Source organism: Osmerus mordax, chromosome 4, assembly GCF_038355195.1.
Source record: "Osmerus mordax isolate fOsmMor3 chromosome 4, fOsmMor3.pri, whole genome shotgun sequence".
In the NCBI taxonomy this organism is placed as follows: domain Eukaryota; kingdom Metazoa; phylum Chordata; class Actinopteri; order Osmeriformes; family Osmeridae; genus Osmerus; species Osmerus mordax.
The window spans coordinates 21,869,260-22,013,438 of record NC_090053.1 but is presented as its reverse complement, the minus strand read 5'-3'; the positions used below and the strand labels follow the sequence as shown (position 1 = coordinate 22,013,438).

Here is a 144,179-nt window from a genome sequence, read left to right as displayed (position 1 = left end):
GGGGTGTTAGTGAAAACTAGCAAAGGAAATTCCTGTTTGGAAATGATTGATTACTGCACCAATCTGCGTGCAACTGTTTGGATGCTCTATTCCATGTTGGTGAAACTTGTGTGTGTGAGTGTGTGTAAGTGTGCGTGTGTGTGTGTGTGGTGTCACCGGCAATAGCATACTGGGGAGACACCTCCTCTCTGATTGGCTGGAGCTGAGGTGGTTTCACCTGAGTGGGTAACAGAAGTTGTGAGGTGTGTGAGAAAGGGAGCAAAGAGTGTGCGTGTGTGTGTGAGTGTGAGAGTGTTGGCGTGAATGTGTGGACGTGAGTGTGTGTGTGTGTGAGTGTGTGTGTGTGTGGGCGTGTGTGTGTGGGCGTGAGTGTGTGTGTGTGTGAGTGTGTGTGGGCGTGAGTGTGTGTGTGTGTGTGTGAGCCTAGTGTCTGGAAGGCGTGTGAACTGTCAGTCAACACCACAGTGTTTGCCCAAGGGAGGGGGTTTAAGATCGGGCTACGACCCATTAAGCTCTGTTTGGTCACAGCTTGTTTTTAGGTTGGAGCAGCATGTTGGAACATACTCAATATTTCCATTCAGTGCTATCTAAGAAAAAACATATCTTGAATGAATTCTGACAATGTTGGGCACATGCATCTCATGGACAAAAATCCTTTCATCTTTTGTCTCACGGATGTTGCGAGTGAGAACTGTCAGATGTCTGCTGATGCTGCTTGACAGTCTGTGTGACTCTGTTGAACAGGTCAGCCTTTCACGCACCCTGGTCACACACACACACACACACACGTAACACGTGACGACACCAGTCGTCAACAGGCATGAGTCACTACTCCCTGGCCTGACGGCCATTTTAGTCCTGCATGCCTCTCATAGCTAGCATGGCTCTGCCCTCCTACGTACTTCCGCTCAATTTTGATTTTGCTTCTGTACTAGGTCTGGCCATGAGGTACGTAAGTCAGATGTCTCCGGTTAATTTTCTACTGGCCAATCAGCGAACAGAGGGAGTGGCTGTCGTGCGCTAGTTTGTGTTGTAGTTCCGTAATGGCGGCGGAGAAAGATGCGAGCGAAGCCATTCGGTCCGTTGTGGCAACGCTGCCGAATATCCATAAGCTAAAGCCAAAGCAAGAACAATCTTTGCTAAGTTTTGTTGGTGGCCATGATGTTGTGGCCCTCCTCCCCACGGGGTTTGGGAACAGTTTGATTTTCCAGCTACGGCAGCTAGCTCTGTTACAGTAGTGGTGAAGGAATTGGCTAAGGCGAATGCTAGCGATTGGTTATGGCAGATCAGAGTGGCTCTGGGCAGATCCAATAGTTTTAAACTTCAACAGAGTACCCGCCTACAAGGAAGTCAACGCTTGTCAATGGAGCGATCCCAGACCCTCTGTACAAATGAAATGTACGAGAGTCTGGTTAGGACCAGGCTATCTCATAGCAGCCACCCTCAATAACCCTGGCATGTTACCCAGCCAGCCAGCCAGCCAGGCACACACACACATTCAAAATCACTGGCATGGAACACAAAAGACAAACTGCTCATCTTGGCTGGAGTGTGGGGTCAGTCATCAGGCAGGTCTGCTGGATCCAGACAGATCTGGAGCTGCAAACAGCCAGTGAAACAGCCAGTGAAGCAGCCAGTGAAACTGCCAGTGAAGCAGTCAGTGAAACAGCCAATGAAACAGCCAGTGAAGCAGCCAGTGAAGCAGCCAGTGAAGCAGCCAGTGAAACAGCCAGTGAAACAGCCAGTGAAGCAGCCAGTGAAGCAGCCAGTGAAGCAGCCACTGAAGCAGCCAGTGAAACAGCCAGTGAAACAGCCAGTGAAACAGCCAGTGAAGCAGCCAGTGAAGCAGCCAGTGAAGCAGTCAGTGAAGCAGACAGTGAAACGGCCAGTGAAACAGCCTCAACACAGACAGAGACTCACCACTCACCCTCTCTCTCTCTCTCTCTCTCTCTCTCTCTCTCCTCACATGCTCTCTCCCTCTCACCCTCTCTCCCTCCAATTTACTCAGCTCACTCACGCTGTCTCTCTCAAATTCCCTCCACCCCCTCCTCCCCCTGCTGTGTTCATGGCCGTGTTGTGCAGCTCTGTGGTGCTGTTGTGTGGTGCTGTTGTGTGGTTCTGTTGTGTGGTGCTGTTGTGTGGTGCTGTTGTGTGGTGCTGTTGTGTGGTTCTGTTGTGTGGTGCTGTTGTGTGGTGCTGTTGTGTGGTTCTGTTGTGTGGTGCTGTTGTGTGGTGTTGTTGTGTGGTTCTGTTGCGAGGTGCTGTTGTGTGGTGCTATGTGGTGCTGTTGTGTGGTGCTGTTGTGTGGTTCTGTTGTGTGGTGCTGTTGTGTGGTGCTGTTGTGTGGTGTTGTTGTGTGGTTCTGTTGTGTGGTTCTGTTGTGTGGTGCTGTTGTGTGGTGCTATGTGGTGCTGTTGTGTGGTGCTGTTGTGTAGTTCTGTTGTGTGGTTCTGTTGTGTGGTGCTGTTGTGTGGCGCTGTTGTGTGGTGCTATGTCGTGCTGTTGTGTGGTGCTGTTGTTTGGTGCTTTTATGTGGTGCTGTTGTGTGGTGCTGTGTGATGGGGGTGTGGGTGGGTGAGTCGTTAACAGATCTCAGCAGAGCAGATCTCAGCAGAGCAGCTGTCCTGGTGTACCTCTGCAGAGATTGCATTCATGAAAGTAGTTGTACTCACATAAGATACAAAGGTATTTTAGCTGCACTGTATAATGTAATATTGTACCGTGGTTGAGATGTTATTGTTGCGTTGTGGAGACACTATTACTGTTGTTCTGTGCCTGCTATCTGAGATGTTGTTATTTTCTTATTGTGTCTGGAAAATATTGACTGTTTTTTTTTAACTCTAACCATCAAATGACTGTTGGAAGTAGACGTTATGAAATTATATTTTTCTGCTGTACATAAAAATGCTGCTACATGATGTAGCTGTGGATAAAACGGTCTGCTCAGTTACTGTAATAAAATGTAAACGTATTTTCCTGTCTAATGCGATGGTAATCCACAGAAAAAAAAGGAAAATACTGAAAAATACTGGGTCATGCAAAACTGTGCCCAGCCATTGGACCATGCAGACAACACACCAGGTCTGCAGTAGGCACAGCCCCACCATACACACCTCACTCAGAGGGACCCTGTGCCCTCCTGGAGGCTGACTGTGGGTCTTCACTTGGAGCTGGGGGCCCTGTCCCCTGCCTGACCCTGGGAAACAGGCGTCACACCTGCTTCCTGATAGCCTTGAAGTGTTCAAGAACGCCAGCGCCCTGCGTGACCTTTCACCCCTCCCCTCAGAGGTGTTCCCGATGGACAGCTGCTCATGCTCACAGAGGAGAGAGAGAAAATAACTCCACAGATTCACTCACAACATTCCTCCTGGGGAGTGTGTGTGTATGTGCGTGTGTGTGTGAGTGTGGGAGTGTGTGTGTGTAGGGGGAGGGGGGACACTTCCATCCCTGAGGGCAGAATGACCCCAGATGCTTGCCAGATGCACGGTCTCTCTGAACTGAGAGAGAAAGAGAAGTCAGAGAGTGATAGACAGAAAAAAATTGTTAAAGAGAAAGAGGACAAGAGAGACAGAGGGAACGAAGGTTAGAGAGAGAGAGAGGTAAAGAGAGAGAGAGGTAAAGAGAGAGAGAGGTAAAGAGAGATAGAGAGAGGTAAGGAGAGAGAGAGGTAAAGAGAGAGAAAAAGGTAAAGAGAGAGAGGTAACTTTGGACTTTAAAGATACCATTATTGGGAAGTTAGAACTGCCAGCTAACCAAGCAGTTTCACCACACCAGCCATTTCTTATTTCAACGAACCCATTTTCCCATTTCACGTTGTGGCTCGCGCTGAAGACTCGGTCCGTTAACGCAGCAATCTCGTTGTCGTTGGTCAATCCTCTGGACTCACCTCTCTGGAGGTCGGAGGTCATCTCGATGCCAACCAGAAGGTCAGACAGAACCTGGAAGGCAAGAGAGAGATACAGCTTGTTACTTTTGTCCATAAGCCACACAGAATGTGTGAAAACTGCAACTAAAGATGATAAGGTTCATATAAAAATATTAAAGGGGTCATTGACTGCAAAACCCAGTTTACCTTGTCATAAGTGAAAAACGACAGTTCGGTGGGTAAAATGGACATGCAGTGAACCTCAAAGTCCATGGACACCTCTTTCCTATGCAAATCTTACAATTTGAAAATGCTGCTATTTGGCTCTGGTCTGTACCTTTGTCACACCCCAATCTCAGGGTTTGCGTAGATCTCAGACACTAGTTTAGCTGTGCGCTGCTCTGTGTACTTCCACAGGAATTACAAAGAAGAAGAAAGTTTTTCAATGATATTAAAAATGGACCATGGTCGTAAATGCAGTGTTCAAGGCTGTACGGGGAATGCTGACACGGTACTGATTTGTTGGATCAGATGTTAGTTTATTTCCTCCAGGAACACAATGACATTTATTGAAGGACTTGTTTCACTTGTTGGTTAGTTGTAACTGATTTAACTACTTGTACTCGCTGTGAATTATATTATTGTTGCTTGCTTTTCTCCAGGTACACTCTAGCACTTTCGAGGATCATGTTGTCTAATTGTAATCTGTTTAACTACATGCTCTTCCGGTTCTAAACATTGGCACTTATTTGCTTTTCACAATGTTTGCTTCATGTTTTGGGTACCCGCAATGTTTTTGGGGCTATCTCGTTGTTTATGATCATTGACCAATGAACTTTTTGTAAAGCTGTTCCTTGGAAGTCGCTTTGGATAAAAGTGTCTGCTAAATGAATACATGCAAATGTCTCTCCCTGGACCGTAGCACAGACATTCTATCCAGTTGACACAATGCATATAGGCATGTTCATGTTGGCCTGTTTTCTTAATCGGAAAATTCTACATTGGATTGCATTTTACATGACCGTATACAATTTGGGATATATCATCAGGATTATTGTGGAATAGTGTGCATGTAAATGTACATAGTAGCGTGTGGCATTTTCAGATTCAAACATGTGGGATATGCTGATATTATTATAGAATTCTTTGCACATGATGTAGCTAACCGAGGCTAGCTATAGCGCATTGAGAATATGCGTCTCAATTTGGGGTTTTACAACAGTTTTCGCACAGTGCACGGCTGGATGGAAGCGGGATTATTTGCGGAATATTCATGTGCATGTCAACAGATGAGTAGGAATAGACTTTTTTGGAATATTGGCAAAAAACAGAATGTTGTGTGCATGTAAACGTTGTCCCTGATATATAGGCAATAGCCTAAACCAAATCATGCAATGCTCCTAATGCGAGTTTACAAACAGGTGTTTTTATAGTAGGCCTACTGCAGTAGCAAAAGTCGTGACAGACACTACTATACCTGTTCTTGCGGGAATAACTTCCCATAACTGAACACACGCACGCCTCTCATCATATTTATGACCTTTCACCAGCAGATCAATTGCTTGTCTCCTTTGTTATGTATTCTGTAGCCTATCGGAGGGGAGGGAAAGGGGCTGGTCCCGAGCGATCAGTTAAAACCATACAGACCCTCCGCTGGCCGACCTTTATGAATATGTTATTGAAATGCCGCCCCTGATTGTGTTGTATTCTCTCCAACAGGGCTGAACGCCCACCAATCAATGGAGATCATTTATCTGTTTCCATTATGTTTCTGTGATAATCAGTGCGATGCTGCTCATGCTACGTGGATTAGAGCGCCAGGGAGGACATGTCCTGCTTTATCTCTCTGAGCGCCAGGGAGGACATGTCCTGCTTTATCTCTCTGAGCGCCAGGGAGGACATGTCTTGCTTTATCTCTCTGAGCGCCAGGGAGGACATGTCCTGCTTTATCTCTCTGAGCGCCAGGGAGGACATGTCCTGCTTTATCTCTCTGAGCGCCAGGGAGGACATGTCCTGCTTTATCTCTCTGAGCGCCAGGGAGGACATGTCCTGCTTTATCTCTCTGAGCGCCAGGGAGGACATGTCCTGCTTTATCTCTCTGAGCACCAGGGAGGACATGTCCTGCTTTATCTCTCTGAGCGCCAGGGAGGACATGTCCTGCTTTATCTCTCTGAGCGCCAGGGAGGACATGTCTTGCTTTATCTCTCTGAGCGCCAGGGAGGACATGTCCTGCTTTATCTCTCTGAGCGCCAGGGAGGACATGTCCTGCTTTATCTCTCTGAGCGCCAGGGAGGACATGTCCTGCTTTATCTCTCTGAGCGCCAGGGAGGACATGTCCTGCTTTATCTCTCTGAGCGCCAGGGAGGACATGTCCTGCTTTATCTCTCTGAGTTCCAGGGAGGACATGTCCTGCTTTATCTCTCTGAGCGCCAGGGAGGACATGTCCTGCTTTATCTCTCTGAGCGCCAGGGAGGACATGTCCTGCTTTATCTCTCTGAGCGCCAGGGAGGACATGTCCTGCTTTATCTCTCTGAGTTCCAGGGAGGACATGTCTTGCTTTATATCTGCTCTGTGTTCTGTCTTATTGACCAGGTTTTAAAGAGGATGTCCAGGACTCCACACAGACTGAATCTGTCTTCCTGCACATTAAGGACACATCTGTTGGAGACAGAAGAAGATGTAATAAAGTCCCCAAACCAAAAATTGTCTGATTACAATCATGCTTTGGAGAATCTGTTTGCTAAAGTTTCTGACAACTAGAAGAGACAACATGAAGCAGGAAGTGTTGATTGGACCATGGTAGAAGGATTACAGTAAATGGCCAGGGACTTATCTTCCATAGTCTTCTGACTGTACTGTTTGTTCACTGTGTCTTATAGCTGAGATGTGAATAGTTCTGTGAATCTGACCACTGTGATATTGTACATTTATACACTTTTGATCCAGAGCGACTTAGAGTAAGTACAGGGACATTCCCCCCGAAGCAAGTAGGGTGAAGTACCTTGCCCAAGGACACAACGTCATTTGGCACGGCCGGGAATCGAACTGGCAACCTCCAGATTACTAGCCTGACTCCCTCACCGCTCAGCCATCTGACGATGATCCTGCCCAGAGGCCGGCCTGATCCCCTGCTAATCTGACAGCAGGAGGCCCTTTATGTGTAAACATAGCACAGGCCAGCCCAACAACATCTCCAGTGTTATTACAGCCCTGCCTGTCTGGGACTGGAGGGTATGGGTGGTATGGGGGGTTTGGGGGTACAGGAGGGGGAGTCAGGTGGCCGAGCAGTGAGGGAAGCGGGCTAGTAATCCGAAGTTTGCCAGTTCGATTCCCGGCTGTGCCGAATGACGTTGTGTCCTTGGGCAAGGCACTTCACCCTACTTGCCTCGAGGGGAATGTCCCTGTACTTACTGTAAGTCGCTCTGGATAAGAGTGTCTGCTAAATGACTAAATGTCTAAATGTCCCCCCCAATAAATCACTGTAAACATAAGTAAATTTAAATAATATTAATAATATACATTTAACATATTACAATGTAGGCTATGTGTTACAGCAGTAATTTTGGTGTCCCCCTCAGGAATTGCTCTTGAAAAAATGTCATATAATTGTCCCCCCCAAAATTGATAGCAGATTTTCGCCACTGCATATTATATGTAACATAGAAGAATACTTTGTTACTGTACTTAAGTAGATTTTGCTGGTATCAGTACTTCACTATTTTCCTGACATTTCCTGTATTTTTTACTCCTTACATTTTTTACACAAATATCTTTACTTTCTACTTCTTACATTTTCAAACCAGGCTCATTAATTAATTAAAGTTTTAATCTGTATTTTGTGACACGATTAACATTATTTATTGTCATTGTGTGCCTTTTTTCATTAACAGCCATCATGCACAACAAACATAAGATAGTCTACGAAGCTACCATGGAGCAAGGCAGAAGCTACCATGAAGCAAGGCAGAAGCTACCATGGAGCAAGGCAGAAGCTACCATGAAGCAAGAAGCTACCATGAAGCAAGGCAGAAGCTACCATGAAGCAAGAAGCTACCATGGAGCAAGGCAGAAGCTACCATGGAGCAAGAAGCTACCATGAAGCAACGCAGAAGCTACCATGAAGCAAGGCAGAAGCTACCATGGAGCAAGGAAGAAGCTACTATGGAGCAAGGCAGAAGTCAACAAGAAGAATGGCTAACGTTATGATGAGACACAGGGAGTTAGCGATGTCAACTTGACTGAGAATAGAGACATTCCTGATCACCCATGGACATATATGAGGGAGATGTTCAAAATTGTTTGCGTCAGTAAGGATTCCTGGAGAATGCACTGCATGTGTCTATAGTGTATTTTTTTATTAATGAGATGTGAGGTCAAACAGGTAGTAGTAATGGCTACTTTTTATGTCAGAGCTCAAACTTCTTTACTTTAACTTGAGTGAAAAAGTGTAGTCGGCACTTCAACTTTTACCAGAGTCATATTAAACTTGAGTATCTGTACATCTACTTGAGTGAAGGATGTGTGTACTTTTGCCATCTCTGTTGGTATGTAACCATGCATAAGATCCTGCACAAATATAAACACATATTCACACCTCTGCTAGTTACTGCTGACACAGTCAAGAACATCAGTGATGAGAGGAAGTCATTTATTTGTGAATGTGCACACAGCTGGCAGGTTGTGTGATTATAGCGTTAAATGTCTGAGCCACACGTTCCAGCAGCTTAGCAGATGTACTAATGTGACCACAATCATCTTCCTTCCAAGGCTCTCTGTTGGATATGCTACAATTTGGAGAATGATTGAAAAAGAGAGACGGAGAGAGAGAGAGAGAGAGAGAGAGAGAGAGGAGAGAAAGAGGGAGAGAGAGAGAGAGGGAGAGAGAGAGAGAGAGAGAGAGAGAGAGAGAGAGAGAGAGAGAGAGAGAGAGAGAGAGAGAGGGAGAGAGAGAGGGAGAGAGAGAGGGAGAGAGGGAGAGAGAGAGAGAGAGAGAGAGAGAGAGAGAGGGAGAGAGGGAGAGAGAGAGAGAGAGAGAGAGAGAGAGAGAGAGAGAGAGAGAGAGAGGGAAAGAGAGAGAGAGGGAAAGAGAGAGAGAGGGAAGGAGAAGGGAAGATACATTTACAGTGGCATGAACAGTAAACAACAGAGGATTGCCTATTGAAAATAGAAATTATTTCTCTCCTAATCATATTAGGAGGTATTTTAATGACAACAGTCTGCTACATGAACAGCACAAACAATGATTGCTTTCAATGAAATCATGCCTTAGATCTGGAACACTCATGTCTGACTGGTCTGGTTGTTCCAGTAAACATGTGAGGCTCAATGAGTCTAAAAATAAATCAGTTCTACTGAGAAATCTTTGTAATGCCAAGTCCTATTACATTTCAATAAAGATCAGAGGTTGTGTTTAGAAATATCTATCCCAGTGGATTGTCTGTGCCAAGTGATTGAAGGAACTGAAACGGTTGGGTCAGTGCTGTGAAGAACGGTCTTTATGCAAAGCTTAGGGCAGCATCTCTGTCACATCACAGGACATCACCAAACATTCCAGTTCATCAGCACCCTCCCATCATTATGAAGTACCACTTGTGTGTGTCGTATTAGGGATGAATGACTGATTTATGAAGCAGAAAACACACAATTTACAGGCAGTTCTCCTCTGTCAACCCACGTAGCTTGAATGACTCTGAAACGGAGCACCACATGGCGTGTTTGTCTTTGAAATCCAATTTGCAATCAGCAGGACACTGTTTGTCTCAGTATCACATTACTTGATGTGAAAATCTCTCTCTCAGCGGTGCATGTCTCAGTCTGGCTGTGAGGAATGAAGAATACTGTCACTGCAAAGTACTTCACCCTACTTGGATGGTTAATAATCACCAATTTACAAAGAAACATTGGCAGTGTGTGTGTGGGTGAGAGAAAACAGAGCAGGCTATTGTTACTTCTTGTTATTGTTAGATATAAAAAAGCAAAAAACAAAGAGGTACAAACACACCTACACATTCAAGTTGTCAGTAGGTATGTGGTAAGTCCCCTTTCAGTGCATGAACCCAGTGGGACTGGGGCACGGCTCTGATACCCCTTTTCCACCGACGTGTTTTGGGTGCTGGTTCGGAACCGGTGCTTAATCTCGAACCAGTTATTTCTCTTTTGACAGCCTGAGAACAGGCTCTGAACCAGGGAAAGTGGTTCGCAAAGGGAACCACTTCAAAGCTGGGCTGGCGTGGGAACCAAGTAAGGACCGCTTGGGGCGGGGTTACCGTGACCAACAAGACAGAATCCTTTGACTGCCAAGTTTTTACAATTCATATTTCAGCTAAATGGTACTTGTAAATCAGCATCTGAATTAAAATGTAACGAGCTGAAAATTTTCTTATTTTATTGATGAAACGGCTAATTTGTAAACTTGCTCCGACTTTTCAATAACCTAGCTAGCATCGCAGTGCAGTGCAGTTGCTGCATTTTATCATAATCCTATCAAATGAGTGAAATGACAAACACAAATGTTATAAGCTATTTGAGCCTATATTTAACACAAATGTAATACACAAGCACTATACACCCCTCCACCCCGACCCTCCCCCCCCGACCCCTCCCCTCCGACCCCTCCACCCGACCCCTCCCCTCCGACCCCAGCCATAAACCTACTAATTTCAGTGTAATTTTGGCAAACCACTAATAGCTACTCGCTTGGATGTATTGTTCATAGTAATAGTCAAGACAATTATTACAAGTTTCTCCTTTTGACACACAATAACGCTCACCTCACCAGTGGCCAGTTCACACACACTGTCACCAGCAAGCAACAACCGTGTCCCATAGCAACGTTTGCGTGAGTTTTTGCGCGTTTACAGTAGCCTATTAGCCTATTGTCCGGTGAGGCTGTGATTGGAATACGGGACTGGAGCTGTCCCTGACGGGACAAATCAAAATCACCCATAATTCGGGATGTCCTGGACAATTCGGGACGGTTGGCAACCCTAGGCTGAACAGGCCAGTCCAGCCTGGCTGGGGAGGAATCCACATGAAACTGATCCTCATCTGGCTCACACAGTCTGGGGAAGGAGAAGAGAGGAATCAATAAAGATGAGGGTGACCCTGTCATAACATGCTACAAACCTGCGGTCAACAGAGTCCCAGGGTGAGTACTCAGATCCCCTCTTTGTCCTGCATGCTCTGGGCTGGGCCTGTTTGGAGGGCTGCTCAGAGGATGGTAGGGCAGGGTGTAGGCACGGTGTAAGCTGTGGTGGCTGGCTCATCATGAGGTAGCTGACAACCTGTTCCAGAGCAGCTGGCTTCATCATGAGGTAGCTGACAGCCTGCTCCAGAGCAGCTAGCTCATCATGAGGTAGCTGACAGCCTGCTCCAGAGCAGCTGGCTCATCATGAGGTAGCTGACAGCCTGCTCCAGAGCAGCTAGCTCATCATGAGGTAGCTGACAGCCTGCTCCAGAGCAGCTAGCTCATCATGAGGTAGCTGACAGCCTGCTCCAGAGCAGCTGGCTCATCATGAGGTAGCTGACAGCCTGCTCCAGAGCAGCTAGCTCATCATGAGGTAGCTGACAGCCTGCTCCAGAGCAGCTAGCTCATCATGAGGTAGCTGACAGCCTGCTCCAGAGCAGCTGGCTCATCATGAGGTAGCTGACAGCCTGCTCCAGAGCAGCTAGCTCATCATGAGGTAGCTGACAGCCTGCTCCAGAGCAGCTGGCTCATCATGAGGTAGCTGACAGCCTGCTCCAGAGCAGCTAGCTCATCATGAGGTAGCTGACAGCCTGCTCCAGAGCAGCTGGCTCAGTGGCTGCTGAAAGGAAGGGCTGTAAAGAGTCTCACTGGGGGAGTGGTAGAGACGCACTGTTATTTAGATGCTGTGTACATTTTGAAATGCATATAATTTCTGCATGGAAAACACTATTCCACACTCAAGCTCACAGATGCACCTACTCACACATACTCCCTCCCACACACAAACACATAACACACACAAACACATAACTCTTAGGTGCCGGTGCACCTTTACTTTTGGAGATGTTGATTCATTGTTTCTTTGTACTTAAGCAGATCCTTTATATTTTGTTTACATATCTCGCCTTTGTTTGGTTTCTTTAGGAAGGGAGAGTTGATTATATTTTGAGGCTCACGGGAGCCTGTAAAGGTGACCGACGAGGGCGGTCGTCTCTCGCCCATTTCCGCTCCGAGATCAGTCTACTCCAGCGCTGGTGTAATCAGCGCCTGAATTTCCTTTGGTGAGACCGGCTGTTTAGTTTTCGGTTCATTTATTTGTTAGTTTAGTTGGGGAGGGGGTTCTTCGTGTCGTGTGGTAGAGGTGCTGGCTCCGGCTCCTACGGCCCTGTATAGGGTTGGCCCGGTATCGCACCTTCTTTTGTGGCCGGCTCTCCAGGTTGGTTTCCTTTGTTACCTACTTTCCTTTACGGGGCACAGAAGGGGTTTTGTACCGCATAGTTTTTAAAATAAGATGAACAAAATAATTTTTCCATAAATAAAATCTACGTTTGTAACGTCAACTGTTTGGTCTCCTGTGTCCTCTGTTAAATATGGTACGAACCGGTTGGGTCGTAACAGTCTCATTGAGAGTCTCATTGGGGGAGTGGTAGAGACGCACTGTTATTTAGATTCTGTGTACATTTTGAAATGCATATAGTTTCTGCATGGAAAACACTTTTCCACACTCAAGCTCACAGATGCACCTACACACACATACTCCCTCCCGCACACAAACACATAACACACACAAACACACAACACACACTCACACACAAACACATAACACACTCACACACAAACACGCAAAGACAAGCCTGGTCTGTAGCTTGACTCAGTTGAGGTCTCTGGTGCAGCCGAGTGCTTCTGCATCCCCACAGTTTGCATGTAGGCCAGGGAAGAGCCAGGGCATGAATATTAAACAGCCTTCATGAATAAATTATCATCCCTTCTCTTTCCCTCCTCCAGCAGATGAGGCACTGAAGAGATTCAGAAGAAGCAGGAAGAACAGGGGAAGAGGGATGTCGCTTAATTGGGTTTTTGTGTTTCAATCCTCCAAGGGGGCTCCTCCTTTTCGCTACTGGTTCCAGGACCACGCCCTCTCCAGGACCACGCCCTCTCCAGGACCACGCCCTCTCCAGGGCCACGCCCTCTCCAGGACCACGCCCTCTCCAGGACCACGCCCTCTCCAGGGCCACGCCCTCTCCAGGACCACGCCCTCTCCAGGGCCACGCCCTCTCCAGGACCACGCCCTCTCCAGGGCCACGCCCTCTCCAGGACCACACCCTCTCCAGGGTCACGCCCTTCCCAGTGTCAGCTCCGTGTGTCTGTTATTGTCAACTTTAATCCTGATGTCACAACCTCTATTCACACGACCAACACAGTCATGTATCAGTGCTCCTATGACGACAACACAGTCAGGTATCAGTGCTCCTGTGACGACAACACAGTCAGGTATCAGTGCTCCTGTGAGGACAACACAGTCAGGTATCAGTGCTCCTGTGAGGACAACACAGTCAGGTATCAGTGCTCCTGTGAGGACAACACAGTCAGGTATCAGTGCTCCTGTGAGGACAACACAGTCAGGTATCAGTGCTCCTGTGAGGACAACACAGTCAGGTATCAGTGCTCCTGTGAGGACAACACAGTCAGGTATCAGTGCTCCTGTGAGGACAACACAGTCAGGTATCAGTGCTCCTGTGAGGACAACACAGTCAGGTATCAGTGCTCCTGTGAGGACAACTGGAGCTGGAGGAGGGAAACCTGCTTCCGTCATGTCCTCCCCGGAAGAGGAGGTCCTGGGAGAAACAGATCTGTATTCCCTCTCAGAGCAAAGAGAGCAAAGTCTGCTTCCAGGCCTCTCAGAGGGGGGGGGGCGGGGGGAAGGGGGAGGGGGGGAGGGAGAAAGGGGGAGGGAACAAGGGATTGAATGTGAGCTAAGAATAAAAGGCTGTCTTTTTGTGTGTGTGTTTCTGTATGTGTATTGATGAAGAAAGTGTTTGTCCGTCTCTTCATAAACGGAGTGACTAAGTTCAGTTGAGTTCTGGATTTTAATACGTATTTATCAATCTGCAGATTGGGAGAGAAAACCAGTCTTCTGACCATAAATGACAACACAACACCAAGCTTAGGTCTCAACCAGGTCTCTCTCAGCTCCGAAAGCCGAAGGACCCTCTTTAATAGGGCACAAGAATGTAAACATAGATTGTGACAGTCAGGCAGGAATGACGTTACAACAGTCTCAGGGAAAGATTCAATGCTCCCAACACATGACAACTCTCACACTAGAGAGTTCATAGTTGGAGCTCTCCTTGTAGTCATGACAAGGACCGTTTAGCCAGTACTTTCTCCTGACCCCGAACATCTATTAACCTGACACATAGACACAATATACTGTTATTAATAGCAAGCTTACATGATAAACGTAGTAACTAGTATCCAATGACTAGTTCTATTGATTAGTGATTAATGTAAGCACAAAGGAAATCCCAATTTCTTCCACAGTATCCATGTGTGTTATGTGTGTGTTGTGCTTTACAGGAAAGCCTGGTGTTTGAAGCTGTGTCAGGGTGCCCAGGGTGTCTGCCGGCCTGGTCCTCATCTGACTGTTTCCTCTGACTACCGAAGCAGAAAAACTGTGAACTTGAATCTAATTTAAAAAGCCTTGCTTTCCTTTTTATGAACATTGATTGACTGATTGATTGACTGCTCGGTTAACTGATAAATTGATCCGCTTCTTGAAGTTACATATGTTCAGCTGGAATGAGACTACAAATCATATGTATTTAAAAATATCATATGTTATGTATTTACCATATTTGCACAATGCATAATCTTATTTGCCATCCTTGTTAGTTTCTGTAGTAACTGAAATAAAATCACAAATATTTTAGAAGGTCTGATCATTTCTTTGGTCAAACTTGACATCTAAGCCTTCAACATCAAGCTGCTAAAGGTCTTTCAGTCGCTATGTAGTTACATTACTGTCCACCAGCCTCCTGGTTTATGATCCTTTGTTTACATCAGCCCTGTTCTCTTGGCTACCAGTTCTCCTGAACACCAGTGTTGTACAGCAGGCAGGAAGTGAACACAGACCTGTTGTTTATATCTGTCATATCCACAGACACTGACTCCCTCTGGCCTGAGGATCATCTCTCTTCACTCCTGCCTGCCTCTCTTCTCTGCTGGCCTGAGGATCGTCTCTCCTCACTCCTGCCTGCCTCTCTTCTCTGCTGGCCTGAGGATCGTCTCTTCACTCCTGCCTGCCTCTCTTCTCTGCTGGCCTGAGGATCGTCTCTTCACTCCTGCCTGCCTCTCTTCTCTGCTGGCCTGAGGATCGTCTCTTCACTCCTGCCTGCCTCTCTTCTCTGCTGGCCTGAGGATCGTCTCTCCTCACTCCTGCCTGCCTCTCTTCTCTGCTGACCTGAGGATCATCTCTCCTCACTCCTGCCTGCCTCTCTTCTCTGCCGGCCTGAGGATCGTCTCTCCTCACTCCTGCCTGCCTCTCTTCTCTGCCGGCCTGAGGATCGTCTCTTCACTCCTGCCTGCCTCGCTTCTCTGCTGGCCTGAGGATCGTCTCTTCACTCCTGCCTGCCTCTCTTCTCTGCTGACTGTGTTTGTGCCCCCCTCCCAGCCTCCTGGCAGAGGAAGATGTAATCAGGGTTCAGCGTGGGATGAGCCAGGAGGCTGCTTGCTCTCCTGGCAGATTAGCAAGATGGCCGCCTTTGTCGTCAAACTGTCCCTCAGCCTCACCTGTGCACTCAATCAATGTGTCAGGGTTATGGAGGCCTTATGCATAGAGGAGGACCCTGTTGTATTGAGATGAGATTACGGTGTGTGTGTGTGTGTCTGTGTGTGTGTATATGTATGTGTGTCCTATACTCTTGTGCAGTAGATAGGTCTCCATTCCTTAAAGCAAAAAAAAGTAAATGTACAAACATGCTTACATCAACATTGTCAATGAGTATGTGCCTGTAGAAAATCGATACATTTTAAGTTCACCTTCCATTTACATTTAGTCATTTAGCAGACGCTCTTATCCAGAGCGACTTACAGTACAGTAAGTACACCTTCCATTGTATGGAAAAATATTTAATACATTTAAGTCCCATCTTTATTCCGTGGTTGTTCCCTCAGTACAAGAACTGCCTTTCTTTGTCTTTTTGTCAGTTAAACTGTGTTGTGTTGACTTGAGTTGTGTTATGGCTTCTGCTATTTTTAGGGTACAACACTTTGGAGACACTGTAGTCGTTTAAACACATTTTATAAATCATTACTTTGGCTTTGATTAAATGGTGAGCAGGGCCAGGTGTTTCTAGAAGTCAGGGGATCCAGAAAGAAGGAGTTTGGGCCTGGGGGAGGAGTCTGTCTCCTGGGGGAGGAGTCTGGATCTGGAGGAGGAGCCTGTCTCTGTGGGGAGGAGCCAGGCTCCGTGGGGAGGAGCCTGTCTCTGTGGGGGGGAGCCTGGCTCCGTGGGGAGGAGCCTGTCTCTGTGGGGGGGAGCCTGGCTCTGTGGGGAGGAGCCTGTCTCTGTGGGGGGGAGCCTGGCTCTGTGGGGAGGAGCCTGTCTCTGTGGGGAGGAGCCTGTCTCTGTGGGGAGGAGCCTGTCTCTGTGGGGGGGAGCCTGTCTCTGTGGGGGGGAGCCTGGCTCTGTGGGGAGGAGCCTGTCTCTGTGGGGAGGAGCCTGTCTCTGTGGGGGGGAGCCTGGCTCTGTGGGGAGGAGCCTGTCTCTGTGGGGAGGAGCCTGTCTCTGTGGGGAGGAGCCTGTCTCTGTGGGGGGGAGCCTGGCTCTGTGGGGAGGAGCCTGTCTCTGTGGGGGGGAGCCTGGCTCCGTGGGGAGGAGCCTGTCTCTGTGGGGAGGAGCCTGGCTCCGTGGGGATGAGCCTGGCTCCGTGGGGAGGAGCCTGTCTCTGTGGGGAGGAGCCTGTCTCTGTGGGGAGGAGCCTGTCTCTGTGGGGAGGAGCCTGTCTCTGTGGGGGGGAGCCTGTCTCTGTGGGGGGGAGCCTGGCTCTGTGGGGAGGAGCCTGTCTCTGTGGGGAGGAGCCTGTCTCTGTGGGGGGGAGCCTGGCTCTGTGGGGAGGAGCCTGTCTCTGTGGGGAGGAGCCTGTCTCTGTGGGGAGGAGCCTGTCTCTGTGGGGGGGAGCCTGGCTCTGTGGGGAGGAGCCTGTCTCTGTGGGGGGGAGCCTGGCTCCGTGGGGAGGAGCCTGTCTCTGTGGGGAGGAGCCTGTCTCTGTGGGGAGGAGCCTGGCTCCGTGGGGAGGAGCCTGTCTCCGTGGGGAGGAGCCTGTCTCTGTGGGGAGGAGCCTGTCTCTGTGGGGACGAGCCTGTCTCTGTGGGGAGGAGTCTGTCTCCTGGGGGAGGAGCCTGTCTCTGTGGGGAGGAGCCTGTCTCCTGGAGGAGGGGTCTGTCTCCTGGAGGAGGGGTCTGTCTCCACAGAGACCTGAACAGAAAAGGGTGGTGGGAAGAGAGAGGGGTGGTGGGATGAGGGAGGTTAACACACATGTTGCAGGTCAGTTTGCTGTGGTTCTGTGCTTTTTACTGACTGGTAACTGGAGCGGAGGTGGGGTCCTCTCTCTGAAACATTACTCATAACAAGATTATATTAGCAGTCATTTAATTTACGACCTCTGTTTTAGTGTGTGTTTTTTTTTTTATGAAGTCATCTTCTGCTAAATTCAGGCCAGACACAGACATTAGACAGTCTGAAGTTGGAATCTGTCAAGTGTGTAAACACCACTTCATTCTGACTGACTGGCCACATTCAGAGGCAACAAACTGCCCTTGAAATACACGCTGAAAAAAGAGAAAAGCTATCACAACTCAGACGGTCTTGTCAGAGATTTGTAATCTTCGCTTCACTGTTTTGTCACCGCTTCAAATCAAAGAGCGCAGAAGTGTTGAAAGCCAACAGGAGAGCAGCTTTCTCCCAGCACCAGCAGACATGATGAATACCCTTTCAGGGGGTTTTCTGGAAGAAACTCGTAGCGACAATCAATCAATATGACATTTATACAGCCTCTTTCATGTGGAAATATCACTTCATACCCAACCTGTTTTTTAGAGGAAAAATACCAGTTGTAATGGTTATTCATTCTGCTGGAAGGCAACAGAGGGATTCTAAATGGGATGATCTGCAGCCCTATCTACACCAACCTTTCAAATAATGTCTAAGAAAAGGCGCAGGGGCCTGAAGATGAAGACCGCTCATCTCATCTCAACCCACAAAGCTGCAATAGAAGTACAAAAAGTACAGAGGGTGGAATCTCCTGGCAGAGGAAAAGGCTCAGGGTCCTCTGACATGGTATTGCCCACCTACAACACTCTAAAAATGGTTTCTATAGAAGGAAAGACTAAAGAGAGAAAGAGAGATGAAAACAGATTATATGGTTTAGAGATGGAGTACAAATGACAGTATCTCTCTCCTATCAAATACCATGATGTTCTCTCTCTCCATGGTCATATCACCTGCACACCATGTTCACTAGATATGTGACATCCACAAGTCTGTATCATAGATTAAGATTAAGATTAGGTGCACATTCAGGTTAGAAGGTTAGCACTCTGCAGACTCTCTGTTGCAGTGAGCTAGCCCAGTCCTCTCCAGTACTGCTGCAGAGCCCACAAGCAGGGGTGGAATAAAAAGTCCTTCTGAATGAAGTTGAATGTTCTTGTGGAGTGGATCATCCTTCCCTCAGAGAGAAGTCAGGAACTAGCAAGGTTATGGAGCACGCTGAAGAGGACTTCAGTACGGCAGGAGGGTTGTAAGACGTCTGACTGCAGTGTTCAGAGAGCAGTCTCTTAGTCTGGACAGAACTGGGATGTAATTTAGACCTACTCAAGACATCATCGATTTCTGTCGCTCAACTGTAAACAATACACAATCAAGCATACATGCAACAATACACACAGACGCACACGTACACACACACACACACACACACATGCGCACGTGCACACACACACAGACAGAAACACACACATACACATTGTACTCACCAACTCTCCACTAATTTTACCCAGCAATATACCAACGTTACCTTAGCAAAGTACCGTCCCCTAACTAGCCTACTATGTTTTAATGAACTTATCTTAACCACTGGACAGTCATTTGAGTAGTTGTCCACCAGGGGGCGCAGTCCTAGCTAGGTAGGAAGCCCATGTCAGCCGCCTCTTCCAGGATTCCCGGCACAGCCTCCATCAGCTCCATCTCCTCGTCCGTAAACAACCACAGCTGCTCAGAACTCCCTCTCCAGCTCTCCCCTTCCTCTTCCGGGTCCGGGAGGCTCCTCCCCCTCCTCCTGCCTGGCTGCCTGGTCGCGGGGGCTGAGTAGGCCTCTCGGTCCATCCTGTGGACCAGCTCCGCGCGCCGCAGCAGCTCCCGGTACCGTCCGGCCAGGACCAGCCTCTCAGGGGCGGGGAGGTAGGGGTCGCAGCTGGCCTGCTGGATGTAGAACTGGAGCATGGATGTGTAGTAGCTATGCAGCCTCTCCTGCTGCTCCCAGCTGTGGGGCACCTGGAGAGCTGCGGCCCCCGAAGACACCCCAGGCAGGCTGGAGGAGGACACCCCATGCAGGCTGGAGGAGGACACCCCATGCAGGCTGGAGGAGGACACCCCATGCAGGCTGGAGGAGGACACCCCAGCCAGGCTGGAGGAGGACACCCCAGGCAGGCTGGAGGAGGACACCCCAGGCAGGCTGGAGGAGGACACCCCAGGCAGGCTGGAGGAGGACACCCCAGGCAGGCTGGAGGAGGACACCCCAGGCAGGCTGGAGGAGGAAACCCCAGGCAGGCTGGAGGAGGACACCCCAGGCAGGCTGGAGGAGGACACCCCAGGCAGGCTGGAGGAGGACACCCCAGGCAGGCTGGAAGAGGACACCCCAGGCAGGCAGGAAGAGGACACCCCAGGCAGGCTGGAGGAGGACACCCCAGCCAGGCTGGAGGACACCCCAGGCAGGCTGGAGGAGGACACCCCAGCCAGGCTGGAGGAGGACACCCCAGCCAGGCTGGAGGAGGACACCCCAGGCAGGCTGGAGGAGGACACCCCAGGCAGGCTGGAGGAGGAAACCCCAGGCAGGCTGGAGGAGGACACCCCAGGCAGGCTGGAGGAGGACACCCCAGGCAGGCAGGAAGAGGACACCCCAGGCAGGCAGGAGGAGGACACCCCAGGCAGGCTGGAGGAGGACACCCCAGGCAGGCTGGAGGAGGACACCCCAGGCAGGCTGGAGGAGGACACCCCAGGCAGGCTGGAGGAGGACACCCCAGGCAGGCAGGAGGAGGACACCCCAGGCAGGCTGGAGGAGGCAAGAGGAGGAGGAGGAGTCATGGATGGTTCCCTAGAGAGTCTTGGTCCCAGTCTGGTTGCCAGTCTTGGTGCTGGGTGGTCAAGACATTGGATGGACGAGCTCATTCCTGACTGTGTGATGAAGGTAGAAGGCCAGTAGACATCTGTGTGCCCTCACAAAAGTTTATATTTTAATGCAAATGTATTTCTTGATCATATGTGATTTGGAATTGCTATGACAATGGCTTAGAACGTTTATGTAAAACTTCAAATCTAAACACTTTTAAAGAACTCCTGAACTCCTGAAACAGGATGCTAAAACAAAATGTTCCAAAGACGATTGTGATGTCACCGTTAGATAGCAGAAAATATCGCAGTTAGAAATTCCTGTGGGAATATATTTAAGCAACTCCAAGTGCTTTGCTTGCAAGAATTCCTTGACACACTTGAAACCGATCCACTTGCTACAGAAAACTCTCTCTCACACACACTCATACACACACAAACATGCAAACAAATATATGTTTGCATTATAGATATGTACACTACATATAAATACATAAAGAGAGAGAAAGAAATGGAAAGACAGAGAGAAGAATAGAGGGTAGTGAGGCAAAACACAAATAAAAAAGCATAACTTGAAGAACACATAAAAGAGGTAAAAACAAGAGTCCATGCAGAGCCTCCTGTTAGCAGCCTGGCCAGCCTCCCAGGGCCTGTCCTGTATTGTCCATGACCCAGCCCTGCAGCCCTGCAGCCCTGCAGCCCTGCAGCCCTGCAGCCCTGCAGCCCTGCAGCCCTGCAGCCCTGCAGCCCTCCACCCCTCCAGTCCTGCAGTCCTCCAGTCCTCCAGCCCTCCAGTCCTGCAGCCCTCCAGTCCTGCAGTCCTCCAGTCCTCCAGTCCTGCAGTCCTGCAGTCCTCCAGTCATCCAGCCCTCCAGTCCTCCAGCCCTCCAGTCCTGCAGCCCTCCAGTCCTGCAGTCCTCCAGTTCTGCAGTCCTCTAGCCCTGCATACCTCCAGTCATCCAGTCCTGCCGCCCTCCAGCGCTGCCACGGAGGATGATTAGACGCTGCCGTCTCCCTGCCGTGTTGAGCCTTAATGGGGCTGCTCCGGCCGGCCAGCCGCATGGCTGCACTCAATCTGCTCCAGATATAAATGTCTTCCCTGCAGCCGGCCTGCAGGCTCACAAGAGGGGCTGCCAAGGAGAGACCCTCGTAAAAATGTGAAAGGCCACAAATAAATGGACTGAAAAAAAGGAGAAAGAATGAAGATGAGAGAGGAAGTGTTTGTCAACAAGGGGAGAGGTGCCAGATCGGTAACTTAATGATTTAGGGGGCTATCGCTGCTTGTTGTCTGGTTTGAGTTTCAGTCACCCATGTTTGAGAAACTTTAGTAAAGAACAACATGGTGTGACACAGACAGACAGCTATATCTGTTTTAGGCTGGTTAAAGAAGGAACTTTGACTTATTCAACACCAGTATGATTTTAATAATGATTTATAACATGATTTAGGTGGTTTTCATAAGACAAATAAACAAACAAAAATGTATATACTATATATGTACATATCATTTAAGGAGAGTAATATAGATACATATACACATCTTGCCTCTCATCATCAAAAAGAGCTGGAAGTTGTGGTGTTTATTTAGGTCAAACATACTCAACTCTCACTGCCTCTATTACACAGAAAACAAATTCATTGGAGTAATGAATCATGAGTAATCCTGCCAGTATTTTGCGGCTTGAACACCCTAAACAGAATATTAACAGTTCAGGACTGAAATCTCAACACAGTAGACACAGGAGAAATCCATATCTGCTTCTCTGCTGTTTATCCCAGATAATTAGGTAGAGACAGAGAGAGATAGGGAGGGAGAGATGGGGAGGGAGAGATAGGGAGGGAGAGATGGGGAGTGAGGGAGGGAAAGATGGGGAGAGAGAAGGGGAAGGGAGGGAGGGAAGGAGAGAAAGTGAGAAGGAGGGAGGGAGAGATTCTGCAACTTGGTGTTTTTCATCCTCCTGAGGTGACAGAGAAGAGGCAGCTTCCTGAGTGAGGAGGAAGGACGTGCTGCAGAGTCACCAGTACTGGATCACCAGGGGAGTCAGTTGGCTGAGTGGTTAGGAAATCGGACTAGTAATCTGAAGGTTGCCAGTTCGATTTCCGGCCATGTCAAATGACATTGTGTCCTTGGGCAAGACACTTCACCCTACTTGCTTCGGGGAGAATGTCCCTGTACTTACTGTAAGTCGCTCTGGATAAGAGCATCTGCTAAATGACTAAATGTAAATCACCTGCCCTGTTTCCTGTCTGCTGTTCTGCTCTCTTGACTGGACCTCAGCACGCTGCTCTCTGGACTGGACCTCAGCACGCTGCTCTCTGGACTGGACCTCAGCACGCTGCTCTCTTGACTGGACCTCAGCACGCATGCCTCACACCCCACACACCAGCGTGTGGATCCTACTGTAAACAGACAATCTCTCTCTCCCACACTGACCTCCAAACGCGGAGCCCACAGCCGACATTCCATATGTAATTAATAAATTAATATTTAAAACACGCACTGTTTCACACTTGGTATCAACCCTCAGTCACCGCATACTGAGAGAGTGTGTCTGCGCGACACAACGTGTTTTCTACCGGAGGCACACACAGGGATGTACATCATTAATAACGTGGGAAATACGAGGCGGGTGACTAGCGAGCATCATGCCAGAGATGCTGTTCTCTGTGATTCTTCAACTGTCTGATTCACTCCTGCAGCGTGTTAACACCAAGCACACAGTCACACACACTAATGAACATCCAGCTGGAACGATGGATTAAATGCCTGGATACGCCAGCGACAGAAGATAGAGGGTCTCCTCTGCATACAGGAGTGAGAAGGTGAGAGGAGGTCTGGTAGATCATCAGGCTCTCTGGACAGCCTCTCCAGGCGGCGTGAGAGAGATGTAAACAGGCATGTGTTCTGCTGTCAGGGCGAAGAGCAGAGAGTCGTTTTACCTTCCTGGAAGCTCTGCTCCGCTGGCAGGAAGTGCTCTGCTCCGCTGACAGGAAGTGCTGTGCTCCGCTGGCAGGAAGTGCTGTGCTCCGCTGGCAGGAAGTGCTCTGCTCCGCTGGCAGGAAGTGCTGGGAGGAGAGGTGCCGTGCAGCACTAGGGATCTCTCAAGGTGACACACATGCAAGCAAAAGACGTGATGAACATATACTGTAGATGCTTATCAGTCATTAAACTCTCTGACACTTGGAGACTTAGACACCAAGTCACTATCTTTTACACTAAATTGGTGATAAATAAAGATTTCAACCTACACTGACAGAATTATAGTTTACCCCTGCAAGGCAGAATACAGAATATAGCACAAGTCACGTGTTTATAAATGTAACTTTAAGAATAAAAACAGAAACCCACAAACACATGTCCAGAACAAACATTGGTCCACCATGAGGCCACGCAGGGGAGACATGTCTGTTCCAACAGCGCTCCGAGCCTGGGGGAGAGATGAAAGAAACGCTACACAGAGGGCATGACCTGGGAGTCTGTCACACTGATTGCTTGTGAAAGCTGTAGCCAATGGCAAGCCGCCCAGCCCATTCAACACTGGCCTCCACTCCACTATCTGGAGCCTGTAGACAATTAGAAAAGCATAACTGGATCTACATGAGCCTTTACAGCAGTGAGTAATGCAGGGCTAAAGACAAGCTTGCAGAGAAATCCTCTTTCTTCTTTTTCAGCCATCAGGTCCAATTAATTTGAAGCCAGTTATCAAAGAGGAGAGAGCTCTCCCACCCTCTCTCTCCATCTCTCTCCATCTCTCTCCATCTCTCTCCATCTCTCCCCCTCTCTCCCCCTCTCCCCCCCTCTCTCCCCCTCCTCCCTCCTCCTCCCTCCCTCCCTCCCTCCCTCCCTCCCTCCCTCCCTCCCTCCCTCCCTCCCTCCCTCCCTCCCTCCCTCCCTCCCTCCCTCCCTCCCTCCCTCCCTCCCTCCCTCCCTCCCTCTCTCTCTCTCTCTCTCTCTCTCTCTCTCCCCTCTCCCTCCCCTCTCCCTCTCCCTCTCCCTCTCCCTCTCCCTCTCTCACCCCTCTCTCCCATTCTCTCCCCCTCCTCCCCCCTCTCACTGGCCTCTACGCACCATGCCCCTCAGAGAATCAGAGCATGCTGTGATTCTTGGCAAGCAGGGATGATATGTAACTAAACTCTCAATACTCTATTTCACAGTTGGTTGTAGCCTTCTAAAGTGTTCCATAAACATGGCTTGCTGCTCCATGCCCTCTAACTCCCTCGATGACCTCAGCTGTAGTTGTTTCGTATGAAACTGTGGTGTAGCAAGAATCCTTTTCTTTGCTTCAGCATATTCATGAAACGGGTATGTAGTTAAATGATTGTGGTGTTTGTCCCTCAGACGCTGAACATGGTCATGCATCCCTGTCCCCACAGCGTCACCTGGTCTCAGGCAGGCCCTGCCAGTGTGTGACGCCTCAGAGCATGTGACACACTGCCCTGAGACAGCTGGTCTGGTCGAGGCTGCGGATAGGCTGGTCTGGTCGAGGCTGCGGAGAGGCTGGCCTGGTCGAGGCTGTGGAGAGGCTGGCTTGGTCGAGGCTGTGGAGAGGCTGGTCTCTGCTGACAGACTAGGAGAGACAGAGTTCAGAGATGGACTAAACAACGCAGGAGAGGAAAATACTTCCAGCCTCAGCCTCCAGCCTCCACAGCCCCTAGCCTCCACCAGCCTCCAGCCTCCACCAGCCTCAACCCTCAACCAGCCTCCAGCCTCCACAGCCCCCAGCCTCCACAGCCCCCCAGCCTCCACCAGCCTCCAGCCTCCACAGCCCCCAGCCTCAGCCCCCAGCCTCCACCAGCCTCCAGCCTTCACAGCCCCCAGCCTTCACAGCCCCCAGCCTCCACAGCCCCCAGAGCCTTCCCAGCCTTCCTCCCTGCTCTCTGTGTGGCAGCTCCAACCCTCCCCTCCACTAGCTTTGTGAGGTCCCCTGCATGGCAGGATGCCCAGCGTGGAAAACAAGACAGAGCGAGGGAGAGACAGTGAAGGGGATGTGGTCCGACTCCACTGCTGCTTACTGCAGATAATGAAGCCAACTGCCAGGAAAATCAACCCCCCTGCAAAAGGCATCTGGGCTTGAACAGGGCAAGAAACAAAGCAGGCTAAACAACGTCTACTAGCAATGAGAGAGAGATACACAGATGGGAGGACAGGAGGAGGGGGAGGAGGAAAGAGGGGAGGAGAGCAGGAGAGAGTGGAAGAGGGAGGGGAGGAGTTGGAAAACAGACAAGGTTGTGTGTGGTCCTGGACTGGTGGGGGAGTGATTTCTCTCTATTCCTCTTCCCCCCTCTCCCCTCTCTCTCTCTTCCTCCCCCCCTCTTCCCTCTCTCTCTTTCTCCCCCCCTCTCCCCTCTCTCTCTCTTCCTCCTCCCCCCTCTCCCCTCTCTCTCTCTTCCTCCCCCCCTCTTCCCTCTCTCTCTTTCTCCCCCCCTCTCCCCTCTCTCTCTCTTCCTCCTCCCCCCTCTCCCCTCTCTCTCTCTTCCTCCTCCCCCCCCCCTCACCCTCTCTCTCTCTTCCACCTCCTCATCCCCCCACCTCTCTCTCTCTTCCTCCCCCCCTCTCCCCTCTCTCTCTCTTTTTCCTCCCCCCTCTCCCCTCCTCTCTCTCTTCCTCCTCCCCCCACCTCTCTCTCTGGAAACCAACTCTGTATATAAATGCTCACATTTATACTACACACACCACACTAGGAAATATTACACTCATCAGCTGACTGCCAGAGATTTCAGAGACAGAAGGGTGTGTGTGTGTGTGTGTGTGCAGACAGTTACTCTCTCTCTCTCTCTCTCTCTCTCTCTCTCTCTCTCTCTGTCACACACACACAGACACCGCAGGACACCCATTTGTTAGAGCCCAGTGTTGGACTTCTTCTCCTGGGCTCCTCTCAGTGTTGGGCTCCTCTGACAGGTAAATGACCAGGGGAGATGGTTCTCCTCTATGACTGTGTCTGCGCTGCTGCAGAATAACCAGCAGCCTCCCTGGTCTGTAGTGTCACAATCCCCTCAGGGAGAAAAACATGGCAAACAAACACGATTGGATTTGGAGTCAATTTGACCTCCTTTGCAAAAGCTAAAATTCGCAACAGTAAATGATGTCCTTGACAACATGATGGTGAGGACCGGAACAGGTCATCCACTGCCTTTCCTTCACCCCTGTGACCTTCACCCCTGTGACCTTCACCTACTGATGACGGGGACTGTCAGCACGCAGAGGTCAACCTGCTGAGAGGGAAACGAGAGGCCTGAGGCTGTCTGGAAAAGAACATCCATGCTCAGATGGAGAAGTAGAGAGGGCTCTCACCACCGATGAGAGGGGAGGGTGTAGAGTTTGAAAATAACAGATTGTCTCCCTGAGGTCCCGGTGGACAGATGGAGAACCTGAAGCCCCTCCCCCTCTCCTACCCCCTCCCCCCCCCCACACACACACATACATACACACACACACAGACACACACACACACACAGACACACATATACACACAGGCTCATCCCTCCTTCTCCAGTGTTCTCTCTCATACACAGGGCCCCACCCCCCTTTTCAGCAGAACGGGGAGGACGGAGCCTGACTGCTGTTGATGTATGAGGAAGTGTGTGTCTGGGGGAGTAGGGGGCGGGCAGTGTGGGGGGGGGGGCTGGGGGAGTAGGGGGCGGGCAGTGTGGGGGGGGGGGCTGGGGGAGTAGGGGGCGGGCAGTGTGGGGGGGGGGCTGGGGGAGTAGGGGGCAGGCAGTGTGGGGGGGGGCTGGGGGAGTAGGGGGCGGGCAGTGTGGGGGGGGGGGCTGGGGGAGTAGGGGGCGGGCAGTGTGGGGGGGGGGGCTGGGGGAGTAGGGGGCAGGCAGTGTGTGTGGGGGGGGGCAGTGTGTGTGGGGGGGCTGGGGGAGTAGGGGGCAGGCAGTGTGGGGGGGGGGGGCTGGGGGAGTAGGGGGCAGGCAGTGTGTGTGGGGGGGGGCAGTGTGTGTGGGGGGGGCTGGGGGGAGTAGGGGGCAGGCAGTGTGTGTGTGGGGGGGGGTGATGTGAACTTCAACCCCCCGGGAAGGGGTTTCTGGTGTCGGGGGGGCGCGTGCAAGGGCCGACCAGGAGGTCACACGAGGTCGGATGATCTGAGACATGGATCACCTGCCTGTCATTAGTCTCCCTCCACTGGTCTACACAGAGAGAGAGGAAGAGGGAGGGAGAGGGGGGAGGGAGTCTCTGAGAGTGTACATTCACCATGATGTGAATGTACACTCATACTGCACATCGAAAACACCAATCCATTTATTTTTCTCATAATTATTCCCGTTAATTATCAATTGCTACACAGTATGCCTGAGCTGGGGGCTATAATTGAATTTCCTCTTTATCAGAAGCAAAGTCATTATTAATGAAACCCTGGCTGGTAAGATGTGGAATGGAAATGTTGACCTTGTTTTGTCCTTCACTTTGGGGCCTGTGTGTAGACATGAGGGGAGGAAGGAGGGGCAGGGGAGGGAAGGGAGAAGAGGGCAGGGGAGGGAGGGAGGATTCCCTCAGACTGCTCTAACAGGTTTCACTGTAAGGTTTTATCCTTTATTCTCTTTTCTTATTCTCTTCCTCATCCCTCCTCCTCATCCCTCCTCCTCATCTCTCCTCCTCATCCCTCCTGAACATCCCTCCTCCTCATTCCTCCTCCTCATCTCTCCTCCTCATCCCTCCTCCTCATCTCTCCTCCTCATCCCTCCTCCTCATCTCTCCTCCTCATCCCTCCTCCTCATCTCTCCTCCTCATCTCACCTCCTCATCTCTCCTCCTCATCCCTCCCCCTCATCCCTCCTCCTCATCTCTCCTCTTCATCTCTCCTCCTCATCCCTCCTGAACATCCCTCCTCCTCATTCCTCCTCCTCATCCCTCCTCCTCATCCCTCCTCCTCATCTCTCCTCATCTCTCCTCCTCATCTCTTCTCTGGCTCACGTCATGTTCTGCTTCTTGGGCAAGACACTAAAATCCAACACTGATATTCTTGTATCTCTTGCCTATGTGTACCTGCTTATTGGCACCGACCTTATAAACATCGAATTGAGGATGAATAATTAGCTAGAATTCTGAAACAATTGCCGCCATCAAACAAATTGTCAGGAAAGCTTTCATTCAACATGTATAAATGTGAATAGGGTAGCTAGTCTGCTGTATAATCTTTCTGTCCTCCGTGTAGCTGTCGTCCTCGTCTCTGTGGTCTCTCCATCGCTGCCATCCTGCAGGCGTGTTTCAGGACCTCCTCATTAATCTGGGGGAGGGTCTCTGGATCAATAACTGGGCACGGTTTAATACCAGCAGAGGGACTGTTAAAGTCACCAAAAACAGATGGGAACATGATTGCCTCTCTCTCTCTCTCTCTCTCTCTCTCTCACTCTCTCTCTCTCTCTCTCTCTCTCTCTATCGCTCTGTCTCTCGGTCTCTCTCTCTCAAGGGATGAGGGATGATCTCAGATGGATGAGGTCTGGTGGATGAGAGAGGACAGGGAACATCAACACAGTCCCACAAACTTAACACATTCTGTTAATATGCATGAACACAACACCAGGACTGAAGCAGGAGACGGGCTGAGAGGGAATAATTGCTTTTATAGATGAGTTTAGAGAACACACACACACACATACACACACACTATAAAAGAGCAGCTGGAAGCACATCTTAACAATAGATTTAATGGCCCTGAAAAACAACAGCAGCAGAGTTAACCTTGGCTGAACAGCTCCAGTGCTGCAGGGAGCCAGGACCCTAACACAGGATTCTGATCTGGAGAGACTAACCCTCACACAGGATTCTGATCTGGAGAGACAAACCCTAACACAGGATTCTGATCTGGAGAGACTAACCCTAACACAGGATTCTGATCTGGAGAGACTAACCCTAACACAGGATTCTGATCTGGAGAGACTAACCCTAACACAGGATTCTGATCTGGAGAGACTAACCCTAACACAGGATTCTGATCTCGATAGACTAACCCCAACCCAGTATTCTGATCCAGACCAACAGTAATTACAACGCTCACTCCAACCTCCCCCATAGAGCTCTCAGTCACCCCTGGTGACTAAAGAAAGGTTCCATCAGTGTTGGTTCATACCAGAACCGTTCTGGCAGCGTGTGTTGGTGCAGATCACCACTGGTCACCCCTTCTGTAGACTGAGTACAGTCAGATCTATGATTCCTTCAGAGTGTGTAAACACCTCTTAACACGATAGTCATCAGAGTTCTGTAAGTCCACTTCTCTAGTCGTGAGGATGGCCCACAGCAGGGCTGTTCCGCTGGTGGTGGAACCATGTTGCCTTGGCAACGTAGCCTGAGAATGCGTTCATGTGCGCTGCTTGGCCAATCAGAGAGCAGGTGGCCCCATATAAGGGGCTCCTTCTGTCCTCCACAGAGCTCCGGGGATACCAGCCCAGACCGGAGGCACTCCATGTAATACTTGTGTGTGTGTGTGTGGGCGTGTGTGCGTGTGTGTGCGTGCATGTGGACGTGCTCCATAATCACCTCTCCTATTCGTCATGGCTGAAACCACAGAATCATTCAGGCCATGTCGTAAAGAGGACTAATTATGCTAAAACTGGAGCTATTTATCCTTCAGGCATAAAATCACTGTGCAGTATTTAAATACCTTAGTCTGGGTCAATATGTCATTATGTCTGTTGTGTGGGAGAGACAGAGTGATGGAGAGGGGTGAGGGAGGGGTGTAGAGAGGGGTGAGGGGGGGTGGAGAGAGGGCTGAGGGGGGGGTGTAGAGAGGGGTGAGGGGGGGTGGAGAGAGGGGTGAGGGGGGGTGGAGAGAGGGGTGAGGGGGGGTGTAGAGAGGGGTGGGGGGGGTGGAGAGAGGGGTGAGGGGGGGTGGAGAGAGGGGTGAGGGGAGGATATGGAGAGAGGGGGGAGAGAGGGATGAGGAGGGGATAGAGAGAGAGAGGTGAGGGGTGGTGGAGAGAGGGGGGGAGGGTTGAGGGGAGGGGATGGAGAGAGGGGGGGGAGAGAGGGGTGGGGAGGGGGAGCAGCAGATGTGGGAGCTGGCCAGACTGACCACATGACTGATCACATGACTGACCACATGACTGATCACATGACTGACCACATGACTGATCAGATGACGTGTGGTTCTCCAGAAGACAAGCTGACAGCTGGTTCAAACAGCAGCAGAGCACAGAGATCTGACCCTGAGGTGGGCAGAGATAAGGATGTTAGTGAGGATGTGTGTGTGTGTGCGCACGTGTGTAAATGCTCCAGAGGGAAAATCAAGAAAGTTCTGCCGATCTGGAACCCCCTGAGTAGCTGTGCTGTTCTTCACTGGGCAGCAGAACATGGCCTCCCAGCCGCAGCACGTCCACGGCGGGTGTCTCCCTCTGCAGGCTGCAGCAGAAACTGCATGATGAGACTCAGATCCTGTATGTCTCCAGATCTTAAGGCCGAATTATACTACTCCGACTCCGTTACGGACAGACGGACGGACGGAGTCAGACGGATTGGTTGAATTTATAGTACTCCGAAGGCTGTGGGTGCTGAAAACACTTCACTGTCAGAAGAGTAGGTGGCGCTGCACTTCGATGCTAGCTAGGTTATCGAAAAGAGTGGGTGAGTGGAAGGAGGTGGAGGGAGTAGGGTGGGTGAGTGGAAGGAGGGGGAGGGAGTAGGGTGGGTGAGTGGAAGGAGGTGGAGGGAGTAGGGTGGGTGAGTGGAAGGAGGGGGAGGGAGGGAGTAGGGTGGGTGAGTGGAAGGAGGGGGAGGGAGTAGGGTAGGTGAGTGGAAGGAGGTGGAGGGAGTAGGGTAGGTGAGTGGAAGGAGGTGGAGGGAGTAGGGTAGGTGAGTGGAAGGAGGTGGAGGGAGTAGGGTGGGTGAGTGGAAGGAGGGGGAGGGAGTAGGGTAGGTGAGTGGAAGGAGGTGGAGGGAGTAGGGTGGGTGAGTGGAAGGAGGGGGAGGGAGTAGGGTGGGTGAACTCACTAATAATTTACTGAGACCCGATCGCCTCGCATCAGAGACTGCAGAGAGAGGTGCAGTCCAGGCGCCATGGCAACAGCCCCCCGTCTTCACAGAGTAAGTCCTCACCTGACCTCCTGCTGTGAGAGGGGCTCACTGTGTACGAGTGTGGGCATGAGTTTAAGTGTGTTAGTGTGTAGGTGCGTGTATATGTAGGTGTGTATATGTAGGTGTGTGTGTGAAGGTGTGTGTGTAATGCAGAGCCCCAGTCGTCCACAGTGTCAGAGAGACCAGAGCTCCTGAAGGGTAACATGCACAAGGCGTACCAGCCTCTTCAGCCGGCCACCAACAGACACCTGCAGCAGAGATGGGACCAGTCCGCATACCAACAACACAGGGACAAGGTCAGTACTCTGTACGCTGTGTCTGGCTGTCTGGACCCTGTTAGAAGTTTCACTTCAGTTGGTATATATGATATATGTGTGTACATCTTTCTGAAAGGTTAATAGTAGTGTGAAAGTTGTGCTGATATGCACACAAATGTTTATTAGAAAAAACATTGTTGTAATTGCTGCATAACGTTCATTCTTCATCACTGGACATGGCTGTCCTCTGGCTGTACTGTCCCTCCTAGGAGCGCCTGTTCCTGGGGACTTTCACAGTATGAACAGTATCCTAGCATGCTTCAGAGGATCCGGTAGCATTACATGACCTGTGTCATTAGGGACGTCTACTCTACGTCAAACATCACATTCCCATGAACACCTTGTTTGAGCATTCATGAGTTAGTGTGGTGGAGGTCTTTAGAATTCCCTTTTTTGGGCTTTTTACGAACCAAAATGTACTACATCAAACATAATCTTTACTTTTTAATCGTCCTGTGGTCAGGTGTACGCGGCAAGGCCCATGGTGGACACCAAGGGCATGAAAGCTCCCGCTCACGTCCAGCTGAAGCTGAAGAAACTACAGGTCAGGACACACACCTGCTGGTTACACCAGGAGAGCAACATGTCAGGACACACCTGCTGGTTACACCAGGAGAGCAACATGTCAGGACACACCTGCTGGTTACACCAGGAGAGCAACATGTCAGGACACACCTGCTGGTTACACCAGGAGAGCAACATGTCAGGACACACCTGCTGGTTACACCAGGAGAGCAACATGTCAGGACACACACCTGCTGGTTACACCAGGAGAGCAACATGTCAGGACACACACCTGCTGGTTACACCAGGAGAGCAACATGTCAGGACACACACCTGCTGGTTACACCAGGAGAGCAACATGTCAGGACACACACCTGCTGGTTACACCAGGAGAGCAACATGCCAGGACACACACCTGCTGGTTACACCAGGAGAGCAACATGCCAGGACACAACATTTAGATGCATTAGGACCAATTAATCTGTGTTACTCTTGCATGTTTACAAAAGTTGATATTTCAACAATGATTAACGTATGACTAGAGGCATGAGGACATGACACTAGAGATAGAATATCTCTGGGCTAGGGTTAGGGTTACTGTCTCTGGGCACACGAATATCCGTAAAAATGTTTCAGTCTTCTAATATGCCATCAATGTGTGAACCATTATTTAAAGTACCTAACTTCAATGACCAGATATGGTTGTAAGCAGTACATGCATTAACACTGGGACGTTATTGACCAGGTTCATGAGGAGTGTCAGGCCGTCATCGAGAGAGACAACCGGCTCCTCGCCTCCAGGCTGTCTGACATTGTGCGGTCCAGAGGTCTGGTCGACCACAGGAACCATTACGCTGAGCGGAGGTAGCTAGCTAACGGCTTCACGTTTCACCATTAAGTCAGATCCTCTCCAGCTCCCAGGCACTGTCACTGTCATACCCAGCTGGTGAAACACTACACTCCTCCGGTTACAGACTGACGCTATCTGGCCTTGAGTCAATTATTTATGTGATCAATACTGTGTGCGTGCGGGCTGTTTGACTGTTCTAGCTGGACGGGTTTGAACCCCACAGGAGAGTAGATGGATGATCTTGATAAACATGAATCACCGTAACATCCTGACACAACAACTCTGTCTTAACCAGTAGCAGTACTTACTGCCTCCAGGCAATAAGATGGCTTCTACAATGCAGACTTTGTATTCCCTGAAACATTTTTGTTATCTCTGACTTAGCAGAACCCCCTGTCTTTCATGCTGCAAAAATGCGGTAATAATGATCAGTTTTAACGGTATATTTGCTATTATTGTATACGGTTGTGGAAGAAGCTTTGCAGACTCTGCTCTACCTAGTCCTGATGTTACCGTGTGTGTTGGGGTTGGCATGGCGACCTGGGGAGTAGGGGTTGTTGACTTGTGTTGTTGCGACGACGGCAGCTCTCGTGTCATCAGCGCTGATGTCATGTCTTCCAATCAGACAGCTGCTGGTGAAGACACCACGCTCTCACGGCGACTCAGTAAAACATTCATGTCCCCAGTCAGGACCTGTCAGAAAGCTGGACCAGGAAGATGTAGATGTGTGACAGGCTGACAGGAGCGGGAGTTAGCTTCAGTATTGTCTGCATGTTGGGGAAGTATTAATGGGCGTCCATGTGATGTTATGAATACAGAAGTAGTTGACTTTGTGGTGCATGTATGTGGGATCTTCAGGCCACAGCAAGGATGTGTCGTCCTCCAGGTGATGCACCTTCTGAATATTTCTCTCGCTGTCACGCAGTCTGAACGCTGAGAAGAGGAGGGATGAGCTGCTGCACGTGACCAATCAGAACCAGGCCATCTACCAGCGAATCACGGCCCGCCAGTCGGAGTACCGCCGGCAGCTGTGGTTGGACGACTGGAAGAGGGAGGAGCGTAGACGAGAAGACATCGCTCGGTACCCGAGAGGGGTCCAGCACCAGCAGGTGAGGAGACATGAGGAAACACAGAAAGACGAGGGCCCAGAGACACAGGACACAGTTCCTCATCTACCACCAGCATCTACCACCAGCGTCTACCACTAGCATCTACCACTAGCATCTACCACCAGCATCTACCACCAGCATCTACCACCAGCATCTACCACCAGCATCTACCACCAGCATCTACCACCAGCATCTACCACCAGCATCTACCACCAGCATCTACCACTAGCATCTACCACTAGCATCTACCACCAGCATCTACCACCACCATCTACCACCAGCATCTACCACCAGCATCTACCACCAGCATCTACCACCAGCATCTACCACCAGCATCTACCACTAGCATCTACCACTAGCATCTACCACCAGCATCTACCACCACCATCTACCACCAGCATCTACCACCAGCATCTACCACCAGCATCTACCACCAGCATTTACCACTAGCATCTACCACCAGCATCTACCACCAGCATCTACCACCAGCATTTACCACTAGCATCTACCACCAGCATCTACCACCAGCATCTACCACTAGCATCTACCACTAGCATCTACCACCAGCATCTACCACTAGCATCTACCACCAGCATCTACCACCAGCATCTACCACCACCATCTACCACCACCATCTACCACCAGCATCTACCACCAGCATCTACCACCAGCATCTACCACCAGCATCTACCACCAGCATCTACCACTAGCATCTACCACCAGCATCTACCACCAGCATCTACCACCAGCATCTACCACCAGCATTTACCACCAGCATCTACCACCAGCATCTACCACCAGCATCTACCACCAGCATCTACCACCACCATCTACCACCAGCATCTACCACCAGCATCTACCACCAGCATCTACCACCAGCATTTACCACTAGCATCTACCACCAGCATCTACCACTAGCATCTACCACTAGCATCTACCACCAGCATCTACCACTAGCATCTACCACCAGCATCTACCACCAGCATCTACCACTAGCATCTACCACCAGCATCTACCACTAGCATCTACCACCAGCATCTACCACCAGCATCTACCACCAGCATCTACCACCAGCATCTACCACCAGCATCTACCACCAGCATCTACCACCACCATCTACCACCAGCATCTACCACCAGCATCTACCACCAGCATCTACCACCAGCATCTACCACTAGCATCTACCACTAGCATCTACCACTAGCATCTACCACTAGCATCTACCACCAGCATCTACCACCAGCATCTACCACCACCATCTACCACTAGCATCTACCACCAGCATCTACCACCAGCATCTACCACCAGCATCTACCACTAGCATCTACCACTAGCATCTACCACTAGCATCTACCACCAGCATCTACCACCACCATCTACCACCACCATCTACCACTAGCATCTACCACCAGCATCTACCACCAGCATCTACCACTAGCATCTACCACCAGCATCTACCAACAGCATCTACCACTAGCATCTACCACCACCATCTACCACCAGCATCTACCACCAGCATCTACCACCACCATCTACCACCAGCATCTACCACCAGCATCTACCACCACCATCTACCACCAGCATTTGGATGTTCTGTTCCTGTTGTGAATCATGTCTGCAGTCACATCAGGGTGATGAGGCTAGCTGGAGAACCTTTATCATGAGTACAGCTACCTGACAGTGACATGATTGAACCACCTGTCTCACCTCTCCTCCATCCACCTGTCTCACCTCTCCTCCATCCACCTGTCTCACTTCTCCTCCAGCCACCTGTCTCACCTCTCCTCCATCCACCTGTCTCACCTCTCCTCCAGCCACCTGTCTCACCTCTCCACCATCCACCTGTCTCACCTCTCCTCCATCTATATTACATCAACCAGAGCCGTGATTTGAAGTAGCACAACTTGACTGGCAGCTGGATAACAATGTTGTATGTGTCAGGCAGCGGCTGTGTAATCTGCTACTAATCAGTCCCAGTGTGCCATCTGAGAGCATGAGAGCACACACACACACACACACACACACACTTTCTTCCATCCATCAGAAGGTCTCTAACGACAGCACCGTGTGAGGAGAGGGGCACACACAGCCTCACTTCCATTTTCTGTCAAGATTTCTAACGGCTTTCACGATTCCAATTTAAAGCCACAAAAGGATGAGTGCTTCAGCACTTAATCATGTCTGAAGTGTTTCCTCACGCTGATCTGGAGATAATTAAACATCAAAGTGTCATTTTAAGAACTCTGTTTTCCACCCTGTGATTGGCAAGAGGCAGGAGGAGCCAAATTCAGACAGCTGCTTCAACCGCAATTAACCTCAAACACAGTTAATCTCAGTTCTTACCACTCTGGGGTGCTCTATGGTTATTCATGTGACCTACAGTATGTCTACCACTATTTATTTATATATATGTATATCTTTTTTTTTGTGTGTGTAATTTTTCATGCTTTCTTGGATTGTTTTGTGTGTGAAGGATGCATCTTGCTTTTTATGAATCTAAGTGACTTTCTATCTCAGATGCAGTTTTACTTTTAGGTTCCTCAGAGGGAACACCTGCTAGACTGCTTTACCCCTCATCACTGCTTGCAGATATAATAATAATAACTAGAGAGGATACAATTTCTGGGGAAATTGTAGGGTGTGCTTGCTTGGGTCGGTTGCACAGGGGTCTGTATATTTTATATAAAAATGCATTGGGCCTACTTATTATTTATAAAGATTACATAGATTTAAAAGCATCTTTTTTTTGCTGCTCATTTACAACTCAAAATACGAGTGAAGTGTAGAATGAAATATCATGTCTTCTCATTTCCCCTGCAAGAGGCAGCTGACAGGCTGAATCAAAACGAATACATTTGGCAGACCGGTGTAAAAATGGACCTAATCTCTTTTCAGGCATTTAGCCTACTCATATTGCATTCATTCATTAATAAAGAACCCCCTTTGAAGATTATTCTACGACTTTACCGGCAGAAGATAGAATCGCGATTCAAACAGTACCATCTGCTAACTGAAAATATGCCCCCAAAAACGTAAATAAGCTTGACATTTATTTAGTGGAAAATCGCTCATTCATAAAAAGCTCACTGGTAGCGATCATTGTCAGTAACAACGCAAAATGCGATATAGCCCTGTGTGGAGAAGCTGCCCCGGTAAATTCTACTACTACAGTACAGTACTAGACTACTGCTGTGTTCGTCTTGGTAGCCAATGCGTTGGTTGAATTCGATTTAACGTTCCGTTGTACGGTTTAGGCTGAAATTAATTATTTTCATGAACAGATTGACAAAGTTTAGGCTGTGGCAATGAAGTTCAGGTTAGTAGTCAGATTGTTTCAACTATTGAAAGACTTTTGAGTAAGGGGAGTGCCGAACATGTTCTGTCGCCGTTTGACTTAAACAGCTGAGGAGTTTTTGTTAGCTACAGTACTCACACTAGTGTCTCGGGTAGGCTACAGCGTTGCAGTGAGCTACACCGGTTTGAAACCACAGGTAATGGTAATTTCACCAACAAATCGTTTACTAATGTCAGAATAAATCCTACAACGAAAATGTATATGTGAGGAATGTTTATTTTAACGATTGAAAACAGATAACGCTACATCATAGACCACTGTAGTATGTGTTGCCCGGGCAACACAGGCTAATGTCATGATGCTAATACTTCAGTGAAATAGTAGACTACTGTTTCCGAAAGTAGATGTACTTCCTTAATAATATCAGCTTATATTGTACATTACACATCACAATTGTGTGTCATATCACAAAGTAAAATGAGTAAATAGTTATCACCCTGGCCTCTTTTCTTGTGGCGTTTCCGCAGCCGCCTTGCAGTAAAGCTATAGTTAGCCTAGCTATCCCCCAAGTTAACAGATGCGAAACGAATGTTCTGCCAAAGGTAGTCACGCGTGTTTTCGTGACGTTAGTGACGCAGTGACGTTAGTAACGTCAGTGACTGTGGCTAGCAAATTAGCCACCGTTAGCTTCACTTTTCGCCACAAAAACTTTACTTAAGCCCAAACCATGCAACGGAACGTAAATTCCAATAGAAGCAACTCAATCGCTACCAAGTCTAAACTTTTGACACCTACGTTGTCTATGTAGGCCAAATATTGACTGAGTTTTAGGGGGGCAAAAAGAATAATAATAATAATAATAATATATATGTGAGAGAACAAAGGTTGTGCTCTCGCCGAAGGCTTGAGCACACCCAATAATTATGATCTTGACTGTTCGCAGAGATCCAGGAGGAGGGTGAAGTTCAGCAGCATCGGGGACACGTCCGAGCCGAGTGAGGCGTCCCCCAGTGACCCCCCCCAGTGACCCCCCCCCACTGACCCCCCCAGTGACCCCCCTCCACTGACCCCCCCCAGTGACCCCCCTCAGTCACCCCCCCCAGTGACCCCCCCCACTGACCCCCCCAGTGACCCCCCCCAGTGACCCCCCCCCAGTCACCCCCCTCAGTCACCCCCCCCAGTGACCCCCCCCCAGTGAACCCCCCCAGTAACCCCCCCCAGTGACCCCCCCCAGTGACCCCCCCCCAGTGACCCCCCCCAGTAACCCCCCCCCAGTGACCCCCCCCAGTAACCCCCCCCAGTGACCCCCCTCCACTGACCCCCCCCACTGACCCCCCCAGTAACCCCCCTCCACTGACCCCCCCAGTGACCCCCCCCAGTGACCCCACCCACTACTCCATTTACAGCATCAATAAAAAGTTGACACATTATTTGTTTATTTTGATGTTTATGTATATGAAGCTATAAATCTTAAAATAAAATAAATAAATCCTTGGTTTATAATTCATGAGATAAATGTAAGTAAATAACATACAGTGGTAGATGTATAGGTTTCTGTAAAGTTATAATCTTTACTGCAAAGGTTATTAAAAAAGGGAGGAGAGGGGTGAAGGGGTGAGTGGGGTGAGAGGGGTGAAGGGGTGAGGGGGGTGAAGGGGTGAGCGGGTGAAGGGGTGAGAGGGGTGAGAGGGTGAGGGGGTGATAGGGGTGAAGGGGTGAGAGGGTGTGTGGGGTGAGTGGGGTGAGAGGGGTGAGAGTGTGTGTGGGGTAATGGGGTGAGAGGATGTTACCCCTGGAAAGTCCTCCTCCATACCAAGTTACACATGAGCAATAACTTGTACTGCTAACCCTTAATGCAGTGTCACTACATAGCAGGTCCTGTGTCACTACATAGCAGGTCCTGTGTCACTACATAGCAGGTTGTGTGTCACTACATAGCAGGTTGTGTGTCACTACATAGCAGGTCCTGTGTCACTACATAGCAGTTCCTGTGTCACTACATAGCAGGTACTGTGTCACTACAATGTTGTTTCTACAGGTATCACTATGTAGTGACATGGTATATTACCTTACTGTAAAGGATTAAATAAACCTGTCTGTATGTGTGAAGAGCTGGAGGAGAAGGACCTCTCCACTAGATGGCAGTCTGCTCACAAGGCTGAACGAGTCGACAGCTCCAGGCAGAATCATACCAGGCACACAGGGAGAGGACACACCTCAGCTCTGAGGACGGGTGAGGACAGGTGAGGACGGGTGAGGACGGGTGAGGAAAGGTGAGGATGGGTGAGGACGGGTGAGGATGGGTGAGGACAGGTGAGGACGGGTGAGGAAAGGTGAGGACGGAGGAGGACAGGTGAGGAAAGGTGAGGACGGAGGAGGACGGGTGAGGACAGATGAGGACTCCAGGCAGAAGGTAAGAGAGTGTCTAGAGATCGCTGCACATCACCCTGTCTGACCTCTCCTTGATCTTTTCTTAACAAGGCTCTCATAAAGGCTCTACATAATGTTCCAACTGCCTCAAGATATTGCCTAAAGATGAAAGTGATAATTGTTCATGTCTGAGTAGCTTGTTGGGTGTTTGGCTTTTCCTTGACATGGTTTGCTTGAGCAGGTAGTACTTTCACATTCCTTACACAGTGTTTTGAGGAAAGGTATGAATAATTCCGTATCCCTTTGTGCTACAAAAGCAATACACTAGTTTGGGGGGAAATTCAGTTTTAAGTTTTCTTTTTATATTTCTTCATCGGTGTCTGACAGCTGGGCTGCTGTCTTGAATATTTCCAGAAGATTGTCTGGTCCCTCACCACCGAGCTTCAGCTTCAGGGCTGTTATACTGCCTCTGGATCTGCAGTGCATCTATACACACACACACACACTCAAACACACACAATAAAGCATTAATTGAAATTTGAAGACAGTTGCAACATTTTTAATTTATAGTTCTGTAATTATGTCATAATCATTACATTTAGCACCTGATTTGATTACAGTTGATTAGATGTCTTGACTATTTCAAACTACATAATACGGATGATTATGCTGGTGCTGTTTCTCAACTAATCTAATGGATAAGCTAATATTTATCTTCTTAATTTATCCTTCTTCTTTCCTTCATCATGTTGGTTTCTGTGACGTCAGTGATGACAGTGATGTCAGTGATGTCAGTGATGTCAGAGATGACAGTGAAGTCAGTGATGTCAGTGATAACAGTGATGTCAGTGATGTCAGTGATGTCAGTGATGTCAGAGATGACAGTGAAGTCAGTGATGTCAGTGATGTCAGAGATGACAGTAAAGTCAGTGATGTCAGTGATGTCAGAGATGACAGTGAAGTCAGTGATGTCAGTGATTTCAGTGATGTCAGTGATGTCAGAGATGACAGTGAAGTCAGTGATGTCAGTGATGTCAGAGATGACAGTGAAGTCAGTGATGTCAGTGATGTCAGTGATGTCAAATAACCTGTTTGAAAAGTTTCAGTCTGGTTTCCGCCCTGGCTATAGCACAGAAACAGCCTTGGTCAGGGTCACCAACGACCTCCTGATGGCAGCAGATACTGGTTCCTCATCTCTACTCATCCTCCTCGACCTAACAGCTGCTTTTGATACAGTAGATCACAACATCCTCCTCAACTACCTGCAATAGACCATTGGACTCTCAGAAAATGTTCACAAGTGGCTCAGGGCTCAGGACTCAGGGCTCTGTGCTGGGCCCCAGCCTCCTCAGGGCTCTGTGCTGGGCCCCAGCCTCCTCAGGGCTCTGGGCTGGGCCCCAGCCTCCTTAGGGCTCTGTGCTGGGCCCCAGACTCCTCAGGGCTCTGTGCTGGGCCCCAGCCTCCTCAGGGCTCTGGGCTGGGCCCCAGCCTCCTCAGGGCTCTGTGCTGGGCCCCAGCCTCCTCAGGGCTCTGGGCTGGGCCCCAGCCTCCTCAGGGCTCTGTGCTGGGCCCCAGCCTCCTCAGGGCTCTGGGCTGGGCCCCAGCCTCCTCAGGGCTCTGTGCTGGGCCCCAGCCTCCTCAGGGCTCTGTGCTGGGCCCCAGCCTCCTCAGGGCTCTGTGCTGGGCCCCAGCCTCTTCACCATCTACATGCTCCCCCTTGGCGAAGTCATTAGCAGACATGTTATATCGTTCCATTGTTATGCTGATGACACACAGCTTTACCTCAGGACAACCCCCACTTCTTCTGCTCCCCTGCCAACATCCACACTGGCCACCTGCCTGGAGGAGATATAGGCGTGGATGAAGCTCAACTTCCTTCAGTTGAATAGTTCCAAAAGGGAAGCCATCTTAGTTGGCACACCACATCAGCGCCGCCTTTCCACCATCAACAGTATTACCTTCTCCGGCCAAAACATCCCCCTTTCTGCTTCTGTCACCAATCTGGGTGTTAAAATGGACCCTCAGCTCACCTTTAACACACACATCAAACACCTCTGTAAGACATCATTCTACCACCTCAAGAACATCCCCAAACTCCGTCCAACACTCACCCTGGCAGATGCAGAGAAGCTTGTCCACGCCTTTGTCTCCTCCAGGCTGGACTATTGTAATGCACTCTTCATCGGGATCTCTGGCAAGCGCACCCAGAGACTGCAATACATTCATAACAGCGCTGCCAGGATCCGGATGAGGGTGCGCAAATACCATCATATCACCCCCATCCTGATAACTCTTCACAGGCTCCCTGTCCCATTCAGAATCCAATACAAGGTCTCCCTCCTCACCCACCAGTGCCTTCCTGGACATGCCCCCAGTTACCTACAGGAACTCCTCACCCCCCAGACCTCCTCATGCACCCTCCAGTCTTCAACCATAATCAACTTTAAAGATCCTGTAAAGCAAATTCCATGATTTGCTTCTCAGTACATTACATTTGAAATGAGTTCCTGAAAGCATGTGCAAAGCACGAAAACTTTGTTGCGCTGAAATGTGGAGTTAGACCGTTGAACAGTTTCTCTTCCGTTTTCAGCTCAGGTTTTGTATAGGCGGAGCCAAAACCCAACCGATCTACATCACAGCGACCGATCTACGTCAGATCACAGACGGTTGCATTCTGTTACTCAGCTGGTACGATACAAAGACAAAGTAATTAACACATAAAACACTCAGACACTGCAGGTAGGTTTGTTCTGATATCTGCAATTGACTTAGCTAGTGTTGCTGTTGTCGCTAAATTCAATAAATTCGAGGGGGCGGAGCTTCAGCTCCTTCAGGCGACACGCCCCCCCCAGTGTCAAGCAGAGAAGACTGCTGACTTTCTCACGATTTCAAAGCCTAATTTTACTTGCCAGTGTTTTTTTTCCATTCGAATTTGGATGGGTAGTAAACAACACATTCTTCTGTGTTGATGAACTTAAAACAAATTTTCATTTCACTTTACAGGATCTTTCAAGCCCCCAGAACCAAGCTCTGCAGCATGGGTGATACGGCCTTTTCATCTGCTGCTCCTAGGCTGTGGAATGCCCCTCCCTGACCACCTTAGGGCCCCTCAGACAACAGATGTTTTTTAATTAAACCTAAAAACATATATATATATATAAAAAAAAAAGCTATTGACTGATTGTGTTTTATAGGCTTTGCTTTTAACTATTTATTGACCTTGATCTTTTTATTTTAATTATGAACTTTTATTCTTTTTAATTTGCATTATTATATGCTCTGTAGCACTTTGTGATTGCTTAATATAAAGTGCAATACAAATAAAATGCCTTATTATTATTATTATCATCTTCACTCAAATAAATAGAGGGGTTCACGCATCACGTAGCAATTAGAAAAATACATGTGTTCATTATATATATTGGAGATCACAACCCCTCTCAGCATGGAGAAACAAGTGCTCACCGGACAGGAAGAGGAGGGGCTCACCAGAAAGGAAGAGGAGGGGCTCACCAGAAAGGAAGAGGAGGGGCTCACCAGAAAGGAAGAGGAAGGGCTCACCAGAAAGGAAGAGGAGGGGCTCACCAGAAAGGAAGAGGAGGGGCTCACCAGAAAGGAAGAGGAAGGGCTCACCAGAAAGGAAGAGGAGGGGCTCACCAGAAAGGAAGAGGAGGGGCTCACCAGAAAGGAAGAGGAGGGGCTCACCAGAAAGGAAGAGGAGGGGCTCACCAGACAGGAAGGGGAGGAGTAAGGAGCTGATGGCTCCTGTATGGCTTTAACACACAGTCTCCGGAGGGGGTGGGGGGGGGTGGGGTGATGGGGGGGTGCAAGGAAAGGATTGAAGAAGTTGACGAGTATGGAACGCCGAGTTAGTCAGAATTAAATAAATAAATAGATAAGTAAATAAATATATAAATACATAAATAAATATAGCTATGAACATTTATTTCTTAACGTCACATGTATTTCCGAACACCACATAAATTTTTTTAAATTTCTGAATTAATTTCATAGCCATTTTTTTTTTTTTACTTATCTTATTTATTTATTTACCTATCTATTTATTTAATTCTGACTAACTCAGCGTTCCATAGACGAGGACCTTCTAATTCGACCAGACTATACACACTACTGCTCTTACACACTAGATGAAATCCTGGATAGACATTAATTGTTCATATCCATTTATGAAAATAGATATAAACAGTGATGATGTCAGTCAAGCAATCTTGTGGCAAATTGAGGTTCTGGGAATGTGAGCCTGTCTCTCCTGAGGTTCTGGGAATGTGAGCCTGTCTCTCCTGAGGTTCTGGGAATGTGAGCCTGTCTTTCCTGAGGTTCTGGGAATGTGAGCCTGTCTCTCCTGAGGTTCTGGGAATTTGAGCCTGTCTCTCCTGAGGTTTTGGGAATGTGAGCCTGTCTCTCCTGAAGTTCTGTGTTTCCTACTGACGCAGAACTGTGACAGGGCAGAAACAACGAAAATCTGAAAACACTTTTTGGTAACCTTTTAAAATTAAATTTGTTCAATAAGCAGTTAGTTAACAGTCGTTAAACGATCAAGAAACAATTTGTGATAGTTTATTGTCTAGAGAAATAGGTCATTTGCTGAGGCTAGTTAATATAAAGTGTTACCAAAACTGTAGAGTACAGAGTAGTAAACAGCCTCTTTACAACGGTGAGCAGAAGGCAAACATATTGCTTGTTTTCTTTTTTACAATTCTAATGGCTGTTCTCCTAAGATTTACAAGAATAGGGTATAAAATGCAAAATGGCATTTCAACATTTCAAAATGTATAGCATTTATGTGAATCACCTTTCTTTGGGCGGCACAAACACAGACGTCAACTAAAGTACCACTTCAGACGACACGGTTTTAAAGAGTTAGATACTTTACATTACAAATAACCCTCACATCAACACCATTACTGGCACAAACATTTGACCTCTGTAGTCTCACAGTATCTCAATATATATATAATCTATATCATAATACGATCTAAAAGACATATCTGACTATTCCAAATGTTACATCCTTAACTGAAGATGAGGATCTCCAGGGAAACAGACCGAATCACATACATGTAGAATGACATACATGTGGAATGACATACATGTAGAATGATATACATGTAGAATCACATACATGTGGAATCACATACATGTAGAATGACAACTTGTATTGCTGTAGATAGGAACCATTATACTGTTGCAACAATAATAACAGCAGAAGTGAAGATACAGTACAATGGAATTTGTATTAATGTGTCATTTATCTGACATAAGTACGAGACCAGTATGGTGTGTTTGAAATATTATTGATTTGAATGTGTGTAGTAGTAAGTGAGTATGTAAAATATGTGTGTATGTCTGTGTGTCTATGTGGACGGTATGTGTGTATGTCTGTGTGTCTATGTGGACAGTGTGTGTGCGTGTGTATGGATGTGTATGTGATTGTTTGTATGTGTGTGCATCTGTGTGTGCATGCTTACGTGCGTGTATGTCTGTGTGGGTACGTGTGTGTGTGGGGGTGTGTGTTTATGTGCTGTATGTGTGTGTGTGCTCCTCAGGTCTCAGGTGAAGAAGTCTTTGGAGATGGCCTCTACGAAGTTGGGAGCAGACATGAGGATGCCGATGGTGCACAGGATGGTGAACACCGAGAAGGCCATGAGACACAGCCGGTCGATCACCGCCGCCGCAAACTTCCACTCGCTGCACAGAGACTCGTCCTCATCCTGGCTCCGGAAGCGCTTGGCGATGTACCGCACCTCCTCCAGGATCTTGGTGAGGTCCGTCCCCCCGGAGCCTCCAGGGCACAGGCCCCCGCCGGGCCCGGCGCTGCCCAGGGAGGAGAGCCCCGCCCTGGGCAACAGCACCTCCTCCTCCCCAGGTCCCACCAGACTGGAGCAGAGCACACCAGCGTCGGGGGAGGTGCTGTAGTGCATGCTGTCCATCCCCCGGAAGCCCAGGTAGAGCATGTTGCCGTTGGAGGGCGTGAGCGCCCCCTGGTGGAGGCTGGTCTCCACGCTGGCCAGGCTGCCGCGGGGCTGCTTGTTGTGGCAGGCTGGACGCACGCGCTCCTCCCCCGGACGCTTCATACGCAGGAACCAGGCGCACCAGTTCAGCAGCACCACGCGTGTCTGGAGGCGCAGAGCTCACGTTAAGGCTGGTGCATGTTAGGGCTGGTGCACGTTAGGGCTGGTGCACGTTAGGGCTGGTGCACGTTAGGGCTGGTGCACGTTAGGGCTGGTGCACGTTAGGGCTGGTTCACGTTAGGGCTGGTGCATGTGGGCTGCGCGGGGGGGTGTACACATGGGTGGGTAGGTCGGGTGAGTGTGTGGTTGGGTGTGTGTGTGAGTGTGTATCAAATAGTGCATAGTGTGAATGCATGAATAGATACAAGCAGTAAAGTGTGTGTACATACAGTTTGTCTATTTGCAGTTAAAAAAATGAACACCACTTGTGTGGTAAACCAGGAAACTCTTAGTGGCACCAGACTGAACCACACCTGAAGCATCACAGCTTCAACCATTTTCCTTTTATAACTCAGCTCCTGACACAGTGTGCCCTTCAAGGTTGACCTGTGGCAGTCCCACTTTCTTATAAACACATTTCCATTCCCCTCACGGCTCGCGGCCGACAGCTTACACCCCCTAGCCCCCACGGGATCCTCTCATGTAGAAACGTTAACCTTCAGGGGAAGTCGCTCCATAATGGGATTCTGTGTGTTGGCCGTTCGGTGTTCCGACTGACTTACCCACTTTGGCATTTTGCCTCCGTCTGGGTCGTGATGGTGGTACTGCAACACCAGGACGGTAGCGATGACCGACAAGCCCACGATGACCATGGTGGTGGCAAAGTACTGGGCTGAAACACAGAGTACACAGGCTATCACCTCCACCTCCGCAGGGAGGGAGAGCGGACCACTCTGGTTCTGAACCTCTTTCTAACCTGAAGATGTGAGCTAGTGACGCCAGCAGAGAGACAGCAGAGAGACGCAGCAGAGAGACAGCAAAGAGAGACAGCAGAGAGACAGCAGAGAGACACAGCAGAGAGACAGCAGAGAGACAGCAGAGAGACAGCAGAGAGACGCAGCAGAGAGACAGCAGAGAGACAGCAGAGAGACGCAGCAGAGAGACAGCAAATAGAGACAGCAGAGAGACAGCAGAGAGACGCAGCAGAGAGACAGCAGAGAGACAGCAGAGAGAGCCAGCAGAGAGAGAAAGCAGAGACAGCAGAGACAGCAGAGAGAGAGACAGCAGAAAGACAGCAGAGAGAGACAGCAGAGAGACAGCAGAGAGAGACAGCAGAGAGACAGCAGAGAGACAGCAGAGAGAGACGCAGCAGAGAGAGACAGCAGAGAGAAACAGCAGAGAGAGACAGCAGAGAGAGACGCAGCAGAGAGAGACAGCAGAGAGAGACAGCAGAGAGAGACGCAGCAGAGAGAGACAGCAGAGAGAGACAGCAGAGAGACACAGCAGAGAGAGACGCAGCAGAGAGAGACAGCAGAGAGAGACAGCAGAGAGAGACAGCAGAGACACAGCTCGCAGCAATGCTGCCGAGAGCCTGGCCTCTAAGTGACTAATAGGTCCGTCAGTCAACTCTGTTTGACCCGTTTGCTTACTAGACTGCAGTTTAATCTTGTTAAGTATTTGCACCCCTCTCAGCAAAAAGCTGTACAGGAGACCTAACGCTCCCTGAGCAAAATAAAAACTCTAAATTGTACAAATCTGGTATGGGGAAGTCTTGTATCCAGGGGAAATGGTTTATATGACTATGGGTGAGGAATCACACTTAATGTCGGTCCTAGTTTCTCAGGACTAACACTTCCATGTGACACCTTTCTCTCCAGATGCAGAGGGGTGGGAGCAGGAGTGAGGAGGAGAGGAGGAGGAGTGAGGAGGAGAGGAGGAGTGAGGAGGAGGAGAGGAGGATAGGAGGAGTGAGGAGGAGAGGAGGATAGGAGGAGGGAGGAGGAGAGGAGGAGGAATGAGGAGGAGTGAGGAGGAAAGCGGGGGGGAGTAGGAGAGGACGAGTGAGGAGGAGAGGAGGAGTGAGGAGGAGAGGAGGAGAGGAGGAGTGAGGAGGAGAGGAGGAGGAGTAGGAGTGAGGAGGAGAGGAGGAGCAGGAGTGAGGAGGAGGAGTGAGGAGGAGAGGAGGAGAGGAGGAGTGAGGAGGAGAGGAGGAGTGAGGAGGAGGAGTGAGGAGGAGGAGTGAGGAGGAGCAGGAGTGAGGAGGAGGAGTGAGGAGGAGAGGAGGAGCAGGAGTGAGGAGGAGAGGAGGAGTGAGGAGGAGAGGAGGAGAGGAGGGAACTCACCTATGAGGGGTACAGAGTCGGATGTGGCGGGCATGATTTCAGCGAGGAGAGGAGGGGGAGTGAGGAGGAGGAGTGAGGAGGAGAGGAGGAGCAGGAGTGAGGAGGAGAGGAGGAGAGGAGGAGGAGTGAGGAGGAGCAGAAGTGAGGAGGAGAGAGGAGGAGAGGAGCAGGAGTGAGGAGGAGCAGGAGTGAGGAGGAGAGGAGGAGTGAGGAGGAGAGGAGGAGCAGGAGTGAGGAGGAGAGGAGGAGGAGTGAGGAGGAGCAGGAGTGAGTAGGAGAGAGGAGGAGAGGAGGAGGAGTGAGGAGGAGCAGGAGAAGAGGAGATGAGCAGGAGTGAGGAGGAGAGGAGGAGAGGAGGGAACTCACCTATGAGGGGTACAGAGTCGGATGTGGCGGGCATGATTTCAGCGACCAGCAGCATGAAGACCGTGAGAGAGAGCAGCACCGTGATCCCTGAGGGACACAAGCACAGCCCTTTATCCCTCACAGTCACCATCACAGTACAAGCACAGCCCTTTATCCCTCACAGTCACCATCACAGTACAAGCACAGCCCTTTATCCCTCACAGTCACCATCACAGTACAAGCACAGCCCTTTATCCCTCACAGTCACCATCACAGTACAAGCACAGCCCTTTATCCCTCACAGTCACCATCACAGTACAAGCACAGCCCTTTATCCCTCACAGTCACCATCACAGTACAAGCACAGCCCTTTATCCCTCACAGTCACCATCACAGTACAAGGACAGCCCTTTATCCCTCACAGTCACCATCACAGTACAAGCACAGCCCTTTATCCCTCACAGTCACCATCACAGTACAAGCACAGCCCTTTATCCCTCACAGTCACCATCACAGTATAAGGACTACGCAGTGAAATGCCCTTTGCTGACTCCGTAAATGTGCTGATAATAGTAAGTAAATAATAGTAAGTAAAATAAAATAGATATGTATGAATAATTCACCAATTATTCCCAAATGTTGTTCTATGTATTCATATTGTTGCTATAAATATTAACACGAGGAGACAGAAGCAGACAGAAGATGGTAGGAGTCCAGCTGTATTAGAAAGGATGCAGTCCAATTATCCCCACTAAAGTCCATCCATCCATCATCTTCCGCTTTTCCGGGGGTCGGCTCTAGGGGGCAGCAACTTAAGCAGGGAGGCCCAGACTTCCCTCTCCCCAGCCACTTCCACCAGCTCTTCCTGGGGACCCCGAGGCGTTCCCAGGCCAGCCGAGAGACATAGTCCCTCCAGCGTGTCCTGGGTCTTCCCCAGGGCCTCTTCCCAGTGGGACGTGCCCAGAACACCTCACCAGGGAGGCGTCCAGGAGGCATCCTTATCAGATGCCCGAGCCACCTCAACTGGCCCCTCTCGACGCGGAGGAGCAGCGGTTCTACTCTGAGCCCCTCCCGGATGACCGAGCTTCTCACCCTAACTACTACCCCACTAAAGTGTTTTATTTTATAATCAGATGTGTAGAGGGGAACGAGTTTCTGAAGCATTTCAGAAGCAGCCAATCAGAGACATATAATCCAACATTTCTCCTCCTCTTTCTGTCTTCTAAACCCAGGATCAGATGGTTTTAAAGATAACACTGTTAAGTAACAGTCTGTAAGTAGGAAGTCCTTCACCCAGCAGTGAGTCTGTCTGCAGAGCTGCAGCCTCTAAAGTTTCCTAATGAACTCCTCCGATCAATAAAACAGGCCAATACAAGGAACAAGATGGATAGAGCACATTATTCTCATTAACAGCTGTTTGCTTACACCTCTGAGTCAGTAGATATCACTGGAAGTCCCACTATGGTACTGGTGGAGCCTATGACACACACACACACACACACAATCACATACTCACACAAAATCACACACAGACAGACACACTCACACTATGCCACATACACATACAATCTCGCACATATTCACACACAATGCGACACACACATACAAGCACACACTCACACACACACAATGCCACACACACACTCACACACAATCCACCCTTGTGACATACCGGTTTGATCCAGAACATCAAAAGGTTGGAGAGTGTTCAGATGTATTCTGGGCCAGGTCCACGTGTAGCTCTCCTGTCATGAGCTAAGCCCTCCAGCCCTCCAGCCCTCTATCCCTCCAGCCCTCTATCCCTCCAGCCCTCCAGCCCTCTATCCCTCCAGCCCTCCAGCCCTCTATCCCTCCAGCCCTCTATCCCTCCAGCCCTCCAGCCCTTTATCCCTCCAGCCCTCCAGCCTCCCAGCCCTCCAGCCCTCTATCCCTCCAGCCCTCTATCCCTCCAGCCCTCCAGCCCTCTATCCCTCCAGCCCTCCAGCCTCCCAGCCCTCTATCCCTCCAGCCCTCTATCCCTCTATCCCTCCAGCCCTCTATCCCTCCAGCCCTCTATCCCTCCTGCCCTCCAGCCCTCTATCCCTCCAGCCCTCTATCCCTCCAGCCCTCTATCCCTCCAGCCCTCCAGCCTCCCAGCCCTCCAGCCCTCTATCCCTCCAGCCCTCTATCCCTCCAGCCCTCCAGCCCTCTATCCCTCCAGCCCTCCAGCCTCCCAGCCCTCTATCCCTCCAGCCCTCTATCCCTCCAGCCCTCTATCCCTCCAGCCCTCCAGCCCTTTATCCCTCCAGCCCTCCAGCCTCCCAGCCCTCCAGCCCTCTATCCCTCCAGCCCTCTATCCCTCCAGCCCTCCAGCTTCCCAGCCCTCTATCCCTCCAGCCCTCTATCCCTCCAGCCCTCTATCCCTCCAGCCCTCTATCCCTCCAGCCCTCTATCCCTCCAGCCCTCTATCCCTCCAGCCCTCTATCCCTCTATCCTTCCAGCCCTCTATCCCTCCAGCCCTCCAGCCTCCCAGCCCTCCAGCCCTCTATCCCTCCAGCCCTCTATCCCTCCAGCCCTCTATCCCTCCAGCCCTCTATCCCTCCAGCCCTCCAGCCCTCTATCCCTCCAGCCCTCTATCCCTCCAGCCCTCTATCCCTCCAGCCCTCCAGCCCTCTATCCCTCCACCCCTCTATCCCTCCAGCCATCCAGCCCTCTATCCCTCCAGCCCTCCAGCCCTCTATCCCTCCAGCCCTCAAGCCCTCTATCCCTCCAGCCCTCCAGCCCTCTATCCCTACAGCCCTCTATCCCTCCAGTCCTCTATCCCTCCAGCCCTCTATCCCTCCAGCCCTCTATCCCTCCAGCCCTCTATCCCTCCAGCCCTCTATCCCTCCAGCCCTCTATCCCTCCAGCCTCCCAGCCCTCCCCTGCCTGCGTCTGAATATTTCACCTGAGACAGGTATCGATTCCAGCTGACTGTTCTGCAGCCTGGGGTCCGGGACACACAGGGAGCAGATGTCTAAACCTCCTCATTAAACTAACCTCATATCGAGTGTTCTGAAATCCTGTTTATCAAAGTACCTCAATTATCAATAATTCCTAAACAAGTGGGTGAATTGTTATTGCTAACAAGATCCGCATGTAAATTAAATATTAATGAAACATCTAAATCCTTAGTGCTCTATTACTGGAGCATGAACCCAGGAAGCTAAATCTTCCTGTAGAGTTTAGATACACGCACACACACACACACGCACACACACATGGACTCACACACACACACGTCATACACCATCAGTCATTCAAAACCTTTTTTCCACAAACTATCCAGAATCTCAGGATCTCAGTCTGGGCAGCAAACGAAGTCTGAAAGTCTTATTACATCTGAGCGGAAGTCTGCAGTTGGCAGCAGGTCTGGACTGGGACTGAAAAACAGCCCAGGACTTTGAAACGCAGACTGGCCCACGACCGTGTATTATTATTATATGTATATATATTTTTTGCATTATCCCGCGGCCGTTTCACTTTTCGTAATAATAATAAAAAACATTGCTTGTTTAGCTGTCCTTATTATCCTTATTGTGTTGTATTGGTGCATGTATCCCTAAAGCTCAGGGCTGTAGTGAAGGAGGTCTACCCCACAGGGTGTCCCTAAAGCTCCAGGCTGTAGTGAAAGAGGTCTACCCCACAGGGTGTCCCTAAAGCTCAGGGCTGTAGTGAAAGAGGTCTACCCCACAGGGTGTCCAGTGGGCTGTGCTTGTGACCAGCGCCATGTACCTCAGAGGTTTCAAATAGTTATATTTACTGTGTGAGTGTGCGTTCACTCATGTAGTGTGTATATGAGTGACTATGTATATAGTATATATGTATATAGTGTATAGTATATATGACTTAATAATGTATTATTATCTACCCTGTACTTCGCTTTGAATACAAATCAGCTGCTAAATCAATACAGTCCTGTCATCTTTGGTGTGGGGTTCTGACATGCGGGGTGCATTCAGATCAAGCCTTGTGTGATGTCCTCCTCCTCTGAGATGAGATGCGCCCTTTAACTGTGCAGGTGGACAGCGTTGTCATAGCTCTGTATGTGAATACTGTAGCCTCAGCCTCTACCTCAGCCTCAGCCTCTACCTCAGCCTCAGCCTCTACGGAGGCATCTGATTAAAGGGGAAGGTGGAATCTGATCAGATCCAGCTACGGTAACACAACTACCCAGCCTGAAACATTGGATTTAGCATACCGAACGTGAATTAATTAACAAATATTAAATGTATCTGTGGTGGAATTCCTCACAAATTCAGACAGGACTACATCCATCTCCCCAGTCTTCAGCCACCTAGTGTTTCTGTCAGACTACATCCATCTCCCCAGTCTTCAGCCACCTAGTGTTTCTGTCAGACTACATCCATCTCCTCAGTCTTCAGCCACCTAGTGTTTCTGTCAGACTACATCCATCTCCCCAGTCTTCAGCCACCTAGTGTTTCTGAGTCTTCAGCCACCGGTGTGTTTCTGTCAGGCTTGATATTCTATTCTCGTTCCTGTTTCCAGCTGGTGCTGGAAACAGCAGAGCAGAGCTGAGCGTGTCTCACCCAGAGAGATCTTCTCCCCGGAGTCAGCAGGCAGCAGGAAGACCAGCAGGGCCAGGGTGGAGATGAGCACGCAGGGGATGAGGAGGTTCAGGCCGTAGTACAGCGTCCGACGCCGCATCACCACGGTGAATGTCACGTCAGGATACGGCTCCTTGCAGCAGTCGTAGAAACGCTCGCTCCTACGCCCCGGGACCTCTGGGGAACACACACACACGTATACAGTATGTATATACACACACACACACACACACATGTATACAGTATGTATATACACACACACACACACACACACACACATATATACAGTATGTATATACCACACACACACACACACACACGTGTATGCAGTATATATATATATATACACACACACACAATCACACACATATATACAGTATAAATACACACAAACAGAATATACATACAAATGTAAAGTACATAGCTTTATACAAAACACAGACACACAAATACACACACACAAACATACACATTTATACATACACAGAGAAAGTGAAGACAACTGTTATTGCACCCTTCTAATCACCGAGACAACAGATTAAAACATTCCGTGTTGTTAACTCAGTCTCCTGCTGCTGTGCTCTTTCTGCTTCTCTCAGAACATTGGCTTAGGTTTCACATAAGGCCATAGAAGGGTTAGAAGGGAATAATCGAGCATGTGGCTGGTGAATGGCCAACATGCCTCCTGCTATTTTCAATTAAGTGGAGTCTTACGCCCCATTGGCTGAGCGTGTCTCCAGAGAGTGCCTTACATCCTCCTTCTCCTGGTTTCTGCTACAGCCCTCCTCCTAGTCCACCCCTTCTCTGCTACAGCCCTCCTCCTCCCCCTCCTCCACCCCCTCTCTGCTACAGCCCTCCTCCTCCCCCTCCTCCTCCCCCCTCTCTGCTACAGCCCTCCTCCTCCCCCTCTCTGCTACAGCCCTCCTCCCACCCCATCTCTGCTACAGCCCTCCTCCACCCCTTCTCTGCTACAGCCCTCCTCCACCCCTTCTCTGCTACAGCCCTCCTCCACACCCCTTCTCTGCTACAGCCCTCCTCCTCCCCCTCCTCCTCCCCCTCTCTGCTACAGCCTCTCCTCCCCCTCCTCCTCTCCCCCTCTCTGCTACAGCCCTCTCCTCCTCCCCCTCCTCCTCCCCCTCTCTGCTACAGCCCTCCTCCTCCCCCTCCTCCTCCCCCTCTCTGCTACAGCCCCTCCTCCTCCCCCTCTCTGCTACAGCCCTCCTCCTCCCCCTCCCCCCTCTCTGCTACAGCCCTCCTCCTCCCCCTCCTCCTCCCCCTCTCTGCTACAGCCCTCCTCCTCCCCCTCTCTGCTACAGCCCTCCTCCCTCCCTCTGTTTGTCCAGGGCGTTCCTGATTAACAAATCGGGGTCCCTCTCCATCCCCAGGGACCTGTAACCAGGGCTGCACCAATCACTAACCAGCAGCAGGCTTCCTCCTTCAGGCTGGAGTAGAGGAAGCCATCCGAGGCATGCAGAACCGGGCCCTGCACTTCTTTAACCAGAGTGTGGATGCAGAACCGGGCCCTGCACTTCTTTAACCAGAGTGTGGATGCAGGACCGGGCCCCTGCACTTCTTTAACCAGAGTTGTGGATGCAGGACCGGGCCCTGCACTTCTTTTAACCAGAGTGTGGATGCAGGACCGGGCCCTGCACTTCTTTAACCAGAGTGTGGATGCAGAACCGGGCCCTGCACTTCTTTAACCAGAGACCAGAGTGTGGACCAGCCTCTCCGGTTTTCAAGAAGGGACACGTGTTTTAATGACATGCTGCGAGAGGCCAAGATCCAATATCAACTTGGGGGGGGGGGGGGGGGGGGGGGATTACATTGACATTTTCAGTTCCTACAGGGACACACACACCAATAGTTGTGCGGTCTAGTAATCAGAAGGTTGCTAGTTCGATTCCCGGCTATGCCAACCGAATGATGTTGTGTCCTTGGGCAAGGCACTTCACCCTACTGGCCTCGGGGAGAATGTCCCTGTACTTACTGTAAGTCGCTCTGGATAAGAGCGTCTGCTAAATGACTAAATGTAAATGTACACATTGACTACGTTAAACTTATAATAAGTGTTTTTGTGTCTACAATCAGCACCTTTACTGCATATTATTTATATTTACATTACTTACTTATGTTTACAGAGAAATATTGTTGGGGGACAAATCATATTTTCCTCAGGGTTGGGGGAGACATAGTACATAGTCACTGTGAGAGAAGGACGATCAGAGGACGTAGATGTAGCTGTAGCTGTTTAAAGTTACATGTCAGATTGTGATGTAACCCTGAAGGAGAGCTTCTCTGCTGACGGCTACCTCACGACATTCAGCTAACTGACATTCAGAGCTGAGGTGAACAGGGAAGGTTTCGGAAACCAAATATCACATTGCTCAGCAAGCTTGATTTCATTATCCAAATGCTTGACTGGGCAGAACGAGCCGGGAGATGAATATTCGAGCTCTCCTTCCCCCCTTCTGGGTTAACAAGCTCAGCGCTGGCATCTGCAGACCTCTCCCCATCAGGGCCAAACCTCTCCCATCAGGGCCAAACCTCTCCCATCAGGGCCAAACCTCTCCCCATCAGGGCCAAACCTCTCCCATCAGGGCCAAACCTCTCCCCATCAGGGCCAAACCTCTCCCCAGCAGGGCCAAACCTCTCCCCATCAGGGCCAAACCTCTCCCCAGCAGGGCCAAACCTCTCCCCATCAGGGCCAAACCTCTCCCCATCAGGGCCAAACCTCTCCCATCAGGGCCAAACCTCTCCCCATCAGGGCCAAACCTCTCCCCATCAGGGCCAAACCTCTCCCCAGCAGGGCCAAACCTCTCCCCATCAGGGCCAAACCTCTCCCCATCAGGGCCAAACCTCTCCCCAGCAGGGCCAAACCTCTCCCCATCAGGGCCAAACCTCTCCCCATCAGGGCCAAACCTCTCCCCAGCAGGGCCAAACCTCTCCCCATCAGGGCCAAACCTCTCCCCATCAGGGCCAAACCTCTCCCCATCAGGGCCAAACCTCTCCCCATCAGGGCCAAACCTCTCCCCATCAGGGCCAAACCTCTCCCCAGCAGGGCCAAACCTCTCCCTGTTGGATATGATGTTTGTTATGTAAATCGTGCTGTTTTCTCCTTCCACTCCCAAACAACCCGCCAAGTTAAGAGGCATCAAAACAAGCATCATTCTGGAAATAGTTCAGCCATGGCTGTAAGCTGATCCTGCTGGCAGCCAGCTGACACAAGCTGAGCCAGAGATGAGACTGGGTGATGGCAGACCTTTCTTCAATGCAGACAAGTTGTTATGTAAGGTACTCACACACTAAAGCACTGATACTCCTGTACACTCGTACGTCTGAAAGCATCTTAAGAAAACCTTGCAATTGAATGTTCTTGACCAGACCTGCTAGATGGAGCACATCCCTGCAGCTTCTCCTGGGAGGAACTCACCAACCAGGTCCCACTCTCCGTTAGCGATGTATCCGGTCACGTCCGCCTCCACCATCTGCAAGTCCAGGGACCCAGCCGCCATACGTCCACGAGCCAAACTTGAGGTCACAGCGCTGGACATCGAAGGGAAACCAGCGAACGTCTATGTAGCATGTGCTCTTGAAGATGCCTGCGCAATGGATGTGGGATTGTAAGCAATTGCGCAAAAAATGTCTTAAAATAATGATGGTTATATAAACAGGTTGCCAAGCCACAGATTTATCTTAGGCAGGGTGAAAACTGTGAAATAGGAAAAATAATTTTACAAACAAATATACAAAGATTTCTCCTATGATTGTGTGGAATTATCAGAGGGACAGGAGCACAGCTGTGGGGATGCCAGAGGAGGTGATGTAGAGGAGGAGCACAGCTGTGGGGATGCCAGAGGAGGTGATGTAGAGGAGGAGCACAGCTGTGGGGATGCCAGAGGAGGTGATGTAGAGGAGGAGCACAGCTGTGGGGATGCCAGAGGAGGTGATGTAGAGGAGGAGCACAGCTGTGGGGATGCCAGAGGAGGTGGTGTAGAGGAGGAGCACAGCTGTGGGGATGCCAGAGGAGGTGATGTAGAGGAGCACAGCTGTGGGGATGCCAGAGGAGGTGATGTAGAGGAGCACAGCTGTGGAGATGCCAGAGGAGATGATGTAGAGGAGGAGGAGAAGGCGCCAAAGTTGCCCAAGCAGAAAGAATGGAGACAAGCCCCTTGATTTACATGCACTGGGTCCCTCCAGTAAGATAAATAGCAGAGAAATTCAATTTGTTCCCAATCACTAAGCGTCTGCAAAGCGCTTCCTCCTGTCTCCTCCTTCATAGCGGCACTTCCTTCTGTGTTGGATGTCTTTCCCCTGCAATAAGGTCTCCCTGGACCTTTGTGAATGGCCTGTTTGAATGAATGGCCCCTCACTGATAGCGGGTTGATCCCTCTGTTTAGCATACACCCTCCTCCCTTCCTCCTCGCAGAAACAGAGATATTCCACTGTCCACTGTCTGTCATCAGGAATGTGTTTGTGGCTATTGCTTATTGCCTGATGTTTAACAGTCCAGTGTTTCTCCTTGAGTTCAGGCCTCATCAGCAAGAGGCCAGCAGCGATGGCCCAGGCGAGGGCTGTCCTGGGAGAACCCCTGCTCATGGCAGGTGCTGTAACTCTGGCAGGTACTGACCTTGTGAACCATGGAGGTGGGACAATACTGGGTCACCAAGACAGATTAGCAAACCGGCGAGGAGGAGGAGGGGTGGGAGGAGGAGGAAGGCTTGGGTAAGTAGGAGGTTAGGGAGGAGGAAGGCTGGGGTAAGTAGGAGGTTAGGGAGGAGGAAGGCTGGGGTAAGTAGCAGGTTAAGGAGGAGGAAGGCTGGGGTAAGTAGGAGGTTAGGGAGGAGGAAGGCTGGGGTAAGTAGCAGGTTAAGGAGGAGGAAGGCTGGGGTAAGTAGCAGGTTAAGGAGGAGGAAGGCTGGGGTAAGTAGCAGGTTAAGGAGGAGGAAGGCTGGGGTAAGGAGGAGGTTAAGGAGGAGGAAGGCTGGGGTAAGTAGGAGGTTAGGGAGGAGGAGGAGGAAGGCTGGGGTAAGTAGAAGGTTAAGGAGGAGGAAGGCTGGGGTAAGTAGCAGGTTAAGGAGGAGGAAGGCTGGGGTAAGTAGGAGGTTAAGGAGGAGGAAGGCTGGGGTAAGTAGGAGGTTAAGGAGGAGGAGGAGGAAGGCTGGGGTAAGTAGGAGGTTAGGGAGGAGGAAGGCTGGGGTAAGTAGCAGGTTAGGGAGGAGGAAGGCTGGGGTAAGTAGGAGGGATGGGAGGAGGAAGGCTGGGGTAAGTAGGAGGGATGGGAGGAGGAGGAGGTAAGGAGGGATGGGAGGAGGAGGAGATAAGGAGGGATGGGAGGAGGAGGAGATAAGGAGGGATGGGAGGAGGAGGAGGTAAGGAGGGATGGGAGGAGGAGGAGGTAAGGAGGGATGGGAGGAGGTAAGGAGGGATGGGAGGAGGAGGAGGTAAGGAGGGATGGGAGGAGGAGATAAGGAGGGATGGGAGGAGGATGTGAGGACACAGCTCCTTGAGATATTACCCCTCAGATCCAGTTTAGACGTCTCAGTCACCGCCTCGATCGAAATTCTGATATCAATCAATGCCCATCTTAATGACATTCTTAAAGGTCATAAAGCAGATTTACTGACCTGGCTATGACTCTACAGCTCATAAGGGACTCTGCTGTTCTCCATCCAAAATGGAGACGAGATAATTGTGTCAGCCTCACATAAACAGCTAACTGTTTATGTGAGGTGTGTGCTTGTGTACTCTGGGCTGATGTACAGCATGCAGCTAATCTACATCAGCTCTGCATGACTTGATGCATTAGTTATGGTAGGCTCATCATCACAGGCACCGCCTCCTCTCTCTGGGCGTGCAGAGGGCGGGCAAACAGGGTGGAGGGAAACAGGGTCCTATCAGAGGCAGAGGACTTCACCTGTGGACTTCACCTGTGGACTTCACCTGTGGACTTCAGCTCATCCATCAGCGCCATCACTTGTCATTAACTTTCAATGACCCTTTTGACTTTCTTGATTCTAATCTTGTCACAAACTCAAAACATACTGGACACCTATCTAGTACACTTTACAATATAGCTGAGTGATAAAACTATTTTGTGTAAAAGTGCAATTATGATGAGATTATTATACATAACAGTTATAAGAAAACAGCATCTTGAGTTCTGGAGTATCTAGGATCAGGTACTGGCAGTAACCCTTAAGTTCACGTAGGTGAACACCTGCCTAATATACTATACTATATTTACTCTACACTATATATTATACTGTATAGTGCTGGACTCTATATTCACTTTTACCCTCCACATGTTACAGTATGAGCAAACAAATATCAGCAGGTCAACTGTTAGGAGGTATTTAAAAGTCTGAAAATACGAGAGCAGCTTGGTTGTTACTGTGTGGGGCTCCAGAGTCTCACCTGGGGGCAGGTACTGGCAGTAGCCCGTAGAGTTCACCAGCACGTTGGTGTGGAAGGTAGCATCAAACCGCTCATCAGCGCTGTGGAGGCAATGAGCAGTTAGCCTCCATCACAGCTTTATCTGCTCATAAAATCTAACCTTGTATCTTTAGTGAGAAAACAAGACCATTAAAGCCCTTTGGATGAGCTGGGTTAGTGTTGCCATGACAAGGGCTGTGTAAATCAGAGTTATACAGCACAGCTCAACACAGCACAATACACACATCTGCTGTACGCATCAACACACAGCCACAGACATACTGTACAAACTTTGTTATGCAGCTCAGGGACACAAACACACACACAGACTGACAGTCAGTGAAAAGGCTGTGTAAGCATCTGAATGGGCAGTGTTTTTGACTGTGAGATTTAGGCTCAGCCGCTTCAGAGTCTCAAACATAAACAAATGAAACCAGCAGACGCGACCACACACACACACCCACACACACACCCACACACACACACACCCACATACACACCCACACACATCCACAGCCACACACGCATACTAATCCAATGCTGTGTGAGACTCAGGCTCCTCCTAACATAGGTAATCCTGAGGGATTCTTCCCATAGCAACACACAGTGAGCAAACAATGACAAGAACATTTTTCATGCAGCGTGATTTAAAACATAAACACAACAATTACTCTTCTTTTCTGCCCCTTGTTTCTCAAAAATTGCGTTTAGCAAAAAGTGACTTATGATAAGAACTAAACAATATTAAGAACTGCTAACGTTTTATGGCTTCATCCTCTACAATCTTATTATTTTGCCAAACAAGCGTGACCAAATAGTTGCTCCAGTTTAACCTCAAACTAACTCAAGAGCACAGCTTTCAGCCTCAACTTCAACCCAACAGCTCATTAAGTCAAAAGTCTGTCTGGTTTTGGAGCGTATCTTTGATCAGTCTCTTCCTTCAAATGCAAATCAACTTTTGTTTCTGAAACTGCCACTGCTCTCTATTACAGCTGCGTAGAAGACAGATGATCTTCCAGCACTCCAGCCCACCTCCTACTGACAGCCCTGTGGGGCCTGGTGTTCTTAACTAGGAACAATTCATTCCTGACTACAAAAGAAGCAGTTTTTATTCATTTGGTAGCCTTAATAAAACTGAGCTGCACCTCTTCGCTTTGCAAACCAGCTTGTGTTGACGGACAGGACATTGAGGGATGTGTGTGCATGTATATGTGTGTGTGTGTGATCTCCAGTACAGGACATTGAGGGATGGAAAGTTCTTTTTTTTAATGATGTGTGTAGAGCTGTCGCCATGTCTGGTGACAAGAGGAAACACGGAAGCTTGAATTTACTGTAGCAGAACGTTCGTGGGGAACAGTGGGGTCAGTCAATTAATAAACTATCCTAAATAAACTGTAGTTTTCATGTACTATAAATGAACAACAGTTTTCATGTACTATAAATGAACAGCAGTTTTCCTGGACTGTAAATGAACAGCAGTTTTCCTGGACTGTAAATGAACAGCAGTTTTCCTGGACTGTAAATGAACAGCAGTTTTCCTGGACTGTAAATGAACAGCAGTTTTCCAGGACTGTAAATGAACAGCAGTTTTCCTGGATTGTAAATGAACAGCAGTTTTCCTGGACTGTAAATGAACAGCAGTTTTCCTGGACTGTAAATGAACAGCAGTTTTCCTGGACTGTAAATGAACAGCAGTTTTCCTGGACTGTAAATGAACAGCAGTTTTCCTGGACTGTAAATGAACAGCAGTTTTCCTGGACTGTAAATGAACAGCAGTTTTCCTGGACTTTAAGACGTAAGAGGACGTGTTGGTACCTGTTGTACAGCAGGATGTCGGGCCTCCAGATCTGGCTGTCAGGGAACCTGACGTTGGTGACTCCAGGGTAGTCTGTGGCGTTCCAGCGCAGGTAGTGGTCCGTCCAGTACTGGAGATCACACACACACACACACACACACACACACACACACACACACACACACACACACACACACACACACACACACACACACACACACACTTCAGGTTTACTCTCTAGAGACCACCGACCCATACTCTGATCAGCTGTCTCTGTATTACAGCTCAGAAAAAAAAATATGAATACAAATATAAAGCTTCTACTGCAAACTGAAAGGCTGTTGATTGGTATCAAATACCCAAGATGCTTCAAAGAGACAGCTAAATAACCTCCTTGAACCCTTTTCCTGACATAAATAAAGGAACTATTTTAATTCTGAATAGACAAATGATTAGATAGAGTGTACAGAGACATACTGTAAAAGACAGAACCAGTCTGAATCTGGATAAGAGCGTCTGATAAATGACTAAATGAATCAGACTCATCCAGGTCTGAATCAGACTCATCCAGGTCTGAATCAGACTCATCCAGGCTGGTACACGGTTCAGCTCACTAGAACGTGTGTTTAATGGTGTGAGTCACTGGCCAGGCAAACCCTCCCTGTCTGATTCATGTTCATAGTTTATTGTTATTCATCATAACAAACTCAAGATTTAAGATTCCTCCTGGATTCCTCCGACCTACTACCCTGAAAAAGACCATGAGATAAATGACAGGATATTCAGATAAATATATGATTGTAATTATAGATGACATTAATATAATCATGGGACTAAATGATCCTCTTGGTGATTAACCACAGGCTGTTGAGTGGATGGAGACAGTAGGACAAGGAGAACAGGATGAAACAGAGATAGTGTTACCTCTGTTCTCTGTGAACCTTCAGAGAGGTTAGCTATCAGCCATCCAACTCCACCCTCCTATTTTGACTGAATGACCTCACAGAAGACGAGGCCATCACATGACCTTCTTCCTGTCCAAATTGAGTTGATTTGTCAGAGCCCCAAAACCCTGTCTAGCATCTCTCAATGTGGCCCAACGACTCCTCATTCTTCCTCTGTCTCTATCTCTCTCTAATCAGTTTTCCTAATGACATCATTAGCTTTTGGAATCATCCGCAGGCTCATATCTGTCTTCTGACATTGGGCAGGTATGCTTAACTGACTGTCTATGAGAGGAGAGCGCTCTAAATGGGATTACACAGTGAAAGGGTCGTTAAATGAGCTTATGCTCTGGCAGTGGACATTGTTATTCCTGTAGCTGACTGGCTTTGGAACAGAAATAACATCAGGTGAATTCTGAAACCAGCAAATACCTTTAAGAGAAGAATTTTAAACCCCATTCACCTCCTCTGTACAAACAGATTTTTGTGGTGTCAAAAATATGTTGTGCAGTGAATAATCACCATAAATTACCCAGGAAGAGAAATCTGCAGTGGGTGTGTGGATGTGTATTTTGTTGTAGATAACTGTTTCCTCTTGTGGGCATTTTGTGCTTTCTTCATTACCCCAGCTATATCCTTACTGTTACTGTGAAACCTTTAAAGAACTACAGTTACGCATGTTGACATTTGAAAAATACCCGTACCTCTGGGGCACAGAAACATCTCCAATCCAAACAGACTCCGACGGCTACCGAAACATCCCTGAAGATCGCTTCTCCAAACAGAGAGCGAGAGAGGTGATTTGTTGAGTGCTCCAAAACAAATTAAGCAAAAAGACTATTTCGCACTGGAAGCAATTTTGTGGACAATTTGTGGTAAGAAAAGGTATGGCAAAAGCCTGGAGCATAAAACAACCTTTCTGACCAAGGGAAAGTGTTAGCAATGGATTACGAAGGATTTATTAGCGGTTCTCGACTTTTTCAGTGGGGGAATTGGTCGGAGGTGGGGGGAGGGGTTCAGGCCAGTGATAAGAAACCTAATTAAATTCCAGTTGCTGTATGAAATGGCTTTAAGAAGCGCTATCCAAAAGAGGGACTCTTGGCACTGACGTTGGCTTCCAGAAATTTCCCCCTGCTTCCCCACAACATGCTGCTTCCCCACAACATGCTGCCTCCCCACAACATGCTGCCTCCCCACAACATGCTGCCTCCCCACAACATGCTGCTTCCCCACAACATGCTGCCTCCCCACAACATGCTGCCTCCCCACAACATGCTGCCTCCCCACAACATGCTGCCTCCCCACAACATGCTGCTTCCCCACAACATGCTGCCTCCCCACAACATGCTGCCTCCCCACAACATGCTGCCTCCCCACAACATGCTGCCTCCCCACAACATGCTGCCTCCCCACAACATGCTGCCTCCCCACAACATGCTGCCTCCCCACAACATGCTGCTTCCCCACAACATGCTGCCTCCCCACAACATGCTGCCTCCCCACAACATGCTGCCTCCCCACAACATGCTGCCTCCCCACAACATGTTGCCTCCCCACAACATGCTGCCTCCCCACAACATGCTGCCTCCCCACAACATGCTGCTTCCCCACAACATGCTGCCTCCCCACAACATGCTGCCTCCCCACAACATGCTGCCTCCCCACAACATGCTGCCTCCCCACAACATGCTGCTTCCCCACAACATGTTGCCTCCCCACAACATGCTGCCTCCCCACAACATGCTGCCTCCCCACAACATGTTGCCTCCCCACAACATGTTGCCTCCCCACAACATGTTGCCTCCCCACAACATGCTGCCTCCCCACAACATGCTGCTTCCCCACAACATGCTGCTTCCCCACAACATGCTGCCTCCCCACAACATGCTGCCTCCCCACAACATGCTGCCTCCCCACAACATGCTGCCTCCCCACAACATGCTGCCTCCCCACAACATGTTGCCTCCCCACAACATGCTGCCTCCCCACAACATGCTGCCTCCCCACAACATGCTGCCTCCCCACAACATGCTGCCTCTCCACAACATGCTGCCTCCCCACAACATGCTGCCTCCCCACAACATGCACCAGGAGCTGCTTACCATGCAGTACTGAGAGTGTCACACAGAATACTAAGGGGAGGTTATTTGAACACTTCAAAAGGCTGTGAGACCAGGTGTTAGCACCAGCGTGGCATATTGACAGAGACAAGCCTGACAGGGTCTTTTAACTGCAGATACAGTGACTAGAATGGGAGTATTTGTGGAAGCGGGGGAAAATCCTGCAGTCCCTATTCTCCGCCAGCTAGTTCGAGTTTCTCCTCCAACAGCAGTTATCTGGGTCAAATACACAGCATTAGGAAACCAATCCATTTAGGCACTATGGAAGCCAAACTGAAAGAAGGACAAGATTGTTTGGCTTCAGCTATACATTTATTATGGATGTTTAATTCGCCCTGTCTCTCCAGGTCCATATAAGCTGTCCCTTTGGCCACTCTGGACCATTTGTACTGTTCCATACTTTCAGGGTTTAATTTCCTTAATGCTGGACCCGGTCCCTGTCTCAGTTTCGGGCAGGAGCAGGAAGATGAAACAGGAAGCCTTCAGGCATGGAAGGTCGTGGAGGTGCGTAGCGTTTGTGGAGCAAGGTCAGACCCATCGATCAGAAATGCAAAGCAGACCCTGAACATGCCAGACACCTTCTTCCAGTGGATAGTTGAGGATTGTTCCGGTACAGAGTATTTACAAAAACAGTTTCGATAAAGGAAGGAGTGAGCCTCACGAGAGAGAGAGAGAGAGAGAGAGAGAGAGAGAGAGAGAGAGAGAGAGAGAGAGAGAGAGAGAGAGAGAGAGAGAGAGAGAGAGAGAGAGAGAGAGAGAGAGAGAGAGAGAGAGAGAGAGAGAGAGAGAGAGAGAGAGAGAGAGAGAGAGAGAGAGAGAGAGAGAGAGAGAGAGAGAGAGAGAGAGAGAGAGAGAGAGAGAGAGAGACTGTTAGAAGGACTCACCAGCTGCAGCCAGATGTTGGTAGTCAGGACCTGGTTCTTTTCATCCTGTAAATATATCAGATACATATCACATAGGATATCAGTGTCTACTATCTATCATTACTACGTAACATGGGAAATTAATTATGACACAAAAGGTCTCTGGATGTCCAGTAGATGTATACTGTGTGTCCTGTTCATGAGCCTAATGCTGTTGTCATGACAGGCCCCAGGTGCTAGACTGACGGGTCACCTGTGAGGTTACATACAGGTACTGTACTGTACATAAGCAGTGACCAGACAATCAGGAGAAAGACTCAGTCATGTGTCTAACTCAATGTTCCAGCAGATGTGGAACAGCAGATCTACCTCATGCACAAAATCTTACCACAAGCCTCTGAGATCTCAACTTATTTTACATACTTTTAGACATTCAGCTTCCCTTTGCTGTATTTAACTTTGTAAAGCATGGACATTTTTTTAACTGCTTACATAATCGTGAATATGATCTATCGTGCATGTTAAATTGTATAATCTAGAGTGATAATGTGCTCCATTTCCAAAATGAAGTCATCAGGGTGTAGATAAGTAGACAGTCTGTGTGTTTTTGGCTTCTAAAGCTGCTCCCCACCTGGGCTCTGTCCGACACGCTCTGACCTTCATCTGTACCTGAGAGCACACAGCTGAGGTCCCCTGAACTACAGGACCCACAATGCCTCAGCAGAGAGAGAGGCCTTGCAGACAGAGAGGAGATACTAAGTCCTGGATGAAGAGCCAATTTGACTGGGTTGCCGTTTGTGAGCTGGCTTGTGCCACACACGCACTTAATAAAATACTTGGGTCAGAATTTATGTTTTGCAAGTCAACAGGGAACAGTGGAAAGATGTGTTGAGATTCTATGTGAATGTGCTCCCTCAAAGCAGTGACGGCAGGGCCAGACAGTGACAGTTGAGGGTAACCAGCTCTGCTGACAGTGGAACAGAGTTTGAAGTGTGTGAAAATGTCTTCAAGTATGAGAGCTCTTCTGGGAAGAAAGAAACTAGTGTCTGAGGCAAATAAACATTTCAGGCTTTGTTTTCTGCATTCACTCTTCTTGTGAATGACAAAAACACCTCCCCACTCTGTTACGCCGGTTAAGGCACAATGCCATATGCTATGGGCATAATCAATACAGTCCCAGGGAGCAGTGTGTGTGTGTGTGTGTGTGTCTCAGGCTGTGAATGATGGGGAGATGAGAGCTGAGGGCCCCCTGCTGGAGGTGCCCTGGCAGGGGGTAGGGAATCTGACACGCATGGTAAACAGCCTCTCCTGGCAGCTCTGTGGGTACCAACACAGAAACGCTGTCTCACAGGGTGTCTCACAGGGTGTCTCACAGGGTGTCTCACAGGGTGTCTCAGGGCGTCTCAGAGGGTGTCTCAGGGTGTCTCACAGGGTGTCTCACAGGGTGTCTCACAGGGTGTCTCAGGGTGTCTCAGAGGGTGTCTCACAGGGTGTCTCACAGGGTGTCTCACAGGGTGTCTCAGGGTGTCTCAGAGGGTGTCTCAGGGTGTCTCACAGGGTGTCTCACAGGGTGTCTCACAGGGTGTCTCACAGGGTGTCTCACAGGCTGTCTCACAGGGTGGCCCTACTTGTTAATGACACTCCCAGCTGCTCCTCTTCAGGGAGTGTGTCAGTGTGTGTCCTGATGCATCATCTCTAATGCTGGAGAGATGAATTCTCACCTGGTAGCTGTGATGTTAGGGAGGTCCTGAACGTGTGTCTGGGTTATAACCCAGTGTTCTGGAAAGGAGACTCACTGTGATATGTACCTTGTCCGCTTTTTATGTGTGCACGTGTGGGCCATCTTTTGATGAATGGGTATAGCTTGGGGGTTAGAGCATTTGACTGCAGATGAATATGATAATAATGTAATGATGAATGAGCAGGTGCACGGCCGAACTCACCACGTCCATGATCTGCATGAGGCTGAAGCTGAAGTGCACGATGAGAGAGTGGGAGTCGTTGAACACCGGACGCTCCAGAGGGTTGTAGTTCCTCATCAGGTCCTTGTAGAGACGCCGCTGGTGCTGTCCCTGCTGGGTGACTGACACACACACACAGCCTGGTCACTACACACACACTGATGAAACACAAAAGACTTGCTGGCTCGTCAGGTTTCTACAGTTGAGGGTTTAGGTGCAGTTTCATGGGCGTATGTGAAGCCCTCTGTGACATTGCTTGTAAAAAGGGCTGGACAAATACAATTTGATTAAATTGGAGCTAAAAGGCAAACAATGAGAGATAAACAGAAACCTTCTTCAAAATAACTTAATGAATGAGTTCCCATTGATGATTCCTGAATAGGAATGCACTCCAATAAACAACTTTTATATCCTCAATTACCGTCCAGAATTAAATTGTGCAGCTCTCCAGAGACTACTACAGTGCATTACATATAGACACCATCCAGTAAATCACTGTAAAATAAATTAATAAATAGAAATAGGATCAAACCGGATCATTGTCTGCAATGTCATAAAGAGAACATATTTAGTGCTGAGAGCAGGGGCACAGGGTTCCTGTCCCCCAGCCAGGGGTCTCCAACCCTGTTCCTGGAGGGATACCTTCCTTCCAGTTGTAGCTTACTCGATTTAACAGGTCAAAAACAGGTCAAAAACAGGTCAAAAACATGATTCTATGAATCAGGTGGGCTAGATAGGGGTTGGAGAGTAGTGAAGTCACTAAGTAACTAAGTCACTCTCAGTTCCTCACATACAGATGTGATATAGAGACAGCCCCCTTATATGTCTTAAGGTCATCAACAATTGTTCCTCCATTCTCCTATTGATTGCTGGGCTATTATTAAGCCAGAAGTTATGAACAATGTCACCATTTGACGCTAACTATGCTTTTCTCAACTTACTGTGTTTCAGTTTGGTGTAAAAAATAAATTTATACAATTAAAATAAATAAATAAACGGTCATAACTTCCACATAGTAATAGAGTTTGTGCGCATTACACCACTTACAGAAACAGCTCATAACAAATAAGACATATCTCTCTGAAATAAAATATGTATGACAATACGAGTCAAACGCAAACTATAGAAGTAGCACTGCTTCACAACAGTGTTGCAATTCATGTCACTGAAACACATTACGCACTTAATCCACATCACGCATCATTTATGTAATTTCCTATAAATACAGTCAAACTTTATTTGTCCATGAAGACATCATTTTAAGCATTGTAGAACCACCGCATAGGCTAGCCTAGTATCCTTGCCAAACTTTTCTCTCTAGTCCCAATTTAGTACAATTTAAATTTAAATTGACTTAAAATAACATTTGCTGCGCGCGGCCGTGGACCAAGTGGAGAAAACACTAAAATTAGAGCTAGACTATTATCCGTTGGCCAAAAACTGTGGGACTAAAAGTAGCTCAACATAGTAACGTGGCCTACTGTTAAGGTATGTTAATGCTGCACCTGCCCAAATAAACAGTGATTCTAGTTTAAGAACGGATGCAAACGTACCCTGGAACAAGCAGAAGATGACAACTAGATTCAGGGTGAAAATCCGTCCCTCCATCGTCTAACAGGCAAGATGCCTTCGAAAGCAGGCTGTGACAGTTCCGAAACTACTTTGCCAAGCCTAACAGAGTTACCGGTAATATAGCATAAGCAGTTAGTAACCGGGCATCCTAGACTAAACTCGGCGCTCAGGATGAAATGCTAATCAAGCGTCCTGACATACGGGAATATTCTTCCTACTTCTATGATGCTGCACAAGGGTAATAGCATGCTCCTCCCCGAAGCCCTAAAAATGAAAATGAGATTCGCGGCACTAAACTCAAATGTCTGTGAAAGATGAAATGTGCTCATGGGCTACAGTATTTCATAAAGTCCTTTCCACCAGCCGAGTACAGGCATAACCTGATAGCTTACTGGCGGTGTAATTACATATTTAATATATTAGCTAACACGTTTTAATGAAACATTTGTAAATGGTAGCGTTTCAATTTAATTAATAAAGGATAATTATACACATGCTATCAATACCCTGCGGAGTGAAATCACTTTTTTGTTCAGAGGCAGTCTTGCCTTATACAAGATCACATAGGCTATCATCTGCTTTTTTGTTCACATCTCTTAGCTATGTTTGCACCCCCGTATAAAAAACCGTTGCTGAGTTGTCCTATTTTGAATCGCCCACTGCATGGCCAGAATTATGTCCAGTAATAAAACAAAGCGACGAAAATCCTATTTCTTCAGACTGAGTAGTTGGAGTTTCAGACAGAATGGCCTGATTGTGAGGCTGCACTGCTGCACAGCCAGGCTGGCAAAGATAGAGATGAAACAGAATATCATAACTTGTTGGGAGGTTTAAGATGTCTGAGAAGTGGCCTGTTCTAAAACTGCCACGCCAACGATGAGCGGCAGCCTCCAAATGTTGCCAGGACAACTGCTCATAGTTTAAAGGTCTTTGCAATATTATTGTTAGCGGTAAGCATCACGCATGCCTGTGAATAATTGTATGCTTAATGAATAATAGGATTATTTTCTTAATGACAAACTTCCATAATGGCCCACACTTCAAAATCAACTGTCCATAGAATTCCAGATTATGCTGCTCAAATGACTCTGGTTTAATCTCAGTCTGGTTAAGAAGGCTTTTGATTCATGGCAGCCTCATGTCAAAATTATATAGAACAATTTATTGCTCAGATGCAGTGGACTGATTTACATAACCCCTAATGCAAGATTAATGAGCACAACTTTCCTCTGAAAGAAAAGTTTATAAAACCAATTGACTTTTGAGTGGCAGTCATTAATTATTAACCATGCTGCCTGTGTTATGTTTAAATTCAGGAGGACTCATCTGAACGGTCTTGGCCACCTTGACACCAGAACCAGACATGGTTTGTCGTTTCCTGCCGTCACGACAAACTGACATCTAGTGTTTGCCAGCAGTACTGCAGCCTTCTCCTCTGGAACAAGTCATTATGAATCACACCAGACAAGGTCATTTATGAAGCCTTGCAGGATGGCGCTATCAGTGTATTGATTCCAGAAGTTCATCTAACTCACGCTGGAGTCGAGAGTGTCTGGAAAGACGCCATCTTTATTCATGAGGGTCTGGCCTCAAGGATGGACCCTACAGACACACCGGGGAGAAGAATGAAGGCTGTTACTGACAGACTACAGATCCCTGATGACTAACGTGACTACAGGCGCTTGTCTTGTCTGAAGAAATGGTATACCATCTTATATCTGTGATCATGTCATCACTGTGGATCACAATAGTTCCAAGAATATAGCCTGTAGATGCTTTCCAGAGCAAAGTGGACACAAACTCAATTTTGATCATACAATATTTAATTTGTTAGTGATTTTGCATGGATAAAATAAACATTAATTCTGCAAAAGTTTCATCATAGAAGATGTTCCATGAACGGTACTTCTTTTAAATTACTCAAAAATTAATCCAGAGGTGCATTTGTATTCAGCTCCCAAGTCTGTCGTTGAGATAACTGCTCGTTTTTGAGTCCTGCAGTAACATGTTGGCCACATCGAAGAACTTGTGTTCGTAGGCCAGTTTATAGTATGTGTACACATCATCACAGTGCTGCAGCAGTCTCTTCATGTTCTGCCCCGCACTGCTGGGCGGTTTGTTGTGGATCATTCTGAAAGAAGCATCAGAACTCATGTCAGTCTCGTTACTAAGAAACAGGACTAACAGACCGAACACAACAAGCTCTGTGACCGTCTGGCCGGTTGGAGACTCACTTCTTAGAGATGTCCTCAAACAGGCTGGGGGGCAGGGGGCGGAGCCTGCTGAACTCTTCCAGGTAGGAGAAGTCTCCGCTGACGACCACCTTCTGGTACAGCAGCTCAGCCATGTCTGGGCTGTAGTCATACGCCTCCGCCACCACGAAGCCCTGGAGCCGGGGACAACACCGGGGCAGGGAACACCAGAGAGGGAAGCATGTCGGAGGTGAGGAGAGCGCGAGTTAGAATGAAGTTGAGTGGATAGTTCACTGTTTTTCGCAGATTTTCACTGTTACATGTTGGATCGGACTAGCTAAATAACACTGAAGCTCTGAGGTAGAGCATAATGACTGCAGATCAATACATCACAGGTTAAAATCCTCAGGTTAGAATTCATTGTTGTTATTACTGTTGTGAAGTTTGCTTCCTGCTCCATACCTGGTAGCAGCGCGGCAGGGCAATGATGGTCTTGAGGAGGTCTGAGGGCTGCAGGTTGATGACTCGCTGCTCCTGCCCCTGGTTCAGGAAGTGGAGCTGCAGCGCCAGCAGCTTGGCCATCCTCACACAGCGGGCTGCCTGGCGCACACACGAGTCCTGAGGCAACACAGGGGACAGCTTAGCCAGGGGGACAGGGTCAGGGGACAGCTTAGCCAGGGGGACAGGGTCAGGGGACAGGTCAGCCAGGGGGACAGGGTCAGGGGACAGGTCACAGCTCAGCCAGGGGGACAGGGTCAGGGGACAGGTCAGCCAGGGGGACAGGTCACAGCTCAGCCAGGGGGACAGGGTCAGGGGACAGGGTCAGGGGACAGGTCACAGCTCAGCCAGGGGGACAGGGTCAGGGGACAGGTCACAGCTCAGCCAGGGGGACAGGGTCAGGGGACAGGGTCAGGGGACAGGGTCAGGGGACAGGTCAGCCAGGGGGACAGGGTCAGGGGACAGGTCAGCCAGGGGGACAGGGTCATTCAGCTGAGCTTCAGTGACACTGCGCTGGCTGGTACCTTTGAGTAGCTCTCTGCTGCGTCCTTTAGCAGGGTCAGAACCTTCAGCAGGCTGCTCTTCAGTTCTGGGGTCACCGCTGTGTGGGGGAGACAGGAGCTGAATACTAACTCTGGCCACATTTACATTTAGTCATTTAGCAGACGCTCTTATTCAGAGCGACTCACAGTAAGTACAGGGACATTCCCCCGAGGCAAGCAGGGTGAAGTGCCTTGCCCAAGGACACAACGTCAGTTGGCATGACCGGGAATCGAACTGGCAACCTTCGGATTACTAGCCCGATTCCCTCACCGCTCAGCCACCTGACTCCCTGAAGTCACTCCCTGACTCACTTGAAGACAGATCGAAAAAAGCAGCACTCCTAAAACCCCTGTAGCTTCAGGTATTTCCTGACTCAAACAAGAGTCACCTTCAGCTGGTGAAGTCCCCCCCATCTGCCATCCTGCAAAAAATCTATTTTATGCAGTTAACGTTAAAAACAGCAGGTCTACTGAAATATTGATGAACCCTGCCACCTGATCATAAAGCCCTGCTGTATTCCACCCTTTCATCTCCCCCCCGCCCCGCCCCCCTTCCCCCCAGGGCTGGGCCCCCTCCCCCCAGCTCTTCCCCCCAGCTCCTCCCCCCAGCTCCCCCCACAGCAGGGCCCCCTCCCCCCAGCTCCTCCCCCCAGCTCCTCCCCCCAGCTCCCCCCACAGCAGGGCCCCCTCCCCCCAGCTCCCCCCACAGCAGGGCCCCCTCCCCCCAGCTCCCCCCACAGCAGGGCCCCCTCCCCCCAGCTCACCCCAGGGCTGGGCCCCCTCCTGGGACTGGATGAGTTTGAGTTGCGTGCGAGCGGCCCCCTCGTGGTTCTCCCCGATCTCCCTCCTCATGCTGAAGCACAGGGCCACCATGTTGTGCTTCTCACTGTCTCCTGGCAGGCAGCGCCTCAGGTAGTCCAGCAGGGCAGTCTTCAGACCCGCATTCTGCTACACACAGGACAACATCATCATCATCATCTAGTCAGAGATGGGAAGTAACACAGTACAAATACTTCATTACTGTACTTACTATAAGTAGATTTTTCTGGTATCAATACTTTACTTCATTATTTATTTTCTGAAAACTCTTTACTTTAAATTTTATTTTAATTCTTACATTTTCAAACCAGGCTCTTTACTTTAGTTTGAATCTGTATTCGGTGGCATGATCAGTATTATTTGTCATTGTGCGCCTTATTTCATTTTCTGGCAATCAGGCACAACAAACATCAGCTAGTTTTTAAAACCTTTTGAACCTTTTTTTCCCCAAACCCTTAAAAAAACAAACCTGTAGAAACTTCTCTTTGAAAATATTTTTTCAACCTTTACAATATTTTTTTCACACACACAGTGAAAGGAGACGAGAGGAGAGATTAGAACAGGAGAGAGGAGAACAGAGAAGCCTAAAACAGATTAAAACAGAGCTTCTGTTCTACCCTCTCCCCTCCAGTCCCCTCCCCTCCAGTCCCCTCCCCTCCCCTTGGTGGGGTCTGGGTCTCCCCCCCTCCCTTGGTGGGGTCTGGGTCGTCCCCTCCCCTTGGTGGGGTCTGGGTCCCCTCCCCTTGGTGGGGTCTGGGTCTCCTCCCCTCCCTTTGGTGGGGTCTGGGTCGTCCCCTCCCCTTGGTGGGGTCTGGGTCTCCTCCCCTTGGTGGGGTCTGGGTCCCCTCCCCTTGGTGGGGTCTGGGTCGTCCCCTCCCTTGGTGGGGTCTGGGTCGTCCCCTCCCTTGGTGGGGTCTGGGTCGTCCCCTCCCCTTGGTGGGGTCTGGGTCTCCTCCCCTTGGTGGGGTCTGGGTCGTCCCCTCCCTTTGGTGGGGTCTGGGTCGTCCCCTCCCCTTGGTGGGGTCTGGGTCGTCCCCTCCCTTGGTGGGGTCTGGGTCGTCCCCTCCCTTGGTGGGGTCTGGGTCGTCCCCTCCCCTTGGTGGGGTCTGGGTCTCCTCCCCTCCCTTGGTGGGGTCTGGGTCGTCCCCTCCCCTTGGTGGGGTCTGGGTCTCCTCCCCTCCCCTTGGTGGGGTCTGGGTCGTCCCCTCCCCTTGGTGGGGTCTGGGTCGTCCCCTCCCCTTGGTGGGGTCTGGGTCGTCCCCTCCCCTTGGTGGGGTTTGGGTCGTCCCCTCCCCTTGGTGGGGTCTGGGTCTCCTCCCCTTGGTGGGGTCTGGGTCGTCCCCTCCCCTTGGTGGGGTCTGGGTCGTCCCCTCCCCTTGGTGGGGTCTGGGTCGTCCCCTCCCCTTGGTGGGGTCTGGGTCGTCCCCTCCCCTTGGTGGGGTCTGGGTCGTCCCCTCCCCTTGGTGGGTTCTGGGTCTCCTCCCCTCCCCTTGGTGGGGTCTGGGTCGTCCCCTCCCCTTGGTGGGGTCTGGGTCGTCCCCTCCCCTTGGTGGGGTCTGGGTCGTCCCCTCCCCTTGGTGGGTTCTGGGTCTCCTCCCCTCCCCTTGGTGGGGTCTGGGTCGTCCCCTCCCCTTGGTGGGGTCTGGGTCGTCCCCTCCCCTTGGTGGGGTCTGGGTCCCCTCCCCTCCCCTTGGTGGGGTCTGGGTCGTCTTACAGACTCCACGTTCTTCCTGAGCAGCATCTCAAAGCGGTGGTTCTGGTTGAGCAGGTCGAAGATGTAGGTCATGTCATTGTACCTGCCGATGCCTGTAAGGAGACGCACCTGCAGGGACACACTGACACGTGAGAAGACACACACACACACACAACACCACACACACACACACACACAGGTGACCCAGACTCACCAGCAGGCTGTAACTGTCGCTGTGCGCCAGGTGTGTGTGGCTCAGGTGGCGTGCGGCCTGCAGCACCCTGACGATGCCCTCCATGTTGCACGTCAGGCTGAAGCAGTCGTGGCTCAGAATCAGCAGCTCCACCACTGTGCACACACACACACACACACACACACACATAGTTACTGCACACACTGACCATTATTATTGCACTGTGCCTGGTAAAACACACAGTTCCACTGACATTCTGTTAAAGCTACAAAATTCATATCCTTGATCTTCTGTTGCACTTTCTCGCTTCTGCTAAATGACTGAAATGTAAATGTACTACAGCTACCGTACTAATCATAATAACAGAACTTTAAATAACTGCAAGTGTGGATCTTGGGGGAATAAACCCTTGCTAACAGATAGAATAAGGTGTCCTGGATGTGAGGGTGGGCAGGTGTCCTGGATGTGAGGGTGGGCAGGTGTCCTGGGTGTGAGGGTGGGCAGGTGTCCTGGATGTGAGGGTGGGCAGGTGTCCTGGATGTGAGGGTGGGCAGGTGTCCTGGGTGTGAGGGTGGGCAGGTGTCCTGGGTGTGAGGGTGGGCAGGTGTCCTGGGTGTGAGGGTGGGCAGGTGTCCTGGGTGTGAGGGTGGGCAGGTGTCCTGGGTGTGAGGGTGGGCAGGTGTCCTGGGTGTGAGGGTGGGCAGGTGTCCTGGGTGTGAGGGTGGGCAGGTGTCCTGGATGTGAGGGTGGGCAGGTGTCCTGGGTGTGAGGGTGGGAAGGTGTCCTGGGTGTGAGGGTGGGCAGGTGTCCTGGGTGTGAGGGTGGGCAGGTGTCCTGGGTGTGAGGGTGGGCAGGTGTCCTGGGTGTGAGGGTGGGCAGGTGTCCTGGGTGTGAGGGTGGGCAGGTGTCCTGGATGTGAGGGTGGGCAGGTGTCCTGGGTGTGAGGGTGGGCAGGTGTCCTGGGTGTGAGGGTGGGCAGGTGTCCTGGATGTGAGGGTGGGCAGGTGTCCTGGGTGTGAGGGTGGGCAGGTGTCCTGGGTGTGAGGGTGGGCAGGTGTCCTGGGTGTGAGGGTGGGCAGGTGTCCTGGGTGTGAGGGTGGGCAGGTGTCCTGGGTGTGAGGGTGGGCAGGTGTCCTGGGTGTGAGGGTGGGCAGGTGTCCTGGGTGTGAGGGTGGGCAGGTGTCCTGGGTGTGAGGGTGGGCAGGTGTCCTGGGTGTGAGGGTGGGCAGGTGTCCTGGGTGTGAGGGTGGGCAGGTGTCCTGGGTGTGAGGGTGGGCAGGTGTCCTGGATGTGAGGGTGGGCAGGGGGAGGGAGACTCACTGCAGGCCAGCTCTCTCAGGGGCACAGAGGGGATGAGCTCCAGAAGGCGGAGCCCCAGCAGGCTGGCGTCTCCACACAGCTTGGCCAGCTGCAGGAAGGCCTCCCTGCCCTCCGCTGGCCTGAACATCTGCTTCTCCGCTGTGGACCAACATCACAGCACGGTTCACAAGGTTCTGTCACACCAGGACTTTTACAGGTCCACCTCATAAGAGAGTGGACCTACACACGTATTAACACTCTACAGGTAAAATGAACTCTCTTGGTGTTAAAGGAACACTTTGAAATGTGCATTGACTACGTAAAACAAAGATCGTTAGGACATAATTCAAACAAACGCATCCTTACTTAATTAACCTTTCTATGTACTTACTGACTAGGCGTACAGAAAAACTGTTTCAGTCAATGAATAGGAACACCCTACTGAAGCTTTAATGAATAGGAACACCCTACTGAAGCTTTAATGAATAGGAACACCCTACTGAAGCTTTAATGAATAGGAACGCCCTACTGAAGCTTTAATGGTTCTGACAACCCTCCCGATGACCAAGCAGATCAGTGAAGGAGCGTCTGGTCTCACCTGCGTCTCCGTCCTGCATGGAGGCCAGCAGGCCCTGCAGCACGGCGGAAGCCAGCATGACGGCCAGGGTGTCTGGCTGCAGGCCCTGCACGCTGATGAAGGCCTGAGCCTTCTGGTAGCGGTCAGGCTGCCGGGACAGCAGCACCTTCTGCAGCACGGCCAGGGGCTCTTCGTCTGAGATCTCACTGTACAAGCACCGCAGCTCCTGGAGAACAGGGAGACACAGAACCACGTAAAACTACACTGCAGCACTTATGCAGAGGTTTGCAGAAACGTCTACAGAGTAAAAAGCCTCTACAAACTGGAAGCTTTGGGGCCTTACCTTGGAGAGCTCGTACAGGCTGAGGACCTGCTTGCAGTAGTTCTTGCCGTGATGACACTGGTCCACCAGCCGCTGCAGCTGACTCAGCACCTGGTCCTCTGGGGAGGGAACCATCACGAAGGAGGACAAGCTGGTGAAGCTGGAGGCTGCAGTGTAGAGACAGACATCACAGAAGATCACAGACATCACAGGAGATCACATTCATCGTAGGAGATCAGAGTCTATAGATCTTGTCACATGATGACACAACACTAAACCACTACAGATTTCTAACATCCTAGCCTTGTGTCCTCACCGCTGGGCAGCCTGTCGACAGGCGAGCCCTCCTGGGGGAGCATGCCCGTCAGGCCGGCCTGCAGCTCTCCAGACGCCAGGCCGCGGCAGCGCAGCACCAGCCAAACATCCCGGGGACAGAAGGAGAAGTAGCGACACACGCGTCCCGCCTCGTGGATGCAGCCCTCATCCAGCAGCTGCCCCACCAGCCAGGAGAGCGCGATCCGCTCCCGCTCCCCCCCCAGCGGCCCTGAAGCCTCCCTGCCTCCCGCCGGCCCCTCCAGACCCTCCGGCCCCTCCAGACCCTCCAGACCCTCCAGACCCAGGTACTGGGGCTGGTTCAGCACCGCCATCTTGGAGAAGGAGAACTCCTTCACCAGGGCCTCGTAGGAGTTCTCCTCCGGGGGAACGGCAGGAGCAGGAAAGGAGAACATGCTCTCTGTCTCCATGGCAGTCTGTAGAACCTGCTGCCGGACAAGGCTGGTCCAGAGCTGCTTCTCCAGGTCCTCCAGGCGCTCCAGGGGAGCTGGGCTGAGCAGGGACAGCCAGTGGCCAGCCAGGCCCAGGAGGAGGCACCTCTCCTGGACACAGACCAGCTCCACCTCCTCCACGGAGCCATGTCGGGGCTCTGGACCTCCAGCCTGGGACAGGAAGAACTCCGAGGCAGCCTCGGGACTGGTGCGGTTAGTCCTGAACTGATTGTGGCATTTCCTCCAGAAGGCCACCCGTGTTTCCCTCCTCTCCCACTGACGCTTGGCCTTCTGGGAGATGAGGTCGTGGACTAACTGTGTTTGAGGTGACAGAAATGCAGGTACAATTAGATTACTTTTGTGTGTGCAATTTTTATGACAGTTTTCAAGTGAAGTGTGAAAGGAAAGGAAGGGACAGAGAGAGAGATGATGACATACAGGAAAGGGCCCTGGCCGGATTTGAACCCAGCTGTGGTGAGACCGGAGTTCAGCCTACATAGTACCCACACCTGTCCTCTGGGCTAGCAGGTAGGTCTGGTTAGAACGGACTCACGAGTTTGAGCCTGTGTGGTCTGTGTGGCTCCTCGTTAGCTCACCTCGTTAATGACCAGGCTGTCAATGGGCAGGCCAGCCAGCTCTGCGACCTGGCGCGCCTGGCTGAACAGAGCACTGGCCTGCAGCTGCTCCAGCAAGCCCTGGCTCGCCTCCTGCAGGGCGGGAATGGAGTAGCTCTCCAGCAGGGCGGGGGGAACACTCACACACGTGTCCTTCAGGACCTGAGACAGCAGACTGAGCTTCTTGAAGTCTGGACCTGCACACACACACACCACTATCTTAAGCCTACATAAACACATTATAGTTAACTAGCTACTAACTTTAACGGCAGGGTTTCATTTATGTGTTAAGTAGTAGTGTATGCTAGGTCATTTATGTGTTAATTAGTAGTGTATGCTAGGTCATTTATGTGTTAAGTAGTAGTGTATGCTAGGTCAGTAGTAGTGTATGCTAGCTTGTGTATGCTAGGTCGTAGTAGTATTAGTAGTAGTGTATGCTAGGTCAGTACTAGTGTATGCTAGCTCGTGTATGCTAGGTCGTAGTAGTAGTAGTGTATGGTAGGTCAGTCGTAGTGTATGCTAACTCGTGTATGCTAGGTCGTAGTAGTGTATGCTAGGTCAGTAGTAGTGTATGCTATCTTGTGTATGCTTGGTTGTAACAGTAGTAGTGTATGCCAGGTCATGTATGCTAGGTTGTAGTAGTAGTAGTGTATACTAGGTCAGTAGTAGTGTATGCTAGCTCGTGTATGCTAGGTTGTAGTAGTAGTAGTGTATGCTAGGTCAGTAGTAGTGTATGCTAGCTTGTGTATGCTAGGTCGTAGTAGTAGTAGTAGTGTATGCTAGGTCAGTCGTAGTGTATGCTAGCTTGTGTATGCTAGGTCGTAGTAGTAGTGTATGCTAGGTCAGTAGTAGTGTATGCTAGCTTGTGTATGCTAGGTCGTAGTAGTAGTAGTGTATACTAGGTCAGTAGTAGTGTATGCTAGCTCGTGTATGCTAGGTTGTAGTAGTAGTAGTGTATGCTAGGTCAGTAGTAGTGTATTCTAGCTTGTGTATGCTAGGTCGTCGTAGTAGTAGTGTATGCTAGGTCAGTAGTAGTGTATGCTAGCTCGTGTATGCTAGGTCGTAGTAGTAGTAGTGTATGCTAGGTCAGTAGTAGTGTATGCTAGCTCGTGTATGCTAGGTCGTAGTAGTAGTAGTAGTGTATGCTAGGTCAGTAGTAGTGTATGCTAGCTCGTGTATGCTAGGTCGTAGTAGTAGTAGTAGTGTATGCTAGGTCAGTAGTAGTGTATGCTAGCTCGTGTATGCTAGGTCATAGTAGTAGTAGTGTATACTAGGTGTTGTCTATGTCATGCTCCTGTTGTCTATGTAATGCTCCTGTTGTCTATGTCATGCTCCGTTGTCTATGTCATGCTCCTGATGTTGTCTAGGTTGTGCTCTGTTGTCCATGTCATGCTCTGTTGTCTATGTCATGCTCTGTTGTCTATGTCATGCTCTGTTGTCTATGTCATGCTCCTGTTTTCTATGTCATGCTCTGTTGTCTATGTCATGCTCTGTTGTCTATGTCATGCTCTGTTGTCTATGTCATGCTCTGTTGTCTATGTCATGCTCCTGATGTAGCACATGACATAGACAACAGGAGCATTAGACAACAGGAGCATGACATAGACAACACCTAGTATACACTACTACTACTGATGTTGTCTATGTCTATGTCATGCTCCTGATGTTGTCTATGTCATGCTCCTGATGTTGTCTATGTCATGCTCCTGATGTTGTCTATGTCATGCTCCTGATGTTGTCTATGTCATGCTCCTGTTGTCTATGTCATGCTCTGTTGTCTATGTCATGCTCTGTTGTCTATGTCATGCTCCTGTTGTTGTCTATGTCATGCTCTGTTGTCTATGTCATGCTCTGTTGTCTATGTCATGTTCCCGTTGTTGTCTATGTCCTGCTCCTGAGAATAGACTGGCTTAGGCCAGCAGCCAAGATGAGAATTGTGTTTCACAAGGTGTGATGGTCAGAAATCGAAGACTGCGTTTTTTAATTCAAATGTATTCTATTTTCATATTTTCTTTAGCCGTGGTTTTGCGCCATAACATAATGTAGCGCTTTGACCATGTGTTATGGTTGGACTGTATGTTCCCGTTACACCGTGTTGCCGTTACACCGTGTGTTGCCGTTAGACCGTGTTAGTAGTGTTACCGTTAGACTTCAGCAGCCGGTCCATGTCCGCCAGCAGCCGCAGCAGTCTGCGCAGCTCGTACTGCGTGGAGCACTGCTGCATGAGGATGAGCAGGAGGGCCGAGGCCTGGCTCTCCTCCCACGCCAGGGGCAGCCCCGCCGCCCCGCCGCCCACCGCCCCCCCGCCCGCCGCCCCGCCGCCCCGCCGCTGGGAACGACAAGGAGAGGGACGCACAAGGACAAGCACAATGGACAGAAATTCAATTATTAATGATGATTACACAAGGGAAGCAAACCCATACAGCAACTATATGCATTCACCATCTCTTCCCTGGAGCAGGAGTACATCAATAATACACACTAGAGACTGTTAGAGAGGCTCTGAAAATCTCTTGAATTAAATTCCACATAATGAGATCATCCTTTTCAAATGAGACAGCGTACAATTTCTGGGAAAATTGTGAGGCGTGCTTGCGGAGTGCCATAAGAACAGGAGGCTGGACATATTGATGTTCCGTGGCTGAAAGGGAGCTCTGCTCTCTGGGAGCGAGGCCTGTGAAGGTCGAACTGTTCAGATGAGAAAGAGGAGTCTGTTCCCTGTATGTGAAGCCAACCAGAGGACTTCCACACAGTATAACAAAGGATGAGTGATGGGCTCCACATAACAACACACTCGACACTGTCCTTGCCTGTCTGTGTGTGTGTGTGTGTTCATGACAACTCTCATCAGGAGCAGCAAGGTCACACACGCACCACCATAAACTTTGATAGGAAGTAATGAGGGCAGGGTCAGGAGGTACTGAGGGCAGGAAGTACTGAGGGCAGGGTGAGGAAGTACTGAGGGCAGGGTCAGGAGGTACTGAGGGCAGGGTCAGGAGGTACTGAGGGCAGGGTCAGGAGGTATTGATGGCAGGAAGTACTGAGGGCAAAGTCAGGAGGTACTGAGGGCAGGGTCAGGAGGTACTGAGGGCAGGGTGTACTGAGGGCAGGAAGTACTGAGGGCAGGAAGTACTGAGGGCAGGGTGTATTGAGGGTAGGAAGTACTGAGGGCATGGTCAGGAGGTACTAAGGGCAGGGTCAGGATGTACTGAGGGCAGGAGGTACTGAGGGCAGGAGGTTCTAAGGGCAGGAGGTTCTGAGGGCAGGGTCAGGAGGTACTGAGGGCAGGAGGTACTGAGGGCAGGAGGTTCTAAGGGCAGGAGGTTCTGAGGGCAGGGTCAGGAGGTACTGAGGGCAGGAGGTACTGAGGGCAGGGTCAGGGGGTACTGAGGGCAGGAGGTACTGAGGGCAGGGTGTACTGAGGGCAGGAGGAACTGAGGGCCGGAGGTACTGAGGGCATTGTCAGGAGGTACTGAGGGTAGGAGGTACTGAGGGCAGGGTCAGGAGGTACTGAGGGCAGGAGGTACTGAGGGCAGTGTCAGGGGGCTACTTACATTGATCAAATACTTCTGGAACTCCAGGAGCTTCTTCTTGGCCTCTGGGTAGTTTTTGTAGTCGCAGCACAGCTCATACATCAGCAGCACGTGGATCAGGGGGGAGTCCTGGAGGGAAGGGTGGGGAGAGGGGGGAGGGAGGCATGGAGTACTCAGAACTCAGTTCAGAGCTGGGCATGTCAATTATAATACATAAGGCGGTCTCTCAGACAGCTGTGAAGCTAAATTGTTGATCTTGTGAAGATTATTCACGGCACCTTCTGTTCTACCAGCCTGTCATCTCACACCTGCTGTTCTACCAGTCTGTCATCACACACCTGCTGTTCTACCAGCCTGTCATCTCACACCTGCTGTTCTACCAGCCTGTCATCTCACACCTGCTGTTCTACCAGCCTGTCATCTCACAACGACCATGGGCTCACAGCAACAACGTTTCTGTCCGTTTTTGTCCGTTTAGCCAAGTGACTGACAGCAGACAGAGTCCACCACCGCCCCACTAGGTGGCAGTGTTGCCACAGGCCAGCAGCGGTCTTCACAGCACACATGAACACATGCAGCCTAAACGGACATGAGTATGAGGGGGCTGACCCGCTGGAAGAGCTGGAAGCCTCGTATCAGAGGGCTGACCAGGCGCTTCCTGAGCAGGGCCCTCCAGATGATGGACAGGTCGTGGAGGTTCCACTCATGGTGTCGGGGGCTCTCATGCAGGTGGGCGGTGGCCTCCTCGGAGATGACTTCATCCACAGAGGTCAGGACCCACACACACAGGCACTGGAGGAGGTCCGCATCCTGTCAGTCCAGACACACACACAGAAACACACACGCGCACACACACAGAAACACACACGCGCACACACACAGAAACACACGCACACACACACAGAAACACACACGCACACAGAAACACACACGCACACACACACAGAAACACACGCACACACACACAGAAACACACGCACACACACACAGAAACACACGCACACACACACAGAAACACACACGCACACAGAAACACACACGCACACACACACAGAAACACACGCACACACACACAGAAACACACGCACACACACACAGAAACACACGCACACACACACAGAAACACACACACACAGAAACACACGCACACACAGAAACACACGCACACACACACAAACACACACACACACAGAAACACACACACACACACACAGAAACACACGCAGCTAGATTATTAACCAAAATTAAAAGGAGAGAACACATTAGTCCTGTCCTAGCTACTTTACACTGGCTCCCTGTTACCTTCAGAATTGACTTTAAGGTCCTTTTCCTCACATACAAAGCTCTACACGGACAAGGACCTAGCTACATTGCTAACTCCTTTATAAACTACACACCAGCTAGAACACTGCGATCATCAAATGCAGGCCTATTAGAGGTCACCAGAAGCAGTCATAAGAAGATTGGTGATTCGGCCTTTGTCAATTACGCCCCAAAACTATGGAACAAATTATCCATAAATATTAGGGAAGCAAACACTCTAGACATTTTTAAAAGACAGCTTAAAACCTACCTTTTTACCGAAGCATTTAAGTAATTTTATCTCAAAAGGGTTTTCCTACTTTTAAAGTTGTTTTCTCTCTTGAACAGAAATCTTATTGGGATTTTTATTTTTGTTTGAATTGTTTATCACTTGTATTATTGTTTTTATTGATTTTATGTAAAGCACCTTGAGCTACAATTCTTGTATGAAATGTGCTATATAAATAAAGTCTTACTTACTTACACACACAAGCAAGTAGAACGATAAGAGCGTCTGCTAAATGTTATTGTTAGCTATGGTTGCTAGGGGTTCCGAAGACTCTGGGCGGCCTTTAGCCAGCTAACTTTGCTAGACTAGCTGCTTTTTAGCCTATGTACTAACATCGCCACAATAATGGCTAAACAAGTGACCAGCCCCGGACCGTTTTTGCCCTGGATTCCTCTACTAGCCTGTCGTCTGGTAGGCTACCTTTGCCCTGTCATCCTTCCTGCCTCAGTGTCTACCGAACTCTGCCTAGATTCATTGTTTGCCTTCTGCCTGCTCCGTTTTGTGCTTGTAATAAGTGTGCGCTCTGCGCTTGTATCATGTACCCCAGTCTCCACTGAGTAGCCTATTCGTTCCAATATGCTGGTTTGTCCAGCCTTTATTGAGCTCTGTTGGTTAAACATGATGTTTAGATAGTGTTTTGTTGTTGCCTTTGCTGAATATTGCAAAGTTAAGGTGTCACTGTTTTTGCAGTTGGTCTATTATTTTTTCTACTCTCTAACACCGTGTCGTAACTGGGTGCGAGCGTAGGACTGTCGCGTAGCATTGGACGCTCTCTGTCCACACTGTATCCGTCATATTCACTTCTTCGAGCGACAAAAAAATTAATAGAAACAGGGCGTCCAACAAAAATTTCAGCCAAAATGTCACACTAATTATTATTTAAGTCTTTTTTTTTCTAGGAAAAATTATATGCCCACTCACTTTTGCACTGGCCCGCCCAAAATACAATTTCTGCCTACGCCCCTGATTCATACAGTCACAGAAGCAGGAAACACCAACCATTTAGTAAGCAACAAACTTACTATACTTATTGTATCCTAGCATTACATTTGACTTCCGTAAAAAGACATCACCTATATGATTTACTTATATAAATGACGAAATGTAAATGATGCTTTTATCCAAAGCGACCTACAGAAAGTGCATATAGAAAGCAGCACATCAGGATCAGAAGAGCGTGGACCTGACAGTTCCTCAGCGGTCAGAGTGCAGCTTGGACCTGACAGTGACTCGTGTGTGTTCCCCAAACATAGCAGCTCTCCTCACCTGGTGGCAGGCAGCCAGCACGCCCAGCGTGGGGCAGCGCAGCCCCACAGCCTCTCCCAGCAGGTGCCTCCAGGGGCAGGGCTCCTCCTGGCTCCGCAGCAGCACCAGGAGCAGGTCCCTGGGGGCCTCCGGGGCCTCGTAGCTGGGCAGGCTCACCCCACCGCCCAGGCCCCCGGCCAGGGCCTGGTCTGCCCTCCACTGCAGGTCCTGGAGAGAGAGGGTCAGGTGGGCCTGCAGGGCGGGGCCAAACTGGCCAGCGAGTGACCTCACCTGTCAATAAGATAAGAGATAATCCTTTATCTGTCCCGCAGTGGAGTAATTGCAGTTTGCAACAGCAGCAGGGTACAGAACACAACTCAGAGTACAATTAGATATAGGAAATACAAAATATACGAGATACAAGATACAGGGAGTTATATAAAATATGAAGATGAGGATATAAGTGTATAAAATAGTAAAATAATATAATAATATATAAAGTAAGTGAGACGAATAACAGTGAGATGAATAACAAAGACGGGAACCAATCAAAGACAGGAACCAATCACAGACAGTAATCAATCAACTGCAGATGTTGATGTCTGTCCACCTGAGTGTTATTACATTAGCACAGTACCTGTTGAGGTGGGTAGCTGTGTAGCTGGACAAAGAGCAGGAAATGAAGCCAGTGTCCGCTGGCAGCACAGTCCAGAGGGTAGACGGAGCTGAGAGGGAGGGTGTGCAGCTGGCAGAACTGCACCGGCAGAGCCCACTCCTGCCCTGCCTCGTACGACCACCTACGACCACAACCACACAGTGACCCTTCTGGCACGCACCAGGAATCACACACGTTGTCAACTCCCAATACCGCACTTATGCGGTACTGTTCAGCTGTTACTGTTCTGTATAATCTCCCACTGTACAAAGTGCGGAAAAAGTACTTGAGAAGCAAAGGCAGTCAAACGGCCATTAGCTGGGACTGAAAGAGATATCAATGCATTTTCAGACCATGTTGTGTGTTTCTGGTTGGGTATTGTGTGAATCTAACCTGTTAATTCCCTTCCTTTCAATTCTGTCCTTCACAGCAGCCTCCAACAGAGCAAGCAGCTCCTCTGCAGTCGCCCCCTCAGCCTCCACAAGCCTGCTGCCTTTAACAGCTGAAAGCAACACCCACACCATGAACACGGCATTCATGGAGAATAAAAGTATGTGTGTGTCTGTTTAACAGTTCAAGGAGCAGTACGTGTTTGTGGCTAACAGTAGTAGGGTTAGTATGAGGGTGTATGTCCTGTACTTGAGTCCTTGAGAGAGTCTGTAGCTGTACCCAGAGAGTCTCTGTGAGAAGCTGTCGTTGTCTCGTCGCTGTTCTGGCTCCAGTGAGCGAGGACCAGACTAAGGGCCTTCCTGTCCACCCTCGTCCTGAGGCTGCACACCCCCAGGAGCTCACAGAAACAAACACATGCTGCCACCACGGGCGCACTGCTGAACAGCTGCATGGCCAGGCAGTATGCCTGCTGAGCTGCACACTGCAGGCTGGGAGAACAGGAGGCAGGGAACTCAGTTAAACGTGACATTTCTATATCTGGAAAAAATGAAATTGCTTTTGCTCTCTTTTCTTTCATTTTTTTTGTCCAAGAACAAATGGAAAATGTCACAGACATAATCTTTCAAGAAGTTTCTTCTGAGAGTAAAGACCTGAGTTCAGAACTCACTGTGACTTCACGTCGGTGAAGGCGGTTAAATTCTGGACAAGAAACGTTCCGTAGGCGAACGAAGGTCGTCCATGACGGAGGTAATACAGGAAGTCCAGCTTCTCAATCAAGGCAAACTGGCTAACAAGGTGTGGGCTGGAGAAATGTGGCAACTCTGACGAAGTTTCTCCTAAGCACACAAGCGTCACACAATGCATCACGTAACAAGCAGGGCTGTTTCTTTCAGCATGTTGCTGCCCCATTCATGTTCCCTGGCTTGGTTGGCAGTGCAAGATGTCAAAGGGTCAGTTCTGGTGAACAGACATTGTACCTTGGGAAAATCAGTTGTCGGTTTCTTTCGAGCAGAACTCAATGTTCTGTTTGTGACCTTGGTGTGTTCTCTTGTGAGTACGTACCAGTAGAACTGAGCGTGTTGGCGGACTGCCAGGAAAACAATCTGGAAGGATCCAAAGGATGCAGCGACTGAAACAGAATCAAAAAAGAAAACAATCAGCAGAAGTATTGAGACGAGAAAAATACAGAATTTATATTCCATTGTAGCCCCGGCGCACATTCCAGAACAAGTGGTCTTCACAATATTGAGGCGAACAACATTTCCATTAAAAGGTGTCAAGCTCAGCACGTTTGGCAAGTTTGGGATCATTACTGGACTGCAACCGGGGGAGGGAGCCGAAACCAGCTTGACATTTGCTTCAGCTAAGGAGCTCTAATTGGGAGTCTGTTAACTTGACTAACTTTTCGTGATGCAAATTCCAAGAAAAGTAGGATGGTGGCTCTCTCTCTCAGACAGACGTGCGTACACCCAGACAGGTCTATTACTAATTAGAGAGATTGCTCCCTGCTATCAGTAGCCTGGGGGCAACTGTCTAAGTACTTGCTGTTTAGCCTCTAAGCGCCAGATGGCTAGCGCTTTTCTATGAATGCTAACAACCTGCTCAGGCTTTAGCATGCAGCTAGCGTCTGTAAATGCTTCTGTGGATCATCTGCAAATTTCTAACACATAGTTCAAGCTGATCACCCAAACCATGTGGGATCTTCCAGGGGCTGTGCTGTGCATGCTAAGGGTACAATACACCAGGGGCGTTGTTAGACATAAAACTCTACGGGCACAGGCCCCTATTCATATCCCTTTTTTCTTTCAAGCTTGCTGCGCACGATGCACTACTAGGATATAGAACCCTTGCTTAACCCACTATACACAGTTCAGGGACGCAAGTTTGATATCAGCTTTGGCAGGGACATCAATAGTTAATGCGAGCGTGCACTTTTTTTCGCAAAAATTGTAGCGCAAATACTGTTTTTTTTAAGATGATCGGTAGGCCTATCATTTAGAAACTTTCTTTAGTTTTGTAATGTTTTCTTAGCCTATCAATTATGTCTTGTGTGCCGAGTCTGACACCTGGACTTCTGTGTGCGTGCTGCAGTGGCTATTTGGCAAGCTCAAAGAGCGCGCTGACATGGAATTCTGCGTGCATCGGTTTGTGTTTTCGGTTAAACTGCTTTGATTTTACAAGCGTTTATTGGGATACTGCGTTTATTTTTTCCGGGATAATATATCTAAATGAATGCATTGACTAATAAAGTAAATTGTTACACTCAAGGTGTAACAATACTGGGGCACAGCAGATTTATACTGGGGCACGTGCCCCAGTAAAAAGGGTCTAACAACGCCCCTGCAGTACACTGAGCTATGTGCTGTGAATGCTAACCTACAGTATAATCAGCTGTGTAATATACAGTATACTGAGCGATGCACCGTGAATGCTAATGCTAACCTACGGTAGAATGAGCGATGTACCGTGAATGCTAATGCTAACCTACAGTATACTATATGCATCAGTGCATGGTTACAGTAGGGGTGTAGGAGGCTAAACAATAATTATTTATGAATGACACAAAAAATAAACTGGTCACAGACAACTGATGGCATCTGTGAAACCATGCACTTCTGATCCTTGATTATCTGCAGACGCATTGGAATACAAATCTAAAAGAAAAAACAAAAATGCAAAAGTCAGTATTTTTGAGTACCTGCATGAGGTGGTAGATGGAGGTGTCGGACGATAGGGTGGAGGGGCCACTGGGGGGGAAGAGAGCAGCTCTGAGTTTGGGGTAGAGGCTCAAGGCCATCTTCAGCAGCTGCGGGTCCACCCTCCACGAGGAGCCCCCTGATCCCAGACTCACCACCTGGAACACACTGCAGGTTTTAACACAACACACCTGGAACACACTGCAAGTTTTAACACAACACACTGCAGGTTTTAGCACAACACACCTGGAACACACTGCAGGTTTTAGCACAACACACCTGGAACACACTGCAAGTTTTAGTACAACACACCTGGAACACACTGCAAGTTTTAGTACAACACACCTGGAACACACTGCACGTTTTAACACAACACACCTGGAACACACTGCAGGTTTTAGCACAACACACCTGGAACACACTGCAGGTTTTAACACAACACACCTGGAACACACTGCAGGTTTTAACACAACACACCTGGAACACACTGCAAGTTTTAACACAACACACCTGGAACACACTGCAGGTTTTAACACAACACACCTGGAACACACTGCAGGTTTTAGTACAACACACCTGGAACACACTACAGGGTTTAGCACAACACACCTGGAACACACTGCAGGTTTTAACACAACACACCTGGAGCACACTGCAGGTTTTAGCACAACACACCTGGAACACACTGCAAGTTTTAACACAACACACCTGGAACACACTACAGGTTTTAGCACAACACACCTGGAACACACTGCAGGTTTTAACACAACACACCTGGAACACACTGCAGGTTTTAGCACAACACACCTGGAACACACTGCAGGTTTTAACACAACACACCTGGAACACACTGCAGGTTTTAACACAACACACCTGGAGCACACTGCAGGTTTTAGCACAACACACCTGGAACACACTGCAAGTTTTAACACAACACACCTGGAACACACTGCAGGTTTTAGCACAACACACCTGGAACACACTGCAGGTTTTAACACAACACACCTGGAACACACTGCAGGTTTTAGCACAACACACCTGGAACACACTGCAGGTTTTAACACAACACACCTGGAACACACTGCAGGTTTTAACACAACACACCTGGAACACACTGCAGGTTTTAACACAACACACCTGGAACACACTGCAGGTTTTAACACAACACACCTGGAACACACTGCAGGTTTTAGTACAACACACCTGGAACACACTACAGGTTTTAGCACAACACACCTGGAACACACTGCAGGTTTTAACACAACACACCTGGAGCACACTGCAGGTTTTAGCACAACACACCTGGAACACACTGCAAGTTTTAACACAACACACCTGGAACACACTACAGGTTTTAGCACAACACACCTGGAACACACTGCAGGTTTTAACACAACACACCTGGAGCACACTGCAGGTTTTAGCACAACACACCTGGAACACACTGCAAGTTTTAACACAACACACCTGGAACACACTGCAGGTTTTAGCACAACACACCTGGAACACACTGCAGGTTTTAACACAACACACCTGGAACACACTGCAGGTTTTAGCACAACACACCTGGAACACACTGCAGGTTTTAACACAACACACCTGGAACACACTGCAGGTTTTAACACAACACACCTGGAACACACTGCAGGTTTTAACACAACACACCTGGAACACACTGCAGGTTTTAACACAACACACCTGGAACACACTGCAGGTTTTAGTACAACACACCTGGAACACACTGCAGGTTTTAACACAACACACCTGGAACACACTGCAGGTTTTAGCACAACACACCTGGAACACACTGCAGGTTTTAACACAACACACCTGGAACACACTGCAGGTTTTAGTACAACACACCTGGAACACACTGCAGGTTTTAGTACAACACACCTGGAACACACTGCAGGTTTTAGTACAACACACCTGGAACACACTGCAGGTTTTAACACAACACACCTGGAACACACTGCAGGTTTTAACACAACACACCTGGAACACACTGCAGGTTTTAACACAACACACCTGGAACACACTGCAGGTTTTAGTACAACACACCTGGAACACACTACAGGTTTTAGCACAACACACCTGGAACACACTGCAGGTTTTAGCACGCACAACACAGGGGCAGCAGGGCAAGCTAGCAAGGGCCAAGAAGAGCATGTGCCCACCAGTTTGGTCAAGGGAATACATTTCATTATTTGGCATTTTCTTATTGCTATTTACTAGGGATGCACGATATATCGGTGGCCATATCGGTATCGGCCATATTTTGAGTGTTATTGGTCCGATAAAAATATTTGGTCGATAAATTAAAGCCGATATATTATGGATTATTTCTGCCCGTTGAACCACTTATTTTTTTTGTCATATTTAAGAAATCTGATCATTTTGGGAAAAGAAAGATCTAGATGTTTTATGAAGTTAAGGTTTTAATAAAAGCAGTTGTCCACTGTATTTGTTTGCCTTTTGATTTTGTAAGAAGCTTCAGGCTTTGTATTTATCGGCCTCTAAATATAAAGAGTTATCAGTTATCTGTATCCCTACTATTCACCATGAACAAATGGTATTATGTTAAACAAGAGCATGGAAAATAGGTTTCTCTAACAAGAAATATGCCAACCAACCAACATACAGAAACATCATGCATCTATCCAGGTCTAGTAAAGACAGAACCAGCCCAACAGGAGTGAGAAAAGAGCCAGACCTGGTCTATGCCCCCGGGGGCGAACATGATGGTGGCCAGGGCCAGCAGGCTGTGTCCCTCCAGGAGCATGCTGCTGACGGAGGCCTGGCTGCCTGGGAGCAGCACCTGGGCGCTGGTCAGGCTGGCATGGAACACACGGCCCGCCTCTGGAGGAACCAGAGAACCATGTGGTTAATGTGTATTTAGAAGATGCAGGGGGCTGGCTGGGGGGGGGGGGGGGTCAAATGCTATACCACTGAGCTATAACGGCTTTAATGACTATGTGTCGTAATGTTTGATGGTTGATCTAATTTGATCCACGAAGCATCTAAACATTTATTACTCTCTTTTTTCTATGTTTCATATTCTGCATGCTTCTTTGCTTTCATGTAATTACATCAATCAAAGCTAACTTCATTCCAAAAGCCCAGAGGAGCTGATTTAGATATTTATTGACAGTTTCATGGATCTGACAACTTACCCAAGAGGTCTCTGGTAATCTCCTGAATTTTCACCAACATTTCAAACCACGGGTGGCTTTCGTATAAACTCTTATCTGCCAGCACAGGGCAATTCCTCGGGGTTAGCCTGATAAGGGCAGAGAGATGTGGTTGGAATATGATTACAACAGTAATTGTAATTTTGTAGATGTGTTTACTGAAGAATATTACATATTTTGACCACTTAAAACATACAGCCACGACAACGTGACTTAAAAGTGAGTTGTGAAGCTGAATGGTCATCAACTCACAAACCCATCAAACATCAATCCTCTTTTGTTACAATAGTTGTGAAATATTCGTTTGCAAATCCTCCTTCTGGTTCCGTGTGTCCCTCTTCCCAACCTGTAGTGGTCCAGGTATGTGTAGAGCAGGCAGCGCAGGCAGCCGTCCAGGCAGAGGTGGATGAATTGTGTGTGGAAGTCGAGGCCCAGCGCTGAGCGGTAGTGGGGGAGGGGGTGGGCGGCCTGCATCACGCCCCCGGCCTGGCCCAGCCTCCACAGCAGCTGCTCAAAGTCAGCCATCTCAGCCTGGACAAACAGCCCTCTCCTGGGGAGGGGCCGTGGAGAGACGGGTGAGAGGTTTAACACCCACCTACAGTACCTAGCTAGATAGCTTGCCACTGGGGGTAACCACTGTTAATAATTCTTCCCAGAAATGAAAGATCCTAGAACAGCAGACCCTAGAACCGCAGATCCTAGAACAGCAGATCCTAGAACAGCAGATGAGGCCAGCGTGCCCCTGAGCCGCCTCACCTGGCCAGCATGTGGAGGATGTGGTCCCTCATGTGGGCGCTGCACAGGGTGTGGTCGTTGACGACGTCTGGGGGCAGCGCCGGCCACTGGGGGGCCCTGGCGGGGTCCCCGTTCTGGGAGCCCAGGTTCTGGATCCAGCAGGTCACCCTGGCCTGGTCGTGATGGGATGTCAGGTACCGCCAAAGCACCACGGAGTCACAGGCACTCACTGCTGCTAACAAACACAGCTCATCAAATCCCTCTCTTCTCTGTATGACTGACGGAAACAGAAACACTTAAAATCAACAATGTCGATCATTATAACATCCTTCCGAGAAACAAACAAGGGGGTTTTCCTCTGAGGTAGTTATACATACAAATATTTATGTGATGTCTAAACAAAACTAAACGTATTAGGGGCTCTGTAGGGCTCTAATGACCCCTACAGACAGACACAGTGTCGCATGTGACAGCAAGCCGTACCTGAGTCCTGTAAGTGAGACAGAGAGATGGTCCTCTGAGTGTCTGGATCCCAGTGTGTCACCCAGTCCAGGCGGAGAGACATAAACAGCCTGGCGTCCGACTGGGAGCTGCCCTCTAGCACTCGCTGCTCTAGCAGCCTCTTAGAGGCCGGGTCTGTCTGGGCCATCTGGAGAACCCTGAGAGAATATGGGTGGTGTGATAAATAAACACTAAAAAAGCCAAATGTTCTTTGTATGAGAGATAGATGACATAAGAAGAAGATTGCTAATCTACATTGTTTACTGAAAACAGAGGTGTAATTCCAGAACATTAGTGTAGTCACTGTGTCCCAGTTCTAATTAAACCACCGTTAGCTTGCCATGATTCCTAGCACCAAGAAAACATTGCTGTGTGTGAAAAAAGAACTGAAAGAGGACATCGTGTCCTTCAAGATAAATGAAGAAAAGACAGGGAGTCTGTATCTGCAATCTATTACCTTTCTCTGTCCACAGGCTGGGATGCTCGAGTAACAGGCACGCAAGACAAATTCTCAATCTGTTTGATGAACGCAACTCTTTGAACCTCTTCCTCTGACAAGTACCTCTGCTTCGACAGCTCATCCACCTGGGCAAATGAAAAGTCCAAATCGTAATTAGATTTTGTAATTCCAAAGTGAACGCTGCAAAAACTTTCTAAAAAGTAATACGATCAGAAAAGACAAAGAAATGAAGTGAAAATGAGAGGTTTCTTATCACTAGACCCAGGTAGTCTCAGCATATGGTACCTGGAACAGGACAAACTCCCTCCCAGACATCCAGTGTTAGTCTTACCACAAAGTCTCTCAGCTCCTGGTTGTCAGTGTAGAGACAGATGCTGTGGAGTTTCTTCTTCACGTTGAAACCCTGAAACAAACCCAGAAAACCTGCGTCAGTGCTGCACCACAGAGAGGATCTTAATCACCAGCCCGTTCACACGGCCAAACAGAACCAACAAGGGAACTCGTGTTGGTTCAGGGGTAAATAAAGAGAGCCTGTTAAGTTTGGAGCGAACGGCAGCATTCCTCTTTAGTCACGGGGCGAGAGATACCAACATCCTCACTCTCTCCCTTTAAATTAGTTTGATGATTTGAGTTCCTCTGTTTGAGTTTGAAGTTGAGCATCTGTATTTTCTCATCACGGTATTTAACTGTTAGTTTACTTATATAGGTTACCCACTTTAGAATGAAGGGGGGGGGGGTATTTCAGTGGAAACCAACAGCAATATCAAAGTTGGGAAAATATAAGATATGGATTTCTTTAGATGTTGAACAATGTACATAGTGTCTAATGGTTTCCAGACAGCATGTCTTGTCTACTAAAAAAGCTTAAAGTATTTTTATTTTTATGTTCTCGGTGGCTGTCTGACCAGATGAGGCCGCTGGCTAATAGCTGCTGGTCTCACCATGTTCCTGAGCAGGGTGCTGGCTAGCTGCTGATCTCACCATGTTCCTGAGCAGGATGCTGGCTAGCTGCTGGTCTCACCATGTTCCTGAGCAGGATGCTGGCTAGCTGCTGGTCTCACCATGTTCCTGAGCACAGGGCTGGCTAGCTGCTGGTCTCACCATGTTCCTGAGCACAGGGCTGGCTAGCTGCTGATCTCACCATGTTCCTGAGCAGGGTGCTGGCTAGCTGCTGATCTCACCATGTTCCTGAGCAGGGTGCTGGCTAGCTGCTGGTCTCACCATGTTCCTGAGCAGGGTGCTGGCTAGCTGCTGGTCTCACCATGTTCCTGAGCAGGGTGCTGGCTAGCTGCTGGTCTCACCATGTTCCTGAGCAGGGTGCTGGCTAGCTGCAGGTCTCACCATGTTCCTGAGCAGGGGGCTGGCTAGCTGCAGGTCTCACCATGTTCCTGAGCAGGGTGCTGGCTAGCTGCAGGTCTCACCATGTTCCTGAGCAGGGTGCTGGCTAGCTGCAGGTCTCGGTCAGCCAGGCAGCTGAAGGCCTGCTGCAGACCCATCATCCTCAGCTCGTCTATCCGCTGCTCTGCTTTGCTCTGGCTCCGCAGGTAGGCCTGGGCCCGAGGGATCTGGTTGGTCAGCACCGCGCGCTGGACCACCTCCTGAGACACAGGCAGACATGGGATTGGTTGATCTCTTTCTAAAGATGTATTGTTATGATGTGTGTGCATGTGGGTGTGCCTGTGCATGTGTCTCAGTCTGTGTGTGTGTGTGCCAGACACACCCCTGTGGACAGGGAGCTCCAGTCTTCCTCCTCAGGGTCAGGTGAGGGTGATGTGACAGGAGAGCAGGTGTCTCCCCCTGCTGGCCAGGGGAGTGTCTTCATGTAGCTCCGCAGGGCGCTGATGTAACCATCCAAGATCTCCACACACTTCTGCAGGCCCTCGTCTGGCTCTGACAACAAAACCAGAAACTAAAAACCTGGAATCTAAAACTCAACAAGCCAGTACATTTCGCTCAGTTTTTCAATGCCTCATTAGGCAAAACATATACATGAGGCTTAAAAACTCTTCAAGATAGCATATTCACAATCCTGATACGTCAACTTGATCATTCATCATTGGGGCAATATCCTTGTAGATTCCCTAATGCATCACCAACATTACCCTGGGTGCTGGAGGGTCTTACCCTGGGTGCTGGAGAGTCTTAACCTGGGTGCTGGAGGGTCTTACCCTGGGTGCTGGAGAGTCTTACCCTGGGTGCTGGAGAGTCTTAACCTGGGTGCTGGAGAGTCTTACCCTGGGTGCTGGAGAGTCTTACCCTGGGTGCTCGAGTCTTACCCTGGGTGCTGGAGAGTCTTACCCTGGTTGGTGGAGGGTCTTACCCTGGGTGCTGGAGAGTCTTACCCTGGGTGCTGGAGAGTCTTACCCTGGGTGCTGGAGAGTCTTACCCTGGGTTCTGGAGAGGATGCTCCTGACTTGAGTGTTGAGGAAGGCCAAGGTGATGCTGAGCAGCTGCTCTGAGAACTGCCGGCTCTGGCTCTCAGTGTGGGTATCCCTGATGGAGCCCAGCAGCAGCTCCAGAGCTGGGAGCAGGTCTTGAACATCTGGAGAGACAGACACTCTTACTGCTGGGGGAGACACACTCTTATTGCTGGTGGAGACACACTCTTACTGCTGGGGGAGACACACTCTTATTGCTGGTGGAGACACACTCTTACTGCTGGGGGAGACACACTCTTACTGCTGGTGGAGACACACTCTTACTGCTGGTGGAGACACACTCTTACTGCTGGTGTGGGAGGGAGGGTGAGGAAGCTCTCTAGAGACACACACCACAACATAGCCTGTAGCACAACTGAACAGCACAATACGCTGATGAGATTTAATATCATCCAGTGCCCTTTCCCAGACTGGCACCCACACACACACCGCATACAGATACCTCCTCATCACCCCCACAGCCCCCCCCCCCCCCCCCCCCCCCCCCCCCACACACACACACACACAGATACCTCCTCTTCACCCCCACAGCCCCCCCCACACACACACACACACCATTCCCTTCCTGCCTGCCAGCCTTTCCCTGTGAGCTAGATTAATGACAATGAGTGGATCTATCTAATTCCACAAGACATGCCCCAATGCTTCAGCCATAATCCTGGCTATCCAATCAGGAAGCCTGGATGGAGGCTTCAGGGCTACCCACCCCCTCCCCGCCCCCCCAGACCCTGGCTGAGGCATTACATCCAGGACGCCCATCTGTTTAAGATGCCAAGCATGTTCTGACTGCCAGAGTACATAGACTTGCTAATGAACCCTGAATGCACACATGCAATGTTCATCATTAGCCTGTAATATGGTGTATCAGGCAACAACACAGCATGTTACCACCCTCAGCCGGATCATAATATCAGGGTTAGTCACATAAACGATCTGTTAAACAAAACAAGAAGACAATCCATGGCGATCAGAGGAACAGCACAGAAGGTCAGACTCTATCTTAATGAGGGACCTAACTTAGTCTAATGAGCTGGGATGCTAGCCATGTAGACGTGTGTGCCTGTGTGTTTATGTGTGTGTGTGAGTACGTGTGTGTGCATGCATGTACACGTGTGTGTGTCTGTGAAGTGTGTGTGTGTGTGTGTGTGAGTGAGTGTGTGTGTGTTTGCGCATCAGTGAGTGTGTGTTCTCACTCTTCAGCTGGCTCTGGGAGGAAACAGGAGAGGGCTGATCAGGAGCGAGGCCAGTGGGACAGAGAAGGTTCTCTTTGCTTTTCAGGAAGAACTCCACCGTGTCCAGCTGGTGATTCTTCAGCCCAGCCTGGAACACAAGACACAGAAGAAGAAGAAATGTACCTGCAGGTGCAGGGGTGTAGGGGAGGTGTACCTGCAGGTGCAGGGGTGTAGGGGAGGTGTACCTGCAGGTGCAGGGGTGTAGGGGAGGTGTACCTGCAGGTGCAGGGGTGTAGGGGAGGTGTACCTGCAGGGGTTTAGGGGAGGTGTACCTGCAGGGGTGTAGGGGAGGTGTACCTGCAGGGGTGTAGGGGAGGTGTACCTGCAGGGGTGTAGGGGAGGTGTACCTGCAGGGGTGTAGGGGAGGTGTACCTGCAGGGGTGTAGGGGAGGTGTACCTGCAGGGGTGTAGGGGAGGTGTACCTGCAGGGGTTTAGGGGAGGTGTACCTGCAGGGGTGTAGGGGAGGTGTACCTGCAGGGGTGTATGGGAGGTGTACCTGCAGGGGTGTAGGGGAGGTGTACCTGCAGGGGTGTAGGGGAGGTGTGCCTGCAGGTGCAGGGGTGTAGGGGAGGTGTACCTGCAGGGGTGTAGGGGAGGTGTACCTGCAGGTGCAGGGGTGTAGGGGAGGTGTACCTGCAGGGGTGTAGGGGAGGTGTACCTGCAGGGGTGTAGGGGAGGTGTACCTGCAGGGGTGTAGGGGAGGTGTGCCTGCAGGTGCAGGGGTGTAGGGGAGGTGTACCTGCAGGGGTGTAGGGGAGGTGTACCTGCAGGTGCAGGGGTGTAGGGGAGGTGTACCTGCAGGTGCAGGGGTGTAGGGGAGGTGTACCTGCAGGGGTGTAGGGGAGGTGTACCTGCAGGGGTGTAGGGGAGGTGTACCTGCAGGGGTGTAGGGGAGGTGTACCTGCAGGGCGTGAAGGGGGAGGTGTACCTGCAGGGGTGCAGGATGAGGGGGAGGTGTACCTGCAGGGGGAGGGGGGAGGTGTACCTGCAGGGGTGCAGGATGAGGGGGAGGTGTACCTGCAGGGGGAGGGGGGAGGTGTACCTGCAGGGGTGCAGGATGAGGGGGAGGTGTACCTGCAGGGGGAGGGGGGAGGTGTACCTGCAGGGGTGCAGGATGAGGGGGAGGTGTACCTGCAGGGGTGCAGGATGAGGGGGAGGTGTACCTGCAGGGGGAGGGGGGAGGTGTACCTGCAGGGGTGCAGGATGAGGGGGAGGTGTACCTGCAGGGGGAGGGGGGAGGTGTACCTGCAGGGGTGCAGGATGAGGGGGAGGTGTACCTGCAGGGGGAGGGGGGAGGTGTACCTGCAGGGGTGCAGGATGAGGGGGAGGTGTACCTGCAGGGGGAGGGGGGAGGTGTACCTGCAGGGCGTGGAGGGGGAGGTGTACCTGCAGGGCGTGGAGGGGGAGGTGTACCTGCAGGGGGAGGGGGGAGGTGTACCTGCAGGGCGTGGAGGGGGAGGTGTACCTGCAGGGCGTGGAGGGGGAGGTGTACCTGCAGGGCGTGGAGGGGGAGGTGTACCTGCAGGGCGTGGAGGGGGAGGTGTACCTGCAGGGCGTGAAGGGGGAGGTGTACCTGCAGGGCGTGGAGGGGGAGGTGTACCTGCAGGGCGTGGAGGGGGAGGTGTACCTGCAGGGGGAGGGGGGAGGTGTACCTGCAGGGCGTGGAGGGGGAGGTGTACCTGCAGGGCGTGGAGGGGGAGGTGTACCTGCAGGGCGTGGAGGGGGAGGTGTACCTGCAGGGGGAGGGGGGAGGTGTACCTGCAGGGAGTGGAGGGGGAGGTGTACCTGCAGGGCGTGGAGGGGGAGGTGTACCTGCAGGGCGTGGAGGGGGAGGTGTACCTGCAGGGCGTGGAGGGGGAGGTGTACCTGCAGGGCGTGGAGGGGGATAGGACAGCGCTCCCAGGTGTTCAGGTGACACAGGGAGTCCACAGTGCTTGCGCTGCCAAACACCATCAGTCTGTTTAACAGCTCCTCCTGAGACACACAGAATAGCACCAGGGACAGGCCCGACGCTGAAACACACACACACACGTAAACACACACACGTAAACACACACACACACACGTAAACACACACACACACATAAACACATAAACACACACACAAATATTCTACACATCCAGGTAACCCCCCACACACACACAGATTAAAGACACATACATGTATCAGCTACACAGATATGACTGGGGGACATACTGAGTGCACATCGCCGACAGCACATTTCTTGGAAAATCTCTTGCAAATCTCATACTGAATTACAAGCCTCAACATGATCAATACTATGTTGATCTTAGGTTCTTGATAATCCAGGTTTAGATTTTGTTGATAATCCCAGGTTAGGTACAGGGAATCCAGTCAACTTCATTTTAAGGAGTGTGGCTTTAGCTCACGAGAAACACTTCAATGAATCAGCCTAAACTGACTTTGAAAACAAACTTTCGGACTGATTTTGAATCTCAGAATATGATCAGTTGTGCTGAATAATACATGATGGATTGGTGATGTCTGGTGTTCAGTGTGACTCACCCTTCAGCATCAGACAGAGCTGCTCCCCTCCACAGCACAGCACAGGAGCGGCGGGCAGAGACGGCCTGTGGTACGTCACCATCTGGGACTGCAAATCCCAGAAGGCCACTGTCGTCTGACTGTTGCCCGGGGAAACGAGCGTCAGCACAGCAGAGAAATCTGAGACGGAGAGCAGAGCTGGGACAGAGCCGTCAGGGACACACAGCTGGACCCCCGCCCCCTCTGAGGGGACCCTGCTCTGGGAGAGCCTGGAGGAGGGAGCGGTCTGGAGGCCCCCTGTGAGGGGCAGCGCTCTGAACCAGGAGCTCCTGGCTGGCTGGGGAGGGGAGGGGGAGGGGGAGGAGGAGGCCTTGGCCCGGCTGTACAGGGCTGTCAAACGAGCCTCCCAGGACCTGGAGCAGAGGAGAAGAGACATTATGGTTACGAGACGTTATGGTTAGGTTACGCGACATGTAGAAGAAAACGTAAACAACAGTTACACTTGTTAAGACGCTTACAGCTCAGTGATTAGAGCATTTGACTGCAGATTGAGAGGCCGCAAGTGCAAATGAGTTGCTTTGGATTAAAGCGCCTGCTAAATCTATATGTTGTTATGATAAAGTGTGTTATTGTTTGTGTGTGCTCCTACCGGTCTGTGTGGAAGCTGGCCCCCAGAGCAGAACGGCTGTAGGCGGAGCTGGAGAGGCTGTCCTCGTCGCTGGACTCCCCAGGGCGGAGAGGGGAGCGGGGCTGGGGCAGGCAGCCCAGCAGGTGGTCTGGGTGCTTCCTGACGATGGATGGACAGGTGGGGGGGGGGGGGGGGGGGGGGGGAGGGGGAGGGGGGGGGGTTAGGTGGGATAGACCAAATACAAAAGATCATCAAAACTAACACGGACCGGTCAACATCTATTGACACCTAGATACTGTTAGAACTATGTACTTGTATAATCCTTGATCTTCTGCTGTACTTAATTAAATAATTAAGCATCTTAATTAAAGCATCTGCTAACTGAATCAAATGTAAATCCACCACAGCTGGTATTGTTAATTGTCTACACACTGGCTACTTCTCTAAGGAAGTCAAAAACAATACAAGGATGCCTTCTACAGCAGCGGGTTGACATGGTGATATGGCGTTACAGTTATTGTTGTCTAAATACCACCAAATCCCCAGACGCACAATGACAACACGTCCACAGGTTCCTCAGCGTGTCCATGGTTACCTGAAGTAGTCGTTGAGGTCGATGGCGACGGCGGCGTTAGAGCGGGTGACCGCCACGGCCGTGGTGAGGTCAGGAGAGACCTGCAGCAGGGAGAAGGCTGAGAGGCAGGGGGGCGTGTCACCCTCACACAGCCAGGCAGGGACACACCACGCCAGGTCAACGCTGGCCAGCTGACTACCTTCTACACTGCTGAACACATCTGGAGCAGGAAGTTAAAGATCACCCTGAATCACCATCTAGAGATAATGGGACACAGTCACAACCTAATAATAGACACAACTTGTGTTTTTGTTCTTATTTGAAATGGAGTCTAAATGATAATTTGTAGTCTGAACTGAGTGTTAAAACATCTGGTACAGCCACTAGCTCACTTACCATCTTGACATAATGAAACACAGTGTCGGTATTAAGCCTGAAATTAAAGTTTGCTCACTCAATCTGTCTAAAACAACACTGAGTCAATAAAAGTAGGCCAAGGAAACTGCTTAGATACCACAGCAAATGATCTACCAGTCTGCAGTGAGGATACATATGACTCCACTGCAGGTTAGCATGAAGAGAGTGTCTCTGCAGAGCCGGGAGTCCGTCCAGGTGCAGGGGGCTCCAGGGGGGAGGCGGAGGTGACAGCAGGACAGGGCCTGAGGATCTCCAGCGCCCCGCCACTTCCACAGCAGCTGCACCAGCGTGCTGGAGTTCAGCAGGAGGCAGCACCTGGCATCCACGAAAGACAGCACCTTCACAGACAGCACCTCAGGCAAACCTGCAAGCAGTGCCGTGTTAGAGTACGGGGCGGTCTGGATGTCGTGACTCTCCGTGGCATCAAAAAGGTAAGAGAAACTAAAACTTTAATTACTGAATTATCCATCAGATGTGGCCTGATGGGCAATATTTCCCCACTTGAGATGAGGTGGATGAGAAATGGATATGGGACTTTCTGAAGAAGTAGTTACTCACTAAGATCCTTCTCCTGGACCAGCTGCACAATCTGTTCTGCTGTGCATTTAGAGGTACATGTTAGCGGCTGGTTAGAAGCTGCACACTCCGCTTTGACCTCATACAGCTTCAGGTCACCCTCTGACCCAACGGCGAGGAGTCTGTGGACGCTACCTGACCCACCATGAGCCGTCACCTCCTCCCAGGCCACACTGGGGGACAGGAAAGGAACATGAGGAATATATTGTTTAGAGACACAATTTAGGGATACATGTTTGTAAGAGAACTTTGTGCTTAAATATTGCGAAGATGGCTGAGATGGACAGACAGGATCTTTCTTTTCTAGTGCCAAATTTATGTCACACGATTTTAAGCCCGATTTTCGCTCGCTGACAATTTTGTAGGGGTTGCCGGCATCATAGACTCATCAGAGCTCTCTCCCGTGAACAACGATTGCTGTATGAACTATCAAAGATGCGATCGCTGACGCGTCACCAATGACGGCTAGTTACCTGGAACTCTAGATATCTGATATACTTTCACCCAGTCTCTGATTTGTCGTTAAAGTTGAAACCCCTACCACTTCCATGACATACAGTTACATTCTCAGATGTTGTATGTTAAATTAGGCTTTGAAATCGTGATAAAATCAGCAGTCTTCTCTGCTTGATACTGGGGGGGCGTGTCGTCTGAAGGAGCTGAAGCTCCGCCCCCTTGAATTGATTGAATTTAGCAACAACAGCAACAACTAGCTAAATCAATTGCAGATATCAGAACAGACCTACCTGCAGTGTCTGAGTGTTTTATGTGTTAATTAATTTGTCTTTGCATCGTACCAGCTGAGTAACAGAATGCAGGTTATATAAGCCGTCTGTGATCTGACATAGATAAGTGGCTGTGACGTAGATAGGTTGGGTTTTGCCCCGCCTAAACAAAACCTGAGCTAATAATAATAATACATGTCATTTCAAATGCACCTGAAAACGGGTGAGAAACTGTTCAACGGTTTAACTCCACATTTCAGTGCCACATAGTTCTAGAGCTTTGCACATGCTTTCAGCAACTCATTTCACACGTATGAAGAAGCAAATCATGGAATTTGCTTTACAGCACCTTTAAACCTTTATCCGACATTACTACTAAACAGTTAACATAACATTAATAAATCACAATCAAAACATTGGAATTGGATACACCCACAATCCCTTGCGCCTACAGGACAAGCGACCGCTTCCTCGGGTCGCTACAATATGGATGCACCACTCCTGGGCGTAAAAAGAGGATCATTCATGGAGAAGTGAAAGAACTAATATCGTCCAACACAGCACGATGTTAGCTTTACTCACTCTGAGTATGTTCCATCAAGAGTTTTTCCTGACGACTCAGAGACAGAGATGTCGCCGATGGTTAGCCCGCCGGATCGGTTTAGGAAACACAGCAGAGAGCTGCCCTGGGCCATTTTGGCTTTCCCCAAATCCTCAACATTTCTGCAGAGGTTACTTTCAGGGATGAGAGCAACCTCCAATGTGCCATTATCCATAGGTTCAGACCTGTTCAACATGTTTTATGTTAACTAACGCGACTTTAAACAGACATGTTGTTCCTCTTCCATGTAAACACCGACATCCTGACAGCCATGTCACATGTCACGTTGGAATCAGCTGGTTCATATTGTCCAATAGAACATCGGCTACTGAGATATGCGGAAGACTAAGATAATCGAACACTAGGTGCGTTCGACATGGACTGACTTCATGCAGCGCTGCAGGCGGCTGACTTGAAACAGTGAATTCTGGTTAGACTTTTTGTCTGACTTGAGACGGCGCCGAGGCCAGGTGACTGTGACGTAGCCATCAAAGTACCGTGAGATCGATTCGAGAACTGCCGGCTGTCTAGCCGAGCGCATTTTCTCAAGAGAAACTGCAAGGGTTCTAATGACGACACAGTTATTTCATGATTGGCCAGACTCACACGCGACAACTTTGACGCGTGTTTTGTAATAATCCGGACCAAACAGTTTAATTGAATTAAAAATGTGTTGAAGCAAGGGTTTTAGTACGCCTCTTCACTAACGGAAAGACTAATTTAAATATAAATAAAGTAAAGTAAGCAAACAGCGCTTGATCGGCCATGACTGACGTCAACGCAGCAAACCACGAGAGGCTGGAATGTCCGACTTTACAGAGCCGTTTTCAACTCCTTCCCAACTGCAAGCGGCTACTCTCGCCGGTCGTTTCATGCAGCCGCAGTCCATGTCGAACGCACCTAATGATATCATTTATTTACAAAACGCCAACATGTTTAGCTAATATATTAATGTACATCGCCACAAACACAGGACAATAAAATCCTGCCCACCCATTAATCGATACGCCGGAATTAAATGTATGTGTCTTCAAAAGACTAAACTGTACATCGCAACGGAATCGTACGCCAACCAATTTTGTCAGAAGGCGGAAGTGTTCAACTCAGCCAGTCCTTATGTTTAAGTCGTTTTTACAGAGCTGCAATGTTTGAATGTCAAGTTAGTTTGGTGCAAACAGGACTTTTTGGTCAGCTTGCATGAACTTCAGTTGGGTTGTTCTGACGGTTAACCACCGTTTACATTAATTATTGCTGTCAAAGTCATTCCAGGTTCAAACAATGGCGTTATTTGAGAGATGGATAGTTTCCAGTCTTCTATCGCTCACTGTCACGAAGGCTTTGTAGTTCTCGGGGCAAATCGGGGTAAGAATGCACAGCAACATGGAAGAAAAAGTATTAGAAGTATACGGTAAGTTTGCTGATTATCTTAATTAGCTCTTTAGCCAACAATATAGCATGTTTAGCTACATAGAGTAGATATTTTCACCGGATCGCCTACCTATGTCGGGGAAATTGTTGCGGCTAGCAGTGGCGTGCTACACCGCTGATCAAGACTCTTAACTCTTCTGTTCTCTGTATTAAGATGAAGCGTCATTACCTAAATGATTACTCAAATGTAATTGCATTCTTATTCTCCGCAGATGTCATTCGCTGTATACGAGACCCTGAGAAACCAAACACGTTAGAAGAGCTTGATGTTGTCAATGAGAAAGGTGTTGAAGTTAAAGAGCTTGGAGAGGACGAGTACCTCATCATCATCAAGTTCTCTCCGACGGTCCCTCATTGCTCCCTTGCCACATTAATCGGTGCGTGGATAAACTCATAAGACAACAGTAACTAACGGAATAGGCCTACAGTATATTTCACATTTCTACTGTGTCCATGACATGGTAATATCATGGTATCCCCCCTACGAAAAGGTGATAGCTTTTTCAGAGTGTGATTGACGCAAATTACAAGGTAGCCTAATATCGACATTTTAAAAGGCCTGTTTTAATGGCGTGAAACAGCCCTAATAATCGTTTGGCACTGAATTTGAACATGCTGTGCATTTGAGTTCAGTAGTAGTAGTTGTAGAAGGTACTTTATTGATCCCCAAGGGGAAAGTGTGGAGGCAAGGAGAGGAAATATGAATAGGACATTTAAAAAAAATGGTTACCAATTCTAACAACACTACATACAAATATGAGAGTACAGAAATATACAAAATACATAGGACTGTGCTTGGGTTAGAACACAGGGTTACAGATTATGTCTACTTGTATTATAAGGTCTATGTGATAGATAGGCTACAGTTGGATTAATGATACATGTCTTTTTTTCAGGCCTCTGTTTACAAGTTAAACTGCAACGATGCTTGCCCTTTAAACACAAGGTAAACCACCCCTCTGCAATCCACCCACATGTATCTATAGGCTGTAGCAACTCTTGTTATCAAACCTGCTCTTCTCAGACAGACAGGAAGATGAAGCATACAGACACACTCTCACACACACACACTCACACAGACAGACAGACAATAAGCAAAGTTATTATGGGTCTACTGTTTGTTCCTTCTTTCACAGTTGGAAATCTACATAACTGAAGGAACCCACTCCACCGAGGAAGACAGTAAGTAGTTTAACCAAAACTGCCTTTTTAGAATGTCCTCGGAGAAATTACTTTTCAAGTGGAATTTTGAGAATTAAAGTGGAAATGTAATTTTGATGTAGAAGGGAACAGCACCACCATAATTAATTTATTATCAAAGACAGTTTGACAATGGGGAATAACTTATTCAAAGTTGTTTTTGTTCTTATCTCCTAAGTTAACAAGCAAATCAATGACAAGGAGAGAGTGGCAGCTGCCATGGAAAACCCCAACCTCAGAGAGATAGTGGAGCAGTGTGTCACAGAGCCTGATGACTGAACCTCAGGGAACAGCTCTGTCTGGAGCTCTGCCTCACACCAGCCTCCCAGAGGAAACCACAGCCATGTTGGAGGGTTTTACAATCAGTCTGTGTTCCTGAGGAGATGTCTGTGGTTGATCACTGACCTGCTCATGTGACATGTGCATCCTGGGAGGTTCTGCTTCTGTCTCCTGACGGAGGCGGGATGAGTTTTGTGGTAGACTGTTTACCACCAAACGGCACATACAAGTAAACTCTCCTGGTTCTTTGAGGTCATTTAGTCTCTTTTTCATGTTTCTAACTCTCATAACGGGTATGGAAGTGCAGTTTACCAGTGAGGAACAGACTGTTCAGGAGCCTAAGGAAACAGGTAAAATTCACTATCACAGTTTAGTTAGTAGAGATAATGGAATAAAACGTTGCAGCACCAGCCATAATGAAACCATGTAGCTCATTATCTTGCTGCCTTCAGCTAAAATAAAACATTGTAATTCCTAACTACACGTCCCTTTAGAGGCAAACTCATGGTTTAAGGGTGGGTCTGCTGTTGTTGCTAAAAAAGAATGTCTTATATTTGTATTTACCTAGGGATCGATTCAGGGCTTTAATCTACCCACAAATAATGACTATTTTAGAAATGTGATTTTGTATAAAAATGCTGAAAGCACACTACTTCAAAGATTGCACTGTAAGGCGTTTGTTGAACTGAAACAGACAAATAATAAACCTGCTTCAAGACAGTTGTGGTGTGTGTGTGTTTGTGTGTGTGTGTTTCCTTAATGAATACTCAATGGAATGGTAAAGCAATGAGGTCTTGTCTATAACAGTGTTTTCCAATTATGTTAATAATTTAGCACTTCAAATTAAAGTTTCTAGCTTGGGAATTAAAGTTGAACAGACTGTTGACAAATTATTATATGTGGATGACATAGTTTTACTTGCTGAACATAAGATCTGCAGATTTTTTGGTGCTGGAAATGGAGACTTGTGGCAAATCAGGAACAAACGTGGTACATTTTAGACTATTTGGAGAGAAGTTGAGTTGTACGTGCTGCTTCAATAGCACTGTCGTATTCTGATCAGGGTAGATATCTTGGCTTGATGCTGGATGAGCATGTGACAGCTAAAGGAGCTGTCAGTGTTGCATTCAGTGAGGGGATCTGGACTGGACAAAGTTAAACTGTTAATCTGGGACTCCAGACTCACAACTCACTTGTTTCTGACCTGGGTCTGCCCTGGGTCTGGCCTGGGTCTGACCTGGGTCTGCCCTGGGTCTGGGTGTGTGGATGGTGTTTGGGGTTTCTGTGAACATACTAGTTGTAACACTGCGCATCATACAGCTATCAATCATGTTTGCGAGTCCATACGTTTATGGCAGTTTGTCGAGATATGGGATACAAACATCCGAATCAGAATGGGATTTATTCACCATGAAAGTTTGCACAGACAAGGAATTTGCTTTGGCAGGAAGGTGCATACAATAAACATATAGGGACCTAAATATGTGGACTATCTATACTAAGGGTACATAAACTAGCAGTACTAAGTGGGATTAGAATATAATTAAATATACAATAAAATATAAGTTGCCGTAAATTACAATATAAAAATAAAAATATTACAAAAAATACAAATGTACAAGATACAATTTTGTAATGCAGTGCAAAAAGCAGTGTGTTTTAAGCAGGAAGTCATTAGTGTCAGTGTGGTCCCTTGGCCTTGTTGAAAAGGCCAACAGTGGAAGGGAAGAAACTGTTTTTGTGGCGTGAGGTATTGGTCCTGATGGACCGCAGCCTTTTGCCGGAGGGGAGTGACTGAAACAGGGAGTGTCCAGGGTGGGAGGAGTCGGCCACAATCTTCCTCGCTCGCCTCAGGGTCCTCGAGGTGTGCAGGTCCTCGAGGGTAGGCAGATTGCAGCCAATCACCTTCTCAGCAGTGCGGATGATACGGAGGAGGTGAGGATGGACTCAATGATGGCTGAGTAGAAGTGCACCATCATTGTCTTTGGCAGGTTGAACTTCTTCAGCTGCCGAAGGAAGTACATCCTCTGTTGTGCTTAGTACATCCTCTGTTGTGGGAAGTCAGATGGCTGAGCGGTGAGGGAGTCGGTCTAGTAATCCGAAGGTTGCCAGTTCGATTCCCGGTCATGCCAACTGACGTTGTGTCCTTGGGCAAGGCACTTCACCCTACTTGCCTCGGGGGAATGTCCCTGTACTTACTGTAAGTCGCTCTGGATAAGAGCGTCTGCTAAGTGACTAACGTAAATGTAAAATGTTGTGCTTAGTACATCCTCTGTTGTGCTTGATGGACATCAGACATTAATGTGAAATTCTTTGGCATTGGAATAGACTACTGAACATGTCTGTTCAGAGACTCATTAAAAACATATTGAGTTGGGACATTTCTCATAGTCATCATCACTGGGCTAATGAGTCCTTATAAAATCCTTATTTTATCTTGCTGAACAGGTTACTTTGTGATATTCAGGAGATTAGGAGGAAAAGGTTTCTTGTGGACAAAGAAAAAAGGTTTGTTGACATATGGTATAAACCAAAATGATACACAGACTTATGGTCTCATAAAGGATAGCTACAGTGTAGAACCCTTTGTGAAGTTTAATTGACACAAGATTAAGATCCTTGTGTGCACAGCATGGCAGCTGTAAGGCTTACTCAGGGACATGCCGGGTTGTGAGAGCAAGGTGACATTGAGAAGGAAGTTTAGTTTCACTGTCCTGTCTGAGGATGTAAGTGATGTACTTACAATTAAAATGTAATTTTATAATAGTAATACAAATAAATATAGCTGCAAGCAGCTATATTCCTCCTGCCAGAGGAATCCTAAAAAGTAAGACCAGTTGTGCATGCCATGAACATAAAAGAATTAATAAATCATTCTGCCATTTGCTGAACCCATCTTACTGCAGAATATTTAATGGCTGCACACTATCAGGCTTCCCCATCTAAGATTCACAGATGTTTTATGTCATTTTGTGTCACTAGTTTGACCAATGCCAATTACTATTGATTAACTATGCATTTTATGGGTTTTCCAACAGAGCTGTCCTCTCAAATTCTGAAAAACATCTAAGAACTTGTTTTTTTTACCAGCCCTGGCTGCAGTAACCATGGCAACTCTTAAGGGGGCACTGTTGAATAACTTTGGCCCCAAGGCACTTGCATGCTCTGTTATTTGGGAAACCAGACCCCATTTTAACTCAACACATGCAGCTAAACAAATGAAAGATGAATGTGGTTGGTAGCTTTCCTTTACTTGTTTTACAGTGTGTTCATCCCCTGTGTTCATCTTCTGCCAAACTGGATATTTATAGATTTTCCACATTAAAACATGCTCAAACAATGAATTTAACTTTAAGTACTCTCAGATGTGGATAAAGACATATTGATTGCATATCTTACTAAGACTACATCTCTTACTAAGTAATCATCACAATTACAGCCAGGAGGAAGCTGTAATCACAGCGTCTACACAGGATGTGTCTGGGACTGAACATAAGCTTTCAAACCAAGCATGCTCAGCTGAACCACTGGATGTCCAGCACACATCTACCTGGGTATATCAAACAGTGACACCTCCTCTTGAGCATTGGGTATGTTGTGTTTAAATGTCACAGGTGTTGGAACAGATCGAATCAGAAATGTCATTTCTTCTCACTGTGTAGTGGTGATATCCTACCTTGAGCAGTTCAGAGATCCAATGCTCCTTCGTACAAAAGCGATTAGAGATCTGAAGAAGTCAGTTGCTCAGTGAATATTAACACATTATTGGGTGTGCTCAAGCATTCGGCGAGAGCACAACCTTTGTTCTCTCACATATATATTATTATTATTATTCTTGCCCCCCTAAAACTCAGTCAATATTTGGCCTACATAGACAACCTAGGTGTCAAAAGTTCCGTCTTGGTAGCGATTGAGTTGCTTCTATTGGGATTTACGTTCCGTTGCATGGTTTAGGCTCAAGTTACGTTTTTGTGGCGAAAAGTGAAGCTAACGGTGGCTAATTTGCTAGCCACAGTCACTGACGCTACTTACGTCACTAACGTCACGAAAACTTGCGTGACTACCTCTAGCAGAACATTAGTTTAGCAGCTCGTTAACTTCTGGGAGATAGCTAAGCTAACTGCTTTACTGCAAGGCAGCTGCAGAAATGCCACAAGCAAAGAGGCCAGGGTGATAACTATTTACTAATTTTACTTTGTGATATGACACACAATTGTGACGTGTAATGTACAATATAAGCTGATTTTATTAAGGAAGTACATCTACTTTCGGAAACAGTAGTCTACTATTTCACTGAAGTATTAGCATCATGACATTAGCCTCTGTTGCCCGGGCAACACATACTACAGTGGTCTATGATGCATCTGTTTTCAATCGTTAAAATAAACATTCCTCACAAATACATTTTCGTTGTAGGATTTATTATGACATTACAAGTAAACGATTTGTGGGTGAAATTATCATTACCTGTGGTTTCAAACCAGTGTTGCTCACTGAAACGCTGTAGCCTACTCGAGACACAGCTGTTTAGGAAGTCAAACGGCGACAGAACATGTTCGGCACTCTCCTTACTTAAATCAAATATCTATCTAACTACTAACCTTAACTTCCTTGCCACAGCCTAAACTTTGTCAATCTGTTCATGAAAATAATTAATTTCAGCCTAAACCGTACAACGGAACGTTAAATACAATTCAACCAACGCAATCGCTACCAAGACGAACACAGCAGTAGTCTAGTACTGTACTGTAGTAGTACAATTTACCTGGGCAGCTTCTCCACACAGGGCTATATCGCATTTTGCGTTGTTACTGACTGATCGCTACCAGTGAGCTTTTTATGAATGAGCATTTTCCACAAAATAAATGTCAAGCTTATTTACGTTTTTGGGGGCATATTTTCAGTTAGCAGATGGTACTGTTTGAATCACGATTCCATCTTCTACTGCCGGTAACGTCGTAGAATAATCTTCAAAGGGGGTTCTTTATTAATGAATGAATGCAATATGAGTAGGCTAAATGCCTGAAAATATCAAGAGAAGGGAAAACTTAAAAGGACGTTTAAATCATAGAGATTAGGTCAATTTTTACACCGGTCTGCCAAATGTATTTGTTGATTCAGCTATGAGGCTGCCTCTTGCAGGGGAAATGAGAAGACATCATATTTAATTCTACACTTCACTCGTATTTTCAGTTGTAAACGAGCAGTACAAAAAATGCTTTTAAATCTATGTAATCTTTATAAATAATAAGTATGCATTTTTATATAAAATATACAGAAATATCAGTTGTAAAAATGTCATTCAAAAACGGACCCCTGTGCAACCGACGCAAGCAAGCACACCCTACAATTTCCCCAGAAATTGTACCCTCTCTAGTTTTAATTAATGTTCTGGATGTGGAACAGTGGATATTATTTTGTCTACATGGCATAAATCATTATGTATCAATGCACAATCAAATTGAGGGTAAAACCGTTGTTATGTAAATATTGTACAAGGGCGTTAAAATGTGTCTAGAGGAATGAAAGTGTCTGGACTAGTTCTGTTGCACACAGACAGACCCACTCTTTATCACACACAACCAAGAAAGTGGCTTTTAGAGTCTATTTTGTCCCATTATTTTGTAAAGGCCTGGAGGAGAGTAGGTCATCCATGTTGTTATGTGAACCTTAGCGCTCTTGTTTTTGCAATTCAACTTGACAGGTACATGTCACGTTATTATGGATGGAATATGTGTCACACAGATGACTGGACATGGATGTTCTTGCATGGGCAGGCCAGCAGGACTTGTTACAACTATCCCATGGTGTTGAAGAAAATTTTGATTTCTTTGTGTGATGCGCAAGAACATAGCCTGAGATTGACAACATACAACAGATAAACGGGTACAGTACATGTTCAGAGGCTCCTTGAGGTGGACTGGGGTGGAATAACCAATGAAATGGTTAGTCATGCAAATATCAAAAGTGGCAAATGACAAGTAACTGTTGGGAAAATAATCAGAATATATATATGTAAACGTCATTAACTCACCTTGTGTAGTTGGGTGTGTTTGAGGCTGTTTACCAAAACAATGTTGTCAAAAAGGTGTTTGTTATTAAAATTAATAGTGAATTATTAGCTAAACATAATATAATTCCTACCATTTGCCTCCCAAAATGAGTTGTCTTTTTTCCATAAGCACACTAATGGGTTAACCCTTTAAAAGTACTACACACGGTTTAATAAGAGACTCCAGTGGTTAAATATATTTACTAAATATTCATCAAGGTTACTAAGGGTGTCGTATTGACTGAAAACAAACAAATTCATTCAAATTTGCATAGCCGTGTCTGAGAACAAGCAGGTGGTATTGGACCCTGGTGAAGCGCTCAGCTGCATCAAATTATCAGGCTGGCAAACAGCTGTGGCGCTCCACAGAAAGTTCAACACCCAAATTTGGCAACTTTTCAAGCACAACCTTAAATTGCTCAGGAATTTCTAAATTCACAGACTGAAATAAGTGGCGGAAATAAAAAAAAAAGTCTTTAAGACGTCATTATTTTCTCTCATGTTTGTATCGACCATTCAAATAGGGCTCTGCTCAGTCCTGAAGCAGCCATGCCTCTCCACAGAGCACAGGACCTTCTCATGCTTTCATGTTGTTTTGCTTTCTTGATGTTTGTTTAGAGGTGAGACATGACAGGCAGGCAGTCAGGAACAATCCACACATGTTCCAGAAAAAAGTTAATCATTCACGTTTTCTGGTCATGAGTAGGTCTGCTTAGGTAATGGAAATTTACTGTCTGGTTTCCTTCGCTGTCATGACTGATTTGAAGAGCATCTAAGGAGTGGTCTTTAGACAGAACAGTCTCTTCACAACAGACCCCCATCCCTATTATAACATTTATTTACATTTATTCATTTAGCAGACGCTTTTATCCAAAGCGACTTCCAAGAGAGAGCTTTACAAAAGTGCATAGGTCACTGATCATAACAACGAGATAGCCCCAAACATTGCGTGTAGCCAAAACATGAAGCATACAATGTGAAAAAACAAATAAGTGCCAAAAGCAATAACCATAAGAGCATGTAGCTAAACAAGTTACAATTAAACAACTAAACAACATGAACTTCAAAAGTGCAAGAGTGTACCTGTAAAAAGCAAGCAACAATAATATATTTCACAGCGAGTACAATAATTTTAAATCAGTTACAATTAACCAACAAGAGCAACAAGTCCCTCAATAAGAGTCATTGTGATCCTGGAGGAAACTAACATCAGGTCCAGCCAAGCATTCCTAAGTACCGTTGTACTCCCGGAACAAGTGTGTCTGAGCCTTTTCTTGTAACACTCTTCTTATTCTTGTAATTCTTGTAATTTCTTGTAACACTTTTCTTATAACACTATAACATTAAAACAATTTTTCCATCTCAAGCCAGGCAAAAAGATGGTTTCAATTAAGGTTTAACACTTTTAACACGAGCATGAATCAAGGGAGAGAAACACGGGGAGACAGAACAAGAGTTCCAGGAGCCCTTTGAATTCTAGGATGGATATTTATCCTTTTAAACCAATGCACCAAATCAATAGTCACATTTTGTCATTTAGCACAGACACTCTTATCCAGAGCGACTTACAGTAAGTTCAGGGACATTTTCCCCGAGGCAAGTAGGATGAAGTGCCTTGGCCAAAGACACAACGTCATTTTGCACCACTGGGAATCGAACAGGCAACCTTTTGATTAATAGCCCGACTCCCTAACCGCTCAGCCACCTGACACCCTAATAGTTCCACTCAGTAATTACAAGTGCATTCGGAGATATAGATGTTGTGGCAATTGTGAGGAAGCATGAGGGAGAACTCGCAAGCGGTCAGCTGTGTTTCTGGATGTTTTGGTTAATGACAAAATCCGCTCAATCATGAAAAGGTCATTCGTCAATAGACGGATGGAGGTCATAATTCCATTCTCATCAATTCACTGTGGCACACCGAGTAGTGATAGAGTACGTTCAGTGAGAAGGGAGAGAGGAGAGAGGCAGCGTTCTGTGGTGCCTGTGAGTGCTTTCAGGATCAGGACATCGCTGAAGGAGCCCAGGCGTCTCCAGGGCCTGAAGAGAGATGAAGGACTGGGACTGGGAATACACACCCAGCCTCTTCAGACAGGCCTCTTCATCTATTAATAACTAACACATATTTCCTATTGGCTATTTGAAAGGATAAAAGGAGGCAACTGAGGGAACTGTAAATCATAGTCATTAACAGTTAAAAGCCAGAGGGAGAACTGCAAAGCGATAGTTCACACTATCACGTGAAACTCTGTTCTGTATAGGAACTCACAAGAAGGATTGTTGGTGTGATGCTGTGTGACTGAGGGAATGTGAGCACTAGAAGAACCATGCTGCGGGGGTTGGTTTAGGTGCAGTTCTGCTGGCGTAGGTGAAACCCCCTGTGATATTGCTTGTAAAAAGGGATGTACAAATACAATTTAACTGATAAAAGTATCAATCACTAAAGTTACATAAACCTACGATTGTTGGTGTTGCCCAATGTTCAAGTTCAAGTCTTTTATTGTCAGATGCCCGGAACAACACAAGGTGTAACCTAATCTAGCAAGGAGATGACTAAGGAGATGTGTAATTGAATAATCTGACTGAACTTTACTCATCGAGCGGAGCACATTCTATACATCCTTTGGTGGAAGTATACACAGTATAATATAGTATACCTCTGATATCTATGATCAATCAAGCCTTCTTTAGTACTTTTCTACATGATTTTATTTTTAGTTTAATCATCAGCAAGTCTAGAAATCCCTATCAGCCGAACTCCCAATTATCATGAAGGTGTCTGTGTCTCCCTCCTGCTCTGAGCTGCAGCTGCCCCTCACCCCTCCCTCTGCCCAGGAGACTGAATCCCCACCCACACCCATGCACCCTTCTCTTTTATATCTGTATTTTATTCATTTAAGTATATTTTCCTTCCCCTTTGCACAATATTGTAACATTGGAATGCTTCAAAAATCACCTGAAAGTGATGGAGTACTCAAACAGCAGTCCCCCAAATAGCACCCCTGTCTGATTCCATGTGTGTTTTTCAACTTCTTCAGTTCAACAACTGGAACTCAACAACTTCATTGGGAAACCTTTCTGCATTTCTATGGATCAATCAATGGATGTTTTAACCCTTGTGTTATCTTCGGGTCATTCTGACCCATCAGTCATTGTGACCCACCGTCGTATTGCAACAACTTTACCGCATACAAAAACAAAGTAAAGCATTTTCTTTTAACCGTCGGGCTGTCTCAGACCCCCCACATTGCGAAGGTTAAAAGAAAATGCTATTTATTTGTTTTTGTATTGGGTAAAATTGGGTAAACACAACGTTGGTTCGTTGTGAACCTTTTGGTCATGTGACCCGAAGGCAGCACAAGGGATAAAAATAAAATTTGAGAACATGGATGGTTTTGAGTCCACTTCCTGTCAGACAGAGCAGTGCCTAAAGTGGTGAAACATGTTACTCATCATATCTTAGCATGATGGATCAAAACACCGCATAAGAAGGCCCCCTCCAGCAAGGCTCTGTCACACTACGATCAAAGCTCATCTCAGAAGGTTTCCAAAAGCAGTTTCAACTACAGCTGCATCTCTATTGGAACATGTCTTGCCAGGATACAGAAGGCCTTTGCAAGCACCCCTTGGCGTCCCTGACTCTGTCTGGCAGAAGAAAGGCGTAAGAAATCTTACAAAGCATATGCTTATATAACTGGGTGGTTCAGCTGGAGTGATTGAAACTCTACTTTTGATGCCTGGTAGTGTGGGGAGAGGGCTGCAGTGAGAGGAGAGGGCTGCAGTGAGAGGAGAGGGCTGCAGTGAGAGGAGAGGGCTGCAGTGTGAGGAGAGGGCTGCAGTGAGAGGAGAGGGCTGCAGTGTGAGGAGAGGGCTGCAGTGAGAGGAGAGGGCTGCAGTGAGAGGAGAGGGCTGCAGTGTGAGGAGAGGGCTGCAGTGTGAGGAGAGGGCTGCAGTGAGAGGAGAGGGCTACAGTGTGAGGAGAGGGCTGCAGTGTGAGGAGAGGGCTGCAGTGAGAGGAGAGGGCTGCAGTGAGAGGAGAGGGCTGCAGTGAGAGGAGAGGGCTGCAGTGTGAGGAGAGGGCTGCAGTGAGAGGAGAGGGCTGCAGTGTGAGGAGAGGGCTGCAGTGTGAGGAGAGGGCTGCAGTAAGAGGAGAGGGCTGCAGTGAGAGGAGAGGGCTGCAGTGTGAGGAGAGGGCTGCAGTGTGAGGAGAGGGCTGCAGTGAGAGGAAAGGGCTGCAGTGAGAGGAGAGGGCTGCAGTGAGAGGAGAGGGCTGCAGTGAGAGGAAAGGGCTGCAGTGTGAGGAGAGGGCTGCAGTGTGAGTAGAGGGCTGCAGTGAGAGGAGAGGGCTGCAGTGTGAGGAGAGGGCTGCAGTGAGAGGAGAGGGCTGCAGTGAGAGGAGATGGCTGCAGTGAGAGGAGAGGGCTGCAGTGAGAGGAAAGGGCTGCAGTGAGAGGAGAGGGCTGCAGTGAGAGGAGAGGGCTGCAGTGTGAGGAGAGGGCTGCAGTGTGAGGAGAGGGCTGCAGTGAGAGGAAAGGGCTGCAGTGAGAGGAAAGGGCTGCAGTGAGAGGAGAGGGCTGCAGTGAGAGGAGAGGGCTGCAGTGAGAGGAGAGGGCTGCAGTGAGAGGAGAGGGCTGCAGTGTGAGGAGAGGGCTGCAGTGAGAGGAAAGGGCTGCAGTGAGAGGAGAGGGCTGCAGTGAGAGGAGAGGGCTGCAGTGAGAGGAGAGGGCTGCAGTGTGAGGAGCGCACACTCATGCACACTCTTACCCCCACGCATACACATGCACACATGCCTTTCAGCCATACCTTGCACAGTCTCTCTATTTCTCTGTCTCTCTCTGTCTCTCTCTGTCTCTATCTGTCTCTCTCTGTTTCTCTCTTTCTCTCTCTGACACGCAACCTGTTTTTGCTCCGCCAGTTCAGACAACAGGTTTCAAGCCATTAATGTCAGTTGTTTTCTCCCTCTTTCCTGCAGTTGCATCAGTTAACATTTGGTCTCAAAACGGTTTTAAAAACCTCTTATTATCTCCCCCCTCTGCTTTCTTCCTTTGTCATCACCATCTCTGCTATATGGTGTAAACATTTAGTTTTTATCGTTGACACAATTAAAGTATGAAAGAGAACATCCTCCTCTTTAACTGTTAACAAGTCAAATCAAATTTATTTGTATAGCCCTTTTTACATGCAAGCATGTCACAGAGGGCTTCACATACGCCCATAGAACTGCCCCTCAACCAACCTAAACCCTCAAGGAAGACAAGGAAAAACTCCCAAAAAACTCTCAACAGGAGAAAAAAATTGAAGAAACCTTGGGAGGAGCAATTCAGAGAGGGATCCCCTCCTCCAGAGACGGTTGGTGAGAGAGAGGAGCAGAACACAGGCTAAACATAGTCATACAGTGTCGATGGGTTTTGAAACACCAAAATCCATTGTTCAACTTTATAGATGTAGGACAGGACCGGGAGACTCGCGACCAGGTCCAGCGTTGGCTGACCGACGACCAGGCAGGTGCAAACAACTCAAACCCCCCACACCACAAGGGATGTGTGTGGGGGGGGGGGGACAGAGAGAGGAGAGCAGGGATTAGAGAATGCCAGGAGCAGCTAACAGTTGTCAGTCATAATAGAATGAGATCCCCACCGGTCAAGTGTGGACTGGTGCAGCAATTTAACAGAGCAAAAAAGGGGAATTTGATGCAACCCCACACACCAAGACAGCGACAGCCCCCCTCGTTTGGAACATGAAATCTGTTCCAGGGGAAGAGAACTCTAAAATAAGTTATACTTATAGAATAAGGATGGAAACAACCCGTCCCCCGTTGCCTCCAACTAGTAACATACTTACCTTTAACAGTCGTAGAATTGACTAAACAATAACGTTTTTAACCTAATTTTAAATGTCGAAACAGTATCAGACTCCTTAATTGAGACGGGTAATTTGTTCCAGAGAAGAGGTGCTCTATATGAGAACGCCCTACCTCCAGCTGTTTTTTTCTTAATTTTGGGAACCACCAGATAGCCGGCATCTTGAGATCTAAGTGTCCTTGCAGCGCAATAGGGTGCAAGGAGACCGGAGAGGTACAGTGGTGCCAATCCATGCAGAGATTTGTAGGTTAGTAGTAGAACTTTGAAGTCAGCTCTCTCTTGGATAGGGAGCCAGTGTAGAGAGACAAGAGTAGATGTTATGTGATCAAACTTTCTTGTTCTGGTCAATAGTCTAGCAGCAGCATTTTGCACCCGCTGTAAATTTTTTAGGTGGGTAATTGGGAGGCCAGAGAACAACACATTGCAATAGTCCAATCGGGACGTAACAAATGCATGTATTAGTTTTTCGGCATCATCCTTTGACAGAAATTTTCGTATTTTGGCAATATTACGTAGATGGAAAAATGCAGTTCTGGTAATTTGCTTAATATGGTACTCAAATGAAAGGTCTGGGTCCATTGTGACTCCTAAATTTTTTACTAGCTGGCTTTGAGAGACTTTGACGTCGTCTAGGTCTAAGGTCAGATTGGAAAAAAAAAATCTACATTTTTTCATCCAAGCTCTCAACATAGAAACACATTTTTCCATAGCATGTGGAAATTCTCCAGACTTTATAGACATATATAGCTGAGTATCATCTGCATAACAGTGAAAATTTACCCCAGAGCTTCTAATTATGTTTCCTAAAGGCAGCATATAGAGTGAAAATAACAGAGGGCCTAGAACTGAACCCTGTGGTACTCCTTATTTTACAGTGGAGCTCCTGGATGAGCAGCCATCATAGTGGACATATTGTGATCTAGATACGATCTAAACCACTGAAGTGACGTACCAGAAATCCCAACATAGTTCTCCATACGTTCCAAGAGAATCTCATGATCCACCGTGTCAAAAGCTGCACTTAGGTCTAGAAGAACCAGGACAGAGATAGAACCCGCGTCAGAGGCTAACAGTAGATCATTGACTACCTTGGCTAATGCAGTTTCAGTGCTGTGGTGGAGACGAAATCCAGACTGGAGAGGTTCATAAAGCTGATTTGAGGAGAGGTGCTCAGTGAGCTGTTGTGCCACAGCCTTCTCAAAAATTTTGGAGAGAAATGGCAAATTTGAAATTGGCCTGTAGTTGCTAAGACAACCTGGATCCAGGTTTGTTTTTTTAAGAAGGGGCTTAATAATAGCTTGTTTGAAATCGTTGGGGAATTAGCCAATTACAATAGATTCATTAATAATACTAAGCATGGGTGGTCCAATAATAGGGAGAAGTTCCCTACAGAGTTTGGCAGGGAGGGGATCGAGAAGGCAGCTAGTGGGTTTCGAGGACTCTATCAGCTCGATGAACGCTTCCATAGAAATAGGGTTAAAGTGAGTGAGTGCCTCAACATGCAGCATGCTTGGTATAGGGGAAAGTTCAGTGTTGATGGCCACTCCTCCAGGACTAGTCTGTAGTTTGTCCCTTATTGCATAGATTTTTTGGTCAAAGAAATCTAAGAAATCATTGGGAGAGAAATCTGAACTAACACAGAGTGTACTTTTCTTAGTGAGATTTGCAACAGTATCAAATAGGAACTTAGTGTTGTGTTTGTTCTTACTAATCAACCTAGAGAAATATTCTGATCTGGACCTGATGAGGACTTGGTTGTACTCCATTAGGCTGTCCTTCCAGGCCAGGCGGAAAACCTCCAATTTAGTGGTACGCCACTTATGTTCTAGTTTTCTAGTGGACCTCTTAAGAGTGCGGGTTTCCTCTGAATACCATGGAGCCAGTTTCTTGTCCTTTCTTTTCCTTGGTTTGAGAGGGGCAACAGAGTCTAGGGATAGCTGAAGAACCAAATTCAGATCCCTCGTTTTAGTATTTAATGATTTATTTGGGACGTCAAGGACTTCTAGTGCAGCGGGTAGAATATTAGCCAGTTCCAGAGCTGTGTTTGGGGTTATGCAGCGGCTAGTAGAAATATTCTTAGTGCCTCCAAGGCTCTGGCAGAGGTCCATTTTGAAGGTGACCAGGCAATGGTCTGATAATATAGGATTGTGGGGGTGGACAATGACGTCACTAATCTTGATTCCCCGCGTGAGAACTAAATCCAATGTATGCGAGTGAAGATGGGTAGGTTTGGAAACCACCTGAGTGAGACCTGTGGAATACATTAGAGCAGTAAAGGCCTTACTTAAAGGATCTTTTGGGTCATCCACATGAATGTTAAAATCACCCATAATCAAGACGTTATGAGTATATGTCACAAGATCAGCACTAAAATCTGCAAATTCCTCCAGGAAGAGGGAATACGGGCCGGGGGGCCGGTATAGAGTAACTATACAAAATGAGGGAGGGGGGCCAGGAGTAGTAGCATTATTCCTTTTTAAAATAGTTGGTGGTTTCATGCCAATTATTTCAAATGATTTAAAGGTATTTACAGATTTTAGGCTGAGGTTGAAGCTAGCTTTATATATCATAGCAACACCACCACCTTTCTTTGATACACGAGGGATGTGTGAGTACGCAAAATCCGGAGGCGATACAAGTCATTTTGTGAGACAAATATACTTTAATAACCTTAAACTGTACGTAGGCTAACCCTCTGAGTGTTGTCATTAAAACAGTCAAATATGTTAGAGTGATTATTTACTCTCATAAATAATCTTCTTGGCGATTTCTCTCGTCCATCTTTATTCAATTGTTCTAACTCTTCCCTGATGGTTCATTGTGATTATAGCATTGCCACACTGTAGAGATCAATGTTATGCAAATATGGTGAATATAATATATAATAACATATGTTTACACAATGTCAAACGTACCACAGACTTAGAACACACAAGGGCAACATTCAAATTGTGTTTGAGCATCACTTGAGTTTTTAAAGTATACCGAGATCCAGTTTGGCTCCCCTTCCCCTGTTGGCAAATCCTCGGGCTTGTCAGAGAAACATGTCAAAGATTGCAAATGGTCTAAATCCTCTCCTAAAGCTATTTATTGTTATTTCTGTGGGTGTGTGATTATGGCGTGGAATCAAGGATTAATATGAGCGGATGTATGTCTTTCTATATTTCCCAAGCTTCTCTATTTGGAACCTTGTTCTGAAATAATAAAACAGGATTCCCCATAGGAGCTTGTCTTTCTCACTCGTTTTATTCAAGCTATCTACGATAATTTGCTGGTGAGTGGTTCTGAGTGGTTCCTATAGACTTTGGTACAGACAGACATCTGTTGATTCTATTTAGGAACTGTGGGTTCTCTTATATTATAGTCTATTTACCTTTTATGAAATAGAGCAAAAAAAATGCTGTTTGGAATGTGTTTCTGTGAGATGAGGGATGTTTTATAAAGGTGGGCTTCTGTGTCGGTTGCCATGGCCACCTGGATTAGCTGGTCGTCATGGCACCAGAATCTCCTCGACGACCAAGGTGTCATTATGGCCATGCCCAGGACACTGAAACAAACACACCTTGGAAGATAGATAGGGTGCATACATGTGTTTCTGTTGGTGGAGTGCCTCTGATCAGTCATGAGAAAAGCTGACAGGATGACACAGAAGACCTATGTTTAGGGTCTGGTAAAGACCGGTGTTTAGGGTGTGGTGAAAACTTCTGTTTAGGGTCTGTTGACCGTGAGGTTTGGAGCGCTGGTAATGTCACTTCTTAATTTAAGCTCTTATTAAGAGCTTCCTTTTGTAATTAAATGACTACAGTCATACCTGGTGTGCAGATCTTAATTTGAACACAAGAGCAATATTTTATTATTAACAAAAGATGCATGCTCAGGATGTCTGTTCTCTTGTCTTATGTTTATGTCCTATACACTCACTATACTGCATGTCCTATACACTCACTATACTGCATTTCATATACACTCACTATACTGCATGTCCTATACACTCACTATACTGCATGTCCTATGCACACACTATACTGCATGTCCTATACACTCACTATACTGCATGTCCTATACACTCACTATATTGCATGTCCTATACACTCAATATACTGCATGTCTAATTTTTTACATAGCCTTGGATAAAAAAAGTCTACTAAATTAATTATTTTCTATGTAATGTAAGTACTGTGACACTTAAGAAACATTCGAATTACAGCATTTTGCTTTTGACACACTTCTATCACACCAGAACATAGGTTACACCTATGACAAGTTAAAATATATAATATAATAAAATATACAAAATATACAAAATAATATACAATAGAGTATCCCAAACCTATAATACACATAATATCCTATACTAGCCTTATAACCTAACCTAGAGACAAGTAGGGTACAATGCTGATTGTGCAACCAGTAGCTGAAGTAAGCTGAGCGTGAAGGAAAAACTTCTAAAGCGATCAAGACGATAATAAATCTGATAGCAAATCGTGAAAGAGAGAACCTGCCAGTTGAATGACGCCACTGGCCCATGAAAGCGGCATCAAAGAGGTTCTCTTAATACAGACAAACTGACATCTGCATTGATGAAAAGTTATTTCCAGAAAAAAGACATTTTGATCTCAACTCCAAGCTCCCTCTCTCTCTGTTGTTCAAAGACAGTCTTGAGAACATGCAGGTGAGAGGCATGTGATCTGTGAGGAGGAGAAGAGAAACAGGCCTATCATTACTCCTGGAACAGGCAGAATGAAGGTGTTACAGTGTGCTCACCCCTCACTGAGCATCTAACACCATGATCCCTCCACGACCTCTCACAAAACAGGGTTTCCATGAACAGTCAACAACAAATCCATGTGTTTTGTACAACTTCACATTTCATCATTTCACCGGTTTCCAACTGTGCAGCTGAAGGACTGACAGGATTCCTGTGGTGATCTGATCTGCTCCACCTCCTCACCTTCTGAAGGCAGGAAGGGAACAGCTGCAACTATACAGGCTATTCCGACTCAAGTGTTGAAGGAGCTGGGCTTTCCAAATGTACCTTCCTATTGACTACAAAAGAGCAAGCATTGAAAACAACCCTGCTTTCTCTGGTGAGACAGGGTCACATTCACATCCATGAGGGCCAGAGAGACAGGGTCACATGCACATCCATGAGGGCCAGAGAGACAGGGTCACATTCACATCCATGAGGGCCAGAGAGACAGGGTCACATGCACATCCATGAGGGCCAGAGAGACAGGGTCACATGCACATCCATGAGGGCCAGAGAGACAGGGTCACATGCACATCCATGAGGGCCAGAGAGACAGGGTCACATGCACATCCATGAGGGCCAGAGAGACATGGTCACATGCACATCCATGAGGGCCTGTCAGGGCTCTACACTAACCTTTTCCACTGGTGGCACTTGCGCTACTAACTTTTTCAGTTACTGGCGCAAAACATGATTTGGTCGCACAAATTATTTATAGTATTCCGCTCTGGATAATAATGAAGAATAATGAACCTGTATTGCAAACAGATGTGCACTTTAAAGGTCCCATGGCATGAAAATGTCACTTTATTAGGTTATATAACATTAATATGAGTTCCCCTAGCCTGCCTTTGGTCCCCCAGTGGCTAGAAATTTCGATAGGTGTAAACCAAGCCCTGGGTATTCTTCTCTGCCTTTGAGAAAATTAAAGCTCAAATGCTCCGATCTGAAAATCTTCCCCTTATGTTGTCATAAGGGGAAATGTTACCTCCCCTTTCTCAGCTTTGCCCTCACAGAGAATTTAGCCCTCCAATGAGAAAATGAGCTACGACCGGTCAAGCACGATAATGTTTTTTCCTCGAGAGACATCATGGCTTGCAATGGCAGCCCCACCTCACTCCTCCTCATAGCATTTAAAGCTACAGACACAGAAATGGCACGTCCAAAGGAAAGCTCATTGTGGTACTGCTCGTAATGGCTGTAATTCTGCACCAAGGCTGAATTTCGGGAAAAAGACTTCAGATACAGTATTAGGGGACCACTAAGGCCTATATAAAAGCATCCAAAAACAGCGTGCCATAGGACCTTTAATTACTTGCCATCTTTCAAACCACATGCCTTCTTGTTTTCTTTAACATTGATTGGGATAGATTTACTGCAATAGAAAATACAGTAGGCCTACATTATGAAGTGCAAAATGAATTTATGTATGTATAAAACCGGTCGTACGCCAGGTCCTGTGCACCTTTCCTTTATAAATCCCAATTAACGTGAGATTGACCGCACAAGAACGAGCCATTGATCCCGCCTTGCCTCCTCCCAGAAAATAATATGCAGATGACCCATAAATGAGCTCCTGAGGTCATTTCTTTGTCTGAATTAAAACGGCTAAACACGCAAAAAAGAAAAATTTCACAGACTGTGAGATCGAGGTTTTAACAACAGAGGTGGAGGCGAGAAAATGTGTCCTCTTTGGCGGCCTGTCATCAGGTATTAGCAACAAAAAAGTCGGCTGAGTGGAAAACTGTCACTATTTGCGCCCTTTCTTGTTTTTAACCTGTAGCACTTTCAGATTTAGCTAAATGTAAAGTGAATTATAAATACAATTATTATTATTATTATTATAGGTCCGTAAATGGCGATAGCATTTCCTGTTTTGGGTTTTGGCATTTTGATGTTATCATCCACATTAATGATCAAACTTGTATTTTTATGTTTTTTGAATAGTCAACGTCATAGACGTATGACAGTAACTGTAGTGGAAACTTTATTTTGTAATGTTTGGTGAGTTTCTGCACTTTTCAGTTAGAATTCTCCATGTTACAGAGCCAGACAAGACCTGCTCAAAAGTTTCCGTGACGGCCCGCACATTTTCATGTCAAGTACATTCTTATACATCACACCGTGTGCGTGAAAACCAGCGTACGCAATGTTTATACATGAGGCCCTTCAACTCCTAAGGAAAAATACAGTCGGGAGTGCTGCTGCGTCACGGGATATGTGGGCCCTACCTGTCTCTACACTTGACGAGCTTCATACTGTCATTGTGAAGCTTCAATGTTTCGTTTTTGAATTGTTTTGACGCTGTTCCAAATTTGGACAGTCCTGCAATTGAAGGCCCACATAATTTACACTACACACAGTGCATTGCTCCGTCTTGGTACCTTAACCATTGCCGCCAACGTCAGTATTGCCAGTATTGCCATGGCAATACTAGGCTACTTTTGAAACAAGTATTGCCTCATTTGCCTGGCAATACTACTTTTTCGCAGACCTTACGAGGTTTTTATTTATTTAGAAGACTTAGGCTACGTAAACTGTAATGACAACCACATTTTATGTAGTGAGGAATCTGAAGCGATACGAAAACATTAGGCTACACGTTGCGCCTTACGCTGCCGAAAAGTTTGACAGTAGGCTAGCCTACTACTTATATGCTGGTTATGGCACCTCCTATGACCACTGGTATTCTTCGAGCCACTGGTGTCAAAATTCATCTCCGTATGTATCATTCTCACTCACACGCTCCGTTTGACATGGCGAATTGTCCGCTTCATTTAAACACATCAGATTTGAGCAGTCTATATATGCGATTTCAGCGTGAGTCTTTACGAGAGGTCAATTTTTTTTTTAAATCTACGTTACACTGTAAAAAAAAGCATTGGAAACAAAAACAGGAACAATCTGGCAGCTGGGATGCCAGATTAAACCCATTAAATTACAGTAAAACCCTAACCCTAACAGTAAAACCATAACCCTAACCCTAACATTAATTAACCGTAAAATATTTTTAATTTTACTGTACCAATTTTACAAGATATATATGTAATATTACATTACAGGCTGTTCTTTGCCGGTAAATATGACTTTTATTAATTGAACTTGTAAAAAAAAAACTGCATTTCAATAAGTAGCCTACAATTATTAAATACAGCCAAAACAAAATATAACGATTTAACATTATCATTCAAAACAAGTCATGTGCACAACATACAGCATCCAGATGCTACAGATATTACCGCTGCTTCAGATTACAATTGTCGCGCCGGCTAGCTGTGCGAATTGGAGAGGAATATTGCTTGCCGCACGTAATTCTTTTTTAATAGGTTAGATCGCAATCTAACTGGAGTCAGGTGGCTGAGCGGTAAGGGAATCGGGCTAGTAATCAGAAGGTTGCCAGTTCGATTCCTGGTCATGATAACTGACGTTGTGTCCTTGGGGAAGGCACTTCACCCTACTTGCCTCGGGGGAATGTCCCTGTACTTACTGTAAGTCGCTCTGGATAAGAGCGTCTGCTAAATGACTAAATTTAAATGTAACTGGACAACATTCACATTCAGGGTAAACACTTAATGTATTCAAACTACAGACCATCACATTACACATATCAAAACAGAACGAACACAACAACAAATCTCCAAACCATGCTTATCTAACTAAGCTTAAACCGTTAACTCTGTAGCTTTTCAGCTTGCCGCGGGGCATTTAAGGTAACAGGTGCAATGCCGCTACACAACTATATAACCAACTTCCCTTCGTCCTACTCTGGAGTCTTTACATTTATTCATTTATCAGCCGCTTTTATCCAAAGCGACTTCCAAGAAAGAGCTTTACTAAAAGTGCATTGGTCAATGATCATAAACAACGAGATAGCCTCAAAAAGGCTTTTGCAGGCTTTTGTAGTCTTTGATATTGACTGGTGCATGCTGGGATTTCATGACGACAACCACCCGAGCTCAGTTCACAACTCAAGGTTCCTATGTCTAAACCCAAAATTATGTTGTCAGTGGGATGAAAGTAAATATCTGCAAAATAACTGTTAAATTAGCTAGTTTTGATCAAATGAAATCAAGTGTTTAAACAGAACATTTTGGTGAACATTTTATTAATATTTGTAAAAAAACAGACATTTTAGTGTGTTTTTAAGTAACAACAGAAGCACAAAAATAATCAGTGATACATTTGCGACCCATTCAAAATTACTGTAGCAATAGCATTTTGGTCGCAGTGTAGTGCTGTGAGACAGGGTCACATGCACTTCCATGAGGGCCTGTGAGAGAGGCGCTGAAGGTCGTTCCGACGATGTCGTGTTCATCCATGCGTTTCAATGAGGAGGAGATGGGACCACATTATTTCTTTCTGTTCCTGAATGCTGTGGAGAATTCAAGCATTTCATGACATCTCTTAGGATTTGAGTGTGGAGAAAGTACCTGATGGCTCACTGCACTTGAATATTTCAACTCCACATTGGATAGAGAAGAATTCATTTTTTGTGTCACCTCATTAAACCCGGAAAAAATGCCATATAATAAACAACTTACTAACTTCGACCGTTAATATTCATAAACTGGTTTCCACAAAGAACCCATTTGAGGCACAAGCTTCTGAAATGTTATGACCATGTTAAGTGTAATAAAAAAAAATGTTAACTTTTTATACATTTTACTTTTGTGATTAGTAATTAATTGGTTATTCTTTCTTAATTGGTCATAGTTCACAAGTAGTTCTCAATGAGCATATATTTATTTAATAATAATCAAATACCTACTAAGGAACTACCTTTGTACTAAATTAGCTATTAATTACTGATTAGTTAATCTTGGTTCCATATTAGTTAATAGTATTAAGTTTGGTGTTAATGTAATACTACCTATTACTTCCTGCATAGCTACTCGTTAACAACGGACCATTATTCTAAAGTGTTACCGAAACTAGTAAATAATTTTTGAAACAAGATAATAAATATTATATTGCCAGAACTAAGATTTTAAATCTTGGCAAGCAGAACAATTTGCAGTGCGATGCCCCGCAGACCGGTGCCCCGCAGACCGGTGCCCCGCAGACCCCGCAGACCGGTGCCCCGCAGACCGGTGCCCCGCAGACCGGTGCCCCGCAGACCGGTGCCCCGCAGACCGGTGCCCCGCAGACCGGTGCCCCGCAGACCGGTGCCCCGCAGACCGGTGCCCCGCAGACCGGTGCCAGACCAACACTGACACATCACAGGGGAGGGGGTAATTGGCTTCCCTGATCTACACTGCAGGTCAGTGCCCAACAGACATGATCTAATAATAGATCATAGCAAACCAACCTCTAACTTAACACATATGAGGAGTTATGAAAGATGTATGAGTTTCTAAAACACAAGTCAACCAGGAATGACATGTCAAAGGGGGCAATTTACTGTAAAAATTGCATGACAATGTCACAGCAAATCATTTTGTCATTAAATAATTTATGCAAAGCCTTTGCCGACTGTTATGACTGCCTGTTGCTGGGAGACATCGGCCGACTGTTGTAACTGCCTGTTGCTGGGAGACGTCTCACTCAACCAGCACCATGAGCCTGAGCTGGTCGAGCGTCCCTAACTGAGCTCTCTCAAGGTTTCTTCCATTTACATTTCTTCTCTCTGATAGTTTTTCCTGCTGAGGGTTTAGGTGGATTTTAGGTGCTGATATGTTGGCGTGTGTGAAGCCTTCTATGGCATTGCGAGTGTATATGGATATAAAAATTGTCATTTAAGTTCATTTATTGAGACTGATGAAGGAAGAAGTTGATAAGGGATAACTTCCTGTTGCATCATTCAGCTGCTGTGATCTTTTCCTGGACACAGAGGGCTGGGACATGGGACCAAGCCACTCAAGATGATTGATGATAGGACGCAAGAATCATGTCCCAGAACTGGGACATAAAATTTATTTATTTTTATTACAAACTGCATTTCAAAACTAAACATTTAAGCTCAATGTTTAATTCCATCACTAACTGAATGCCTCACCAACATGAAGAACAGACTGACAGATCCTACTTGATGGGTCTTTCATTTAATGCTGTTCCATGGATAGGCCTCTTTAAAGGTGTTTATAATATCATGTTATATATCCCCTTAGTGTTTTCATCCACCTCAATCTATGACAATGTATTGTGTGGTACCTCTGTGGTTGGCCAATTGAAGACAAATTTGATCTTTGCTATTTTTCAGTAACACCATAGTTTGGAGGAAATTCCATGTATGTCAGATTCCTTTCTCTTTATTATGTGACCAAAAGATGATTCTGTAAATGTCAGAGCACTCTCAGGGCTGGCTTTGAGACCTGGTGGAATGGAATGCACTTTGTCAGTTTCTTTTCTAAAGGGCTGTTGTTTTTCAGTAGTTATTTTGCCAAAAGCATCCAGCGACAAAACGAAGTCAAATAGGTATTGGAGATTGTTTCCATAGAGACACACAGCAGCCACGTTGTATAATTGCGTCTATTTGTCTTCTACTGTCATACTTGAAGAGATATTAAATTGCAGGAAAACCAAATTCCATTTCTCCTTGAGTTGTGTACACACAGCTGTGAACTGAATGACAGCTGATTGCCGTTGGATACAATCTCCAAAAAACAATGCATTTTTGCACCTGCGCTTCAATGACAAAGCACATTCCTACCGCACTAAGTCAAGAGATTGTCAGAAAGAGTCTATAATTGTTACCTTTGAGGCATCCATTATTTTTGTGTGAAGGAAGTTCAAGTGAGGAGCATACTAATTTATTGTTTGACAAAAATATCATTTTCTGTTGGTCAGAAGCCACTGATTAGCCAGGTCATCTAGGAGAGCCTGTGTAAGAAGCTGCTGTTCCTCTGGCTTCAGGATTCCTCATGTTCCCAGTGTGTGACACGTTCGGTCCATCTCCACTCAAGTGGTGTGACTATCGGTTTAGGATCCGAGTTTATAAGTATTATAAACCAGCCAATTGAAAACAGAGTTGACAAACACCTTGACAAGATGTGTGCTGCTGTGTCCTAATCAAGTCTCTCTGAGGCATGACATCAGAGGATGGTGTTTCTATTTTGACACAGTGGCAGTAGCTGAGGATTGTGTTTCTAGTTTGATACAGTGGCAGTAGATGAGGATGGTGTTTCTATTTTGACACAATGGCAGTAGCTTAGGATGGTGTTTCTATTTTGACACAATGGCAGTAGCTGTGGATGGTGTTTCTATTTTGACACAATGGCAGTAGCTGAGGATGGTGTTTCTAGTTTAACACAATGGCAGTAGCTGAGGATGGTGTTTCTAGTTTGACACAGTGGCAGTAGCTGAGGATGGTGTTTCTAGAAAATAAAGATAACAGGCCGGCAGCCAACAGATGTTAGTTCTGCACTCTAGTGGACACCACTTCCTCTTGTGACCACCACTTCCTCTGGTGACCACCACTTCCTCTGGTGGACACCACTTCCTCTGGTGACCACCACTTCCTCTGGTGGACACCACTTCCTCTGGTGGACACCACTTCCTCTGGTGACCACCACTTCCTCTGGTGACCACCACTTCCTGTGGTGACCACCATTTCCTGTGGTGTACACCACTTCCTCTGGTGGACACCACTTCCTCTGGTGACCACCACTTCCTCTGGTGACCACCACTTCCTCTGGTGGACACCACTTCCTCTGGTGACCACCACTTCCTCTGGTGGACACCACTTCCTCTGGTGACCACCACTTCCTCTGGTGGACACCACTTCCTCTGGTGGACACCACTTCCTCTGGTGGACACCACTTCCTCTGGTGGACTCCACTTCCTCTGGTGGACACCACTTCCTCTGGTGGACTCCACTTCATAGGCCCATGACTGTCATCACAACACAACATAGGTTACAGTAGGAACACATATAAATGTATATGAATTCATATTCAAGGACAGAATACCTTGCCAGATAATAAGGCAATAGCTGATCTACTGATTGTGATGAAAAAATGTACCCTATAAATTCTTGATTTCTCCTACAGAACCCAAATGAGATACACGGTCATTTTTCTTTTAATCAAATAAACAAATTAAAGGGGTACATGGATCCACAGCATATCTCACTGTGAAACTTGATGCATCATGTTTCATTCTTTGTTTACTGAATCATCTTGATGGGTTTGCCTGCATTTGAGACTGTCAAGATGTGTCATTTCTGGAGAGGTTGCCTCAATGTTTGTCCACAAAATGGACAGATTCATGAAGATACCAGGCACCCTAAATTCATCAAAAAATGCAATTAAACGGTAGAACAAGATAATACCATACATTTCCCCATCTCAAGATGCTGGCCCGGCCCTCATTCTGGGAGGGGTGGAGGTTGTGACGGCAGCAGGATTGGTTGAATTCTAATAACAGAGACATTTACTGTACTGTGTTTGACAAGAAAACAGAGAAAACCAGGTTAAAACATCTATCTGTCATCAAAACCTTACCTGTCTCCCTCTGCGTCCTGTGCTGCCCACTTCCTGTCCCTCTCCCCTGGATGGTGTCGTCTTGACATCGTAAGTAACGTTTGACCCAGGTCTGTCGGCAACGGGAGACATTTTCCTGCAGGTCCTGTCACAATGAGAATCTTGTGCTATTTAAATCAGACTTGCGGGGTGAAAGGTCAGCAAGGAGGGTGAAGCCCCGTCACAGTAATCCACTGTGGGTGTCAGTGTCCTGGGTGCCAAGAGGGAAAAGATTGTTGGTGCCTAGCTCCAGTTAAGGATCTCTCCTCCCTCCAGAAGATGGCAGATGGTGGACAATCCTCACAAGCGTCCTTCACAGCCAGGCTGTTGACTCATCATGGTTCAGCCTGTAATCTGCGGAGACAGCTGAGTGCACAAACAGCAAACACACGTTCCTCTGTCACTAGAGGAGGGAAACCTCATCAGGAAGACTGCAGCCATCCGTCTCACACACAGTGAACACACACACACTGTAAACACACACACACTGTAAACACACACACACAGTAAGTTGCAGAACACACACACTGTAAACACACACACACTGTGAACACACACACACTGTAAGTTGCAGAACACACACATGCCAGGGTGTCCACTGGGGAAATTAGTTTCTGCAGGATTAGTTTATCCCATCCTGCTACCCCTCCTCCCAGGGCAGTCAGTAGCATTCATCAGCCACATCAGCAGTGCCTGGGGGTCGAGTCCAAGTGCTCCTGGCCAGGGACATGGGCAGGGGAGGGTAACCCATGTGAGCTGGGAGAGAACATGCAACTTCACACAGAAGGATCCAGGAAACCGTGACAGGCCTCAAGTAGGAATCAAACCCAGAACCTTCTACCCTAAATGAATAAATGTACCCTGCGAGACGGCAGTGAAAGGCAAAGTAGCACCGTGCCACAGGGATGTTGGAGCCAAAGTTATCGTCAAAAACCCAGAATCTTGATTACATCTATTTGAATGTGCGGTTTCTTCCACTTTTATGTAGAATGAGATGTATACAGTACATCGGAGCAATAAAAAATTAAGTTGTTGCACAGTCATACATCTAGAATCTAGATGTGCTTTTTAAAGATGATGAATTGAAAGATTGGGTCAGGGTTAGGAGTAAGGAGATGAAATCAGCTATTCCAAGGTATGCTATTGTGGTAGCAGTCTTTAGAGAGAAGCAATGCTAAATGTAGTCCACACAGAGAGGCCGAATTACTGAATCTATGACACTGACTAAAATAGACATGATGGGCTGTTTATTACAGGCCCAGTCCACAGCCATCACAAAAAACAAAGCTCAAAAACTATATAATATAGTTATATCGAGCATATTTCCAAGAACTAACAATGGAGGAAATGAGTTTCAAATGTATGGAACATGGATGGAAGTATCATGCAGAGTTCTGCATGATAACAGTCCTATGCAGCTGCTGTAGCATAGGCCAGATCTTCTCTGCAATAAGGCTCCTGTTTAGTCTGACCTTCTAATCAGCAGTTCCATGCTGTAGCTGAAAAGAATGAGTTCAGAGTGGAGGAGCTGCGATGTATGGAGATAGAAAGTACACACCTGGAGACTGTACACACCCTGAGACTGTACAAAGTACAAACCCTGAGACTGTAAACACCCTGAGACTGTACAAAGTCTCACCCTGAGACTGAACACACTCTGAGACTGTACACACTCTTGGACTGTACAAAGTCACACTCTGAGACTGTACACACCCTGAGACTGTACAAAGTACACACCCTGAGACTGTACAAAGTCGAACCCTGAGACTGTACAAAGTACACAACCTGAGACTGTACACACCCTGAGACTATACAAACTACACACCCTGAGACTGTACAAAGTCACACCCTGAGACTGTACAAAGTCACACCCTGAGACTGTACACACCCTGAGACTGTATAAACTACACACCCTGAGACTGTACAAAGTCACACCCTGAGACTGTACACACCCTGAGACTGCACAAAGTACACATCCTGAGACTGTACACACCCTGAGACTGTACAAAGTCACACCCTGAGACTGTACAAAGTACACAACCTGAGACTGTACACGCCCTGAGACTGTACAAAGTCACACCCTGAGACTGTACAAAGTCACACCCTGAGACTGTACAAAGTACACACCCTGAGACTGTACACACCCTGAGACTGTACAAAGTCACACCCTGAGACTGTACACACCCTGAGACTGCACAAAGTACACACCCTGAGACTGTACACACCCTGAGACTGTACAAAGTCACACCCTGAGACTGTACAAAGTACACAACCTGAGACTGTACACACCCTGAGACTGTACAAAGTACACACCCTGAGACTGTACAAAGTCACACCCTGAGACTGTACAAAGTACACACCCTGAGACTGTACACACCCTGAGACTGTACAAAGTCACACCCTGAGACTGAACACACCCTGAGACTGCACAAAGTACACACCCTGAGACTGTACACACCCTGAGACTGTACAAAGTCACACCCTGAGACTGTACAAAGTACACAACCTGAGACTGTACACACCCTGAGACTGTACAAAGTACACACCCTGAGACTGTACAAAGTCACACCCTGAGACTGAACACACCCTGAGACTGCACAAAGTACACACCCTGAGACTGTACAAAGTCACACCCTGAGACTGTACAAAGTCACACCCTGAGACTGTACAAAGTACACACCCTGAGACTGTACACACCCTGAGACTGTACAAAGTCACACCCTGAGACTGTACAAAGTACACAACCTGAGACTGTACACACCCTGAGACTGCACAAAGTACACACCCTGAGACTGTACAAAGTACACAACCTGAGACTGTACACACCCTGAGACTGTACAAAGTACACACCCTGAGACTGTACAAAGTCACACCCTGAGACTGTACAAAGTACACACCCTGAGACTGTACACACCCTGAGACTGTACAAAGTCACACCCTGAGACTGTACACACCCTGAGACTGCACAAAGTACACACCCTGAGACTGTACACACCCTGAGACTGTACAAAGTACACACCCTGAGACTGTACACACCCTGAGACTGTACAAAGTACACACCCTGAGACTGTACAAAGTACACACCCTGAGACTGTACAAAGTCACACCCTGAGACTGTGCACACCCTGAGACTGTACAAAGTACACACCCTGAGACTGTACAAATTCTGAGATCCAGTTTGAGTACTGAGGAGCAGCACCTAGCGTCCCCCATGATCTGTGATGGAGCCTCGTGCGGTATCTAACACTCTAACACTACTGTATTTTCAATTACAAAAAGAACCACATCAATCATGAATTTGTCTACGATTGTAGAGGCTTTTTGTTCTGGACAGATACAGGTTACTTGCACACAATCACAAAAAACAAAATTAATTAATAAAGGCTTTAAATTTGGGAATGTGCTTGTTTGTATTAAATATCCATTGGGTCCAACCCCTGGTACATTAAGGCATTGCAGTGTTGAATAATACAGAAGCTTACTGTCTGAACTGCACTCAAGATGTCTAGCAAGGTCTTGAGCAAGTTTTCTAAGATTAAAACTCTTAGTGGAATTGGATGAAGAAAATAAAAATCTCCAATGTTTCTGCAAAAAAGTTGAATTAGTCGAAGCATAACACGTAATTTAGTGGGCACCATACTTCAGTCAATTCAAAACACAGACAGTTAAGTAATTAAAAAAACTAATTACAACACTAATGACGGCACATTTACATTTAGTCATTTAGCAGATGCTCTTATCCAGAGCGACTTACAGTAAGTACAGGGACATTCCCCCGAGGCAAGTAGGGTGAAGTGCCTTGCCCAAGGACACAACGTCATCGACAACGAGGCTAGGTCACTGTGGCCCCGTTTACACGGAGGAAAAACGCATATATTTTCATGCGGTTTGGCCTTTCATTTACACGAATGAGATTTTATCACGGAAAACGATTATTTCTAAAAAGTTCGGCCAAAGTGGAGATTTCTGAAAACCCAGTTTTTGTGTTGGCGTGTGCACTAGGTTATACTGAGTTTTAGGTTCTCAAACGTCACAGTATGCGACTAAAAATGGATCACGTCGTGAGTGTCTTATGTTTGTAGTAATGTAATGGGGTCATTTATTTGTGAATCGCGTCACTGTTGTGAATCACGAAATACATTTGTGCAAAGCGTTACATTTATTTGTGAATCATCCAAACAAATGAACCTCGCGCCATATTTACTATTGAAAGGAAAAGGAAGTTGATCGTGTTATTCGTAGTTGTTGTTGATTTTGAGAATTCTGATTGGTTTGCATGGCTTTATCCTTCTCGTTACACTGCCGCCTACAGGTTTGGCATAGTTATGATAGCGCTCGGGGGCGTATTTATGCGGGTAAACAGATTTTTTTTTTTTACGATCTTGTGTGTACGACTTTATTTTTGAAAACGGAGGGGCAGAAATATTCGTTTCTGTAAATACCCGGCTATGTGTAAACGTGGCCTATGACTGTCATAGACATATGGCGCGCGTGTGCGTGCGTGTTTACGACATCAACCCTGATTCAAACACAACAACAGGATCTCCTGATTAGTGATGGGAAGTTCAGATCATTTTACTGATTCGGTTCTTTGAATCTCGTTCAGTAAAATGGACGAATGTTTTTTCGAGTCATTCGTTCATTTCAAGGGGGGGGGGGGGCTATCCGTCCACTGCAAACACGTATCGTATTCTCATGTAGGTTAGTGCATGACATGTGCACCAGCAGATACTATTTTAAAAGAAATTCCTGCATTAAAATAATGTATCATGACAGTTTGTATGATTTGGTCATTTATTATCACACTAGCATTTAATTATCACGGCAAACAATTACACTGCACTAAACTGTAAGTGTAAATGTAAAGTGAAAATAACAAAACCAGTCAGTATGATGACTTGAGCGAATATCATTCACGTCTTACTAAAACAGCGGCCACGCTAAAGGGAATGAGGAAACTGTTTCCTCTACTAAAAAATACAATGCGGGTCACGTGAAAAAAGGATCCAAAGACTCGTAGAAAGACCGAGTCGGGAAATGAACGAATCGTTCGTTTCCTCTACCTACCACTACAGAGCCTATGCAGGTCACGTGAAAAATTATCCAAAGACTCGTAGAAAGACCGAGTCGGGAAATGAACGAATCGTTCGTTTCCTCTAGCTACCACTACAGAGCCTATGCAGGTCACGTGAAAAATTATCCAAAGACTCGTAGAAAGACTGAGTCGCGAAATGAATGAATCGTTCCCTCTATTGTTTCCTCTAGCTACCACTACAGAGCCTATGCAGGTCACGTGAAAAATGATCCAAAGACTCGTACCCGAAGACCGAGTCGGGAAATGAACGAATCATTTTTGTTTACTTGGACGAGCCTATGCAACAGTCCCGATGCGCGGCCACGAGAAAATGAACGAATCACTCTTTGAGAGGACTCGTTACTCCCGAGTCCTTGTGAGGATTCATTCAAAATGAACGAATCGTTCACGAACGACACATCACTACTCCTGATGTCGTAAAAGCTCCTTCACATAGGTGTCAAACAAATGTTCTCCAGACCTTGCATCTCCACCTATAGTCCCTGTCACACAGTATTTCCTTAAAACAACCAAAACCCCCCTTATTCCTAGTCCTCAGCCCCAAGATAAGGGTCTTGTACGTTTACAGAGAGTTCAGATTTGGGGGTAGGCCTCTTTGCACCCAAGGAATACTGAACACAGAATCATTCTTATACAGGATAACGGTTACATCTTCAATTTTCCTAACAGTGATGTAGCCATCAAAGTACCGTGAGATCGATTAGAGAACTGCTGGCTGTGTAGCCGAGCACATTTTCTCAAGAGCAACCTCACGGGTTCTAATGACGACACAACTATTTCATGATTGGCCAGATTCACACAACAACAACTTTGTGTTTTGTAATTATTCTGAGACCTTCAGTTTCGCCAGTGCTCAAATCCGGACCAAACAGTTTAATTGAATGTAAAAAATTTAAGAAAGGGTTTTAGTCCGCCTCTTCACTAATGGAAAGATTAAGTTTAAATGATAAATAAAGTAAAGCAAGCAAACAGCGCTTGATCGGCCATGACTGACGTCAACGCAGCAAACCACAAGGAGCTGGAATGTCTGACTTTACAGAGCCGTTTTTAACTCCTCCCCGACTGCAAGCGGCTACTCTCGCCGGTCGTTTCATGCAGCCACAGTCCATGTTGAACGCACCTATTAATTCACAGCTCAGACCACCCTGGCGTTGTTTATCATTCACTTCCTGGGAGAGCAGCAGATGGAGACGTGGCGGGCCCGGTCCCAGAAGCTTTCAGGTTAGCATTAGTGGGGTTAACGCTAACTAGTGTGTGTTAAAGCCATTCCTCAGGTATATCAGGGTTAGTGTGGCCGCTTAAAGCCATTCCTCAGGTATATCAGGGTTAGCGTTAGTGTGGCCGCTTAAAGCCACTCCTCAGGTATATCAGGGTTAGCGTTAGTGTGGCCGGTTAAAGCCATTCCTCAGGTATATCAGGGTTAGTGTGGCCGCTTAAAGCCATTCCTCAGGTATATCAGGGTTAGTGTGGCCGCTTAAAGCCATTCCTCAGGTATATCAGGGTTAGTGTGGCCGGTTAAAGCCATTCCTCAGGTATATCAGGGTTAGTGTGGCCGGTTAAAGCCATTCCTCAGGTATATCAGGGTTAGTGTGGCCGCTTAAAGCCATTCCTCAGGTATATCAGGGTTAGTGTGGCCGGTTAAAGCCATTCCTCAGGTATATCAGGGTTAGTGTGGCCGCTTAAAGCCATTCTTCAGGTATATCAGGGTTAGCGTTAGTGTGGCCGCTTAAAGCCACTCCTCTGGTATATCAGGGTTAGCGTTAGTGTGGCCTCTTAAAGCCATTCCTCAGGTATATCAGGGTTAGCGTTAGTGTGGCCGCTTAAAGCCATTCCTCAGGTATATCAGGGTTAGTGTGGCCGCTTAAAGCCATTCCTCAGGTATATCAGGGTTAGTGTGGCCGCTTAAAGCCATTCCTCAGGTATATCAGGGTTAGTGTGGCCGCTTAAAGCCATTCCTCAGGTATATCAGGGTTAGTGTGGCCGGTTAAAGCCATTCCTCAGGTATATCAGGGTTAGTGTGGCCGCTTAAAGCCATTCCTCAGGTATATCAGGGTTAGTGTGGCCGGTTAAAGCCATTCCTCAGGTATATCAGGGTTAGTGTGGCCGCTTAAAGCCATTCTTCAGGTATATCAGGGTTAGCGTTAGTGTGGCCGCTTAAAGCCACTCCTCTGGTATATCAGGGTTAGCGTTAGTGTGGCCTCTTAAAGCCATTCCTCAGGTATATCAGGGTTAGCGTTAGTGTGGCCGCTTAAAGCCATTCCTCAGGTATATCAGGGTTAGTGTGGCCGCTTAAAGCCATTCCTCAGGTATATCAGGGTTAGTGTGTCCGCTTAAAGCCATTCCTCAGGTATATCAGGGTTAGTGTGGCCGCTTAAAGCCATTCCTCAGGTATATCAGGGTTAGCGTTAGTGTGGCCGCTTAAAGCCACTCCTCAGGTATATCAGGGTTAGCGTTAGTGTGGCCGGTTAAAGCCATTCCTCAGGTATATCAGGGTTAGTGTGGCCGCTTAAAGCCATTCCTCAGGTATATCAGGGTTAGTGTGGCCGCTTAAAGCCATTCCTCAGGTATATCAGGGTTAGTGTGGCCAGTTAAAGCCATTCCTCAGGTATATCAGGGTTAGTGTGGCCGCTTAAAGCCATTCCTCAGGTATATCAGGGTTAGTGTGGCCGGTTAAAGCCATTCCTCAGGTATATCAGGGTTAGTGTGGCCGCTTAAAGCCATTCTTCAGGTATATCAGGGTTAGCGTTAGTGTGGCCGCTTAAAGCCACTCCTCTGGTATATCAGGGTTAGCGTTAGTGTGGCCTCTTAAAGCCATTCCTCAGGTATATCAGGGTTAGCGTTAGTGTGGCCGCTTAAAGCCATTCCTCAGGTATATCAGGGTTAGTGTGGCCGCTTAAAGCCATTCCTCAGGTATATCAGGGTTAGTGTGGCCGGTTAAAGCCATTCCTCAGGTATATCAGGGTTAGTGTGTCCGCTTAAAGCCATTCCTCAGGTATATCAGGGTTAGTGTGGCCGCATAAAGCCATTCCTCAGGTATATCAGGGTTAGTGTGGCCGCTTAAAGCCATTCCTCAGGTATATCAGGGTTAGTGTGGCCGGTTAAAGCTATTCCTCAGGTATATCAGGGTTGGCATTAGTGTGGCCGGTTAAAGCCATTCCTCAAGTCTCACATTCGCTGTGTTGACTCCCAACATCTTTATACCAGTGTTTTCTTTTTGTTTTGCTACTATATAACCTCACATTAAGCCTTGGATCACCAACCCTGTTCCTGGAAGGCTACCTTCAGGAGGGTTTATCTAACCCCAGTTATAACTAAGCTGATTCAACATGTCAACCAGCTCATTATTAGAAGCAGGTGTGGTAGATTAGTGTTAACGCAAAACCCTCCTGGAAGATGGCCCTCCAGGAACAGGGCTGGAGGACCCTGGATTAAGCAATGATTTTACCCCAGTGAGTTTGTGTATTGACTGATGAACCGATGAACCTAATTGTTTTTTGAAAAATTGCAAAACCTTTTATAAGACTTGAGACCCGTTGATGAACTAATGAGCAGTGAGTTCACCACCGACCACAATGTCTAGAAAAGACATCCAGGTAGCTTTCACAGGAACCAGAATCCAGCCGCCACCTGACGCCAGGAAACACGTCGTCATGAAGCTTATTCAACTGCCATCCACGTCAGGACTGTGTCTGAGATAAAACCAGGGTTTCCAAGGAATAGAAATGGATCAAAGCTGTTTCAAGGACGCTCAACCTGCTCTGCCCACAGCTCCTTCTGATCCAGCCAGTCTGTCATGTCCCAGTTGTGATGTTGTCAACCCTTGCTGACCTCTGGTGGATGAGTCTGCTTTGTTTACATGTGTCTCCCAGCCCCGCCCTGCCTTTCCTCCCAGCCATGCCCTGCCTCTACTCTCCTCCCAGCCCTGCCTCCCCACCCTGCCTCTACTCTCCTCCCAGCCCTGCCTCTACTCTCCTCCCAGCCCTGCCTCTACTCTCCTCCCAGCCCTGTCTCTACTCTCCTCCCAGCCCTATCTCTACTCTCCTCCCAGCCCTGTCTCTACTCTCCTCCCAGCCCTATCTCTACTCTCCTCTCAGCCCTGCCTCTGCTCTCCTCCCAGCCCTGCCTCTACTCTCCTCCCAGCCCTATCTCTACTCTCCTCTCAACCCTGCCTCTACTCTCCTCCCAGCCCTGCCTCTACTCTCCTCCCAGCCCTATCTCTACTCTCCTCCCAGCCCTATCTCTACTCTCCTCTCAGCCCTGCCTCTGCTCTCCTCTCAGCCCTGCCTCTACTCTCCTCCCAGCCCCGCCTCTACTCTCCTCCCAGCCCTGCCTCTACTCTCCTCTCACCCCTGCCTCTACTCTCCTCCCAGCCCTGCCTCTACTCTCCTCCCAGCCCTATCTCTACTCTCCTCCCAGCCCTATCTCTACTCTCCTCTCAGTCCTGCCTCTGCTCTCCTCTCAGCCCTGCCTCTACTCTCCTCCCAGCCCCGCCTCTACTCTCCTCCCAGCCCTGCCTCTACTCTCCTCTCACCCCTGCCTCTACTCTCCTCCCAGCCCTGCCTCTACTCTCCTCCCAGCCCCGCCTCTACTCTCCTCCCAGCCCTGCCTCTACTCTCCTCTCACCCCTGCCTCTACTCTCCTCCCAGCCCTGCCTCTACTCTCCTCCCAGCCCTGCCTCTACTCTCCTCCCAGCCCTATCTCTATTCTCCTCTCAGCCCTGCCTCTGCTCTCCTCCCAGCCCTGCCTCTACTCTCCTCCCAGCCCTATCTCTACTCTCCTCTCAACCCTGCCTCTACTCTCCTCCCAGCCCTGCCTCTACTCTCCTCCCAGCCCTGCCTCTACTCTCCTCCCAGCCCTGTCTCTACTCTCCTCCCAGCCCTGTCTCTATTCTCCTCTCAGCCCTGCCTCTGCTCTCCTCCCAGCCCTGCCTCTACTCTCCTCCCAGCCCTATCTCTACTCTCCTCTCAACCCTGCCTCTACTCTCCTCCCAGCCCTGCCTCTACTCTCCTCTCAGCCCTGCCTCTACTCTCCTCCCAGCCCTGCCTCTACTCTCCTCCCAGCCCTGCCTCTACTCTCCTCTCAGCCCTGCCTCTACTCTCCTCCCAGCCCTGCCTCTACTCTCCTCCCAGCCCTGCCTCTACTCTCCTCCCCACCATGTCTCCTCTCCACCCAGCTTGTCAGCATGACCTGCCCCCCATGAATTCCTGTGCTGTTCTCTCCCTCTCTCTCTCTCTCTCTCTCTCTCTCTCTCTCTCTCTCTCTCTCTCTCTCTCTCTCTCTCTCTCTGCAGAACACCCTGCAGCTGCAAAAAATGATCCTTTTTCTGGGATAAAAGGTGTATCAGACTATATTACGGGTTACATCACTTGTGGAGATTTATTGGAAGAGTACATGCAGAGATGTACAGTGTGCACTCCTACACACACACTTATTTACACACACACATACATATATGTATATATGTATACACACTGTCATTTTCACACAAACACCACACACACACACACACTCTCTCTTAATCCTGATTAATTTGGAGAGTTTAGTCATCCAAAATTGCTCCTGTTATGATGTTCATATTATTGTACAATGAAGCTGTCTGTTACTGATGAGCTGCTAATTAAACATCTTGTTTGCAATCACAGCGGCATCAGCCAATCAGAACACTCCCATTCGTGACATCAGAATTGCTTCTAATTACTCTCTTTAAACATCTCTCCTGATGGAGGGCACAGTTAGAATGCTATTCTTGACATGATGACTCACTATCTATTGTAGAAATCCACTATAAAATCCTAAACCACCAGATCAGAACATCTGAGATATGGGGGGGGGTTCTGACCCATTACAGAAAATGAGATGTTCATTACTATTTTCCTTTTTAACTATTTAGCAGAAGCTTTTATCAAAAGGGATGTTACATATATCATAAATGGCTCATATAGAAAGTACTGTACAGTAGATCTGCATTGTCCGACAGTATTCTGGTGGTGGAACATTCTGTACTAGAGTCTACACAAACAGCCCTCACTGTGCCCAACCTCTCCTGAGTTTAGGATGAGCGTTGTCCCCAAACCAGTCATGCTCCAAAAGGATGATGATGGTCACACAGCAGACAGAAGGAGGCCAGGCTACATAACAAAACATGTTGTGTTAACACATGATGAATGTTGTATTAACACATGGTGAATGTTTTATTAACACACGGTGAATGTTGTGTTAGCACATGGTGAATGTTGTGTTAGCACATGGTGAATGTTGTGTTAACACACAGTGAAAGTTGTGTTAGCACATGGTGAATGTTGTGTTAGCACATGGTGAATGTTGTGTTAACACATGGTGAATGTTGTGTAAACACATGGTGAATGTTGTGTTAACACATGGTGAATGTTGTGTTAACACATGGTGAATGTTGTGTTAACACACGGTGAAAGTTGTGTTAGCACATGGTGAATGTTGTGTTAGCACATGGTGAATGTTGTGTTAGCACATGGTGAATGTTGTGTTAACACATGGTGAATGTTGTGTAAACACATGGTGAATGTTGTGTTAACACATGGTGAATGTTGTGTTAACACATGGTGAAAGTTGTGTTAGCACATGGTGAATGTTGTGTTAGCACATGGTGAATGTTGTGTTAACACATGGTGAATGTTGTGTAAACACATGGTGAATGTTGTGTTAACACATGGTGAATGTTGTGTTAACACACGGTGAAAGTTGTGTTAGCACATGGTGAATGTTGTGTTAGCACATGGTGAATGTTGTGTTAGCACATGATGAATGTTGTGTTAACACATGGTGAATGTTGTGCAAACACACGGTGAATGTTGTGTTAACACACGGTGAATGTTGTGTTAGCACATGGTGAATGTTGTGTTAGCACATGGTGAATGTTGTGTAAACACATGGTGAATGTTGTGTTAACACATGGTGAATGTTGTGTTAACACATGGTGAAAGTTGTGTTAGCACATGGTGAATGTTGTGTTAGCACATGGTGAATGTTGTATAGTTTAGTATATAATGTGTAGATTTTAATTAGTGCAAACACATGTTTACTGTTTTTAAATATGATAACAATGTTCACTTCTTGAACACAATGTTCAGGTGAAATTGTCAGAGAGAATGAAGAGCAGGAAGATAAGGTGTTGAAAGAGCTGGAGAGTTCCTGGGAATACGAAGGAAGATCTGTTTGTCCCGACTTCCTCTAGAAGCGAGACTGCAGGTATTACACATCGACTTTGATGTGCAGGTTCCTGATCTCTCTCTGCATTCTGTTCCTTTATGGAGTGGAGCTGTTTACTGTGCAACAGCAAAACCTGTCCACAGATCTCAGCCGCTGACAGGACCAATTGGACAATTAATAACTGTGCTTTTCTGAACCACAGTAGCTGTGTCTGTCCTAACAACATGGGTTAGGGTTAGAACACCATGACACGCTAGTAGCTCTTTAATCTTTCATTGTTGAAGAACAGCAGTGCACATCTTAGACAAGCTGCCCCCCCCCCCTCTCAGCCTGCACCCGGGTTCATATTGTGTAATGAAAGCAGGTCTGACAGGCCTGAACTGCAGGCTCAGAGCTTCTCAAGACAAGGTGACTCGGTTGATCTATTCAGGGACTCATTCGGTTGAAATGCAATGCCAATGGCCGGGTTTCCCAGATTCGTTAAGAAGCTCTTAATGCTAAGAGCTTCTTAGGAACGTTCTGAGAGCGCTCTAGAACGCTCTTAGAACGCTCCTAAGAAGAACGCTCTTAGAACGCTCCTAAGAAGCTCTTAGCGTTAAGAGCTTCTTAACGAATCTGGGAAACCCGGCCAATGATGGTGTGAGAAGTATCACAGTTTACCATAATATTATTTCTATTTCCTGATCTTGTTTTTCACTAGTCGGGGAAGGGTGTCCTGTTTACTGGGTCATCCTGTTGTCACCAACACAAATGGTGACAGGAAGTAGTTAGACGGTTGTGTTTAGTTCTGTTGTGATGTGCTGAACAGGATGTTGTTCTTATTGCCTTTTAATGTGTATTTTTCTCTGATAAATGGTGGGGTTGTGTAACATGTTCCACAAGGCAGAGTGTTCTGGCCAGGACACTTCTGAACTCAAATCAATCGCACACATTTTGTTTTCACATACTGACAGGCAAAAATCCTATTCTATCTGTCCTTGGGTGACTGCTGAATACTCTCTTCCAACTATCTTACACACCTATGTTTTTGAAGTGTCTCTCTTTTACAGCTTTAGAGT

The 144,179-nt window shown here is 47.9% G+C and overlaps 4 protein-coding genes across 5 annotated transcripts; 2 read left to right on the top strand and 2 right to left on the bottom strand.

Annotated features, from left to right (window-relative positions):
• Window positions 1–31,430: 31,430 nt before the first annotated feature.
• On the top strand, window positions 31,431–38,329 carry si:ch211-284k5.2 (uncharacterized protein CFAP97D2). Its single transcript, XM_067235152.1, has 5 exons — window positions 31,431–31,523; window positions 32,008–32,088; window positions 32,794–32,912; window positions 33,824–34,007; window positions 38,246–38,329. Exons 1-5 carry the CDS (start codon window positions 31,431–31,433, stop codon window positions 38,327–38,329), a joined length of 561 nt encoding a protein of 186 aa, XP_067091253.1.
• A 6,913-nt stretch (window positions 38,330–45,242) lies between these two features.
• Window positions 45,243–68,640, bottom strand: LOC136942184 (neuronal acetylcholine receptor subunit alpha-7). Its single transcript, XM_067235010.1, is given in 11 exon segments — window positions 45,243–45,809; window positions 46,427–46,536; window positions 48,353–48,439; window positions 52,900–53,094; window positions 56,348–56,417; window positions 56,419–56,516; window positions 59,332–59,411; window positions 61,165–61,274; window positions 65,093–65,137; window positions 67,015–67,154; window positions 68,586–68,640. Coding segments are annotated over 11 exon segments (1,557 nt in total).
• Window positions 68,641–70,415: 1,775 nt separating this feature from the next.
• On the bottom strand, window positions 70,416–103,085 carry spg11 (SPG11 vesicle trafficking associated, spatacsin). Of its 2 annotated transcripts, none has more exons than XM_067234043.1 (40): window positions 102,794–103,085; window positions 101,469–101,659; window positions 101,044–101,274; window positions 100,515–100,713; window positions 99,941–100,078; window positions 99,313–99,704; window positions 98,652–98,797; window positions 96,746–96,872; window positions 95,501–95,656; window positions 94,835–95,004; window positions 94,536–94,712; window positions 93,446–93,517; window positions 93,112–93,239; window positions 92,637–92,812; window positions 92,175–92,430; window positions 91,765–91,968; window positions 91,401–91,507; window positions 90,941–91,086; window positions 88,230–88,385; window positions 86,594–86,660; window positions 86,199–86,367; window positions 85,811–86,019; window positions 85,535–85,643; window positions 85,124–85,283; window positions 84,508–84,777; window positions 82,260–82,460; window positions 81,672–81,779; window positions 80,260–80,446; window positions 78,100–78,314; window positions 77,056–77,818; window positions 76,761–76,906; window positions 76,439–76,643; window positions 75,862–75,999; window positions 74,563–74,696; window positions 74,370–74,477; window positions 72,601–72,784; window positions 71,819–71,895; window positions 71,259–71,414; window positions 70,839–70,990; window positions 70,416–70,735 (listed from the first exon to the last, which is right to left on the bottom strand). In XM_067234043.1, exons 1-40 carry the CDS (start codon window positions 103,006–103,008, stop codon window positions 70,555–70,557), a joined length of 7,326 nt encoding a protein of 2,441 aa, XP_067090144.1. In that variant the 5' UTR covers window positions 103,009–103,085; the 3' UTR covers window positions 70,416–70,554. The 2 variants fall into 2 exon arrangements, with proteins under 2 accessions (XP_067090144.1, XP_067090145.1); XM_067234044.1 differs by having other exon boundaries at window positions 92,175–92,385.
• Window positions 103,086–103,895: 810 nt separating this feature from the next.
• On the top strand, window positions 103,896–106,439 carry ciao2a (cytosolic iron-sulfur assembly component 2A). The gene is made up of 5 exons (XM_067234042.1): window positions 103,896–104,220; window positions 104,453–104,617; window positions 105,137–105,186; window positions 105,377–105,422; window positions 105,619–106,439. The coding sequence occupies exons 1-5, from the start codon at window positions 104,181–104,183 to the stop codon at window positions 105,717–105,719; spliced, it is 402 nt and encodes a 133-aa protein (XP_067090143.1). The 5' UTR covers window positions 103,896–104,180; the 3' UTR covers window positions 105,720–106,439.
• Window positions 106,440–144,179: the final 37,740 nt, after the last annotated feature.

Coding starts and splice junctions, on each gene's coding strand:
- si:ch211-284k5.2 (XM_067235152.1), top strand. CDS start 31,431: ATGCACAAGGCGTACCAGCCTCTTCAGCCGGCCACCAACAGACACCTG. Junction 31,524..32,007: donor ACCAACAACACAGGGACAAG/GTCAGTACTCTG, acceptor TCCTGTGGTCAG/GTGTACGCGGCAAGGCCCAT. Junction 32,089..32,793: donor TGAAGCTGAAGAAACTACAG/GTCAGGACACAC, acceptor GTTATTGACCAG/GTTCATGAGGAGTGTCAGGC.
- spg11 (XM_067234043.1), bottom strand. CDS start 103,008: ATGTTGAACAGGTCTGAACCTATGGATAATGGCACATTGGAGGTTGCT. Junction 88,386..90,940: donor CCCCCGGGGGCATAGACCAG/GTCTGGCTCTTT, acceptor AGTGTGTTCCAG/GTGGTGAGTCTGGGATCAGG. Junction 86,020..86,198: donor TTCACCGACGTGAAGTCACA/GTGAGTTCTGAA, acceptor CTGTTCTCCCAG/CCTGCAGTGTGCAGCTCAGC.
- ciao2a (XM_067234042.1), top strand. CDS start 104,181: ATGCACAGCAACATGGAAGAAAAAGTATTAGAAGTATACG. Junction 104,221..104,452: donor AAAAGTATTAGAAGTATACG/GTAAGTTTGCTG, acceptor TATTCTCCGCAG/ATGTCATTCGCTGTATACGA. Junction 104,618..105,136: donor CTCCCTTGCCACATTAATCG/GTGCGTGGATAA, acceptor TCTTTTTTTCAG/GCCTCTGTTTACAAGTTAAA.